This window comes from Tinamus guttatus, unplaced genomic scaffold, assembly GCF_059628265.1.
Source record: "Tinamus guttatus ecotype Peru unplaced genomic scaffold, ASM5962826v1 Tinamus_guttatus_pri_ptg000649l, whole genome shotgun sequence".
Classification (NCBI taxonomy): Eukaryota; Metazoa; Chordata; class Aves; order Tinamiformes; family Tinamidae; genus Tinamus; species Tinamus guttatus.
Window position 1 is genome coordinate 3,850,338 of NW_028289183.1, and position 110,095 is coordinate 3,960,432.

At 50.8% G+C, this 110,095-nt stretch overlaps 2 protein-coding genes across 3 annotated transcripts; both read left to right on the forward strand.

Moving 5' to 3' along the window:
* Window positions 1–8,945: 8,945 nt before the first annotated feature.
* Window positions 8,946–103,263, forward strand: RPTOR (regulatory associated protein of MTOR complex 1). Of its 2 annotated transcripts, XM_088535988.1 has the most exons (36): window positions 8,946–9,131; window positions 16,876–16,978; window positions 17,720–17,802; window positions 31,953–32,111; window positions 35,272–35,418; window positions 38,802–38,977; window positions 43,055–43,114; window positions 46,245–46,345; window positions 46,715–46,859; window positions 53,584–53,659; window positions 56,016–56,117; window positions 58,152–58,235; window positions 59,299–59,409; window positions 61,605–61,679; window positions 62,054–62,119; window positions 62,750–62,941; window positions 63,924–64,064; window positions 64,669–64,786; window positions 66,232–66,372; window positions 66,801–66,959; window positions 71,840–71,958; window positions 72,267–72,335; window positions 75,674–75,777; window positions 76,719–76,902; window positions 78,330–78,440; window positions 83,722–83,827; window positions 85,542–85,656; window positions 86,083–86,207; window positions 87,482–87,586; window positions 91,231–91,278; window positions 95,221–95,327; window positions 97,712–97,839; window positions 98,194–98,280; window positions 100,677–100,793; window positions 101,252–101,381; window positions 102,789–103,263. In XM_088535988.1, exons 1-36 carry the CDS (start codon window positions 8,970–8,972, stop codon window positions 102,855–102,857), a joined length of 4,125 nt encoding a protein of 1,374 aa, XP_088392114.1. In that variant the 5' UTR covers window positions 8,946–8,969; the 3' UTR covers window positions 102,858–103,263. The 2 variants fall into 2 exon arrangements, with proteins under 2 accessions (XP_088392114.1, XP_088392113.1); XM_088535987.1 differs by lacking the exons at window positions 72,267–72,335; window positions 91,231–91,278.
* A 2,669-nt stretch (window positions 103,264–105,932) lies between these two features.
* CHMP6 (charged multivesicular body protein 6) lies at window positions 105,933–109,668 on the forward strand. Its single transcript, XM_088535810.1, has 8 exons — window positions 105,933–106,037; window positions 106,174–106,283; window positions 106,797–106,884; window positions 107,420–107,506; window positions 107,624–107,689; window positions 107,944–108,024; window positions 108,597–108,651; window positions 109,599–109,668. Exons 1-8 carry the CDS (start codon window positions 105,975–105,977, stop codon window positions 109,649–109,651), a joined length of 603 nt encoding a protein of 200 aa, XP_088391936.1. The 5' UTR covers window positions 105,933–105,974; the 3' UTR covers window positions 109,652–109,668.
* Window positions 109,669–110,095: the final 427 nt, after the last annotated feature.

Here is a 110,095-nt window from a genome sequence, read left to right on the forward strand (position 1 = left end):
CAACACGCGGGGCTGCTCACGGTAACACGGAGCTGCTCACGGTAATATGGAGCTGCTCCCGGTAACACGGAGCTGCTCCCGGTAACACGGAGCTGCTCACGGTAATATGGAGCTGCTCCCGGTAACACGGAGCTGCTCCCGGTAACGCGGAGCTGCTCCCGGTAACGCGGGGCTGCTCCCGGTAACACGGAGCTGCTCCCGGTAACACGCGGGGCTGCGCACGGAGCAGCTCACGGCTGCACGGAGCAGGTCAGGGCAGCGCGGAGCTGCTCCCGGTAACGCGGGGCTGCTCCCGGTAACACGGGGCTGCTCACGGTAAAACACGGAGCTGCTCCCGATAACATGGGGCTGCTCACGGCACCGCAGGGCTGCTCCCGGTAACGCGGAGCTGCTCCCGGTAACGCGGGGCTGCTCCCGGTAACGCGGGGCTGCTCACGGTAACGCGGGGCTGCTCACGGTAACGCGGGGCTGCTCACGGCAGCGCTCCCGCCCGCGGCTCGCATACGGGCTCTGTGTGCGCGCCCGCCCGGCCCAGTGCATTACAGGTAAAGCGGCCAAACGCCGAGCTTTGGCGCTGGCATCAGGCAGCAGAAAGGGCAGGACAGCTCCGAAAAAGCGGAATTCTCTGCTGGTGCTTGCAGGGACTGCAGGGGCAGCGGCACCGGCTCCGCGTAGCCCTCCGAAGGCTCCTGCCCACCACCCTGCCACAGACCAGAGCCTCCTGCTGCCGTGTGCTCTGCTCCAGGATAAAAAAGAAAAAGCTGCATTTTCCTCTACGTTCTTCACTTCTGGCTTCCCTGCCCTGGTTGCGTCTGCTCTTCAGAGCTCCCTGTGCCTGGGAGTGCACGAGGGCCAGAGCAGAGGAGGAGGAGAGGCAGGAAATCTTCTCCTGGGCCGGCTGCTCTCGCTTGTGCTGTTTGGGGAGAAAAGGGAGGCTATGGAAAGGGCTGAGTAGACTGCAGGGCTAATTCTTCTGCCACTGGCAGGGGTGTAAAGCAAAAATAATGCTACTGCAGGCAACGTAATTACACCAGTGTAAAAGGGACTGAGAGGCAGCTGAATTGGTTCCCACTTCTGTTAACATGTGCATGGTATTGACAAAGCTGTTCATGTCATCGAATTTAACTAGGAATCTTTTGTCATCCAGAGTGCATTATGCTGAGATGAGACCAAGGTGACAGGTTCAATAAAATAAACACTCCGATACTATGGTGATGGAGACCATATAAATACCTGGATAGGAAAAAACAACAAGGCTGCACTACAATAGATAAGCAAAATAACCCCTGTGTTGCCTAATACAAAGAAAGAACTAGAAAATGTGAGGGAGATTTCAGCTCTTCCAGAATCCCTGAATCATGCAGGATCCATTATTGCTTTTGTAGATTTAGGAGCTGCATGGATATAAGGGAATAATGGAGCCCCTTTTATTTTTAACTCCTCTGTTACCATTTCCAAGGAGCTCTCTGCATCGAGCTGATTTATCCCCCTGAGGATGACAGGAGCTGAGCGCAGCTATCAAGGACCCTTGGAGGCGATTTGGCTCTGGACAGGGGCCAGCAGGCGCATTTGTATCCATGATGGATGGGCACATCCTCGGACAGAGCAGGGTGCTCCCGCCGGGACGCAGGAGCCCGGGCTCCACGGAGCCCTTCGCCACGGCCCAGTGTCCCAGGCGGTGACACGTGTGAACAGTCAGGCTGCGCCGTGCCAGCCTTGGGGTGACAACAGCAGGGCTGCAAAGATGCAAAGGGCGTTTCTTTGGGTGGACAAATCTCTCTAATCCTGGAAGCCGGGGCCTTGGGGAGCCGGAGCGGAAGGTCTCCGTGTGGCTCGAGAAGCTGCTGCACACAGAGCTTCCTCCCGCGGGGTGATGCTGATTCCGCATTTTCAGGCTCCTCTGTGCAGCAATTTGATCCGTTATGGGATGGAGACAGCTTTGTGATGGGAAATGGCAATGGGCAGGCTTTGCTTGGCGAGAAACCCGGCTCTGCTTGCGCAGCCGCTCGTACGGGCTGCGCCCGGGCCGACCACGGGCTCCGGAGGGACCATCCGCTGCAGCCCCATTCCCGGCTCTGCATCCCCACTGTGCCCACGGGTAACCTCCTGGGTTGCAGTGCAGGGGCTCTTCCAAATGGATGTCCCAAGGACGGGAAGGCTGATCCTCCGGACGCGCCGCTGGCTGCGTTTGCCGCTACCGGATCGCAGGCAGGGACAGGGAGATCCTCGCGAAAGCCCCGTGCTCGAGTAGCCAGACGAGAGGCACAAACTGCGCACGCGGCCCCGCACCACGCTCGAGTTTGTGAAACAGTGGGTGTGCAAAATCTGTTCTGCACCTTCTGACATGTGCAGATCTCACTGGAACAGCCCGAGCCTGGCACACGGCTGGTGCAAAGCCCCTGTTTGGGAGGTGGAGTCCGTCCTTCCGCAACACAGAAACATGTTGGGCTGGAGGTCTGGAATTGCTGCATTTTGCTGCAGTCTCTCTTTGCAGCGCTCTCCCTCTCTGTTTCTCTCCCTCTCTCTCCCAGGCACATCCAGTCTCGCCCCTTTTTTTCCTTCCCTTTCTCTCATTGCTCCTGTCTCAAAAGTCAGCTTCCTTACCGGCTGTCTGCATGTACATCCAGTGAGAATGAAAAGTGTGTTCTTTGTACCAGTAGGTCTCTGTGATGCTATAGGGACATGGATCCTTTCATTACAAATAATTAATTTAGTTATCTATTGCATAACATCCTAAAAAGCTTTCTAGGGCAGTCTCACACTAGCTGGATGCAAGCTCCTATCAATATTACATTACATTTGGGTACAACAGTTATGAAGTTTCATTAAAAATTTAATTTGTGGTTTAAAACTGCAGCATTCCCTTAAAAGTGTAGCAGAGGAGGCACAGGGGCTGCCCGAGGACGGATCCTCCGTTTGCCCAGATTGCAGGGGGAGCTGCAGCCGGGGGCTCCGACACGGCGCCGCTCCCTGCTCCAGAGGCCAGTGGGTTGCACGGGGTGGGGAGCTGTCCCTGTTCTTGTCCTGGTTGGTTCCTACTAATTCCAAGATGCTTTTTTGGCTATGGAGCATTAAGCAGTGTGTCCCTGGTTTGCAACCATGAACGAGCACCGAAAGTCTCTGTGGGTCCCATTCCCCGTGTCCCCTCCATCCCCGTGGGCGATGCAGCTGCGCAGGGAGAGAAGGAGCCGGCACAGCCTGGGAATCACAGCCTGGGAATCACAGCAATGGGAATGGCCTGTGCTGGCTGCCCGGGAATTGGCTCCCGAGCCCCAAATCCCGAAGGAGAGGATGCTAATGCCGCGGCAGAGATCAAGGCAGCGCCCTCCTCTCGCTTACGCTGGTGCAAATTAAGCGCCTCTTTCCCGTCAGCGGAGCCGTCCTGCAGCGGGAAGCGGGAGGAGGCAGGATGAACAGGGCCTCGGATCATGTTTTGTTAATGAAGTTTTGTTGTGACTCTTAAGCAGATGATGTGAATGGAGGCAGGTTTAAAACATCCCACATCCGCCTCTCGCTTCCAGAATTGATTTGTACAGTAATTTCCATCCTTATCTGCACGTGTACCGGGAGAACCGACAGCTTTGCCGTTTGGAGCATCCCTTGGGGAACTTCCTGGCTCTCCGGGGGTCTCCACTGCAGGATAAGGTGGGCTGGGGGCAGCTCACATGTGACAAACTACCACATATTTATATATATATGTGTGTGTGTGTGTGTGTGTATATATATATATATATAGTTCTGACAAAGGAGGGGAAGTCCCTTTGCAGCTGCAGGTGGGTGCTCAGAAGTCAGCAGGGTCCTGGCGCCTGCCACACGTCTCTGCCAAAGATCCCTCCCTCCTGCAGAGGCATCTCGGGGGCTCCTAGATCCCTTCAGCTTCTCTGGTAGCGCTGGTGTCCGTCCGGGATCCCACCGGCACTTCCCTGGGGAAGCCTCCCACGCTCCCGTCGCTCCAGGCCTCTCCCTGCCTTGTTGCGTCGTGAAGGCAGTGAGGATGAGAGGGAAACATCAAAAGCCGGTGACACTGCTGGTGCCCTAGTTTTTTTCCTGTGATTGTTTCTCATTTGCACAGTCTCTCGCTCCTTCTCCCCCTGCTCCGACGGCAGGAGGCTGGAACTGGCCCTGGTGTCACGGGATGGGGCTGGGATGCGGATGGAGCTGGCGCTGCTCTCACCAAGGTGCCACATGTGGTAGGAGCCCGGGAAGCCGCCAGGCCCGGGGATGGCAGCGGGTTACAGCAGGACTCGCAGGGCTGCGTGTCGCCCTTGCCATCGGTCACAGCGTTCCAGAATGACCGTGTCACCGAAGCCGAGCGTGTCCGCGCCGCCCTGCTCCGCGGCCGGAGTCCTCACGCTGGGGTGGGAAGTGCAAAATAAGTCACGTTGTGGCTGTGGAAAACACAGCTTGCAGGGACGGGGACTCCCGGCAGCGTCCGGGCGAGCGCAGGGAGCTTCCCAGGCTTCTTAACGGCTCCATCGGCTCCTTAACGGGTGGTCATTAGTGCACTGTAAATCCGCACCTCCGAGTTATGTAGTGTTGATTTTACCATGTATAAAGTCTTTATTTCCAGCTCTCTGGATGTTCCCCAGCGCAAGCGGCGGAAAGATAAATTGGTGTGTGTGTTCATCTCTCCTCCTTTAATTATAACAAGACTAGTCACGTTATTTCTTAGAAACCTGCCGGAATTCTAGCAGCTAACCTATCACCCACGAAACCCAGCAAGACTTGGGAAAGAGATGTTGAACACAGTGTCACTCCGTGCTGGGAATCTGAGCTTGAAACCTCCTGGGCATAAGGAAAAGCTTTCGACCAACCTATTTCATGGGAATAGTAAAATGGGAACTCAGGACCATTATTCCATAGATAATTCCACTCCTCTGTGTAGGAAGAGTTTATGGGTTTTCTCCATCTAAAAACATGTTAATGTTTAATACTGCATGGCCCAGAGCTGTTTGTTTGTTGTTTTGGTTTGTTTTACAGTCAGGATTTATGCTGTTTGAGTGCAAGTCTCTGAGCTGCTGCCTCTTTTTCTGACCATCATTAAACCAAGCGCAATGGTTCTCCCTCGAAGTAACCCTTGTGCCGGGCATTTCCAAAGGCTGCTCCGTGAAGCAGAAATCCCAAAGCTCAGCAAGGGGACAGCGCATGAGGAACATCTGCCCCCAAAGCCTCAGAAAGCTGCTGAATTTCTGCTTCTGGCCAGCTCTGTCTTAGCTGAGAAGAGTGTCGAGGCAGCCCACCGCAGAGGGAAGGAGCATTGACAAAGTAACTGCAAGAAGATATACCAGAAAATAGGATGTTTGGCCTAAATGCTTTTGACAGGTTCGGAAGGAGCCAGCAGAGTTCCCAGGCTTCCATTTTTAGTGTATTAGGGGCTGTTTCATTGCTGAGTCAGGGCTGATACTGATCTGTAATAGCTACAAAGTGTTTAAGGAAACATTTCTGACTCTAAAAATGAGAGAGCCAGCAAATGTCTGCTGTGGTGACATCCATCATGTGTTTTTAAACACACATAGCCTGATAACCTAGCGAATTATTCAGATTGGGAAAAGACAAAGAGAGATAATGGTAACAAATGAGCTTACATTTATCCAACGCCACTGATGGAGATGGATAGCAGAGAGGCTGGAGCACTCTATTAGCGGAGCCTGCAGACTCCCCAGCCCATCGCAGCCCCGCGTGGATTGAGTGCAGCTCCGCTCAGGCTTTAAGAGAAAAACATCTCCATTAAGCAACCAGTTTTTGTCAGTCTTGGAGCGGTCATTTAAGTCTTCTCAGTGCAAGTAGGAGCACAGAAATCTCTACATTTGCCAGTGAACTCGAGCCACCTTTGAGGTGAAACACAGCTGTTGTCTCACGGTCTATATCACTGCTATCTTGCACACTACGTGGGGCCCCAGGAGATCAGACACACGCATTAACGGCACCCCAAGGTTCTGGCATCCCTGGGCTTCCTTCCACCGTGGTTTCCTCTGCTCCAGGTTGGATTGGCCTTCTGTCCTCCGCCTCCTCTCGCTGGATCTCGCCTTGGCAGGGGAAAGCTCCAGCTCTCCCGCTCCCGCGGCGCTGCGGAGCCCCAGGGAGGCAGCAGGAGCGTTGCCGGCGCCGGGAGCGCGTCCTCCACTCGGCGCTGCGCAGCGGGAGGACACCGAGATGCTTCTACAAGAAGGAGAGTCAGTTTTATGAATCAGTTTTGACGTGCCAGATTTGGCACGTAACATCAGGCCCCCCTCCCTGCCTGCCCAGCCCCATCCTCCCCAGCCTCAAATTCCCCTTTCCAGCCCCAGGACTCTGATTCACATTTACGGCAAGGAGATAAGCGCGGAAGTCTATGTGCTGTAGATAAATAATAGAACTGAAATCATCCTTAGTTAAAAATAGATATTCCTCCTAATAAATATTTAACCTACTGTCTTTAGGATAAAAACCTCCCCTGATTGAAGTGTTAAAACAAACCTCATTGTGAGTCCCTAAATGCTTAAAACAACCGTGGTTATGGCTTTACAAATAATGCCTTGCTGTCTGATGAGTGTCTGTATTTGAGGAAGGTATGTGTTTGCATGCACACACAAACACCTACTCTTAAAGCCTTAAAAATAGTAGCCTTGAAGCTAAGGATGCAGGTCTTTGAATCAGTCTGATTCGTTCGGTGACCTGTGAATTTGGAATAATAGAAATTAAAGATAAAAATCTCGCTTGATATTTATGAGTAACGTTCGCTTTCCGTATCTTTCTTCCTGCCCAAGAGTGGAATTGGAATAAGCTGTCTGAATAAGGCGAAACAATGAGCCCTGGCAAAGAGAGAGATAGGAGGATTTTTCATTAAGAAGAGCGGCGGGCGGGGGGATTCGTCAAAGTGCATCTCTTGGAGATGCTTCAGTCTCCGGGATGTCACATCCCTCGCGTTACCAAGCGGCGATCTCAGTGCCTGGAAAGAGGCATTTTACAAACGCTGCTTCGTGGAGAGCAGATTTGCTAAGCTCAGACACATCTCTGTAGCAGCTAAGCCTGGCTCGAAACACGCAGGGCTGGGGGGAAGAGCTGATCCCCATGCGAACGGGCGCGTGTTTTACGGGTGCAGCCCGTGGGATCCGTGTGCCAGCGGCAGCTCCCGGGAGATGCCGGCCGCGGCGAGCGCAGCGCAAGGGCAGGGAGCTGGCGGAGCTCCCTGCTCTCGCAGTAAAAGCTTCCTTGTTGCTGAAATTCATAAATTAGCAAAGAGCAAAATGGGGACTGGAGCGAGCTGGATGCTTGAGTAACACAGGGTCCCCTGGGGCCCGCTGTCTATCTGGAAGGATGCGTCGAGCAGGGTGTTCTGGAGGGTGTTCCGGGCTGGGAGCTGCCCTGATAATTCCCGTTGATGGTGTGGATGACGGGTGAGGAAGGAGGCTTGTTATTTTCTGGCTCAAGCTGAGCATGCCTCAAGCAGGTAAGGGGCTGGAACTGGAATGCAGAATGGTCTGGACAAACTGGAGGCATGTAAAAAAGTGGCTTAATTTCCATATAAACACAGCCTTATACATGTAGTGTTTGGGTGGGACTAATAAACAGTGCAGAAGAGACAACAGGTTAAAGCACCTGCATGGCAATTCCAGGAAAAACGATGTGGGGATCACTATGGATCACAAGCTGAACACGAGTCAACAGTATTTTCTTGTTTTCAAGAGAGCAAACAGCGCACTGGGAGGTTTAAACAAGCGGCCCGTCCTCTGCCCCAACCAGCGCTCATTTGGCTGTGCCCGGACAGCAGTGCCCAGCCTGGGAAACGGCACCTCCGGAAAGGTGGAAAACAGCTGGAAAGGTGGGAAACAGCTGGAAAGGGGCCAGCGACGAGCGGCACGATGTCGGGTCTGGGAACGTTTAGCAGCTTTGCGTGTGCGGCAGCTTCCCAGGGTTTTCCGCTGGCAGCTGCTCTGGCTGGAGCGGCACCGGCTCCGGGACGGGCTCCTAAAGCCGTGCTGGGATTAGCGGCGCAGCGAGCGGCGCCCGGCCCATCTGTCCGCCCCGGCGCCGCAGCTGGGCTGGATTACCGCGGTATTAGCGGGCCGGGTGCCGGGCACAGGTAGCGTGCAGCAGTTCGTGTGGTTGTGAGCAGCCCATCGGCCTAGAACACCCGTAAAACCACAAATCGGGTCACGCTGTGAACAGCCAGAGGAAAAGGTGTCCCCTGTGCCCAGAGCCTCCCGGACCCGCTTGGCATCATGGATTGGGGCACAAGCTCTGGTTCGGAGTATTTCAGAGCGTGAACACACCGCAAGTGTCGCAGAGGTCTCTAAATCACACTGAGCACGGGCGCTCTGATTTCTGATACTTCAAAATGATGTCTACGCGCATTTAGCATCTAAACAGGAATGCTGTCTGCCTGATAGGAAAGAGGATATATCCCTTGGACAACAACATTTCCTTATCCTTGTGCAGAGAGAGTGAAGCCGGGTTAGCAGCATCCCCGTTGGAGCACACTGTTCAATTTCATGGATCCTTGGCTTTTTTGCCCCAGTGTGATGACACGACTGAAATAAGGCCCAGGAGCGGCGAATTAAACTAGTCACCAGGTCCGCGTGCTTGGGCACCGCACAGGGCTCTGCTGCCGCCTCTGAGGGCCCAAGCCCCGGAAATCCCGGATTTATCCCCCAAAACGCGCCGGGAGGTTGCCATGGCGACGGCGGGCGGGAGGGCGGCGCGGCTTGTCCCACGCGGCGCCCCGTATCGCGGTGCACTGTGGGCCGCGGGGAAGATGGCCGCCTCCTTGCCGCGCTGCTGAGGGGACTCGGGCCGCCCGGCGCCGCCGCACGAGCCGCCGCCGCCGCCGCCCCCGCCCCGGCAGCCGCCATGGCCCGGGCGCGGCTCCCGCCGCGGGCAGCGCCGGGCGCGCGGGGCTAGAGGCGCCGCTGCAGCCCCCGAGACGCGCCCGCGCCGCCGCCCGCCCGCCCGCCCGCCCGCGCGCGCCCCGTGCCGACCGCGTCCCCCCCATGGAGTCTGAGATGCTGCAGTCGCCTCTGCTGGGGCTCGGGGAGGAGGAGGAGTCCGACCTGAGCGACTGGAACCTGCCGCTGGCCTTCATGAAGAAGAGGCACTGCGAGAAGATCGAGGGCTCCAAGTCCTTGGCGCAGAGCTGGAGAATGAAGGACCGGGTAGGGCCCGAGGGCAGCGGCGGCCGCGGGGCAGAGCCGCCGCGGAGAAGGGACGAGAGGCCCGGGGGAGCGCGCGGGGATTGGGGCAGCGGGTGCCAGGGCAGCGTGGGCGCTTTGGCCGGGCGCTGCGGCCAGCCCGGGCCGCGTGTGGGCCCCGCGCTGTGCGGGAGGGAAGCGTGTGCCCAGGCACGGAGATTCCTCCTCACAGAGTTCGTGACAGCGCGTGCTGAGCTGCCCCTTTGAATTACTTCAAGGGAAATTTCTTTCTTTTTCATAAAGATAATAATTAGCAAGGTCTTAAAGAGCTCTCTGGGTCAGAACACTGATACTGTGAGCACAATTTGCTGCAAATGTTATCGTTTTGGTTGTCCAGTAGGGAGGATACGTGGAAGTTTTGTGAGTTTTGAATTCTGCCGTGTATGTGCTATGTGGAAACCTGAACAGGGCATTCTTTGCCAAAATCACGTGCTTTGGGAAGCAAAAACTATTTATTAGGTCAATTTCTTACCGTGTTCGAGCAATTTCTTACTGTGTTTGAGCATGTACTAACGGGGGAAGGAAGCGTGTGACGAGTCAGAAATATTAGTCAGTGGTTGGTGCTCGTGGTTGGTGCCTGGCGCTGCGGAAGATGCTGCTCCCGTGTCGCCTCTTCCCCGGTAATGTCCCTGCCAGGGGGCCTGCACTCCTGTGCTGCACTGCAGCGCCAGCTCCAACTTCGTTAACTTTTCTACACAGATAAAATATCCTCAGGAGTCAGTTCTGCTCAGTCTGTGCTCGGGCCCTGCTTCGCTGCGGGATTCCTGAGCTCTCGGAGGCACGTACACGTATGCAACGGGTGTCTACAAATGCTTACTGTGTTTCCAAACTTTTCCCTTTCATGCCTGCAACTCCTTAAAGAAAAAAAATCTTTATCTTCACAAGAAGTGTTTTGGGAAGTATTTCCGCACAGGTACCACGTAGATGGAACACAGTAGATCAGGTTTTCTGTTGCCATGATAAGCAATTTGTGACACCACTCTTTATAATTCTTCCCATATACTTTTTTGATACTCAGTATCTTTCCAAGAGCTGAGATGAGTTATTCTGAATGAGGAGCTTTTTGCAACTTTAGGATAAAGCTGAGATTTGGATTCTGTTGCCCCAGGCCCTTTAAAGAAGAGTCTAGTCATTTCCCGCCCGCCCCCGTGCCCTACACATAGTGTTAAATACTATCTTAAAAAAGAAAGGGGGGGAGTGGTGTTGAAGTGATCAAGCAAAGAGGTCATGGACGCAATGTCAGTTATACACTAGGTGTGCGTTTTGAAAAATAAGAGCCCATTTGTTATATGGGAAGGGCAAGGGAGCGGAGAAAGTAAGTTGATAGTATGAAGAGTTGCTGTGGAGTGAGCTTAAAATGAAGATTAGGTAACAAACGTACACGTTCAAGAGAGGAGTTTTAAGCTGCAGCAAACACTGCATTGGTGTCTGTTAGGGTGGTTCTGTAGCACATTTCAGTCCGTTTCAGCCAGATGATCCTGCTCGTGGCCGTGGCACTCCCTGGCAGAAGGACCACGTTTCTCCTGTGCTCCTGGTCCTTTCTGTGGCCTCGCTCCCGACGGGCCCGGGCTCCGGCGCGTGGCGAGCGCCTCGCTCCAGGGCCGCGCCGAGAGGAGCTGCCGGCTCCGGGCCGTGGAGCCTGGCTGCTCCGTGGGATCTCTGCCTTCCTGGGAAGCTCCCTGGGCGCCTGTTTCCTGATCTGCAGAGCTGTCTCGTTCTCAATGAGAAACGATATTGACCTGATCAAGACCGCCAGCAGGTTAAAGTAAAGAGGTATTAATCAGCTGTCTCCTCTCTGTTCGATTGATTGATTACTGTGTACACAGTACAGCTGAAGGGACCTGTTTTAATGACAAGAGGGGTGGTTGCAGTAATTGTCACAGCTTAATTCCTACCACCTTGGCCCCTGGGGATGGTAATTTCTTCTCTGAAGAGTCCTCTATGTGTGTGCAAGTGGTGCAGGAGCCACTCGCTATGAATGAGCACAGCAACGTCAGACCCTCAGCCAGTTCATCCTCTGAGTTACTAAGAACCTTATTTTTGCAAATGAAGAAAATAGGAACAAATCTTATGCTTTCAGTTCTGTTCTTCTGCTTTTGTAACCCTAGATGTGGTTGGAACATCTGAAACGCTTGTGGTTACTTGTTTCAAATTCCCTTCCCTTGATATAGGGATGGGTGGTGTCACTTGTGCCTCTCAGAGTTTTCAGTTTTGTCTCTTGAAGTTTGTCTGTGCTTTCCACTTTGAATAACTGCCCTCAGTGGGGTCACAGTAGTATACAGAAAGCACATAACATCTGAAAGAGATTTTTTTGAGAATACTTTGAGAATATTCAGTCTCTTTGCATTACTTTGTATAGTTATTTTTCATGTGTCTTATTCAACTTTTTATGTAATTTTCATAGAATCATAGAATCATAGAATGCTTAGGGTTGGAAGGGACCTCTAGAGATCATCTAGTCCAACCCCCCTGCATACGCAGGGACACCTAAAGCACGTGGCACAGGACTGCATCCAAGCGGGTTTTGAAGATCTCCAGAGAAAGAGACTCCACAACCTTTCTTGGCAGCCTGTTCCAGTGCTCAGTCACCCTCTGATAATTTTTTTTCCTTTAGCATTTGATGTGATATAACAAATATATGAGAGTTTCAGCAATGAAAGAACAGATGGGCAAACCAGGCATTTAGAATTTTATAAAGAAATGGACATTTACTAAACATCCACTCATCCATTTTCACCCAAATAACTAAAGTTAGGTCAATCCTGCTAAACTATTTATAAAATCATATAATCTGTTTTGACCTTGTGTTGCCTGAACACAAGGTAGAGACCAAGCTAGCTCATGCTGCTATTATTCCACATAAGCCAGCTGAAAACAGCTGTTGAATGTTATGGGTTTGCCCAGAAAGCCAGGGAAGTCAATAAAAAGGCAGAAACTTGAGGTTTACTTTTTATTATTATTATAAAGCAAAATATTAGTGTAATTAATATATGGAGAAAATATATCCATGTGATTTGTCTAATAGCTCACAGAAGTTTATAACCTTCTTCAGATGGGGAAGATGGGGAAGGTGGACTGGGAAGCTCTCTGCTTTATTGCAGGATCACAGAATGGTTAAGGTTTGGCTGAACTTGATAAATCAACTAGTCAGAGTAGGGGGAGAGCCTCTTTCTGTGAATAAAGACCTAGGCCTGTGTATAATTAAGAAAGGGTTCAGCAGAACCGTCTCTACCAGAATTGCAGGTGAGTCTGTGGCCTTTTTTTTTTTAATTTTTTTTTTTCCCCCGCTCCATGTGAATTATGGAAAAAACCTGTGCCGAGAGGAGGGGACATTCCCTTCTTCAGCCTTAAAATGATCTTTGGCTAGTGATGAGTTCCACTCTTCCACGTGCCATTTGCTTAGCGGCAAAATTAAGAGTCTTAATTTTACTACAGTTGTAAGAAATAATTGCACTGAGATGTCAGAATGGAATCGCTCTCTCTTTTCTTCTTGCTCTGTAGTTCTAAAAAAGAACCTTGACTTTGTGAGTGCTTGAAGTTTCCTAGAAGACAGGAGTCTGATAAGAGGGAATACTAGAGAAAAATAATCAGTGGTAAAACTGGATAGAACTGCTGAGCTTTCACTTGTCCCCCTTCACCCAGGACAGCTCCGAAGACGCTTTATCCTTCGTCTCCTGCTTCCGTGGCATGTGAATGCCATCGCAGTGACACTGCTTTGATCTATTATTTATTTAAAGAATATTTTTACACAAGAGAGTTGGAATTATGCCTCGTATATTGAATTAAATCTCATAGCCTCAGTAGCAATCAACTTGCAAAACTGTATTAAAATAAAAAAAAAATCCAATGCACCCATCTTTTACTGACAAGTTGATACTAAATTCAGGATATTCAAATAAACTACTCTGTGCTTATATTGATTTCTAAAATAAGGAGGGTGCAAAAAAAGCTGGTTATAATAGTTTTGTTTTAATTTTATTTTCAGGGGCCTCATGACCTGCAGAGTGAGAACTAAATGCTGTTTTCATGAGAACAGGAGCAGACAGTTGGGTTTCTGTGGAAATGCAGATTAAAACAGGGCTGCCTCCGAACGTCCTTAATTCAGAGCCTCTTGCTGAGCTCGCCTGCCTGACCAGGGAATGTTCCCTGCCTCGAAGGAGGTTCCTGCCCCGTGGGGTAGTTTGGAGCTCACCCAACGTGCTGTCCCTGCTGCGAGGACGGGCTCGGCCGTGGCCCTGGTGCGGGAAGGGCGCGAGTCCCTTTCCCGTGTGGGCCCGGGGCCCAAATCCCTTCGGGTTGGCTGGCACGGGAAGCGGCGGCCGACGTGTGCGAGTGCAGCGAGCAGTGCAGGGCACCCGCTGCCTTTCAGTGTCCCAGGAAAACCCCCAGAAAACCAATCCCAAAGCAGCCGCCCCGCTGGAGGTGACGAGCACTGTCCTCGAAGGGGTAGATTCATATCTGCTCTCACCTAAACAGAGATCCCTTTGAGTTGAGGTGCTTGGTATTGATTGGATGGAATTGGGAAGCTTGGGCTGTATCTACCACCATCTGCAAATGTACTTTGTCTTTTCCAATACTGGCATTCCTACTTCTACTGATCTGGTGGGAAGAAAATAGTTCTTGTAAATGGAAAAAATATAATGTCTTGGTAGACAGAAATGACCAGGACACTTATTCTCTTAAATAGCTCCCTGAGAGTGCTTGGCTGTAATTACGTTTGCAGTGTGAGTAATAAGTGACAGGAGTGCAGTGTGCTGTGTTGGAAAGGACCCAACAGCGTCATCGCTCACAAGGAGCAGGGGCTCCGCTCGCCTTCCCGGAGCCGGATCGCCTGCCACGTCGGGAGCGTGGGAGAGGGAGCGCTGACCGGAGCGGCGCCGTGGGGAACCTGCAGGAGTGACACCGGTTTGGGCTTCACATAGCTGCAGGCTACAGCAGCCTCTCATCTGCAAATCCGCTTTGTTTGGAAGTGAAGTAAGGGATGAATGTCTTTAACAACTCTGGTCTCTAGCACAATATGGAAATTTCAATGTCAAGAGCGTTAATGAGCAGCCTCTCTGCTAGTCCAGCTGCAGATCGGAGCAGGAGCTCCTACCTGCTAAGGAGAGGGAGAGGGGAAGCGGATCCCTGATAGCAGTGGGAATGGGACAGCTGGGAGAGCTCTGCTCAGTGGCTTGTCACGAGAATTCCAAGAGGCAAAAGACAAACGGCCGGAGCAGGGAACCCCAGGCAAGTCCAGGGTTAGTGCGGGCAGCTCCAGGGCGCAGGGCCGCTGCTCCCGGGCCTGCAAATCCGGCTCCTCAGGGAGCGGAGCGCCCGCCGCCGCGCCGGAATGAGAGAGGCTTGAGCCGTTTGGGACTGCTAAACCATGCGTTTGGTAAACGGCGTGTAAAAATGACTCTTAAGTGTTAGTTTTCATAACCTATTACAGTCAGCAGGGTTTCTCTGAAGGAATATTCCATTTCTATAATCTTTGGGAATTCTCTTGCTTGGAGCATTTGAATTCTTCCCCTTGACTTCATAGCGCTTTTTGACCAAGCGGGTTTTGCCTTTGAAGTCCTGCAAGTTCTGATCCAAATGTATTAAATAATTTCGACTGCATGCAATAAAAACCCATGGATGCCATGTCCTTTCTTTTTTTCCGTGCAAAACTGCTGACGAGCCTGTTGTGGGAGCTTTTCCTGGTTTCAGTCTTGGGCCTTTGGTGAGAAAGACATTAGGATATTGGTTTTCCTAGAAGCACGGCAAATACTCCTTTGTTTTCTTTCTTGGATGTGTTCTTGACTTGTAGAAAAGAACATTTCTGCCATGTTTTAATGAGGATGAGGATGTCCTAGTACTTGTATTGCTCAGCTTTAAAGCTTCTAGTAGTATATTACAGAGCAGGTTAGAAATGCAGAAATGGCTCTCCGGCTTTTTGGGCTCGCTTTTGCTGTTGATTTGTGGTGATTTGGCACCAGGGATGTCCTAGATAGAAGGTGACACCGGAGATGTCCTCACTGCGCGCGCTTGAGGGCAGCAGGACGGGCTCCGTGCCCCCTGTGAGCAGGAGAGCGGGGCAGGGGCAGCAACGGGGACAACGAGCACCGGGGCATTCGGAAGCGTCTGGGTCCTGCCTTCGGATAGAGCAGTTCCGAGGGCTTTCCCAGACGTGGGAAGTGCTCTGTGCGGTTCCCCTGCGAAGGCCACCGAGGGAATCTCCCTTGTGTGGCATCGTCCTCCCTGTGCTCCGGGGATGCCGCTGGGTCCGTGTTAACGCAGGACGAGCATAAGGAGCTCGTCCACGCTTGCAGGATTCCGTCATCAGGAGCGTGACTCGGGATGGAGCCGCTATCCAGCCTTCCTGCCGCTTTTCCACGGCAGAGCCGGAGTCAGCAGAGGCTGCAGATGCGGAGCCTCCCCCCTGCTTGGTGTGAACAGTGTCTGCTCCAGTTTCCAGCTTCATAAATTATACATTCGCGTGGATCTAGCTTTTTCAGTAAGTGTGGGGTTTGGGATTTTCTTTTTTCTCCCTTTTTTTTTTTATTTTTTTTTGTTTTTGCCTGCTGCTCTGAATCCTAATGAGCACCCTGGGGAGCAGAGCGGGGTGGCCGTGAACCACATCCCCGCTCTGGTTTCCTCCCCCGCTTTCCGTCCTGGTGTGAAGGAGAGTTTAGAGAAGACGCCAGGCTGCCAGATAGTAACTTTCAAGCAGCGTTTGCCTGTCTGGCTGTGCTTCAGGGTTTAATGCTCCTTTCGGGTGCTGGCTGTCGTGGAGCTGCCGGTGGCCCTGGTGGCCCTGGCAGTGGCCGCCGGGGACCCGCTCGGCCGCGCTGCTCTCGGTGTCACCTCGACGTGGCTGCAGCTCCGCGTCGGAGCGGTCCCGAGTCAGGGCTGGGCGTTCGGTCAGGCCGCGTTTCTCCAGGGAGGCTGCTTGCAAAGGACGCTGCAATAACGGCTAGCGGGACCTGCGCGTTTTACAGAAGCATGAGAATCATGAGAAAATCACCTCGGATTTTCAGATTTGGTTCCTCTCCAGCGTTGGTGAACACTGGAAGTGAATTGAAAGGGAAGCTTCTAATTAGAGGCTTGAAGATGCCTTTTTTCCTCCTGCAGTGCATGGTCAGCACTGGGGGGCCGCGCACGCATTGGTGAAATCCTGAGTCTTAAATCCTGTCTCCACAAGTCCTGCCAGTTCAGAGAGGTGCAGTGCATGTCCAGGGTAACTAATGTGTCAGGGGTCCCAGAAAACAGATCAGGAGAAACACTGGCTGAGCACTTGTGTTTTAATCAGTTGTGTAGCTTCTCCCCGCTTCCACCCCCAGCTCCTCTTGTTTCTTTTAGCTCTAGTATTAGAAAGGGGCACTCGATATCCTGAAACTAATCAGGATCCCTGAAGAGCACATTCCTTGTTATTAATAATGTATTCCAGTGAGGCATTGACTAATATAAGGTGCTTAGCAGAAGTGCAGTGATGTCTATTTCTGTGCCGCACAGTTGAAGAAAGCTGTGGAAATAATAAAAATAGTAATGTAAAATCTGAGTACTGGTGGGCTAAAAAGAGGAAAAATATAATTAGTCATGCCTTGCTTAACATAGTCTGGGCTAAAGAGAGGGTAATGAAGCTTAGTTGAAACTCTTCAAAAGTTATGGGAGTAGTAAAATTCCAACACACATAAAAATGGATTGCTTCCTGCTCTAAGCAAGCATTTCTGTCTCTTCTTTCTAGATGAAGACTGTTAGTGTTGCCTTAGTTTTGTGCCTCAATGTCGGCGTGGATCCTCCTGATGTGGTGAAGACGACTCCCTGTGCCCGCCTGGAGTGCTGGATAGGTAAGCAAGCTCCAAGCTGGAGTTAACGCTGCCTGTATGAAGCCTGAAGTATCACATAGATTGTAGTCTCGGTCACTTCGCTCCTAGATTTAAAACTAGAGTAACTAAATGGAATCCCCAGCATCCAGCTTGGATGTGTCAAGCGGGAACTGCTGCCACAGGTCATCTTTCCAGCTTGACTCTAAATTGAGATCACGTGCAGATACGGAAGCTGCTACTTAGCTCTATTTTATTACTGTTGCACATTTATAAAATTCTATTTAAATCTGGAACAGTTAAATCTTTAGAGTACCCTGATCTGCAAAGGTTTAAAATAACTCTGCATTGTATGATAGAAAAATAAGTGCCTGTAAAATACATGGACTTTACTGCGTGTTGAAAGCGCTGCTCCGTGGCTCTCCTGTTTTGGCAGCATGAATTTAGAAGATCTCAAATTCTTCCTAGAACATTTTGCCCCCCATTTTTGTTATTGAATCCTGTTTCTTGTATGCAAAGCACTGGTGTGTTAAAGTGCAGACAGTTTTGGGCTTCTCTTTTTCCATGAGGATGTTATTCTTGACATTGATGCAGACCTTGGTCATCCAGAGTGTAAATCTAGATTTTACAGAAAAGTAACTTGGAGGAGCTAAAAGGCCTGTATTAAAGCAAACAAAGACAGAATTAGAAGAAACTTTTTTGCCTCTCGTTGAGGTGAATGATCCAGCTGCTGCTAGAGTCACTCCTTTGTATTATATTTCGTAGATCCTCTCTCGATGGGTCCTCAGAAGGCTCTGGAAACCATCGGTGCCAACCTGCAGAAGCAGTATGAGAACTGGCAGCCCAGAGTGAGTACCTGTCCCCGCGTGTCTCGCTGAGCTGGGGCCCGCGCCGCTGCTGGACAGACTTCCAGCCCAGGCTGAACCTGGGCCCCTGTCATGTGCTCAGTGGTCTTGCAGCATTTGTTGCCTCCTTAATCCATCTGTGTGAATAAATTCTTGCAAGCTGTCAAGCTTCATATCTTCTAGCTGATGTCTCTCTTGGCTAGCACTTTGCTGAAACACGTCTGTGGTATTCTTTGAAAACACTGTCAAACCATATTTAAAAATGTATATTCTTCTGTGATTATTGTATTGTATGCATTCCATGTCCCTCCTCTGTTTTCTAACTCAAATTTAATGGGAAAAAAAAGATAATATATTCAGGGAAGTTGGAGCACAAATGCAGTTATTACAGATTCTTTACCTCTTGCCTGTATTTGATGCCTTCACCCACTTATTCTGGATTGGCTGACTAGAATTGAGTTTATGGTTCAGCAAAACCTAAAAGTTTTACCTAGAGAAAACAGTGTGTTTAGTGGTGGCATGTTTACATTGCTTAAACCTGTGGATAATTTAAATTCTAATTCAGTGGGAGAGGTTTTTCCGTAAGTATTGCATTTTTACATTCTATCTATGTAAGAAAGACTTGTGTTTAAGTCTACATGGGATACATTTAAGGCAAGCTTATTTACTTTTGTGTTTTCCCTTTCGGTGCACTGGCAGTTTACTCGTTTAATCTCTCTCCAGCAAACAAAAGATCTGGCAGAGAAAAATCAAATAGAGTGTGAAATCAAACAGGAGAGTAAAACATCTCGATGCAAAAGTGGAAACAACCCTTTTTCTGTGCTCTAGCGTGGAGCCCGTGTTGGTGAGGAATGAGGGCCAGGCGACTGGCAGCAGCAGGCGCCGCGTGTGTGGGCAGAGCTCGCGCTGCCTCGTGGAGCTTGCACAAAACATGAAGCAATTACTGAGCTCAGATGTTTGTGTGCAAGGTGCCCGGTTCTTAGCCGTAAATCACAGCCCTTTGAAGCATTGCAAAGCTAAACACGTACCACTTTATTGCACTCTACAGGGCTCTTGAGTTTTCTGCAGTAATAAAGAGAAGTTGATGTGCCATCCGCAATAAAACAATAGGAACATTATTGAATTTCCTAGACCTTTCATATAAATACTAATACATCTAGTTTTGTCTCTTTCTCGCTGTTTTGGAATGGCTGAAGATTTGACAGAAAGGAGACAACTTGGGTGAAAACTAGCAATCTGCAGAAAGGCCCAGATCATTAAAATCTCCTGAAACAGCCAGTGTGCTGGGTCGTCAGCGTGAGCCTGGGAAGTGCCTGGTATTAATGTCCTATTGCAAATGCACAAATGATGGTAACAACCAGTAAACTTATTTTGAGACAAACCCCATGTGAACAGTCTTACACCATCCCTGCCAGCGTGATCCCGTGTTGGCTGCTGAGAGTAGTAGGATGTGGTTTCAGTTTACACCTATTATTGTTAAATACAAGTAGCCAGGGTAAAAAAAATCCTTAAAAGGGGCAAGTGGGGAAATTCTTTGATAGCTCACACACTGCAGCTGATGTGCATTTCCTTGACAGGTCTTATTGAGCCCCTTCTGCATAATTTATCAGCTTGCCATTGCTTGAAGTATTTCTCCTGATTAAATTTAGGACTTTGCTTTATTGTTGTGGAGCTACATAAATTTGTGTGCTGCAGGAGTGAAAAAATACTTCAGCTGTAGTTTCATCTGCAAACTACTGCAGTTAAGCAACATTCAGTGATTTCATTGCGAGTCTCAAATGAAAATTTTATTGGGGGAAAAGAGTAGGGGATTACAAAGCTGCAGAGATACAATGAAGAATTTATCTCTCTAAAGAATTTTCCTAACAAGTTACAGTTCTTGTAATTTAGTGTAGAGATGATTTAGGTGGCACAAGTGGAATGAAGAAAAAGCCCCAGCTCTTCTCGAATGCTACCCAGTGCAATGGGCGTGCGGTCCCACCGGGCACGGAAGAGGTTAAATCCGCGGGTAATCTGGAAAGCAGGCTCAATTACAGGGATAAAGGGGTTGCTTAAGCAGATGAGAATGAAAGCAGAAAAGAGGAGTGAAAGTTAAGAGCACAGGACCCCATAATACCCTCCTGATGGGAGGGGACTGCTCTTTTTTGCTGGAGACCAAGGCAGGACCGTCCCTGCTGGTGCTTGGGTGCCTGGTGGCGCTGGCCCTGGGGCGCCGTGGGGGAGAGCGCAGCCTCATCCAGCGCCAACGCGGAGCACGCAGGGCTGCAAATAAATACGTGTATGGGAAACTGCCTGCACCGGGGCGATCCTTCCCCGCTTGGTCTTTTGGGATGGTCTTCTCCTTTGTGGAATGTTGTCTGTGTTGGCTGCAGTGCCTTAGCGGGTGACCCGCAGAACACTGGGCTGCTTGTGCTGGCAGTGAGCGGTTAATATTTTCCCTGCTGTTTGCATGGGAGATGGGGAAACGTTGAGAGTAGTCTCTGCAGTTTGCTTGGCAGCGCTGCATGGTATGTTGTGTAAAAGGCAGAAACTTTCCCTAGCTAAAAGTCAGTAGACTTTGAAAACAGGAATAATAGGTTGCCAATTCTCCAAGTGCTGCGGCAGTGAGGTGCTTTATCAGCATGCGGTAGTTACGGTGGGTTTTTATGGACAGAAACTCCTGTTACTTAAGTCTCAGTTTACTTTCATTTATCAGCAAAGCCCGGGGCTGGATCCCTTGCTGTAACGCGCTGCAGAGCTGGGCCAGAGGATGAACGTGGTGGTCGGCTCTGCAGCAGCCCTGCGGCTTGTGGACGTGTTTGCGAGGACCTAGATGTGTCTGTCCCTAGATGTGTCTGTCCCTAGATACACAGATGTATCTATGCACACAGATGTGTCTCTGCAGCCTCTTGGCTCTCCGAACTGTGCTACAGCCCCACTTCAGCCTTGTAAAATGATGGTTAATCCGGGAATGTTGCCCAGGCTGCTGCCAGCTCGGGCCCACCTGTGATTGTTGCTGGCCATGTTCTTAGGAGGGTGCCAGGCTCTTTTTTTCTTTTTTTTTTCTTTTTTTTTTCTTTTTTTTTTTTTTTTGTTTTGTAATGGCCATTTCAGCCCCTTGACTTTTAGCCTTCCCTGGATGTTAGAATTTGCCTGCCTGCATTTGTATCTGCCGGCGTAGCCAAAGGCAGAATTGTAGGTTGAATGATGCACAGCTTACATAATTCGGGATCTGGTATGAAGCAGTTTGGAGCATATGCTCATTAAATTTGCATGAAATTATAGATTTTTTTATTATTTTTGTTGGCTATGGCTTTTGACCAGCTTCTCTCTTTAACTGTAAACTGCCCAGAAAACTCATGGGGCCTTTTCTTCCTTTCTCTCATCCTCAATAACGTTGCCATTTCTGCTATGATTTCTGTGGCCTGGTGCAGCCCATGGGCACTCCTACACCAGAAGCTTCTGCAGGGCCGACCTGCTCTGGTAGCCACTAGCCCAGTCCTCGCTCTGGCAGGTCGGCAGAGGCTGCCCGTGAAGGTGGGCTGAGGAAAGGGGTCTCAGCAGTGACCGCCCCGCGTTGCTCGTGCGTGGACGCTGGGGACGGTGGCACTTGTTTCCACCAGAATGAGTGTTTTAAGCTTTTAAAGAAGCGTTTTAGCCACATGCTGGTGTGTGCACAGGGCCGTGAGGAGCCCGGGAGCCCCGCGGGCTGAGGGACGGATGCTCAGGGAGCCCTCGGGGACACGTGGAGTGGGAATCCACTGCAATCCGGAGTAAGGCTGGGATCACTGGGAGAGCATGGGGAGACGGCAGAATAGCACCAGGCGGAGCAGATGTTGGTCGGAGCAAGGGCAGCACAAAGCTGGAAGGGGAGCTGGGGCCAGGAAGCGCAGCATTCCCGGTGACGGGCCTGGAACGGCGTGCGGGACCTGGCCTCGCACGCTCTGTGCTCCCGGGAGAGCTGCAGCATCCCAACCCCTGCAGCATTCCGAGGTTTTACAAAGTTGTGTTGGTGGCGCCTCCGTTTTGTAGAGAATTTCATGGGAATTTCAAGCTGAAGGTGCAATACAGGGCCTCTGCATCCTGGGATATTTAACCTGATGCAGTGGGAGAGGTTTCTACCTCTGTGTGGGATTTATTGTCATCTGAGCAACATCTGTTTGTGCCGCTTCCCCTTCTGCCTTTTTCAGGCCTGGAGCCCTGGGACTTTTGCACTTCCCTTTGCCATAACTAACACCAGCAAAGCCAATTAGCTTTAAACATTATATCCCAAGGAACTACTACTTTTTATCTCCTGCTAAATAAAACAAAGGAAAAATCAGCCAATTACAGTATTGATTTTTCTATTTCAAGTGCTACATTATCTCTCCCTTTCTCCTCACCACTTCTCCCTTTCTTGCTAAGATAATCATCTTCTGTAATGTCTTATTTTGTTTGTCTAATCTGTGCAGAAATTTCTTGTGAGTGTTTCAGTTTAGCTCCATCTGAAAGGTGAAGAGTGTCCATGAAGAGATTTTATCTAGGCCAAAAATGCAGATGGATCTGAGAGATCTAGCAGGCAAACTTCTAGGAGAACTTTGGGAAGGGTGATTTGAAAGCAAATATTGGCATTTGAGCATCCTTAATCACTGAGGACAGTGGTGAATATAATGGACAAAATGTTGTTGCACGGTGATTTTTTTGCTGCTTTTCTTTACGCAATTCTCATATTTATGCTCTTCCCCTGCCTGCCCATCACTATGGGGTGGCAGGAGCGTAGCTGAGCTCGGCCTGGCAGCTCCAGGAGTGTTTTGGGCCCTGTGCTTGTGCCAATCTGTGACTCGGTTCCGAGGGAGGACGTGGCCAAGAGGGGAGGCTCGAGCTGGCCCTTATGGAGGTTAGAGGCTGGCCTCGGTGCTCATCCCGGCGAGCGTGCCCGTTCCTCTCCCCGCCGTGTTCCCGGGTGTTCCTGGATGTCCGTGTGTGGCCGGGCCGGGGCCGCGTCCCGTGCGTGGGCCACGGCGCTCCCGGGACTCGCGTCCCCCGCGCTGCTCGTGCCCTGTCCGTGGGCTGCGTTGGCAGCATCCAGCAAGGAGCCGCGGGCTCCGAGGAGGCTTCTCATGCAATATGGATAGAGGGTGCTTTTGTGCCAAGCTTCAAGGAAGCAGCGAGGCTCTCCCGATCAGCCAGGCTGCTGCTTTTTCTCCTCCTGCTTCCCTGCAGTTCTGCCTCGGTTTCGAAGGACACATCGCCCAGATCATTGAGGCACAGCATTGCAAGCCCTGCACCTTTTTGTGCATGTTTTCTGTTGTTGATGCTGTTGTTTCCCTCATTAGATAACTCGGGGCTTTGATACGGGCTCTGAGATCTCGTTCCTTGCATTGCTTCCTCCTGCCTAATTAATTGGTAAGTTGCCTGCTGCACATCAAAGGTTGAGCATTTCCTAAAGAGTAACTAGTTAAGTATGAAAGCTAATTGAACGCATGACCTAATTATTGGTCTCTCTGAGAGTCATATTTTTCCTTTATTTCCGTAGGGTTTTTCTTCTAAAACAACAGCAAATACTAATTGCTTTTGTGAGGAAAAAAAAATACTATCAAATTCCAGAGGGGGATGGAAAAGCTTGGACTTGGTCTCCTCACTCTGCAGACGTTTTGGGAAAAGCTGGTTTTGTTAAACAAGGTCACAATGTCTTTTTCACTTGTTGTGGTGGTGGTGGTGGCTGTGTGTTGTTTTTATTTCCCAGCAGCCTCATGAATTTGGCAGCTATTTCAGGCTCTGCAAAAGTTTGTATCAGTCCTTTGCTGTCTTGTTAGAGATCAACTGTCGTCAACATAAAATGGCATTTTTTGGTGTCAATGAAGCTGCTGCTGTCACAGTGCTGCAGAAAAGCCCCCAAATTGTGTCACCACCCACGGCTGAACCCCTTCTGCTGCCTTTGGATCCCCATCTGAATGCATGAGGTCCATGTCCAGCCTTTCTCTATCTTCCTCTCTGTAGTCATCTGGCAATAGGATCCATTTGTGTGTTGATGCTTCCCCTGTTTTGTATTTTGCCATCAAAATGGTGTCAGAATTGTCAGACAAGCAACAATTTCATATGCTAGAGCAGTTTTATGTGATCATTGTATTTTTAATGTTTATCCTAAGATGTGAAGACCTGATATTAAAAAAGCCTTCCTGAAAGAGCTAAGCAGCTCTGCCTGCTCCAATCTGATTAACGTTTTTCTGTAATTACCACCCAGCCTCCGTGTGACCTATTTAAAAATACCTCGTCTTTGTGTTCAGAGGAGAGGAGTGAATCTGCAGGAGGAGGAGCCTCCTGCAGATCCTCTTGCCTTGACCCTGCTGCTTTTGATCCAGTAAATAACACGAGATTCAGTATTTGCAGATTTGGACACCCTCATAGTACTTCATTAGACAAGCTTATTTCAGAAAAGATATCAGAGTTCTGTGCAAAACACTCAGAGTTAACAAATAAAAGGAGTTGCAATTATATTTGTGCTCGTGTCTGTGAGGTAGGATGAAGAAAGCACCAAGTAGCGAAGGGTGAACGTGGGGATGGTTGGGTTTTGTTCTCCTGGCCTCTTGGGCTGTTTTTGTACCTGAAAATCACTTCATTTTTTGCAATTGGACAGAACTGGATGCTTGCAAATAGTTATTTATTACCGAGATTAGTTTGCAGCATGAAGATAGGCTAGCGGCGTGTCCCAGGGAGGACGGCACGCTCCGGCCGGGATGCAGAGGCCTCCGGGCTGGGATTTTGTCGGAGCACCGGAGCGGTGAGCTCCAAGCGCTGCCCTGTTCCTATTGAAAATACACGAAGACAGAGCCCGAAACTTTAAGAGCGCTTAAAATAGCGGTTGCAAAGAAGGAATAGTACTAAAATGCCACAGTTGCTTAGGAGTTGTGCTGTCTGCCTAAGAAGGCTTTAAAGAGGTGTCCTGGCGTGTACTTAAAATCCCGTTAGAGCCTTTTGCGGCCCGTCAAAGACGTCAAATTATCATTGGTCTCGGGAAAGGCATCTGCTATAGGAGAAGCGGATTAAAGCTCTTTTACCACCTCCCTTTTGGGTTTAAATGTAAAATGAATTACACGGCTATCCCAGAATTTTTATTTTATGGGAGGATTCTTATCACAGGGTGTGAGCGGAGGGGTGTCCGCTCTGTACGTGGCAGCGTGTAATTGCCAAGGAGCAAAGCTCTCTCCAGTCTAATGTAGCAGACACCCAAGGTTAGTGCCCTTCATCTTTGTCCTGTCCACATCAGGTCTCCTGACCAGGCTTCTCCGAGGTGGTTTTTGGAGCTATTACCGAGTACCGAATCCTCACAGCGGGGTAGGTGGGGTAGGTTCATTTCACATTGGACTCGTAAGCAAGGTCAAATACTCTGCAAGGAAAAGGTAAAGTCACCACACTGCTGACTACAGTCAAGCGAATAAATGTTCCACCCTAATTGCTTAGCTCTAGTAATGCGTTTTGTCCCAGACATCTAGCAAATTAAGCTATTTAAGTCTAGGGCTACTTGTGAATATATTATGGTGCGGGAGACTGAGATGGATTTTTGCAACCTAACAGAATATCTGTACAGAACTTGCCAAAGACTTGCAAGAGTCTGTCTTGTGGTTTAATTTAGTGTTTAAACTTACGTGTCCTTAAGTTATAAAACAGTTTATTCATTGCGCTTAATATTTTTAGAGTTAACAGTAGTAAATAATAGGATCAGAAGCAATTTTTCATGGGATGTATGAACCAGAATAAGCTGTTTGCTATATTGTACTCTATGTTGTGGAGTGGAGGCAGTGGGGAAGCTGCTCCTCTTCCCACCTGGCTCAAGCGTGGAGCAGGTTGCGGCGTGAGCGCCCGAACCTCAGAAGATTGCACCAGCTTAGATGAATTAAAAAAAGGAAGATAAAAGGCAATAAATTCAAGGAAACCCTATGCATGAGCAGTGGAAGCTCATGCAAGAAAAAATCTCTGCCATGTAGATTGTTCATCACTTATTCTGCAAAAATAAAAATGTCCCTGTGCAGGTCTAAATTTGCCCCTTCTTTGTGTTTCCAAAGCCGCTGTTCATTCAGCATCCTAAATCTTTCTTTAAGGCAAGGAAGAGGGGTGTGTTTTAACCATATTAAAATTAAGTTGCAGTAGATCATTGGAGTGGGCTCCAATCGCAGTTTGGAAGGAACCGAAGAACGCAGCGTTTTTGCAGTGGATGAGGGGTGCAGTTTGTCCCTGGAAGGGCTGCAGCATCCCCGGCCCCGGGGCAGGCCGACGCGGTGCCGTTCCGAGAGGGATCGGCCGGGGCTGCCGGCTCTGCAGTCGGTGCCGAGCAGGGATGTTGATTTGGCACAAGGGAATTGGCAGGAAGCAGCCGGCGGTGAGTGCTTGGGGTTGCCCTGGGGAATGTTCCGTGTTGGAAGCCACGGGGACCAGCCGGGAGAGCCCGGCCAAGGCTGCCTGGTTCCCGTTTTGCAGCGGCTCTGCCGTGTCTCCCATCGCGGCTCATCCTGGCGGGTGACCCTGCTCTTTCCTCGCGTGAAAGCCCCGTGTTCCAGGCGCGGGCGGCTGCTGGGTCTCCATGGTGACGTCGTGGCTTTGGCTTTCGCTCTTCCTCGCTTTCCTCATGGTTTCTAGCTCTTTCCGTGCTTTTTCTGACCGCTCGTGGGCCGGCTGCTACCCAGAGCAGCTCCTGGTGCTGCCGGCCCTGCTTTCCGAGTGCCAGCAGCTTGTTCAAGGCTAATTGCCGTGTGTGTAGAGTTAGGATTGTTGCTTCCTGTGCACCTTTAAAATGCATCCATAAAATGTGACACACGTGGAGCTGGGATCAACCTCCTGCCATCGGCCACCTGCTGCGTTTCTGCTTGCTGCCTTTCCAGAGCGTGGATGAGTGAGCTGCACCGTGCAGCATCCGCCCCCCATTCCCTGGAGCTCCACCAGGCACTGCTTCCGCAGGGAAGCTAATGATCCTTCCAGCCCTGGTTTTCAGCTGGGTCTTCACCAGGGCACAGACCTCCCTCTCAATCCACGGTCCGCTTTGGTTTTGAAGGCCTCACTGTGTGTCTTGGGATGTGTCCTGTGCAGGAGAAGGCCCCGGCATGTCCCGGAGCAGGGGCAGGAGCTGCGCCGACCGCCGCTGTTCCTGCTCGCATACAGAGACGGGTCAGGAGGGCCTTGAGGAAAACGGGAATCCAAGCGCTGGATAAGTGTGCACCATTCCCACTTAGAAGTTCACTTATTTATAAATACACCCTTCAAAAACAAGCGTAACTGCTTGAAGCGCTGGAAGGACACGTGCAGCGGTAGCTTTGCCGTCTGTATCTGCGACGGTTTTCTTGGTGCAGCAAGACAGCAGCGATGGGTTGTGCAGCCTGTGCACACACTTGAGCAGCTGTTTCAGGGATTATTTGTGGCTTATCTGATCCCCAGGAACTATCAGAATTCTGGATGCACAAGCTCGTCTGCATTCTCCAACTCATTTTTCAGTTCTATTTTTTTTCTTCTGTCTACTCAACATTAAAAAAAAATCCTAATAATAGAACTGGAGGAGCTGGCAGAGAATCCCTGAATATTCAGTAGAAAAAAATATCTAACTTACGACCTTCAGAGCAATGGAGAATGGGCAAGTCTGAACATCCAGCCAAGAGCAGCACAAACCAAGACCGAGTCCTGGTAAGGGCAGAAAAGACGGCACAGAGGAAGCACTGGGAATTCCTTCGTCCTGCTCTAGGATATGATTTAAGCCTTTTGAGAAGCTTACTGAAAATGTTGTGACCCCTTTCTTATTTTCTTGTATGTCATTACAGAATGATTTTGTAGATTAACTTGGAAGAGCATCCTGCTGCCATATTTTTATTTATTTATTTTAAAAGTAATCCAAATTGTTCCTACTGTATTTTAATATTTTAATGTGCGAGTGCAAGCGCTGCTGTTCCCCTACTGCCTCTTTGCTGAGTGAGGGCTGCGTTTCAGAGACGTGTTTTTATATGAGCAGAATCTGCTCTGGGGTATGTATGATTTAAATGTCCTGTGTTCATTTTGCTTTATTAGAAACAATAGCTTTCCTTTTAGTCTTCTGTTATTCCTAATTTTTGTCCTTATTCCCTAGGAGAGGTAATCTGAAATCACTTAGGCAAGACATTTCTAGGGTTTTGGGGCCTAAATGAGAGGATGCACAAGCATCAGTGCAGGTTCCGTTCTCGGCGCGGTTCCCGAAAGGGCGGGAGAAGCCGCCGGGAATTGCAGCAGCTCTGCCTGGCTCGGGCTCGGCCGCGCACGGAGGTTGTCGTCTCTGTCCGTCACTGCACCGAGGGCAATTCCCCTCCACTCCAATGTGCCATATGTTCATACTCTCCTTATGAAGAGTTCTTCATTTGAAGCCTTTTTATAGGCCTCAGGTTGACTGTAACAGAAAGATGTTCCTGCCCCTCCTGCTGCAAAAATCCAGCGCTCCGCAGGGAGCGTCTCCACCATCCTCCCGCACACGTGCTCCTTGTTGGTCCTTTCCGTTTTCTGGATGATTATATTACTCAGAACTTCTCTCCCAGCGAAGTGCAGTAAGCTAAATAACAGAGATGAGCACCTTCGTTTTTGGAAATATTCTTTTTCATTATTTTATATGTTTCAGTAGTTTTAAAAATTTGAAATGTCGCTGATGCCGCTTTGCTGCGTGGCGCAACACAGTCATGCGATTATGTGCCCGTAAAATTGTTTGACGCGTGCAGGCCTGTTCTAGACGTCGAGGCGGAGGTTGTTCCAGACATGCTGAGGACCGTGTTCCATCAAACTGACGGTTGCCCCTAAAACGTGGCCTCTGGGATCCTTCGCGGGCACCGCGTCAGCTCCGAGGCCGAATCCCACGTTCGTGACGTCCATCCCTCATGGATCGCCCGGAGCCCCAAGCAGGGCTGTTGGACTCCAAGCGTTGGCCTGAGCCCCTCGTTTGGTGCCAAGCTGAGCACAGACCTTCTGCAAGGACTTTGCCATGTCAGAGCCCAATATTTTGGAACGTTATGAGCGGGTAAACTGTTTCTTTTAATGATTACGTAGTAAATCGCTTTTCTCTTTGTGAGGGCCAGACTTTATCCTCCTCCCTGCAGGGCAGATTGGAGGAGCAGCCTCTTCCCACCTAGGGCACCCTGTGGTGACCGTGCCAAGCTCCATGCGTGGTGCCCCCTTACAGCCAATGTCAGCCTTAGCCCGAGGGCTCCTAGTGCCTTAACTGGTGATGTGGCCAGTGAAACAATTAGAAAATGAATAGACATAATTTGGTGAGAGATAGTGGGGAAAAAAAACATGGCATGGTGCTGTGGGCTGGTTAGTGCAAAATGCAGCACTGAAGGTGACTCGGGGAGCCTTTGCTCCGGAGTTGGGAGTTTTCCAAGGTCTCTGTGTGTGCCGCAGGAGCGGGGCTGCGCGGGGCCCTGGGCCTGCTGCCTTCCCTGCTCCTGTCCTAGGAAGGAATCTCTGCGTCAGGACTCCTCTATTTCTGCTTTCCCATTTGGGCATTGTTCCAAAAACATTCTCTTGGAATAATTAGATTGCTTTTAATCCTTTTAATTAAATCATATGAAGTAGGCTGGCTGTGTGCATGGTGGAGCGAGGTTTACTGCACCTTGTTTTGGAGCTGGGATTCAGCCCTGACCAAGCTGTGCTCTCCCCATTTACACTAAGGTTCACCTTGAGCCGAGAGCAGCTTTGGAGAATGTGGTGGAAATGGTTGTTGTAAATGACGGCGGGAAAGAACTGGGATTTGTTAGGAAAAAACTTCTTAAGCAAAAAATGGAAACTCTACTGCCTTCGTTTTGGAGCAGCTGCCACTGGAAGCCTTGGATGCAGGTTAGTCCCTTTGCCAGGAGGGACAGGGATATAGGTGGAATTGAGCCTGTCTTGGGATAGATGGAACTTCACTGGATTGCTTCCTTAAATCCAACCCGGCCTTGGTTTCCACATTTATTTGGGACTAAGCAGTGAGACTGTTTTTCTTATTCTGCACTTTGCTGGTTTTGTGCTCTTCACACTCTTCTTTGTGCTCTTCTTTGTGCTTTTGTGCCCTGATTGTTTGCTGACAATTTGCTGCTTTTTTCTTTTTGTAGTTGTGAATCTTGAATTTTGTAACTCTGGTGGGAACATAGGTTTCTCCTTATAGTTTCAGCAAGGGAAAGCTTAATCTCCTGGATGAACATTCCCTGGTGTTCCAGCACGCGTCTGCCCTCAGCAGAGCTGAGGGGTGACGAATGAGGACGGAAACTTGGCCTGCCTTCCAGATCCTTTTTCTTACCATAGCCCATTAATGGGGCAGGCAACATCAGCAACTTAAAATCGCTTACCCTCCACTTGTCACCTTCAGAGGGCTCCATTTCTTCTTTTTATAGGAGCTAATCCTGAGGTGAGTCCTGACCTCAGCACCTGGCGCTGGAGCCGCAAGGCAGCTCCTGCCGCAGGTCCCATCGGCTCCGGTGTCACCAGCCCCTCTTGTCACCGAGTCACCGGCTGCTGCAGCTCGTGATGCGCTGGGAAAGGGCCTTCTCGCCCGGAGTCCTCCTCGTTGTGTTTAACTAATGTTTTGCCCCCTTCAAAGTAAGAGGAAAATCGGTAATTAGGCAAAGGTTTCAAAGTAGAGCTGTTAATTTAAGCACAGAATCCACAAAACTGTGGGAATTATTTTCTGCAGCCGATAAACCCTGGCATTTCCCAGCAGGGCAGCAATTGATGAGCGCATCGAATTGGATTTTCCCCTCGAGTCACTCTCTCCTTGGAGGGTCACTGCATCCCCTGCTAATCGGCACCCGTGGGGGTTATTTATCCTTTGGGAGAGCTAAGCCCCGATCCCGCTGCCCTCCGTGGCTCCGGCTGCTCCGGCGGCTCCGAGCGTTCCCGCGGCCCTGGATCCCGGCTTTGGGAACCCGGGTTTCCTCCCTCACAGGGAATGGCTTCCGCGCTTCAAAAACAGACACAAATGGAGCAGCCTGCATGGAAAGCAGCACAACAAACCCTTTAAACTCAGGAAGTTAAATAATTAAAATAGTTTTTTCTTTGCTGTAAAGGAAAGCTGTGCCTATTTTGGAGATCTGGAGTTATCCTTTATCCATTGTAATTGATGTTGTATAAAGTATTCTACCCCAAATTCTGTAGCTAATGATGTCGTTCGGTTGGAATACGTTGTAGTTTAGCTGTAAACGACCAATGTTACAGGCAGCTGCATCGTGGTCCAGACCATCCTTCAATTCCCATAGCAAAATAACCTGCTGTCATTGACAAGGAGCATTTTTGAAGCTCCTATTGAAGCTCTTAAATAAAAGATTAGCAACATAAGTATTTCAGTAAGAATTGTAATTTTCTTGTTTCATGCGAACCGCGGTTTCTCTTTCAAGATCGCTCTTTATCCTGCTTTGCTAAAGAAAAAAGTTATTGCGGGAGGAAAAACCCCTTGTGCTTCTGTGCCGAACGTTCCCGACTGTGGATGGGAATTCTCCGGAGCAGGTTTCCTGTGGTTGTACAGAAATCAAGCAGCACTCTAGAATGGCTGAGGTTTGCTGGGGAGACTTTGAGGAGGATTCATACTTCCTGCCTTGAAGATACTAGAAGGGAAAAAGAGAAAAGGAAAAGAGAACCGGGCCCTGGTTGCTGCTTGGCTGCGGTTGTGCCTTGGGAGCGGAGGCTGCTCCGGAGGCTCCTCTGGGAGCCGTTGCGGGGAGGGCGCTGGGGATAAGCACAAAGTTCTCATTTTACCTAACGGGCTCCATCCTTTTTTCCTAGGGTATTTTTAGACCTTTGTACCTCTGCTTATCACGAAAGAAGCTTAAAGGAAGGCCAAACCTGAGACCCTGAGTGAATTTTGTTCATTTGGAGGTTCACAGGGTATGAATTTGAGGCTTAGAGAATTGTACTGGGTCATTTTTGAGACTGACTGATATTGAAAATGGATTTGACATTTCTAAGACGTTCTGAACATTAGTAATCCCTGGATGCAATGGATCAAAGTTCAGAGACACATAGTAAATTAACTCATACCTGTGCATTCCCACCCAGCGAGTAACAGATATACTTTGTTTATTTGACAGTTTAGAAAATGTTTTCTGTTTTAGTTTTTCCAACATGCCAGTTTATCCACGTGCGTCCTCCTTGAGTAGATGTGTGTGTGTGTTTCATAAATTGGAGTTTACAGTCAAAACGATTACCTTGTTTTATGTTACTAGGCCCGATACAAGCAGAGTCTGGACCCCACGGTGGATGAAGTGAAGAAGCTGTGCACGTCCCTGCGCCGGAACGCCAAGGAGGAGCGGGTCCTGTTCCACTACAACGGCCACGGCGTGCCCCGGCCCACGGTGAACGGCGAGATCTGGGTCTTCAACAAGGTGCGTCCCCGCGGGTCGGCGGGCAGAGCACGCGCTGCTTCTCGCTGCCCTGTCACCTCTGGCACAGACTTGTTGGAAAGAACGGCTGAACTTTCAGCATTTCAGCATTCAGCACCTCTCTGGTGGTGCCACTGTGTGTAACCCGAGTGTCCTTCACTTTCCCATTCGTTAGGCTGTTTAGTGTCTACCAAGGGCAGCTGGTGTAGCCAGCAGTCGTAGGAAATAGAGATCTACTACCAGGAGCTGAAAAGTGCATCTAGAGATGCCAGAGAACTTGCATTCATTATTATAGATTGGCTCCTCTTTTATTTTGGGGGCCTACTGAGCTTCTTTTTTGACTTAGGGTATTGTTTTTGAAATAGAAAATAAAATAGAAAAATCATTCAATGATAATTTGGAAGAGGTGGAGGTAGAAAGGGAGCAAGGACAGGAGGGCATCATTTTATTCTGGTGCATCTGTATTGGAGGCTCGATTAGTATTCAGAGCATCGTTTTAAACAGCTCATTCTGAGGCCGAATTTGGGGTTTCAGAACAAATAGCAGTGACCTTCTCAGTTACCAGCCAGTGGATAATAAATAAGCCAGAAAGAATGCTGGGCAGAAGGTGATACACGTGGAAGAAGAGGAAATTACTGTGCCATGGAGTTTATGTTGTGCCAAATGCTTTATTAAGAACTTACTGGGTGCTTGCCAGTTTTCCTGGAATCTCGGCTGGGGTAAGGTGCCTGAGGACTCCGTTGCTGATTGGGAGCTGCAGTGCCTTTGGTTTGTTTATGAACAGTGGAATAAAAAGATTGTTACAGAATAACAATATATAATCTGATGTATATAACAATGTATAATCTGATACATAGAGAGACCAGAGCCTTGAGGGCTGTGAGCAGCCTGGGGGCTGTCAGCGCCGCGTCTCGGGCTTTGCTTGGTTCAACGAGCTCCAGCTCTGCTGAGGAGACAGAGGAGTGTGGTGCACTCCGGGTGAGACACTTAACCCTGATAGCCAAATTATAACCTCACTTTTCCCTGCAGACTGCTCTTGAGTTTAATTTCTCCTAGGTTTTGACGTGCTATCCCTGCTCCAGTGCAAGTGCCTTTGTGGGGCTTCATCTTTCGGGGCTCCCTTATGAAGCAGGCCTGTGTTTTTGATACTTAATCTGACAGATAAGGAGAATAGCAATAAATAAATCATGTGATGTTCATCTCTGTTCATTTTATTAGCATTAAAGCCTTTGTAGAAAAAGATGTCCCCCGGCCATGAGAAATGGTGTGGGGAGATGGCTGGTCCTCCTCCTCCTCCAAGGCTCTTTCCCCTTCCTCCTTCCCCACTCCTTGGAAATTTTCAGCTTTGTAACTTCATGGGGTGAGTGACAGCTTTAAAGGAAGCAACATATATTTCAGCTGTAGTTTTTTCCTATCTTAATGGCAGCCGCTGTACTCCAAGAGAGCATGTGCAACTTAGCAGGCTTTATTTTTTAATTTTTGATTTGCAGCTCAACAAAAAAAATGCTCTTGGACTCTTTGTTAGTGAGATGATTAGACATATAAAAGAACTAGGGACAAATTCCCAAAGGTTCACTGCCACAAAAGCTATTTTCTGAGATTTCTGAGAGATCCATTAGGTTGAGAAATCCCAAGACAGAAGCTGAATACACAAAACCCTCTGAAGAAGCTCTTTAGTGTAGAGAAATTAATGATTATACCCTCTTCAAACACTGTTTCATCTTGGATGAAAACTGGAAAGAGAAATTTCAGCATCCTTTGGCAGGGATGATTATTCTGCCCATTTCCTTTTTCCAGCCTTGCTGTGTCTTTCTCTTGCACAGGAGGCAGCAGCGCAGGCTGCAGCGTGGGGCTCCCTGCGCCCCCCCTGCAAGATCCGCTCGCTGCTGCGGGGCTAAGGGCAGCGGCTCTGCTGCAGCCTCTGCGGGGCCTCCTGGGCAGCAGCCTCTGCGGGGCCTCCAGGGCTGCAGGGGCCTCCAGGGCTGCAGGGGCCTCCAGGGCTGCAGCAGCCTCTGTGGGGCCTCCAGGGCTGCAGCAGCCTCTGCGGAGCCTCCGGGGCTGCAGCAGCCTCTGCGGGACCTCCAGAGCTGTAGCCTCTGTGGAGCGTTCAGGGCTGCAGCAGCCTCTGCGGGGCCTCCGGGGCTGCAGCAGTCTCTACGTGGCCTCCGGGGCTGCAGGGACCTCCGGGGCTACAGCCTCTGCAGGGCCTCCAGGGCTGCAGCAGGCGAGGCCGGAGGCCGCCGGTCCTCCTTGCGCCCCGGGAGTTCCCCGGTGCCTGGCTTCATGCGGGAATGACATAGGGAATTCTGGGGAGCTTCTCTGCAAAATCCGGAGAACATTCGTTAGATTTTTTCGAGCTGTTTGTTAACAGTTTGATTACTTTCAAAATCCGTTTCTAGCCTTATTGTTGCGTTTCCGTGCTGCAAAGAGCCACCAAACGTGGGGCTGGGAGCTGGGTTAGCACAGCAGGAGCTTCCCGGCCGGAGCCGGAGCGACGCGCGGGAAGCCGCCTCGTCCGCACTCGCAGCCTGAGAAGCAGCAGGCCGCAAACGAGCAGCCTGGGCAGCCTGCTAGGAAGCTGTTCTTCCGCGTGCCTTTTTAATTCAAACTGTCTAATTTACACGTCATCAGCATATAAGTTAGGTTATACGGGTATAGGACTATTCTATAAGCTGCCCAGAATTTAAAGGCTGTGATAAAACTGTGAAGTATCTCATTAAATTGAGTAGCTGTGGCGGAAGGGCCACCTAGTCTTAATTGTCCCTATGGAAATACTGCTGGAGTTTTCAGTACCAGGAGCTGCTGCTGAAGACCCCGGGTTTGTGTGTTTTATCTGCGTTGCAGACACCTGAGCTGGAATGGGACTATTAAGTGCTCCTTGCTGGGGTTCCTGGCTTGTTTCAAAGCCCTGTCTAGTGATTCTTAGAGTTTTAGCTCCAAGTTCAATCTATCAGCAGCACCTCAACAAATTGACCTGAGGTTTATTTGGAGGTGGTACATGGCCATCCTCATTAAAGGTGCTGATTGGGGCTGGTCTTGGTGCATGTGCCCAGGGCCCAGTGTTGCTTTTATTTCGTCGTGTCAGAAATGATTTGGGGTGTGTTTCGTGAAGCTCTGCTGCTTCCTTGCCTCTGGAGCTCAGTCGTTTTGTTTCTTCTTGCAGAACTACACGCAGTATATTCCGCTCTCCATATACGACCTGCAGACCTGGATGGGCAGCCCTTCCATTTTCGTCTATGATTGCTCCAATGCCGGCCTTATCGTGAAGTCCTTCAAGCAGTTTGCACTACAGAGGGAGCAGGAGTTGGAGGTGAGACCGCAGTGCGCTGCAGAGGGCTCATTTGTGCCTGTTTCCCTCCACTGAACATTAAGATTCGATCTAGGTTCTAATGGCTGCAGTTGGGCTAAGTTTAGGCTTGCTTTGCTATGCACCGCTGAAAAAAAATGTTTAAAATTACATTAAAAGCAAATTAATTTGGAAGTAATCATGTTATTCCAATCTTTCTGCTTCAGTTTGCTATCCTATTAAAGTCAGAATAATTTTTAACACAAGCACTAATTAAATGGTAGTGTTAATAGAAACAGTTTGTGCCCTGGTGATCTTTTCTGCTGGGATAAATGCTGAGGTGACCCAGACAGATTTATTTTGGATGCAGAATCTGGTAGCTGGGTGTGTACTTGGACACAGTTGGTGTTTTGTGCTGTTGAACCAAATGGGCAACTGTTAAACAAAATGATCTAACTCAGGTACCCAGAGGACCCGTGACCGGTGCTTTTGGGTTCACAGAATGCCTAAGCTCAGGGTGTTTCTAATGACAGGCTGCCTTTCCTTGCAATTACTAGTGCATCGTTACTAGTGTAATTACTAGTACGTTCATTGAAGTCAACCTGAAACACAGAGTGGAAAATAAGTTAAGGATCGTTGTGTAGCAGCCTGGGGTGGCAACACTCTGCTGCCAGACGTTCCCGCTAGCCCGAGCCCATGGAGAAAGCACCTTTTTTAAGGGTTAACTTCTTTCACTCTTGTGATTCTAAACATTCTATATGACACATGCATATTTACTTCAAGGAAGCGATGCCTGGATTTAATTCATTTCAGTCTAAATTATAATTTCTGGGTATGTTTTTGTGTTGACTTTTTTGACAAGCAGACATTTCTTTCTAGTGAGGGAAGCCAATGTAAGATCTTGAGAAATGCAGAGCTTTCCATCATACCCTCTCTTTTCCAGTGGCGATAACACGTTCTCTGCACAGCTGGGAGACTTTGCAAGCTCTGTGGTAGAGAGGAGCACGAAGCTGCAAGGCACGGAGCAGTAGGAGCAGTAGTACTGGCAATAGATGCGTTTTGAAGGTTGCCATCTTCTTAGTTCTCGGCAGACACGCAGTGGCCATCTGCTCTTTGACTTTCTGAAGTTCTTCTGGCAGCCTCTGACTTGTATTGCTCTATTTTTGCAACCTTTTTCTTCTGTTTAACGCACTCTTCTTCCTTTTTGTTTGTTTTCCCATTCTGATCCTAAACAGATTAAAATGGAGCCGGTTTTTCCCTTCCCAGCTTTCCTCACAAGTTTCCTTTTCTCTTGTGCTTTGCTGGGCTCCAGAAGGCCCTGGCGCTGCCCGGGGAGCAGGGCAGTCCTGGGCAGCAAAATCAGGTTTGACCCCAGCAAAATGTAAAATTCTGCTTGTTTGGTGTAGGGGCTTGGTTTGTTTTGACCAAATATGTGAGGTTTCATAGTAAAACTGATCTTATTTCTTTGCTTTCCAACACTGATTGAAAACAACCAGCTCATTTGATTATGGAAACACTTCCAGGTTTGCGTGTCAGCCCTGTGCTCTCTGCGCCTCCCCTGACCTGGTAACTGCTTAATTTTACACAGAGCAGAAGGGCTCCTGCTGCAGACCAGGCTGGGGGCTGCTTCCCACAAATGGGGCAGCCCTGGGGTAGCCCCTGGCTCAGCACAACGATGGTTTTGCAGATCGGAAGCCCGTCCAGCAGTGGGATGTGGATGCAGGGGCATGTCAGGAATGGTGGGAAATCAATTAGAATGTTTTTTTTTTGCAGTTGATGCTGCCTGTGTGTCTTTGGATTTTGCCGTAGTATTTCTGACAGAAAGCTGCTGTTTTCCTTTCGAGACAGAACCTGGCCCAGGCTTGCGGAAACGGGAGCTCCTGCTGTTTGCTTCCCGATCCATGTCCGGTTTGGCAGCGCTGGGAGCGCGGTGGCCGGAATGCTGGCACGGGCAAGACGCGGAGCGCCGGCTCGCAGGGATCTGACCTCGTGCCGTTGTGAGGAAGAGGCAGCTGAAACGGTGTCTGCAGAGCAGGCAGCAGCCCAGTTAGAAAGCACCTTGCACAGGCCTTCCCTTGAGCCACACGCAAGGGGAGTGCAGGCACTGGGTGCTCTTAATCATCTAATTAACTGGCTTTGATGGCCTGCGCGCGTGTATAAATAAAAAGCCTAATTCTCTAGAACTGTGGTTTAAGTGAGCTGTGCTAGCAGTGCTGCAGCAGTAGCCTGGTTGATTCTGATGGATTCTCTGGATAATTGTGCTCTTTGTCTCCTGCCTCACGGGCGTTCGTGCAGCGAAGGGCACGTCCGATGCGTGCAGCAGCGAGGGCCGAGACGCGTCTCCCAGGGCTTGCTTGCCTGCAAGTCACAGCCTCCATCTTTTTATCTACATAAATGAACATATATACACTTGAAATTTCCCAACTTTTTCCTCCCAGCTGCGAGGGCTGTTTTGTTCCTTGGGTGGCGATGCCGTTTTGCTGTGGGGGTGCTGGCTCTGCTTTGCCTCCAGCAGGATACATGACTAACGCTTCCTAACCGGCGCTGGAGAACTCCGAGTTTTTATCTTTCCGTCTTGAACATTAATTCTCCAAAAATTAGCCTAATGGCAGCACAGCAGAATGTTGTCTGGCATTAGCATCGTGTCTGGGGGGGAATTTTTCTAATCCACCATCTGCTGGGAGAAAGGAACATCTTTCCTGGAGCTGCATTAATATCTGCCGCATGGGAAGCGGATTCTCAGAGCAGAAATTGTGTGAAACCGGGCGGTCTGGTCAACACTGAAAATAACAGCGACTTGCAGCTTCTGCGCGAGGCCAAGGTTCCTCCCCAGTTTAACTTCAACACGGCTGCTAGTGCAAACAGAGCCGTGTTCCCCATCCAGCGTTGGCTTCCCGTGCTGCTCCGTGCGCGCAGGCTTTTCGGTGGCAGCGTCGGGGACATAGGTGCCAGAGCCCCGTGCTCCTCTTGTGGCTCTCCCTTCTCTTGGCCACGGCTGGACAGCTCCAGGTTTATAAATCTGTATAAAGCTGATGCTTCTCCATCCCCTTTCTTAGGTTTTTCTCCTCAGATAAAAAATCTTTTCTGCGTAGCAATTCCTTGGGTTTTGTAAGTCCTAAGTCTGTGCTTTGGAGGGGACATGAATCCGCAGGAGTTTAATTTCTTTGCCCGGTCACTTCAGGTCATTTCAAATTGCAATTTTTGGCGTTGAGTATTGTCAAATACTGTAAAATATATGAGTTGAAACATAACTACAGCTGTTACTATTGTAGCTTTAAACTTCTCTGAATGCAGAGCGCTGTTGAACCCTGGCTGTTCTTCATTCATTCATTTTTTGAATGGTACAGAGGTTAGCCTCGCTTTCCCAAATAACTGAATTCATCAATTGAGTTATTTGATCTCCTCAGGTGGCTGCAATTAACCCAAACCATCCGCTTGCTCAAATGCCGCTGCCGCCCTCCATGAAGAACTGCATCCAGCTGGCAGCGTGCGAAGCCAACGAGCTGCTGCCCATGATCCCCGACCTGCCGGCCGACCTCTTCACGTCCTGCCTTACTACCCCCATCAAAATCGCCCTGAGATGGTAAGCGGCGGCCCTGAGGTGCAGGAAAATGCATCATTCATGAAGCTGGTTTGGTGAAATGAGAGATTTGTTAATCCGGATGCTTTACCTAAGTTAGGCTGTTTCTGAAGTATTGAATTACAAGATTTGAGCTATGCATTTGAGACATTTTATTAATCAGAACTAGGAAGGTGAAAATATAGTTATCTTCTACTTATTGCACTTTAGATTCCACCTGGATATCTAGGTTTGCTCAGATTAAGGGATTTGCTATTCTGGGAATTAAGTATCTGCCTCTTCAGGAAGCAGAGGTAGCACACAGTACAATACAACTCTTGATTAATTGTCTTTTGTGCAAATTATATTCCAAATATTGCAGTTAACCATGAATAATTTGGTAGTATTAAGGAATACTGTGGTGAAAAGAAATGAGCGATAAACAGGAGCAAGCTGTTGTGGGTGACATAGCTTGTTGGTCAGGCAGCGAGCCGTGACACGTCGCGGGGTGCCCGGAGAGCAGCATCCCCCAGCAGTCCCCTGGCAATGACCCCGCGCAGCTCATTGCACCTCATCCTCTCCATGTTGCTTGGGATGCAGAATGAAAGACTCCGGGTCACTAATTAGCCCAGGCTAAAGTAAGCAGAGCTGGAGAGATGTGCGGTGAAGTTCTTTTAAGGAAACGTGACAAAGATGGGGTGTTGTAACCAGGAAGGTGCAGCTCCAGGGCACTAGTTTTCATGTGGGTGCTCTCGGACCCCTGCTATCCCCAGAGCTGGAGGTGAAGCAAGCTGAGATTGCTGCTGCTTCTGTCGGTGGAACAAGGCTTCAAAATGCAACCAAGCAACCCACATGGTCAGTTCAAGCCTGGTAGATGACAGAGAAAGTAATTTGGCAAATACAAATGACTGCAGCTTTTAAAAATGTGTATTTTTTCATTGAATGCTGTCCAAAACCAATAAATAAAACAATACAACGCGCGGGGGATTCAAGAGTTGGAGGTTTAAGTTTAGATCCGCAGGAGAAGGTTTTTCCTTCCCTTGTCTTTAATGCCTTGTAGTGGTCAGAAAGACGCCGGGTGTTTGCGCTGCTGCTAAAGGCAAAGCCCTGGGGTGCTGGGAGGCCCTGCCAGGGGCCTTGCAGGGCTTTGCAGGACTGCCCAACGCGTGGGCATTGCTGGGGTTGGGTGCTGACCCATGCGAGGCCTGTAAAAGCTGAGTGCTTCCTTGTGGAGCACCGTTATTCACTGCCATTAAACGTAACACGGGCCAAGCCCTCCCGCATTTCAGCTGTTTGGTGCAAACCATGTGGTAGTATCCAAAGGCAAACCCTTAAAGGCTTGCACCATTTCTCTTTTATGTCACTGCAACTTCTCTCTTATTTCAGGCTGGCCCTTTTATTACAGCTGATGCAGAAGCCCTACAGAATTGCTTTTGAAATGTATCATTTTTGCAATTCCAGAGTGACGGGCTAATGAAGCGTCACAGACGGTATTTATGGGCAAATAAAAGCTTGTTGGATAAACTCCTATATGTCCCCTCTTGTGCTCTGTTTTGGCTGAACAATTGATGGGTTACGTTGGGTCTTTGCTTATCAAACGGAGTTGCAGCTGCATCCACTTCAGTGCCATTTCAGGGAAAGAAAATTGATGCTGATAAGAGAAACGCAGGTCAGCTGTGTCACTCTGAATGTAGAGCATGAAACTTAATGACACAACATGCCAATTCCAGGAATCCAGGGAATAAATTCCCCTTGCTGTGTTGTGGTGATTGCTTCACGTGCAGCGATGCTGGGGGCCCTGCAGCTCGTGGGCGCTCATCGATACCCGCTGATCGGGTGGCAGCTCCAGCTCTTGCAGAAGTTGGTTTGTGGTCGCACGGGTCTCCCTTCGGCTCCGGAGGGAAAGGGAGCTGTCCCGGAGGCCGCGCTCCGTGCTGGGAAGAGGCTGCGCTCGTCTGGCTGCCTCCAAGTCCTGGTGTTCGGAACCGTGAAGTCCGACTGTAGAAACGTAACAGGGTTCCCCCAACCCAAAGCGAATCAGGTGCTGGAGCTGCTCAAACTTGACACTCTTAAATGTGCAACTGCTGCGTGCTGGAACCCAGCCAGAGCGGGCGATGGTCCGTGATGAGGCAGGAGCTTCCACGAGGAGAGAACGTGGATTCCTCGAGCCTGTAGGGCCGGTGGATCCTTCTGGATTTGGAAGAGAACGTTTAATCAATCTCATTTTAGCACGTGGAGGAAATGAGGGGTTCAAATTTAGACGTGGCCTTTTGAATGGAGACTTTATTCATGATCCTGTAGAAAACTGTTTAGCTGGTTGTGCGAGAAACTTATACAAGAGTTAAGTTTATTTGCAGATTAGGTAACCTGAGGGCTTTTAGGACACTCTAGTTACAAATGGAGGAAAAAAAATGAACCAAAAAAAGAAGTTTTTCACTTTTTTGTAAGTTAATATAGGAATGGGAAGATAAAAAGCTACTTACTGAACCTCAGAGGTCTTGTGCACTTGAGTCTCAAATGATTTCTGTGACTTGTCAGGGCTATAGACTACAAATCAGCGGAATTCCCTGTTTCTGTGTGTGCAGCTTCCTCCGGCCCTTCTGGGCATGCGGGAGGGTGGCTGCAGAGCCCACGTTGGGAAACCAGGCCTGTGTCTTCTCCGTTCCGCATCTCCTGACAAGCCGAAAGGAAATTGTGTTTTTAACTGTGAGCCGCAGCCCCGGCTCGCTCTGCCGTCGGAGCAGCGATTCCGTGTGTCGAGACGGGCGGTGTCCCCGGAGAGCTCCCTTGGAACAGGGAGTGTCCGGGAGCGGGGACGGCAGCGGTTCCGCGCAGCCTGCGGCGGGGCGGCCGCTCCGGGCACGTTGTCCCGGCCGCGATCCCGGCGCTTGGAAGAGCAGAGCCCGGCAGCCGGGAGGGAGGAGAGCTGCGAGCGCCTGTGGGAAGGGGAGAACATCCTCCTGCTCTGGGCTGGGCCGTGCAAGGCGGCAGCTCCGGACGTGTCACCGGCCCCTCTAAAGTCCTGAAGGCTGGTTCAGCATTCCCAGGAATCCCGCGAGTCTGGCACGTTTGCTGCTCCTGCCCGCTCATCGGGAAGCCTGAGCAGAGGACACAACCTGTTCTCTTTTTCCCTCCCATCTTGTCTTTTTTGGGACCCCCTGGTAGAATTGAGCTGTTCTTTGATGACGTTTGGCATGTGCAAGGCTAGCAGTAATACGCAGCGAGTATGAAAACCTGAGTCAACAAACAAAACCAAAGTGCAGTCCTTAACGTGGGTCTCTGCGTTTTTCATTTCAAACAGCAGTTGCTGGGTTGTTTCTCTTTGAGTCTCGGTGCAAAGAGAAACGCCCCGTGCAGAACTCGGGGGGTTTCAGGGGGCTGCTTTCAAATAGGGGCTCTGCCTGCTCGGGCAGAGTGTGAGGGCAGAGAGCGGGTTCCTGAAACACCAGCAACACGAGCTGCACTAGTGTGATGAGGGGCTCGGTCCTTAACCTGAGCCTGCTGCTATTCATCCCAGAGCTGCTGCTTCCAGGTGCTGCCCTGGGGCCGGGAAGCGATTCCCCGGAGCGCCATTCCCCTGGGCATTGAGAACTCTTGGGATTTTCTATGTAGCGCAGGGTGGATCCAAGAGGACTCTGCGTTTCCAGTGTTGGCAGTTCTGAATTGTGGTCCCCGCAGTGCTGGGAGAACACAGTCAGCATTTTGGTTTTTTTAATTAAATACCTCTGCGTTTGAACTTGACACACGGCTCCCTCCCCGCTCCTCAGGGAAGCGCGGGCAGCCGACGGCTCCCGCGGGCCGGCTCCGCATCCCGGCCCGGCGCTGCAGCCCCCTCCGCTCCCTGCCGGAAAACTCGGCACCGTGACAGCCGCAGGGCTGCGGCTTTGACACCCGGCGATGGAAATCGCTGCAGAATCACGAGTGTGACAAACATCGAGGGCGATGCTTGATTCTCATTATGCCGGGGCGAGGTTTTTTATCCAAATGCTATTTTATAAGCAGAAACACTGTAATAAAGAAACCTTCTTCCATATGCTTTCTACAAAGCCGTGTCATTAAATATTTAATTAGAATGACTTATTTTTATTCTCTTCTCCACAGGTTCTGTATGCAGAAGAGTGTCAGACTGGTGCCAGGAGTCACGCTGGATTTAATAGAGAAGTAAGGCAAATTTTATGATTTTTTTTCCATTGCTCTCAATTTCCTGGTTATGTCCCATATTTCTCTTGCTTGTCTGAGAGGAAATTTCCTTGGAGAGCTTTTCCCAGAGCCTCTAACTGCAGTATTTGCCATTCGTTTTCTCCCCGTGCGTCGACCAAGCAGGCAGGGCGGTGGAAGCCAGGGCCGCGCGAGGCTGCGCCGGGCTCCGCTCGGCAGGAAAACATGGAGCAAAAAGGCTGCTTTTCCCTCCTCGCTGCGCTGCGGTGCTGCTCTTTGCCACTCTGCTGTTGTTTTTCAGACTTAATACTGTTGGTACATACCATAATCCTTTTATCCAAACAGTATTTGACCATAATTACTGGTTTGTAGGCAGCTGAGGCAAGCTCATAAAGAGCAGCAATGGTTCTTATAGATCTGCCGCAGTTTATATGAGCGGGCCAGGCTGCTGCAGAGAGAATCCAGTGTTTGTCCTTTGTAGTTGTGTCTCTCCCCAACCCGTAAGGACGAGCGCCTCTCTGCAACCCGAGATCTTGCCCCTTCCCAAGGACTTGTGCATGTCCCGTCCTGCTGGTGCCCACACACACAGCCTGGGCTCTTTGGTGCGAGTGTCGAATGGCCCTGAAGATAAAAGCTGCCTTAAAAATCTGCAAAAAATCCTGCAGGATGGTATAACTTGATGTAGGGACGGGAAAACGACACTGGGTGCTGTGAGACAGGGACACAGGAGGATGTGAAATCCCTGTGACCCGAGAGCCGTCCCTGCTTTGGCACGAGGCTGTCCCAGCGCCCGCAGGAGCAGGTACCCGAATCCACCCGGGCTCTTGCTCTGGGACCCGCTCTGCAGACCCTGCTCCAGCATGGCCAGGGAGCAGAGCCCAGCCCCAGGCTGTCCCCATGCAACAGCCATTTGTAACAGCCACTAAAAATACCAAAACTGAGACTAGAATTACTCTTGTTCCCATTTTAGCTATTAGGGAATGTCATGGACTGGAAATTATTAATGTTTTAGTGTCGGTTGGTTATTGATGAGCAATGATTCAGTTGGAGCCAATTTAGAGACGCAGTAGATAAAATCCCAAGGTACCATGCAACAGGAATAAAGTAATTGGCAAAAATGTGGGAATTAGGCTGCGATATAGCAGACAGCCTCCGCACAAGCCCCGAGCGCCGTGCCGGCTGCTCCCGTTGCGCCGGGAGAGCGGTGGGAATGCCGGGGCTGGGAGAGTCTTTCCTCCAAGTGATCCCTGGCCAGGGCCTGTGCTGGCCGGGTGGGAATAGCAGCTGTGCCATGTCCTCCTGCTGAATCCGAGCGTGCCCAAGTGACCTGTTATTGTGCCGGGAGGGATCTCCCTCAAAGCAGCCGTGAGGAGCGGAGGGCCCTGGGCTATGGGATGATCGGAGCTGGCTCCCGCACCCCGGCTTCCCAGGAAGTCTCGACTTGGAGCGAGGGCATCGCCCTGGAGAGGAGTTGGTTATAGCATGGAAAGTCGCTGGAAACGACACATGGTTTGGAAAAATCCAGAGGACAAAACTGGTGACGTGGTAGCAGTGTCACTGGCCTTTCTTGTGTTCAAATACACAAGACTGCCTAGTTCTTTATTATTTCATTTCTTCGTGGGGAAGCTCCTTCCTAGTTTGCCTTTGAATCCAGCTTAAGCAGTTTTCGCCCCCTCTATTTCCTTCTGGAAACGTCACTAGAAGGGCTGAGGGGGTTTCGGAGAGGGAGCGCTTCGGTAAGTGCTATTAGTCATGCGGTGACAGAGCTGCTCTGCCGCTACCTGTCTGCGTCTCATTAGTACTTGAGGGAAAACTTCTCCTCGGAGATGCCGAGCGGGAGGTTTCTGTTCTGCAGTACTCGGGTTTTTGTGAAAGGGCTGTTCGGTTTCGTGCGTGGTCGCGCCGCCGCAGTCCCCGGGGTGCGTGGGGGAGGTTTTCATGGCAACGCTTGGGTCACGTCTTCATTCCAAAAGCAAACAGGGTGGAAAGGGGTGTGCGAGGCCCCAGCCGGCGCTGCTGCCCGGGGAGCTGCAGAACTTGCTGCGTTTCGTCTCCTCGAGCGCTCGGCCGAGGCGTCGGGAGCGCCGGCACCGGGGATCCCGGGCCTTCTCATCCACTCCATCTCCACAGGATGCTCCCCTGCTCCTGCAAGAGTGAAAAGCGAAACACAAGCTTGTTCTGTTTTCTTTTTTCTTCTTCTGTCAAAGCTGTAGTTATTGTGGATGCTGCCAGGTAAGCAGCACTGCTGGGACGTGCTGTTTCCCGGCGTCTGCAGCGCGTCGCGTATCGCGGCGTTAAATGTTTTATAGGTCTAGCAGCCGAGGTACCGCCGGAGCCCGGCTGAAGGGAGCAGCTGCCATCGTTTGCAGAAAATGTTTCTGCTGAAGTTCAAGTGATTCATAGGATTTTGTGAAATTTCTGACAAGGACATGGCTGGTTGCAGCTCACACGAGCTCTTTGGTGCCCCTGGCATTTTGTAGGCCTCCCTTTTCATGACAGCCCGCGGCGATTTAGGGCTCCATAGGGGCGCCTGTCAGGAGGCGATGGAAGGAGCCCTGGTGAGTCGGAGGCGGTAGGTGCCCCTAGCAGCGGGGACAGCCAGTCCTGCTGCCCTTCCTCCCCCTAAAATAGCTCTTGCCGGCAGCTCCGTGAGCGCCGGAGCGCAGCGCGGGAGAGCAGGAAGCAGTGCCAGCAGGATAGCAGCAATATATTAAATAATTCTGTATGCACGTAGTGGAGAAACAAAGGGGAAACTGCTGTTTGTTTGTTTTTTCCCTCGTGGCCTCTGAGGTTTGGGGCTTTGTAGAGTTTTAGTCACTTTCTAGCGTAAGGCTGGGATGGAGGGGCAGCATCCCGTGCCCGGCGGCTCCGTCATCCCAGCAGCCAGGGATCTCCCCAGGCTCTCGGGGAGCTCACAGTCATCTCCTGCTGTGTGGGAAGTTCAGGCTTTAACGCTGTCTGTGACAGACTTCCACTTTTGCGTTATTTGGAAGAGGGGATATTTATATTAATATTTTGGCTTTCTGTGTGATTTATTTTCTTCCCACCCAAAAGCTAATTTTGCAGTCTTTGCTGGTTCCCTTTGCCACATGTCCTGCGTATGAAAAAACCCTATGTTTTTCCCCCCTTGCAGGATTCCCGGAAGACTGAACGACAGGAGAACTCCTCTGGGAGAACTGAATTGGATCTTCACAGCTATCACGGACACCATCGCCTGGAACGTCCTGCCTAGAGGTAAGACTTGGGTGGGAGGACGGTGTTCTCAGCACAAGCGAGCAGTGCTTATTCCCAGTAGGAGGAGAAGACAGCGAGATGGATGCTCAGTAATTTCCAAAAGCGTAAGGAATGTGCATTTAAGTGGTAGACCAGAAGTGGAGCTTTTAGAAAAGGGAAAACCAACTTGAGGTAGAGAGTATTTAAGTTCTTTTTAATAGTTGTGGGTTCATGTCTTGGCAAAAGTGTTGCAGAAGCCTTGTTGCTTGAATAAACCAGTAACCAAGTAATATGTTTTGTGTTTTTTAAATGATTTTTTTACATATCGCTTTCCTAAGGTACTAGGGTTACACAGATACGCGTGTAGTAATCCCCAAAATCCCTTGGCAGATCTTTTCCAGAAGCTCTTCAGGCAGGACCTGCTCGTGGCCAGTTTATTCCGTAACTTCCTCCTGGCGGAACGGATCATGCGCTCGTACAACTGCACCCCGGTCAGCAGCCCGCGCCTGCCGCCCACCTACATGCACGCCATGTGGTGAGTGTCCCGCCGCGATTCCGCGCTCCCGGCGCGCGGGATCCCGGATCCCGAGCCCGGCGCCCGCTCTGCCCAGCGCCGGAGCGATTACGGCAGGGAATTGAGAATGGAAGAGCGTGTGGCGGCTTAATACCCGTCTCCAAGTGTACTTCTTCTCTACGCACATATAATTATAATGTAATTCTGTAATGCAGAAGTCTCCGCTCATCCATATAATCTTTTAGTCCGAAGAAAAAGGAAATAGTTCATCTGCTAGCTCTATTTTCACAAAGTAAAGCTAATCACTGGTGGTTGCAGAGGCACTGGGGACAGAGGGAGGAATTCTTAACTTGCATAATAGATGTAAAAGAAATGTTTTGTTGCAGAGTTTACCCACTGTCACTGTTTCTTTTTAGCTGTTGGATGGAAGCGGAGGCAGCGCAGTTGTTATAGCAAACCTTTTAAGTGCAGGTTTGACTATCAAACAAATGTCCTGTGAATAATAATAGTAATAATAAAAATCCTTGTTTTGATTCTTGAACCAGCATGGTTAAGAATAGAAGTATGAGCTGATACAGTCAAACCAATGCAATTCCAGTGAAATATAGTTGTGTAACTTACTAAAAGGATAATAAAATGATAGGCTAAGGTAGCCAGGTTTGGTTCTTCTGTCTGTCTTTCCAAAATCCTTTTGAAAAGTTTCCTCCCTAACATTGTGGGGGAATATAAATGTAAAGGAGGCTTGAAGTGATGGTGGTCAGCGTACAACTGCTAGCAGCATGGGCAAGTTCAGATTATTGCACGTTCCTTTTGTAGGAATGGAGGGAAGCTGAGCGAGGGCCCCAGAGCACCTGGAGGTGCAGGGGGTTAATGAGGAGACGCTTGCTGACACTAGGAAGTTGTTTTAATTATTGAAGTGTGGAGGCAATAAGAGAGATTTCTGATGCAGCAATTAGGGCATTGGGCACCCTGATGGTGGATAAGGCCCAGCCTGGCTGCGGGCTCGTGCATGGCAAGGCACGTTCTCCCGCGCTCCGAAATAACGACTTTTGAGGAAAATTGTGTCAGCATTTGTAAACCCGATGAGCTCTCTTATCATTGCGGAGCACGAGGAACTGGGGCATTCGTACGAGAAACGAATAGAAAAGGAGACAGAGAGGCTGCTCTCGTGGCACCTGGGAGAGGCGGTTCCAGCAGGCAGGGCAGAGCGGGGCCGTTCGGGACGGGGCAGCTGCAGCAGGTTGGAAACTGAACGGGGAATTTCATGGGTTGCTTCTAGCTTGCTGGTTGCCAGCGTGTTAAAAGGCTCTATTTCTGGTTCCTTAGGGGAGTGTAATTCATGCTTATTGCCAGCTTATTAAAAGCCTGTGTATCTGGGTTCCTGTGGGAATAGAATTTGACCTAGAGTTGGTGGAGCCGTCGCCTGGCTGAGCCGCAGGCCTTGGAGCGCAGGGGGCGGGTGCTGCTGCTGGTAACGGGATGCATCCGAGGAAGCGCCTCTTTCCTTGGAGGGTATCGGATGGGCAGTGCTGCTTTGAGGATTCACCCAACGAACAGAGTCCGTAGGAAAAGTCGCCTATTCCAGGTTTTCTTTCTCGCAAATCCCAAACACAAGCAAAACGGAGAGCAAACAAGCCCAGAATCCCTTGACACCCTTTCTTGGCATCCTTCAAAAAATGTGCAGTCTGAAGCACCTCTAGCAAAAGGGAGGAAAATTCCACTTTTGTCAGAGGTGGCTCAGTTCATTATTATGAACTTTGAGGAAGGACGAATTTAGAAACTAATTTAGAGCCCACTTAAATATTTTCTAAAAATAATTACCTGGACTTATCTGACGTCTTAATTCAGGATTTTTTTTAACAATTCCGAAACCTGCGACCCCGTTTCGTTACCTAGACGCGCTGTGCAGCGTCGCGGGCAGTCGGGGACGGCTGGCACCGCGTGTGCCCGGGGCCGCAGAGAGGCCGGCGCGTCGCGCCCGCTCACGGCTGCCGTTGCCTCCGTGAGAAGCTCCGGGAGGTTCCTGAGCCCTCCCGTGATCCCCGTGGCGGTTCCGTGCGGCCCCTGTGCTCGCGTGGCCGCTGCAGAGCCCGCGGGGCCCGTCTGGGCGGCAGCGCTCACGGGAACGGTTCTTCCCTTAGCTTGAGCACCGCTTTCTTGTGAACCCTTACGGCTGCCCTCTTCTCGGAAGCTAAATGGGAACCCCTTGCTCCTTAGCTTTTTTGCTTATCTGTGTGATCTTTGATAATTTTCCCTAAATCGCACTTAAATGTCACATCGCTGGAGGGTCTTGCTGTGCCACTGTGGGAGCACCAAGGTCGCTAGAGATGCGTCTGCTTCCTTTTGGCCCTTCTGAACACAACTGTGTAGGTTTTGACCAACAAAATTGTCATTTTCCTCAGTAAATTTGGAAGACTGCGGCTGTCCATCATCCCTCGGAGCCGAAGGGCCCCTCCTGGGAGGGAAGTTGGGAAATTCTCCAGGCCGAGCGGGGCCGGCACCGGCCCTGTGGCCACTGCATGGTGACCCTGGGGACCAGCTCCCTAGCAGGGCCCAGGGCTGGAGGATCTCAGCTGCGGGAGCCACTGTTCCCGTACAGGGATTAATATTAACATCTATTGATTGAGAACCTCTGCTGCTCCACGTGGAGAGCAGGTTCACCTCTTGTAGAGTAAGAATAGGAGGCCTGATGCTCTGTCAGCATCTTGATCCTTGTGATGGATTGTGGCTTATATGTTACTGCTGCTGGCAGCAAGTTAAATTCATGGGCTTTGAAAAGACCCAATAATGTATTTAGAAATATTTCCTAAGCTATGTTATATATTAAAAGCCAAGTACCTTAGTTACGCTGTGGAAGAACTATGATTTGTCCATAATAGAGCTATTGCAATAGTATATGCACCAAGCATGAGAGTCTAGTTGAAAGGGAGTCATAACATACTGCAAATAAAATAAGCTTGAAATTCTAGCTGAGAAGAAAACCGTAATATAGCAACGCAATTACAGGGAGAGAGGAGGGGGGCCGTGGAGCATCGGGGGGCTGCCCGGCCGCACACCGATTGCTTAAAGAAATAACTCGCGTTTGCTACACGGAAAAATCTTAGCATGTCAGCGAGGGGGAAAAAAGATTGTTTGAAAGGGTATTTGGAGTTGTTTGACATCTGAAGGATTAGATTACACTGCTGATTTAAACGGCTTTTTTTTTTTTTTTGTATATATGTAGCCTTGGCATCTGTTTTGATGGGGAGAAATCTAGGGCAGGAGGAGCAGCGCGAGTGCTCCGGGTTGTGGCTGCCGGGGGGAGTGCTGCTACAAGCACGTTTTTGGAGCAGGAGCAAATATCCGTAGCACCAAGTGTTTTATTTTCCTTGTTAAGTAGTTGTGTCTGAGCAGCTTCCCAGGCGTCGCCGCAGCCGCAGGGAGCTCCGTGTCGCTGCCGAAGCAGGAGAGTCCGGGCTGAAATCTGCAGATTCAATCAAACGGGGCATGTTGCCGCGTTGTAGCTGCAGAAACAACAAGCAGGAAAGCCTTGCTCAAAGCCTTGGATACAAGCAGAAGTATTTAATGCAGTTAATACAGAAATACACAGCACGGGCAGGTACTGGTGCCAGTGCCCCTGCCCTACACGTGGCTTCTGCTTTTGCTTTGCTTCGCAGCGTGGCAGCCTCAGTAAGAAGTGTGAATTCTCACTAATACTTTGTGCAGCGTGATTTAGTACAAACCATTCCTCAAAAAGGTGTGAATGGTAGAAAACAGCAATAATATTCTGTAAAAAGTGCGATATAAGAATTAAAAGCATCAAGCATTGACTCAGCCAAGAAAACTTGAGCGTGAGGGAAAGCAAATCTCCTTCCTGGCGTTCTGTGGGTGCGGGAGGGCCAGGCCCTGGGACTCGGTGCCGCCCGCGCCTGGCCCAAACCTCCAAACTTGGCATCTCCTCCAGGGCGGCAGAGTACAGGCAGCTGGATGAATTCACCTTAAATTATTAAAAGTTTATTACAGAATTGCTGTAATGGAATTGGTGTTAGGCTGGAGAGGGGAGAGATGGAGCTTGCAGCAGGGACATGAGTGGAGGCTTTTTGCTGAAAGGCGGGGTAAATAGAAACTAAAATGAAGACAAGTTTATGAACATTTCTATCAAGGGGGGAGAGGGTTAATGATGGTTTTGCCTTGCACGGGACTGGATTTATTGCCCTGAGTGGCGAGGTGAAGTTTTTCTGCAGGAGGTACCTGCTGCGGGGCCGTCCCGGTGCCGGCAGCGGTGAGACCGGAGTGGTGGTTCCACCTTCTGGGAGCGACGATGGAGAAAGTCGCGGGCAGAAAGCAACAGGAGCGCATGGAAACAAGGAACAACAGGGAATTCTGACCCAGCAGGACTGTGTATAATAATCCCTGGGAGCACGAGTGTGCTAACGGTGACAGCCCGGGGCGCGCGGAGCAGTGTCCCCTGTCCAGGCCAGCTGCCCCATGAGCTGCTTTGCGCAGTGCAGAACGGCCTCCCCGGCAGCGTGAGGCTGCACCGGGGGGCAGCGGGAGAAGCAGGCGGGAATGGGAGCGGCGGTTCCCGGGATCACCCGCTCGGCACGGAGCGCAGGGATGGAAGCGATTTCCCTGGGCGCTTGGCAAGCAGGATCTCCCCAGGGAGCAGGGAGGCAGCCGCCTCTCGTGCCACCGGCCGTAAATCACTGCCGGCTGCGCTGCCACCCGGCCTTGTCCCCGCTGCTCCCTAATTTATTTCCCGCTTGTGCGGAGCGTAAGACTCGTTCGGAGAGCGGCTCTGCAGCCTGCCCGCCGAGCCGTGCCCTTCGGCACGTTGCGGCAGTCGTCGCTCCTCTTCCTCGCCGTCGCCCGCAGCCTCCGTTTCCACCGTGGCTGGAACAGGCGTTTCCCTCTTCGGTTTCTCTGCGCATCCTCCGCAGCCCTTGTCCCTTTACCGATCATCTGAGTCCATTTTCGAATCCCTAAATTATCCGAATGTCTCTCTAATGCAGTTGTCCGCTTTGCCACTGCAGCGAGTCGGCTCGGTTGGGAATATCCATCACTGTGTGCAGCCCGGACAGGGAGCAGCTCCGGGCACTCAGGCCGCTCGGAAGCGGGAGCAGCAGCTCGGGCCCTTTGGAAAGGCTGCAGAGTCGTTTCGAGGGGCCCAGGTGCTCGGGGGTCCCGCACGGTTCCGGGGAGCAGCAGCAATGCAGAGATTTTGCACTGCTGGTTACGCTCCTTCAAAGATGGAAGGACATTAGCTATGTGGTTACATTGATTTTTAAGGGCCTGTTTTTAGCAGCGTAAAAAGAGATTTACTTTTAACCTACTAAAATCTCTTTTCAAGTTTTTGTTTGTTCCCTCTGATAACATGTTTAAAACCTTTTGAGATATGACCTTGCAAGGCTGCTTTGGACCTTTTTATCATGGTATTAATGCTTCTTGCCTAAAATGACTTTGAGGAGCTCAGCATCTTGGTGCCATGCCCCTGTGATGTAACGACCTGCACAAGATCTTTGCAGGCAGAGTAAGACTGGTTCTCTCTGATCTCTAAACCACTTGTGTTGCCATCTAATAAAACTTGCTCAAGGATGCTGTGTATTGGCATTTTCTAAAGTCCTAGAGATTTGCTTTAGGAGATGTTGCTGATTCCTTCAAGCACCTGAAAGCTGGAAATATCATTCTTTACTGGGAGTAAAATTATCCTTGTAATTGTACTAATTGGCTTTGCCTCTGCCTCAGCCAGGAATTAATATTTCTCTCTCAGCTCTGTGTAAACATTTTGCCTCCAACATAGGTCTTTATTGAGCGTATGGGAAGCGTTTGTTGCCTGGGCTTTGATTATCTCTTGATTACCTCTTAATTATATTGTCAGTGTATTACCAAGTGGAAGGTGAGTGCTGCGGAGCAGAGGGACGAGGTCTGGGGCAGATGAAACGAGCTGCATCTCCTGAATCTGTGGAAAAATGCAGGAGTCTCCCAGCTTATTTTCCCTTCTAATTGGACAGACTGCTTTTAATTGAGAACAGCTGCCTGCTAGGCTAAGGGGACAGGTGCAACCTGTTCTAGTGGTCGCCTTTCTGTTTGATTTAGACCAGGGTGATTTAAGGACTTACGAGATAAGGTAGCTAAAATACTCTGCATTGATTAGCACCTGGGGCCCTGTGTCTGCAAGGCTTCCTAGAGCAGTGGTGCTTGCTCTGTGGGTGCTGACACGGATGGCCAGAAGCCTCAGGAGACCAAACGTTCCTAGGGAGTGAGTTAGTTTCTGGCGTGGAAGAAACCTGCTTGGTGGTGTTTTAACCTGCTAGACTTCCAGAGTGCTGGATTTCACCCATTAAAATAAAAATGTGTGGAACGCATGTGAAGAGAGTAGGGATAATGGTTTCTTATTTCACAGTTTTTGTAGTGTTTTAGGAACTTTGAATATGAAATCTCTTTATTTGAGCTTAAAAAACAAGCAAAAACCAAAACGCCCACACTTTGGCGCGTGGGCAGGGTTCTAAGGAACCGTCGGTTCGGGCCGGCCGCGTGGCGGAGGGTGCAGGTTCTGCAGCCCAGGGTGTCTCGTGGCAGCCCGACGCGGTGCCGGCCCGGCCTCCTCTCTGCCACGTGTCCCCACGTCCCCCCGTGTCCAACAAGAGGAACGTGGAGCTTTTCTGAGCAAGTCTCATGACACCGATCGGTTCTCGTGTAACCCGAATTTGGGCTTCCCTTGATGCTGCTGCTGGCTAACTTGTGATCTCTGTCACCTTTTCTGCAGGCAAGCATGGGACCTCGCAGTTGATATTTGCCTTTCCCAGTTACCTACAATTATAGAGGAAGGAACTGCCTTTAGGGTAAGTTACTTAGTACATTGAAATGTTCTGTGCCCAGTTCAAGCCGTGATTTGAAGCCTCAGTTCAGCCCATCACCTCTGCTTGTGGAGGCCTGGGTTGTTGCAGTGTGAGGGTTTGTGTTTTTGGAAAATCATAACTCTCTAATCACCTCACATAGAGCTCGTTGTTCTCTTTAAGTTCTTTGCTGCATATGACCTGTTTGAACCTATGCCTGTATCTGAATTCAAACTGTGTTTTTGAATGAAATGTCTGTAGTTCATCTATGCTATGAAGCATTTTCAAAGTAAGAGATCACAGGAAAGGTTTCTGCTAACTGCCATTTTTTTTCTGTTTTTAAAAGTAGAAATGATGTTTGGGACTCGTACTTTGACTTTTAAAATTTCAGAGCACTCGGTCAAACGGTGTTGTCATTAAAAGGACTTACCGGCCTGAGTTTTGTAATGAAAACTTTTAACTTCTCAAAATGCAAATACCAGTTCCTAATGGAGTTATTTTCAAACAGCCATGAAATAGAGGTTGAGGGTTATGTCCCGGCATTTTCTTAAGCAGAATATCATTAATATGAGTCACTGTTGTTTTTCCTGCTAGCTAATCTCCAAGAGCAGAAAAGTAAAGCCCTTAGTGTTACATTTGGCCAAAATTCCTCTAGCCAGAATGGAGCGCTCCTGATATTCCTGTGACACCTAATGGATGGAAACCTTTAAGTAATAGCTGCTTTGCACCTCGAATGCCTGCTCCGCCGTAATGTTCTCAGAGACTCCCGCGCACAGAGTCATTTAAGGTCCCTCGGGAGCCGTAGGTATTTTTCTCCAGCAGTTCCTGAACTCTCTGCGTGGGCAGCCGGTGCAGGAGGCTGTAAGGAGCCGGACACCGTGCGCTCCCGGGGTGTTGCTCCCGGGATAACGGGCATTTGGTCCCCCGGTCCTGTGATCCGGCCCCATGGATGCAGGCGCCCGGGAAGGGACCGCGATGCCCGGTGGGGGTCGCAGCCCTGGGATACGTCCGCCCCGGCGGGAGCAGCGCCGCGGCCCCGCGCTGCCGGCCCGGGATTACCGGCGTTGCCGTCCTGCTCGGCGGGATCAGGCGGGATGTAATCCCGGGGAGCGTGGCGCCCCCACAGCACGTTCTGCGCCACGTGCCCCGTCCTGCTGCTCCTCCCGGCTCCGTGGGAGTCGGGCTGGGGTGGCACCATCCTGGAGAGGGGCTGGGAGCAGCGTCCCCATGGAGGGGCCCTGTCACAGCTGCCCTTGCAGAGAACTTTGTTGTTTTTTCCTTTTTTTTCCAGCTAGAATATGCCTATTTAAGAAAACCTTCCTCATATCTACAGATGTGTCTGTTCTGCACACATTTTCTACTAAATGCCCTTATTTAGGCTGCTTCTGTGCACATCTGTCTGTTTCCCCACTCCTTCGAATTCTGTGCAGAGACAGCTTGAAACACAGATACTTCTTAACCTGAGATTAATCTGTCTGAAGCTCTAAATGACCGTGGACACTTGGCTACAGATATTTTCAATATATTAGCCTGCTCCACGGTGCTCTTAGCAATGCTAAATACCCCAGGCACAGCTGATAACTATTAACTGATGATGGTTCATCCCACTCCTTCCTGTCTTTCCATACTTCTGGCATCTTTACCAGGGTGCTAGTGAACTGTAGCTGATCCTGAGCGCTCCTTATGCTCGTGTGACCCCAGTACCAGGTTCTGTAATTCAGCTAATGAATTGGGAATTGCAAGCACATTCTCAGATATTTTTTTGCTTATATGAAGATGTTACTGTGTTGCAAGGGTCAGGAATGATGGGCAGTTAGGTAAAGGCTGGAATTAAAGCCCGGTAAGGGGCAGCCTTCCTGTGGTGCGGAGCACACCGCGGGAGTGAGCACATCCTACAGGAGAGCTTCAGGGGGCCCAGGGACAGGACAGAGGCACAAACCTTTCCCCTTTTCCTGGGTTGTTTTTGCTGTGGGCTGGGCAGAGGCAGCACCATGTGCTGCGGGAGCAAACCAGCTCTGCAGAGCAGATAAATCAACCGTTGCTCCATCTGCTCCTTATGTGGAAAATATTAGCCAAAATTCCCTGGGATCTTTTACAAGAGCTTTTCCTATTGCTATTCCTTCACTTTTCTTTTATCAAGCACTCACATTAGAGAATGCCAGCACGTATAAAGGGAATTGCAGCTCATCAGCTTTTGGAAAATGTGTCTGTGTATACCTATATATGTATCTATAGAGAGATATATATAGATAAATATATAAAAAAGGAAGTATTAGTTTTGGAAATGGTGCATTGCTGGTCTGTGGGTGCCCAGAGTGGCTGGCGAGCCGGTTCTAACCGAGCCTTGCTCTCGTTGGAGCAGCACAGCCCCTTCTTCGCGGAGCAGCTGACGGCCTTCCAGGTGTGGCTGACCATGGGCGTGGAGAACCGCAACCCTCCGGAGCAGCTGCCCATCGTGCTGCAGGTGAGCGCGGCCCTGCCTGCCCTCCTCTCTGTGCCACGTCCCCCCGTGTCTGCCCGGCAGAGGCTTCGGCTCCTGCCCGTGTCCCCAGGCCGGCGCTGCCTCGGAGGGCTGCGAGCGGCTTCTGGACGCGGCCCCTTCGCTGCAGGGAGCAGAGGAGCGAGGCTCGTGTGGATGGGCCTGCCCGGCTCCCCCGGCTTCACATGTGCAAGGGCAGAGAATTGGAAGTAGGAGAAACACCACCTCTCACCCGCTTGTGTTTTATGGGACAGTCTGCTCCCCCTCTCCTGCCTGGGAGTTTACGCTGCCAGGAATGAAAGCCCTGAGCAAGGCGGCTCTGCTGTCAGGTAGCAAAATATAAAACCGTTCTGCTTTCAGGGTTGCCAGCGCTTACACAAGGGCAGCTGACAGGAGGACTCTCCTCCTCGCTGTTCGCTGCCAACGTGTTCCATGACTGACAGCATCATCAGTCTTTGTGAGAGCAAACCTCAATTTCCGTGAGCCTCCTGGGTTGGGAGATTGGCGGGATAAGCAGCTGCCGTGTTCATCTCCTCGGCTGTGGTGGGAGGAGGCAGCGGCTTCCCTGGCACCGGCATCGCTGCTTCCCGGTGAGCCTGTTGGCCCCAGGGCTCCAAAGGAGCTTTGCTCGCTGTGGAGCTGAGTGGTCACCTGGCACGGGAACCTGTTCTCCTCCCTGCAGCAGGAATGAGCTGGGACACTCCCATTAGTCATATAATTAAAGCTTATGTAGTTGTATGGTGGATCGTTTAGCTCCCGGCAAGCAGGTCTGAGATGGGAGAGGGAGGCAGTTGCATCCCAGGCATCCGAGGCCCTGCCTGGGAAAGGAGGAAAGGATGGAGCGACCATCTCCCTGGAGGATCTAAAACCAGGGAAAAGAGAAGGAGTTGGAGTGGGATCAGGGGAAAGGGTCCTCCTAGGCCCCAGGCTTTCCTGCTTCCCCATGGTCAGGGTAGCCGTAACGATGGGAGCCCGTGTGCGTTCGGGCAGGCCGCGGCGCGCTGACCTGCAGCCGGTTCCCGTCCCGGCTGGGCTCCCGCTGGCACCGCGGATCCGGCCCCGCACGCAGGGCTGCCGGGTCTGGCTCCGGGTCACTCCGTAAGTTACTCTCGTCCCCAGCAGCTGCCCCGTTGTTCCTGCACACGGCATCTCCGGAGCCGGTTGTCGGTCGTGCCAAGGTCTGTCGTTCGTTAGGGAGCAGCCTGGTGCCAACTAGGGCACGATGACCAAAATCCCTTCTCTTACGCCCTGTCCTGGGATCTGAGCTCAGTAATTCGGAGGTGAAACAGCTAGAGCAGTTAATACCCCCTCCCACGCAGCAGTCTTTTTCTTCTGGACTTTCTCTGCACAAATTTAGTACCTAGTATCAGCGGTCTATGGTATGAGACAGGAGCCAGATAATGCTAGTTTTTCTTCAACATTAAACATGAAAAATAATTAGATATACAATGTGGAAAAAAAAAACAGAAGGGGGTGGAATTGGGGAGCTGAATCAACGAGTCTCTGTCATGATCTATGCTGAGGGATGGTACTCAATTTAAGCAGAGGATTAAACGTTGCATTCCAGTATCTTACATTTGTTAAGGAGATTAAGAACTGAAAGTCTGACTGTTAATATTTCACACCAGGCTAGGTATAAGCCAGTAAACTGCAACCTCATTATCATCGTTAGACTCCATTTTAATGAGATTTTTATTAAAGACTAATGTGACCTTTTGCTTCCCTCTTAAGTCTCTGATATCCGTTTGCCAAGGAAAGCAAAGCCTCTTTTTCTGCTCCTGGGCCGTTTCAGATAACGGGAGCCTGGGCCACGTGCTCTGCTTCCTGCAGACACCATCCCATCCTGCTCAGCTGGGAGAAGGTTTTCGGGGAGGGTTCTTGTCTTCCAGTTTATTAAGTGGTTCAGAACATCAGTCTGCTCAAAGTTGCATGAGGCTCTTGAGGCCCTCCTGCATTTGCTCTGCAAGTACAAGGATGTTTGTTCTTTCCAGTAATAATTGTTGTCCGTTTTCTTTGCAGGTGCTGCTGAGCCAAGTCCATCGGCTCCGAGCTCTTGATTTGCTGGGGAGATTTTTGGACCTGGGTCCCTGGGCAGTTAGCCTGGTGTGTGGGTGTTACGTGTTGTCTTGTAAAAGTGTTCCCTGGATCAGGTGATAAATACAAATGATGATTTATGAAAGGAGGACATGGCAGATGTTCCAGGAATTTGAGCAATGGTTGGGTTTGTTCTTTAGGTATGGAAAATGGAGTAAATATCCCAAGAAAAAGAAGGGGGGTAGGTTGTATTAGTCATGAAGGACAAATAGCTGTTCACCTGCATTGCTATGAAGAGGATTCCCTTTGGAATAGTTTAGTTTAAAATACTGCAAGGATTAAAATGGGGGAAATGTCTGGGATGACTAAGAAGGTTTGTCCCAGTGAACAAAACTCATCTGAGATCCAGAGCCTGTGCTCGCCGCCCGGAGCTCGCGGCTGCGGCGCTCCCGCTCGTCCCGTCCGCTCCGTGTCCGGCTGCCTCCCCTCGTGCGGCCGGGCAGGCGCTGCGGGGAATAACCACGGACCAGGCAAAGCCGTGGGAAGCGCTCCTCTCAGTGGGGCAGTTTGACAGCACTGATGAAGAGGAACCACCAGCTAGTTGTGGAACAGATCCATGGTGGGCCTTTACCTTCCCTCTGTCCTCTTCTGTGTCGCAGAAAGCCTGGCTGTGACAAACTGCGCTCTCCAAAGAGCATAGTCTGTTACCGTGCAAAAGATCCGGGAAAAAGTCGGTGCTAGGGGAGAGGCCTACTTGATTTCCAGTGGGAAGAGTGTAATTATTGAGCTTTTGCAGTGTGTTTACTTGTGGGAGCAAACGGCCCTATCTGAGGAGAGCAGCGTATCGTGAAGCATAAAATAGCAGAGGCTGTAATGAGGAGAGCTAGGGCGAGATTAACTCTGGGGCTCGGTGGGCGAAACGAGCCTGGAAATATCTGGTGACATCCAAGATTAAAATGAGCAATCAACAAGTACACAGGAATCCCCTCTTTACTAGAAATGTATGAAATTGTTTCTTAGCAGGTTTCTCCTCTGTGGCATTAAAAACGCTGCGTGTTTGTAACGCGTGCGGTGCTGCCGCTCTGCAGCGGAGCTGGAGGCCCTGCTCAGTCACTGCTCTCTGTCCCCGCAGGCCCTGTCCGTCGGCATCTTCCCATATGTCCTGAAGCTACTTCAAAGCTCAGCTCGCGAGCTGAGACCACTTCTTGTGTTCATCTGGGCCAAGATCCTCGCCGTGGACAGCGTGAGTATGGCTGGGCTTGCTGCTTTTGCTTTGGTTTTCGGCCGCATCCCTCGTCATCCCATTTTTCCTTATCCACTTAGCGTGTACGCTGAGGAGCTCCAGACGGTGCTCGTCTGCAGCGTGACGAGTTGCTCTAGGTGGTTCATTCCGCTCACACATAAGCTGATTTCCAGGAGCTGTGGATGTGATACCCACTAGAGACCCGCCAGGCTGGGTGGTTTGGCCCTGCCTGGCCGGGAGGGCTCGTGCTGCGTTCCTTGTCCCTGCTGGATGTCACCGTGTCCTCGTCCTAGCGCCTGCGTTGGTGACGACGTCACCCGCGTGCCTGGCGGCTGTGACCGCAGCGGCCTCGTCCTGCTGAAGGGCTCAATGCCCTCGTGGACCCGGGCAGCACACACAGCTCCTTGAGCTTGGCCTCTAACGTGATTTCTTCAGGGCTTACTGTCACTTGTCAAAACAGCCCCAAGTCTGCCCAAGTCTTTCTAGAATAAAGCTAAACTAATTTTAGGGAGCTTAACTTATGAGTCAGACTCCAGGTCTGATGCGGTTTGATCTGCACGCTTTGATGCATCGAACATAGTGGGCATAGAGTTGTTTGCCACCCACGGAAGACAGGTTATTCCCATCACAGGCCCGTGATGCTGCTCTACTATATGCTGGCTCCTTTTGGGATAAGGCTTAAAAGCTGAGCCCTGTTTTTTATTCGTTTAAAGATGTCCTTAACTAGAGCTCTAGCTTTAAATAAGTGATTAAACGGAGTAGATAAGTGATCATACGTTAACTCGTACATTCATACATATGACTCCTTGGTCTGTGGGTGTTGAGCAATATAAAATTATTAGGGGTGACACAAACAGTTAATTGCAGTTACAATTACGTGGTGATATAAAATCATCTGAACTGTTTGACGAGGTTGGCTCTTGCCTACTTCTAGTGTTATTTTTATTATTTCCCTCCCATTTTAGTATGGAAAATGATAGCAGATTTGTTGGCGTTTTCCCTCACTGTTGATCTAGCATTATCGTGTTTAGTTTTATAAATATATTTTCGTTAACATCCAAAAAGGCCTTCGGAAAGCAAAGCAAATGAAAACTATTCATTTTAAAGCTGCTTTTGGAAGGCTCCTTTTGCTTCATGCCCCTCCATGGCAGACACTTCAGCCCCAGGCATGCTGCAGAGTAGGCTCATGTGTAGTTTACAGGGTTTTGTGCCATCGCTCACTTTTTCTAGTGGCAAAGCCAGTCTGAGAGCACTCATTGGCAGCACCGCTAATTTGGTGGGTTTTGCTTCCAACAGAAGGAGCCTTAAAATTGTCGTCGCCTTTTGGCAGTTGCATGGTTTCAGTGGCACAGCGACTGCACTGGGGTCGGGAAGGAGGGCCCGGCTGTGCAGGGACGTGGGATAGGATTCCCGCAGGGAAGGAGGATGCAGCCAGGGGAGCCACAGCCGCGGCGGTTCCTCCCGCGGACGTCGCTTCGGAGCGCGGGTCTCGTCCGAGCCGACGTGTCGCGTCCCAGCTTGAGGGGTGGGGAGCAAAGAAAGCCACGGGGGGAAGCTCTTAGTAGAGGCTCATGCTCCTACATGGTGCTGGGTACCACTTTGACACAACTTAGCCAGAGATTAGTGCTGCTCATGCGGATGGGCTGCAGGGCGGCCCGGCCAGGGCCGGATCATTCCTGCTGCCGCCCCGGCAGGTGTTCGGGGAGGAGGGTCCCTGCACCGGGACACGGGTGCTGCAGGCCCTGGACGTGTCCTGTTTGTGGAAGGAAGAGCCTCAACCTCCAGTTGGACCCTTATCCTAAGCTCCTGACTGAGGGACTGAGCGGGAAAGTTCCCTCAGAAGTGTGGCTAATTGGATTCCTGCTTGTTTTTCCCTTTGGTTCTCAAATACTGGTGGAGGTTTGATGTGAGGTAGAGAAATCCCAGATTTACCTCTTCCTCTGCGAAGTGCAGGACGTATTTTCAGCTGCTTCTTGCTGGCTCGAGGCTGACTCGAAACGGCGGGACTTGATCCCTCTCTATCGTCCTCCTTAAAAGGGGCCCTGTGAGAGGGCTTGCTCTTCCTTTTGCTTTTCCAAGGAAAACCGTGTTTGAGGAGAAGGATTAAGACATGAAATATTCATACATCGTTGGAGGAAACGTTATCTGTAGATTATAGTGCTCAGCTGTTTCTTCCTTGTCTGTCTCGTTCCCAGTCGTGCCAAGCTGACCTCGTGAAGGACAACGGCCACAAGTATTTCCTCTCTGTGTTGGCAGACCCTTACATGCCGGTAAGGACGCGTCATCTTTCAGGCTCCTAACGCTTGCCTGGTGGGTGCTGAGGTACATGCTGCTGTTCGGATGCCGCAGCACGTTGTGAAGCTAAAATGTCCCCGTGGGGGACACGGCCAAGGCCAGGGGTGCTGCGGAGCAGGCCTGGGAGCTGCTCCCATAAACGGACGCAGAGGAGGCCACGTTTCAGTGCAGCTTTCTCATTCCCAAACCGAACCTGTGCTTAGCGAGGGGATTGCGTGATGAGAAGATTCTTTCTTTCCCTTCTCTCGTGCTTTTAATACACGTTCAGAATGATCTCTTATTCCAGAGCACGCGGAATCCGGTTGTTCTCTGATTTGTGAGGTAACGGGTGGCTGTGTATTGTTTTAAGGCTGAACACAGGACAATGACGGCCTTTATCCTGGCTGTGATCGTCAACAACTACAACACAGGCCAGGTGAGTCCCGGCGATTTCCCCTTCCCTTCTCCCTGTCAGCCCGTCCTGCCCTGGGCCGTTCCCTGGAGCGTGCCTGGCTGGCGCCGAAGCGCAGGTTGGAATGGGAATATTGCTTTATGTTATTTCTTTGGGGATTGAAAGGAACAGTTGTCCGGGAGGTGTGACAAGCACATCGTGTCCACGGCCCTTGGAAGTGGAGGCTGGAGACGCGCGTCACGCGGGAGCTGCCCCTGGGGCGCTGCTGTGACACACGGTGAAAGAAATAGCGCCTAGTTCTTGTCAAGTGGAAACTTGATGGCCGTGATAAAGGTTTGGGAAGGGTATAAAGCCAGGCAGACAGAATGAGCCATAAACCTTGGGGCTCAGCCAGGTGCAAGGAATATTTTCAGTGAGGAAAAAACAGGCTTTCTGCACTACAGAAAGCATTTCTAATGCCGAGCTGTGTGACTAGCTATAACAGCAGATCGTTCATGCTGCTTTCAAATGCTGTTTTGCAACAAAATAACTGCATAACTGCAGAGTAATTACTTTCTTTTGCTTTCCTGTCTATTTCAAAATAATCTCTTTTTTTCTTCTCTGATGAGGTGGGAAGTTGTTACCCAGGATAAATTGCCTTGACTTGTGTTTTAGGAAGCCTGCCTCCAGGGAAACCTGATCGCTATCTGCCTGGAGCAGCTCAACGACCCGCATCCCCTCCTGCGCCAGTGGGTGGCCATTTGCCTGGGCCGCATTTGGCAGAACTTCGACTCGGCCAGGTGGTGCGGGGTGAGGGACAGTGCCCATGAAAAGCTCTACAGTCTCCTCTCCGATCCGATCCCAGAGGTAAAAATCCAAATTTTTTGTGCACCAATGCCAGATGAGTTGTCATGATGGTAAAAGAGGACTTTTAGAACCAGGGCTTCCAAAATCTGTATGATTATATACCCGTTTCAGAAAGATCTTGGCACTGTATCTTCAAGATAACACAAGTCATACAGCCCTGTGCAAGAAGTAACCAGAGAAATTCAGGGGGAATTTGTGCTGCCCCAACGATGGGGAAATCCTGGAGCTGGGAAATGCCATGTCCTGCTCACAGCTGCACCAGAAGCTTTGTAAAAATGTGCTCCCACAACTCGCTGTATTTCAGAAAATCCTCTAACCTTTTTATCTGAGTATAAAAACTATTCCCCTCCGGGCATATGTGAAAATACATCTTTAATTGAATGTGTTTCACCTGTGTGACAATTTCTCGGAGAAGAGATCCTTGTGCAGAGCAGGGCTGTGACTGACAGTCCCTGTCAGGCTCTGCTGAAATTATATCGCATTAGGGAGAAGTAAGCCTGGGAATAAATGCCATTGCCCACATGCAGTGCTTAAACATTATTATTATTAATAATAATTGTTATTATTATTACCTTTTTACAATGATTTAGTTTTCATGTCCTGATATCTTACTGCAGTTCTCCTGCTCCTACTGAGGGCTGTGGTTAGTGCTCTAATAGGAGAGGTGCATCCCAACAGGAACTGCCTCTGCGCTGCCTTTCTGCTAATCAATATTCCGGGCAGTGCCAGCTGCAAACGTCGCCCATGGGAAGGTCACCGCGTGTTCTGGGAGAGCGAATTCCTTTGTGCACCCATTAGTACTTGAAACTTGGTGCTCTTCTAAGTCTGCTTTTGTTCTTGTTCTCTGTGGGCTTCCATTCAGTCCCCACTGTTTACCTGATGCAGCCCAAGTTTCCAGAGATGCCAGCGGTGGGGATAAGGGATAAAACAATCCCGTGGCGGAGGCGAAGGGCGAGCCCTGAGAAGTGTCTGTCTCTGCCAGGTTCGCTGCGCCGCAGTCTTTGCGCTGGGGACGTTCGTGGGCAACTCTGCGGAGCGGACGGATCACTCCACCACCATCGACCACAACGTGGCCATGATGTTGGCCCAGCTCATCAACGACGGGAGCCCCATGGTCAGGAAGGTGCGGGAGGCTCCGCGTTCCGGCCGTGTCCGTGTCTGCCCTCACTGGGAACACTGGGGCCTCTGGTCCTAGAGGAAGTGGTGTTACCACGTGAGGGACACAGACTACAAAGACCATACATTTTTAAACTGAAATTATTTAGGGCCTATCAGCCTTTATAATTTTAAACTTAACATAATACACTGCTCAGCTCCATTGGTTTGACATGGACCTTCCTAAAACAGCTTGTTCTTTTGGATGATTAGACATGTGATATCACCTCTCTGTCTTTCAGTGTTATTTATATGAATTTCTGTGGTAGTAATCATCATAAAAAATGAGCTGTTCAGCTATAAAGAGAATCTTGGAAATACAGAGGAACAAAGTAATCCTTCTTGCCTCTAATAGAAAGTATCCGACTGGAAGTTACCACCCTCCTGCCCCAATCCTTTCAAACGAGAGAAGGTCACATCCTCTGGCATGCAACGTCTTCTGCCAAAGGAGAAAGTTGCTGTAGAATTTCTCAAATAAGAAATGAGCAAGTCGGAGCTGCTCCATTTAAGCCGTTTCCCGTGTAAATCCCATCGGACAAACACCTCACTTGTCTCTTTTGCCCTTTCTGTAGGAGCTGGTGGTGGCTTTGAGTCACCTGGTGGTTCAGTACGAGAGCAACTTCTGCACCGTCGCCTTGCAGTTCATGGAAGAAGAGAAGAATTACCCTCTCCCTTCCCCTGCCACCACAGGTTGGTGCTCTGCATTGTTTCCTTTGGGGCAGGGAACTTGGAGCCTGATAATCCTGGAGAACTTTAATGATGAAGTTTGCCCAACACAGTAAAGCTTTTCCTCTAATCATTTGTCAGCCAGCACCATTGCTACAAGTTTAGTGAAATGGTGCATAGCTGTGATGTCTATTTAGCACTGCAGTGTATTTTGCTGCAAAAATATATCCCGAGATGAGCTCTAAGAGGCAGATGTAGAGCCGTAGAGCCCAGTGGAGAGACTGACACCCTGCCAAGCTTGGAGGGGGTTCCCTTCAGATGGAGATTGAAGTGTGTTTGTCCAGGCAGTAAGGAAGGTCCACAGGCTGCCCAGACGGCACAGTGTTTTCTGAAGTTTCATCAGCATCTTTAACATCTGAAACTGCAGCAATTTCTCACCTAATGAGGCTGGAAAGCCCTGCCATGGGGCAATAAACCATGCCCTTTGCTACTGTAAAGCAGCAGGTGAGAAAAGGTGAAGAACCTTACGCTCTGTGCCTGCCTTCCCATCCGTTTGTGTGTGTTGCTTTTTGTGGGGAATTTATTGTTAACCTCACACTCCCTTTAGACACTGAGCACACTGGAAATCATCAAGGATAATGAGACTTTTGCAACAGAATCTTGGAGGCAAGAGCATGTATTATCTCTGCAATAAGCAATTTAATCTCTTCATTGTCTGAATAAATGAATCATATTAGAAAATAAGCTTCTCCACATTTGTCTTTTTTGCTGCAGAAAATGCTCATTACTTGCAGTTTATGTAGTGCTTTTCATTATTCAAAAATGTCCCGAAGTAATTTATAAATAGGATGCACTGGAAGCGCTGCTCCCACCACCATCATGCAGCCACCTCTGCAGAGGAACAGAATAGCTGTTCTGCAGCCGTGCTACTGTGGGCGCCTTCAGGAATGAAAATGAATAGGTTGTCTGGATGAGATTATAGGTATCCAGGTCGTGAGTAAAATATGACTCGAAACCAAGCCTGAAATTTGACTGGGAAGCAAGTATTTTATTAATTCTTCATGATGGAAAAATGATCAGATTTTTAATGAGCAGAAGCAGACGGAAGCCTGCACTTAAATGCCATCTACTAAAAGGCATCTGCTCTAGCAGTGTGTCCTAGCACAGTATCTGGGCAGTGTCCCAGCACCAACCTGCAAAGAACGAGTCATCCTGTCCCTGCCGGTAGTCTGCAGGCTCTGGCAAGGCTTCGCTCTCCTGCTTTCGTTGGAGGTAACAAATCACATCCGAAACAGTAAGGAAGCACAGTCCTTGTTGATAATGTGCAGAGAGGATCCTTCGTTGTTCCTCATCCTGTCTGAGGATAACAGACAATGACTGAATTCCGTTCATGTCGGTAATAATTACATTTGGTGATAGCCTGTTGGCTGATTCCCTTCACTTATAATTGCTAAATTTTCTCTCTGCAGAGGGTGGGAGTTTGACACCTGTGCGAGATGGTCCCTGCACACCAAGGCTGCGCTCGGTCAGCTCTTACGGGAATATCCGAGCAGTCACCACAGCCAGGAACCTGAACAAATCCCTGCAGAACCTCAGCCTCAATGAAGAATGTAAGAGACACCTAAATTCTTAAATGTTGCTTTACCACTTCTTTTCCTCCTCTCTTGCAAGTTAGGAAATATCATCTGCAAAAAAACAAGATCCAAAATTAACAATTTACCCCAGATTATCCAGCTGCTAGCTCCAGGGAGTTGGATGAGAAGCCTCATTTCTAATTAGTTTCAATTTTCTGGTCATTAGTATTGATTTTATAAGTGTTTGTAGGCCAAGGAACGCTCGTTCTACTTGCTGACTTGTATGGATTTTTAACTGTCTGAATCATTGTTGATGCTTTGACACTCAATCTGTATTTAAACACTCGGTGTTTTAAAGGTGACATTGTGGATTTGTCTACACCTTCTCTGGGTGTTGTAGGATTTTTTAAAGTTGTTCTCTCACCAGGGCTTGTTTCAGCACCTGCCTTCTTTCCTTTTGGCAGCTGGAAGTTCTGTTGCGTTTTCTCCTGGGAATCTCAGCACCAGCAGCAGCGCCAGCAGCACCTTGGGCAGCCCTGAGAATGAGGAGTATATCCTGTCGTTCGAGACCATCGACAAGATGAGACGAGTCAGCTCTTACTCTTCTCTGAATTCCCTGATAGGTGAGGAAAGGTTCTCTTGCCTTTCCTTTGTTTTCTCCTTTCTTTGCATGCTCCTTGCACCAGCTTTTGTGGAAGCACTGATTTATAGCTCCTGCTAGATCTCACTCCAACAAAAGTTCCTACAATAGTAGAAAAGCAGCTCTGGGGTCTGTGGAGGCAGGAAGGAGAGTGGGAAATTTAATTTTCAAGCCTCACTGGTGGAGAGGCTGGAAATGAGAGAGCTGCTGGGTGTCAGCCATCTGCTTTACCAGGATGGACCGCAGCCCTGCTAGAGGTTTGGGCGCAGAAATGCCGGTGCAGGAATGTTGCATCCGCTGAACTCCGCTGGCCAGGGAGGCGAGCGAGGGCTCCGTGTCCCACAGCAGAGCAGAGCAGTGGGGCTCCCTGGCACTCGTGCCTGCCCTGTGCTGTGTTTCCTGCAGGCTGTAGTTCCACACAGCACACGCATCTCTTGGCCCCTCATACGAGGGAGCCTTATCGAGCTGCTTTCCAATGCAGGTCTGCATGTGAATTGTTAGAATGAGACTTATAAAAGAAGAAATCTCGGGGTCTTAAGCGCAAACACACTGGGGATCTCACAGAAATCTACCTCTGGGCAAAACATTCCATGGCTGATCCTGCTACTTCCAATCCTTTCCCATTATTTCCTCACAGATAACTTGTAGCATCGAGTAAGCTTTTTAACACCACTCAAGTCGTTTCCTATGCTGGCGTCTGGCTTTCTGGCAAACGCACAGAACACTGCAGAGTGAAGGGCTAGAGCACAGAGGAAGGGAAATTTGAGTTGCATTATGCAGTGCATGGCTGATTTTCTGGTAATGGATGATTTTTGTTTCTTTTATAGAACAAAGCTGGAAAGTTTGCATGGAACTAGTTCAGCACAGTTATTTCTACAATAACTTTGCTAGACCTGCCTGATTGTCACACCAGCATCGCTTTGAACTAGCTGTAGTTTTCCAAGCTCAAATTCCTCTTGAGATGATAGTGGATGCGGCATGCAGGAGTTGGTTTTTGGAATGATCTCATGCTCCATGGAGCAGAGCAGGAAGCATTCACCAGAGAACTGTTGGGAGGAACCTATCAGTTTTGTTAGTAATTAGTGAATGCTCATAATTTTCTAGCCCTCAAAAATCAGCAGAAACCTTATATATAGCCCTACACAGAGTCAAAAGGTTCTAGGATCGTACGACCAAAAAAGATGCAGCTGGTATCATTATTGACTATTAACTGAGGCCAAATTCCCTGGGGAAGTTGAAAATCAAGTAGTCATTAGAAACTTGATCAAATCATTCGGTTTTGATGGTAGATAATGAAATCAGATTTTCTAAAGCATGAGAGGCATTTTTGGAATTTCTCTCCCTCTCCTAAACTGGAACTTGTGTTTTCCTCACTTACCCTGGTGCAAACTGATCCACGCTTGATGGTTTGTGTATGTCTCACAGGAGCTTTGCAGCACAGTTGAAAGGGAGTCTAGAGATCAGCCCGAGATGACTGACGGGAACTTAGGAAAACAAAAAGAGCAGTTCTCCGAAGCCTCCCTCATTCCTATTCAATTGGAAGAGCTCATATCCAGCTGGAAACGACAGAGCTTATAGAAGTGTTTAAAATTCATAACTCACACAGAATCCCATTACCTTCAGCATTTGCCTGCTTAAAGCCAGGGCTTTTTTTCGTCTCTACTGAAGAATCACAGTCTTCCAACCCCCTCTGGGCTGGTCCCAAAGGGAAGAGTTTGCAAAATCCCATCAGCTCCTGCCACCCTTTGGTCGCTGCGCAGACCTCCTGCTGCTGGGGACAGGGACGTGGCTCTGCAGCGACACCCGTGCCAAGGATTTGGGCACAGGAAGCAGGAAAAGGGCTGTGCTGAGGACACGGGCAGGCTCAAGGCAAAGCGAAATCTAGTCTGCATTACTGAAAATCGAAATTTTTAAGCATGATTTGAGGCTGCGGTCCCCTCTGCCATCTCAAAGATGCCCCAGTCATGGGGGACTTCCCTTCCCTCTTGCAATTCTGGGAGCCTTGTGCCAGGGGGACAGTCTGGGCTGGTCTGGCCACTTCTGGCCTCTCTCGGAGGGTCCATTTCAAAGCTCCAAGAAAATCCTTCACTCCCTCTTCTCCCAGTTGCAAAGAGCATCCTAGTTAGCAAAAGGCAAGATGTCCCCACATGGTGCCCCAAAAAGCAACGTGTGGCCAAGGGGGCTCTTTTCCGGCTGCCGGCTCCTCGTGCAGCAGCCCAGAGCCAGGTTCCCGTCTGGCCTGTGCATTTCCACGCTGCTCCATCAGCAAAGACCTCGCTCTGCGTGGCAGGGTGAGCCCGGGCTCTTTCCATACTGCTAGTCATTAATCTTCGTGTTCCCCGTGTTTTTTTTTTATTTATTTATTATTATTATTGTTTTGTTTTGAGGTAGGAAAAGGGAAGGAATTAAGATGGGAGGTGCGTACCTCAAGGCTCATTATTCATACGCAAACTGCATGATTAAAGTCCTTGTCCTGCGGGGAGGCTGGAAAGATTAAATTAGGAATAATCATAGGAAGAGAGGGGGGGAAAAAGAAACTTGGAGCAATGCAGGGCTGGAGAGCAGCTCCCTCCCAGCAGGAGAGGCTGGGGGCTGATCCCATCCCCAGCCTGAGTTCCCAGCCCTGCAGCTCCAGGGGCTCCGCAGGAAGCTCCGGATCCCTGTCGGGAGCGGCTGGGGAGGCCCCGGAACCAGGGACACTGTCCGCACTGAGCCCGGCTCTCCCGGGGCTGCGCGTGGCCGGAGCGCCGGGACCGGCATCGCTGGCACCGGCCGAGCGTCCTGCCCAGCCTGGCGGGTTTCGGCACCGCGTTCCGTTGTGTCCCGGCGCTCCCGCGAGGGCCGTCTCCGTGCGGAGCGCGGCTGCCCCGGCTCCATCCCAGCCCTGGGCTTCTCGTCACCGCAGCGGCTTTAACGGGGCTGGAGGGAGGCCCTGCTAGATCCCGGTGGAACAGGGAGCGCAAACGAAAACCTTCCCGTTGGATTCTCCGTCCCATGGGGTTCTGCTCCGCACGGCCCCGGTGACCCGGCTGCAGGACCTGGCCCGGCTGCACTGAGTGTTGCCTGCTATAAAGTGACCCAGGAGCTGTGCGTATGCACACAAAACCGAAATCATGGGCAAAGAAAGGCAATTCAGTTTTGACATCCTTAGCTGAAAGGAATCATTTTCTGAATCTATCCTGCAAGGGCCATTTAACTGCGTTTGAATCAGCCTCACTAATTACGGAGCTGTCTGCTTAAATTAATTCCCCACCCGCCTTCCTGGGCATCTTGTTTGCGACTCCATGGGAGTTTTTTATTGTCGTTTCAGCCCGTTCCATGTGAGGGAGGCACCGGGACGGCCGCGGGGCCGCCCCGCAACGGGAGCCGCTCGGCACCATCCCCCTGCTCTTATCAAAGACAGTCGGGGATCGCGCTGGCCCAGACCTATTTTCAATTTGCTTTTCGTGGCGCTCAGATGTGTAAAGGATGTCGTTTGGGGGTTGTTCTCTTCGTGACTGCGTCACGAGCGAGCCGCTTAGCAGAGCGCTGGGCGCGGGGACAGCATCATCCCGCGCTGCCCTCCTGCCCCTCTCCTTTCCCTCCCCTTTTCCTGCCCTTCCTGGACTTCAGCAGTCCTGAACTGCTGGGATTCCTGTTGCTCCTCCTGGAGCTGCAGCCGGGCGCGGAGGTGGAAGCAGCAGAGCCGAGAGGCCTCTCCCACCCACGCGCCGGCTCTCACTTTCTCCCCCTTCCCGTTTTTTTTTCCTGGAAATAGCAGCTCCCGGGGACGGCGGTGGTTGTGCAGGTCAGTCCCAGGCATGGAAGGGGCAGAGGAGGCTGCACCGCGTCCCTGCACCCGCAGTCTGAGCAGGGCTTACATCCCTGGAGGTTGCTCTTCTTGGGGGCTTTAGGCATTAGCAGGGGTTACTGCATTCTGGAATTCCTGGCCTTGCTTCTCGGCCTTGGGTCCTGCGTTCCCAACTTAACACTTTATACTTAGTTGCCTCTAGGAACACCAAAGGAAAAGCAGTAACAGCTTGATCTGTCACTGCCAGTGATTGTGACTCATTTGAAATCCCTATTTTAGTTCCTTTCTTTGTTAGTGTTGCTACCTTAATGTTGTCCAAATGGCTCAACTCCCAAAAGATGGTGCATTTAATAGCTATTAAATGTTCTGAGGGTTCGGAGAAAGAATAACAAATTAAAGAGTCACCTAAAAGCAGCAAAATAGAATGTTCACAGAAATTTTGCCACTTGTTAGAATTGCTTATTAGCTTGGTTTGCACTTTGGGTCTGTCGGTCACTTCTGCAGGACGCCAAAGTGCAGATACTCGCAGCGAGTGACAACGCGACACCAGCGTCAGTAAGAGACACCAAGAGACTTGCTGCTCCTCCAAGCTGCCAGTCCTTGAGCTTCATCGTAATGCTTAGATGTTTAATAATCTTGTAGAATACGTAAAACCTCGAGTATAAGGAAGAATATTCATCTTTAAAATGGCAACAAAAATAGTCAAACAGATCTAAACAAGTGTGTTTTTGTAGTATTTGAGCTCAGGCACTGCAAACATCTCATCTTCCATGTGGCCTTCCCAAGCAGCTTGCATCCAGGGCTGAGGAGGTTAGCAATTTGACTGTGACTTATTTAACTGTTTTTAAACTCTTTAGTTTTCTCCCACTTTTGCTGTACGAACCCTGGCGAACTTCACAAAGGAAGATGAGGTGGAGAATGTTCCACGCAGGGCGTTTTGGAGCCCTTCTCGATGCTTGCTCAGCTCCCGGAGCGATGATAGGAGTTACGAGGAATTTCCTCACATAAAATGAAGGAGTTGCAGCTGACAGATTGACACGTGTTTGGGGTTTTGTGTTCTTTTCCCATTTTAGGTGTGAGTTTCAACAGTGTTTACACGCAGATTTGGCGAGTGCTCCTTCACTTAGCTGCTGACCCCTACCCCGACGTCTCGGACCTGGCTATGAAAGTGCTCAATAGCATCGCCTACAAGGTAGGCCCCTCTCTGTCCCTGCTGGGCTCCGAGCCTGTTGTGTGTTCGTGTCTCGTGCGAGGCGGAGGTTCAGCCAGCCTGAACCTTTTGCAGAAGTAACCTTAGATTCTCCGAGGTGATAAACACTCATATGAATCTTGATCAGGTTAAAATAAAGAAAGGGGGGAGGGCTTGGGGCTCTTTAAGGGCAGAAATTAGGCACAGTCCTTAAACACTCGGTCTTGTTTAGAAGTCTACTTGTCTAGATCAGTCCCTGGGAGAAACCTTAAATATACCTCATTAAATTATCCGTTTGCAAACTGATCTAGATTATGCAAGTGGGACTGGCCTGCAGACTGAAGCCACAACGGCTCTCCAATCCAGGTGAACTAGTACATGTGAGTCAGCATGCAGACACCCCTCACCTCTCCAACCAGGCCTAAAGCACCATCCTCATCACATCCCATCCTCCAAGGATGACAAGATGTCCTTGGAGGCTGCCATCACTGCTGATCCAGAATTGCCAGCTTGGGGAGCTGTAGAAGCACCCGCACCTTCCACCCGGAGCGAAGCACCAGGCCACCCCAGAACATCTTCTCACCAGCTGCCTTTCCCCCTCTGCCCCAGCCGGTGGTATCAGAAAGCTGATTGAGCGCAGCCCTTCCCTCCTGCTTGGGTTTCCACCTTTCTAGTTGCTCTAGCATCAAGATCATGAGCCATCCCAATGCAAGATGACGTCTCTTACTGGTGATTCGCAATGAGTAACCCTAAATCTTTGCACTTAGGCTTCTAAGCTAAAGTTGCAGTAAGAGATGCCAGCATTGTGCACTACCATTTTAATGCGTTAGAGATTTCTTGCTTTTAAATATGTTTTTCTCTTAAGAAAATAGCTCCTCATTTAAACTCTTGTATTTTTTTAAGTATACATGTGAGCTAGGTGGCGAAGTCTGGGCTTTGGGATATTAATTGTGGCAGGTGTGGGCAACGAGATGGGCTTTTCTCTAATGATAGAGGTACATAACAAATCACTATGTCAGGGTGGAAGTTCCAGGCTAAAGTGAAAAAAGAAAAGGAAATGTTAGAAGATTCTGCTCTATCTGCTCTAGATACATGAAGCTGCCTCAGTGTTGTATTTTGGATGGCTGTTTGCGAAATAGTCTTAGCTCTACTGTGGGATTAAAACAGATGTAAAGAGGACCTGGATCTGCTTTTTCTCTCTTAACTGGTTTTTCAGGGCTTTTTCCCTTGCTAGTGAACAAGAGATGCATAAATATTAATAAAGATGCGGTTGTGCCCTGCAGATGTCTTCGCTAGCGCTGCCGTGGTTCTGCTTAGCCAGCAGGAGCCAGGGAATTCTGATCATTATGTTGTGCTGTCTGTAGTGAGTGCTAGGGCTGCCTGGTTACGTTCCCTGTTGATCTGGAGATGTTTTGACCTCAATGTTCTGGTCCTGAACGGAGGGCAAACGTGGAGGTGGGCGGACATGGGGCATTGCTCTGCTCCTCGACAGCCTGTTCCTGGCTCTCCACGGCAAGGACTTTTCAGGTGCTTTTGGAAAAATAATAGATGAAGCTTTCCCATTTACAGAGTGGTTCTTTTGATTGTTTGTGTTGTAAAAACTGGGGCTGTTCGGTGCGCACGGCCGCTTTGCTGTCCTCTACCCCAGCACTTTTGGGGGGAGCCTCGAGGTGCCCCACGGCACAGGGCTGTGTCACCGCTGGCCTTGGTGGCCTTTGGCAGCGATTTCCATTCGCAGGATCCCACCAGGAGCCCCCTGCAGTTCCAGGTTAGCTCTGCCCATCGGTCGCCTCCGGACACGGCTCCGTGAGCGGCGCGGCCGGGATGCCCAGCCCGGGCTCCCCATCTCCATGAGCTCAGATAGATCATGGGGGCTGCCTGGCACTTCACACCAGTTATTGACAATTAAATTTCAACTAATTGTAGGCTGAGGTGTTTCCCTGGTGCTGATAGAGCTTTGGGTGGATCTAAATGGGAGCAGTTGGAATGCTGGCCACGGGCCCGCTGGCCTCGTGCACAAAGCTTGTGCAAACGATGCCTTTTGCATCCTCTTGTTCTAGGTAGTGTCGAATAAAAATGAAATTTGATTTTCTTGCAGAAAAAAATGATACTTCAGGTTAAATAACTGAATTTCCAAGGATTTTTAATGTTTCTGGTCTAATTAGTACTATATGGAATATTCATGGAACAAAACACTTTTGGAACCTGAGATGTCTGAAGCTTCCTCATTATCACACGAGTGTAGAAAACGGTGTGATTTGTGGGACGTTACTTTTGATTGTCATGGCCTGAGCAGATTCGCCGTGGACTGACACTTGTGAGTGGTCTGAGTCAAGGGAATCTTCGTTTTTGGCCTCAGAATGTTGCCAAGGTCTGTGTGTAAGCGCGTGGGATTTCAAAACGTGTTTTGTACCGTGTTCGTCACCCAACTCAGTTCCCTGGGGGATGTTCAGGCAACACCTTGAGCGCAGTTGGTGCGAGAGCTTTAGGAGGAGTAAATATTGCTAAGCTTTTTAATCCTCTGCCCTAATCCACTGACTGGGTCAGTACGGTGAATGTTGTTGCCCTGTGCAAGAGTTCAGATTAAGAGTCTGAATTTGCAAGGCAGGATGTGGGTTGAAGGCAGAGCATCCGAGCAAAGGTGCCGAGCTCCTTGGCTTCCTCCCGGCGCCGGGAATGTGGCTCTGTTCTGGAGGAGAGCTCCAGAGGGCTGTAAACGGGGCGCTGGCTCCTGGCAGCCGGTGAGTAGGCTGCAGGCGCGCGGGCTTCCTGCCTTGGAAACACGCAGCTTTATTTCTGAGCCTGATTAGACATCGCTGCCTCTCGTGCTGGATTACTGCTCTGGTGTGGTTTATATTTATGATACAGACTGAAGCGGGACAACTTTCCTTCCCAACCTGGACATTCGCAAATCCGACACATGCTTTTTGCCTGTATTAGAACAGAAAAGGACCTGGGAAGCAATGTTGGCCCTCTTAGGATTTTGAAATCACGGTTAGTTAAGGAGAGCTTGCTTCAACCCGGGGCACCTCATCCAGCTCTCTTCAAATTTGGGGAAGACTTAAGGCTACACCGTCCTGGTAGTTACTCCTCTACAGCACCCCATCCTGGCGCAGGCAGCACGGTCCCTTTTTTATAATTGGAATCAATTAGCAAAATCCTGAATCCCCTCTTGACAAAGTGCTGCTTTGGCCAGGAGAAGAGCCCCAGGAACCGCGGAGCTGCTGCCTTGACCGCGGCCTCCTCGAGGAGGCTGCATCCAGCTCGTGCTTGGCAGCTTCCCTGGGAGGAGGGCGGCGTTCCCGGCGGCATTCCCGGTGCTCGGGGTGCCGGGCCCCTTTGCAGCAGCGCCTCGCGGGGCCTGAGGCCGCCCCGTGCTTGCAGAGCGGGCGCCCGTCGGGGCAGGGATGTCCCCGGGAGCTCAGCCCCGTTCGGGCAGGGAGGAGGCCGGTCGGGCGCAGCCCTCGGCTCGCGGTCGGTTTGGGGACGAGGTTTGTGCCGCCCGTAGCCAGGGCCGGTTGTGCGTCACAGGACACCGTCCGGTAAGTGTTTGCTGCCTGCAAACGATAAAATGATCCCGGGTGGGGGTGACGCTGCACGGGGGCTGCCGCGGGCGCTCCAACCCCACGCGTGTCCCCGTGGCAGCCCCGCGGTGCCGCTGCGCAGCGGGTCCCGGCGCTCGCGGCTGCTCAGGCCTCCGGGCCTCTCTCCCCTCCAGGCCACGGTGAACGCCCGGCCCCAGCGCATCCTGGACACGTCGTCGCTGACGCAGTCGGCGCCCGCCAGCCCCACCAACAAGGGCATGCACATCCACCAAGTGGGGTAAGCGACGTCGCGGCACCGGCCGCGCAGCCTCCCCGCGGGCCTCGGCGCTGGCGAGGAGGAGGAGGAGGCCGAGGGATCAGCAGCTGCTTGGGTCAGCCCTGCTGAAGAGCTTGAGGCTCTGCAATAATGGGGGGTTCTTCCTGCTCCCCCCCTGTAGGGCGCACAGGAATGAGCCACCGTGACAGGTGAAGTGAGAGGAAAAGCCAAAAGCTGCTGCTGGAGGAAGTGGGAAGGCTTTCCCAGGGAAGGCTTCCCTCCCCATCTCCCGATAACGCCTGCCTGGTGCTCTGCCAGCCGTGCCTCAGCTTCAGGGCACTGGGAACAGTGGTGTGGGCAAAGCTGGGCTTTGAAAATCTGGTTATTCCCCAAAATGTGCTCCCCAAGAGACAGCAGCAAGCTTTAAATCTTGCAGCCTTATAATAATTTTGTACCAGTAAGCATGATAGCTAAAAAAGAGGGCCCAGAACTGCATGGTGATTTAAAAAAGAAAGTGTCTTATGATGGTATTTTGTAGCTCTGCAAGATAAATCTCAGTTTGCACATAAAATAAATTGCTTTTATGCAGCCTGACAGGGCTTCACACCCCCCGCACTGAACCCGAACTGCGAGTCAGGGTGCTGAGGTCGGAGATCAGGACTGTGGGTGCAGCTGCTGCTTGTAGTTTCCCCCAGTGTTGACTTTTCTGTGATGAATCTGGCGCTAGTTTAGCCAAGAGTCGCTCTTTTATTTCTTTTTTTTTATGCGAGGGAGGTTGTTTTTGTAGATGAAACATAGCAGTGAAAAATAAACATGCAAAAAACAAACAAAGCAGAAGTAACATAACTCACATGCAGCGGCAAAGGCAGCGGAACAGGGAAAACGTGTCGGAATGGCTGAAAAGCGAGCCCACGTCCATGGCCGCTGTCACCTTCATCCCCTTCCCCTTGTTTCATCTTCAGAGGGTCACCTCCCACCACGAGTACCAGCAGCTCCAGCCTGACCAACGACGTGACGAAGCAGCCGGTCAGCCGGGACATCGCGTCCGTGAGACCTGCCAACGTGGGCAGCGTGGGCGTTCAGTACACCCCCCACTCCCACCAGTTCCCCCGGACGAGGAAGATGTTTGACAAAGGGCCAGAACAGGTACCTGCACTGTCCCTTGCAGCCTCCCCCTTCCACAGGGCTGTGTCCACCTTCTGTTCACTCTGGTTCATTTCCACCTTTGCTTTGTTTGCTTCTAGCTGCTGCTAACTCCAGTTTAGCTTCCTCTAACCAGTAAAATAAAAATTGATTTTCTTCAGGATGAAATTAATTCTATGGCTTTGATAGGACATTATTCACTTGGGCTGCTGTGAAGTGTTCAATCAGAGTTGATCATTTATCCTTCCATAAACATTTGTCTGCCTGAGCGGTAGTGCACAGTCAGATGGGTGACCCTCCGGGTGCCTTTTTCCCAACCTCAGAAAATGAAGGGCAGAGGAGAGTGAAGGGGAGATTCCTCTTCCTTTACTACAAGCAGGGATTCCTCTCCAGAGCCCGAGGGATGCTCTGGCCCTGCAATATTTACCTCTCTCACAGCAGTTGTCACCTGTCCCATGCTTAGCAGCCCCTCTCCCTGTGCACAGGGAAGTCCAGACTGTTGGTAGGAACACCAGAGCTCGTGACAAGTGACCCTACAGGGAAAGAGTAGATCGGTCACGAGCTCCTGGGACCTCTGGGACAGACCAGCAAGGGCCTTGCATCCATTTGAGCTTTTTGAGGCCATTATCAGGTTCTGGGCATCTCTGCACTTCCAGCAGCAGGGACTGGTGCAGGGCCTCCTGGAGCAGCCCTGTGCTTTGCGCAGAGGGTTCAGAGTGTCACCTTCAGGTGACTTCCAGTATAGTTGACTCCAAGCAGCTAGCACTGAGAAGTAACTGCTCTCTGCTTAAGGCGGCCTTTCTGGTTTTGCTTAATGATACCATTGTGGGTGTTTCCAGTGGCTGAGAGTCAGTGCTTCTTTCTGTGTGATTTAGAAAAAAGCTTTTGAATCCCTCGTTGGAACACCTTCATTTTCCAGGGGGGTAGCAGCAATAGCCTGACTCATATATCTGATAAATTGGATGAAAACTCATTGAATTGAGTGTTTTTTCCATTTTATTTTTGTGTCTTCCGCTTGGTAACAAATATTTAATGGTTATGTGCCCTTGACCTGAAACCTTTTCCTGCAGTACTTTATCCCAGAGCATCTTCCCTGCTCCACTGTTCCTCGGGCAGATTCTTGGGAGCGCATGAGAAAGCTCATCCTGGGTTTTCATGTTTATGATAAACTAATGCTTCAGCCCTAGTTCATTCGGTACCCTGAGAATGCCAGGTGCCATGCAGGGGGTAGTCTGTGCCGTTCCCAATGAGACCAGGTAACACAGTGTAATAGCAGTGATCTTAGACATGCAAAATTTCATATCCCGGGCAATATTTTTCAGCCTTTTTTCTGCCCAGGGATATGTTACAGCAGTCGGGGCGCTGCGTATGCCCGCTGTCCGTGCGAGCGGGCTGAACACAGCTTAACACCCTGTGCTCTTTCTGGACAGACGACTGATGATGCCGATGACGCCGTCGGACACAAAAGCTTCATTTCGGCCACGGTGCAGACGGGTTTCTGTGACTGGAGCGCGAAGTATTTTGCTCAGCCCGTGATGAAGGTAATTTTGTTTCCTCTCTGCCTGTGCTCTGAGCTGCAGCTCTCAGCACGCCGGTGGGTGTCCTGGCTGCAGGCGAGCGCCTTTCCCTTCGCATCCTTTCCAGTCTGGGAAGACCAGGAAAGGAATTTATTTGCATCATCCTGCTCTGCTGGGCTGCAGAATCATTGTGCTTCTGTAAAGCCAGAGCACAGAAATCATCCATGGGAGCAAGAGAGTTAGTGGCTGAAGGGGCAGTGGTGTATGATTAGGGAAAGAGCTCTAATAAAAAAAACCAAAAGACTGCCCCCCGTGGAGCACTTTCCAGGCCTCTTGTACAGACCCCTTTACCTGCAAAAGGGGAAGATGGTGGTGATTGGAAGTCTGAATGACTGCCCAGGGAAAACATTCGAAGCATCACTGTTGTTTTTTTAAAGGAAAAAAAAAAAAAAGTAGTAGTATTACGGCAAAGAACACGGGCAGTAGTGACAAATCTTCATTGAGATGTCTTTAGGAGTTAGTGTGTTCCAGTAACCTTGAGTTGATTTTATGGGCGAGATGCACTAAAGCCTTATTCCTGAACAAAAAAAACAGGCCTCTTAAGAGGTGGATATAGACTGTTGATGCCTGGAAACAGAAACTGTTAAATTTCTAGACTCTGAACCAAAGATGAGGTTTCAATCTCTAGTATGCAATCGAATCAAGCAGTAAATCTTGCCTTATTAAAAACAAACACAACAAGGAGGGCCTCCAGATACCTTGGGATTCAGGCAGCACGGATGTGCCAGAACTGCCAGCTTAGTTTCGTGGAGGTACTGCAGTTTATGTGAGTATGGATGCGCAGTCTGCATTGATGCTGCTCCCTGGGCGAGACCTGGGCAGAGGCCGGAGTGTCCGTGTCCATTCCCAGCGCTCCCGCGGCGCCGGTCCTGGCTCGGGAGCCTCCTCTGCAGCCGCTGCATCTTCAGGTGTGCGGAGCTGTCGCAGGCTCTGTGCTGGAGTCCTCCCTTCCAGGGCTGCCACTGAGCCATCTGTCACTGTTCCTTCCCGAAACCCATCCCAGGGCACGGTAATTTGTGGAGCGATGAAGTGAGATAATTGTCCTTATGTTTAAGGATATCGTAAAAGTGGTTATGTGGCAACCAGGTTTCCACATAGCTTCAGTTTCTTTAGACAGTCAGCAAGAGGAAACACTGGATGGTAAAGTGATGGACTGACCCTTCCTCAGCTACCGATGAAATTAATTTTCTCCTTATTATCATTAGCAGAGCAATTCATTATGAAATACTTGTGACCCGTGGAGTGTGGTCATGCTCTACAGCAGGTTTTCTTGGATCAGCTGTATTTCTGTGTCTTGATTCAAGTCCAGCAGATAGTACAAGAAAAGGAGGGAATGGTGTTTTATCTCTTGGTTCTTATTAAAAACATTTATCTACCTTCTAAGGAAAGCTCTTCACGGTAAAGAGGAGTGTCTTTATTAATGTAATAAATCATGGTAGATAGCCAATCAAAAGGGAGTTTTTGTGTGTAGATGGGGAGCAATATTATATATGTACCTATTATATATATATTTAAGTTTAGCACTTTGTGTGCATAAAACACAGAATATTACTTCGGGGAAGGGAAGAAGCGAAGCATTCCTGTACTATTCAGACAAGCAGGGGAGAGAGACTCATGGAAATGGAGACTGAGGGTTTTCCTAAACCACAGCCCCTTCCAAAGGCCTCAGTTTCTCACCATAAGAATTAAGGTGCTTTAAAACTCTGTCCAAATACGCATGGTGTGTACAGTGACCTGACTCTTCAGCTTAGTACTAAGAATAGTAGAAGATCAGTATAAGAATAGTAGCATGGATGATGATGATAAGTCTCTGTACGTGTATTCAGATGTGCACACTTACTGGCTGGGTTGAGTTTTCAGAGCACAAACTCAACAACGTTTGAGGTGAAGTTTGAGTAAAACTTTACCTAAAGTGTGTGTTTTTTAATAAAGCAAGGTGGGGAATTGATTACCCCGTTACTTCTGTAAAGAAGCTTTAAGGGGTCCAGAACTGATACAGCAACAGAAGGATGGTTTAGAAGATGTCAAGGAAGGAGAGGAGGCTGCTGCAGAGCAAACCCCAGAGGAGGAGCGGGCTTGGAGGAGCCTGCACGGTCGCTGCTCTCCCACCCCAGAGCCATGTCCGACTCTGCAAGTAGATGTGTTGTCGTGTCCCGGGTCGGGGAGGCCCCTCTCCTCGAGCTTTCTGTGGCCTTTAGCGACTGCTCCTCAGGGCTGCCCATGGCTGCAGGCCGCTGCGGCCTGCTGGGAGCGTCGGGCTCGGAAAAACGCGGAGAGAAATCTGCCCAGTGCTGCTGGAGAGAGATGGTGATGGTGTCTGCTTCCAATGCTTCATCTGGAGGTGCTGCCTGTCGTCATAAACAGGGAAAGGCAGGACAACGATTCCTGTAATGAATAAACATAAAATGACTGAGTGCATCCTAGTCATATATAATTTATGAATTTAGCTTTGCTTCATGGACCTTGCTTTGCAAATGATTTGACTGGAAAGATTCAGGGATTAATTTCCAGTGCGAACCGTTGGCTCCCTTTCAAGCCATCGTGTTGAATCTGATTTATTGATTATCTAATCAAATAAACGTAGAGAGAAAATACCGCATGGCGAGGCCTCCGCGGGCCAGAGGGACAGGCGCCTCCGGCAGCGCTCACCTCTGCAGAGGAGGCCGCTGCGGGGTCACCGAGGAGCAGGAAGGCGCGGATTCTGTAAGGAATCCTTGCGGAATTCCATAAGGAATCTTGCCCCAGCGCTCCGGCGGCTCCGTGGCCTGGCAGCCCTTCAAAGCGCCAGTGGGGAAGCGAGGCCTACCCAGGGGTCCAAAGTTGAGCAAGAAGTCCATCCCGTTCCAGGTACAGACATTCATCCATTCTTTCCCGTCTTGAGGGAGGAAGGCAGGATTTTTGCTGGGATTCCTGCCCATCTTTCAGGTTTATCATGCTCAAGCCACATAGCTGGAGTGCAAACGCAGACATGGATATTGAAACAAACAGAATTCCTTGCAGGAAAATATAAGCAGAGCCTTTTTCTTCCCTTATCACTTGATTTCCTCAGCCATGCATTGAATCTCATTAATGTCCTGGGGATTAATATAATTTACTTTTAGTCTGCAGTAGTGAAATAACTGGTTTCCTCCTTCCTATACTTTGCTTTGACTTGCCATGGGTTCTCCCTGCCTGTGTGCAGGCAGAGCATTCGCTGCCGAACACAGATCCAGCTTGGAATCATCAGCAAGCAGTTTCCTGCTGTTCACCGGCCTGGTCCGTGTAGGTCTTTATGCACCTGCTTCCTGGGTGCTGCCTGGTCCAAATCTCATCTGCACATAGAGCTTGTATCTGAAGAGGTAGAGAAGTGGTCCATCATTGTCAGTACTGGCCTGGATGGGAGAGGAGAGCTTTTAGTAGTGGGCAGTAATAGTGTCTTAACCTCTGTCTAGGGAAGCTGTAATCATTTTAATTCCTTGTTCAAGCATCACTAGATGGATGCAGATCTCAAGAATGCAGCAGAATGCTACACTTGGAAGGATAGTAAATGTGCTGCAGAGATGGTACACAAGAGGAGGAGGAGGTTTAAGTGAGGAGAGAGGTTTTGTAATAGGTCTGTGAATATTTACAAGCAATGAGAGGCGACACCAAATCGAAAGAAGCATGAAGGAAAGCTCGAGTGGCCTTGTATCACCAGGAACTGCTGCATGTGCAGGGAGCCTGGAGTGGAGGAGAGTGGAGGCAGCAGCGCCTGCAGCCTGCATTGCACAGCCTTGGTGACCAAGGGACACAGCCCCAAGGGACATCATCATGGGAGGAATTTTCATTGCTGAAATTAAATGATGAAAAGCCTTGCTGCATGAGAGCCTTGCAAGAATTAAGTTCTGCAGCACAACTGCTCCTTTATCTGATGTCGTGTATCTGCTAGGAAGTAGAAAAAATCATTGCTCAGCTGCATATCCTAAACTGAGAAAGCTGCTGGTGGCTGTGGAGGAATGTTCCCATTCTGCTCGTGCTCTTCTCTCCTGGCCATTTAGGTCCTACTCTAATTTATTCCCAGAGAAGCTGGATTTTCATTAAGGTGTGGATGTAACCTCTCTACTTTCAAATCCCCATTGCTATATTTTATCTTCAGTTTGTTTATCACTTTATATTATTGGTCATTTATCATTTCCTTTCAAATAGATCTTGTGTTCTTGAAAAATTAAAGTAGTAAAGTAGTGGGCATATTTTTTTCCTTGGGGCTGCAGGAGGAAGGGTGGCTTTTTTAATTTGTCATTTATTTTAAAAGCAGCAGCAATTCAACTGGATAATAGTTGTTTTCCAAAGCGTGGTAGGTTTGGAAGGCGGCACCTGTAACAACAGCAGATGATTTAAGGTGCAAATACGTGGGACCTTTGCTGGCCCTTGGGCTGTGCCTTTGCTTCCTGCCTCCGCAGGAGCTGCTGCTGGAGCAGCCCCTCGGGAGAGTCCGCGGCTCCGGAGCCCCGGGCTGCACATTCCCGGGAGCAGAGCGGGACGGGGTGGCCCACGGGGCTCCTCTCCCTGCTCCTGGCACGCAGAACAGGGCGCCGTGATGGCCTTTTCTTGCAGCTGCAAAATTCCGCTGTGACAAAGCAAAGCTGTGGCCTCGCCGGCAAATGCAGCCCGGGAAGCGTGAGCATCTTAGGAGGCTCTGCCTCTCGTGGCCTGCGTCATCTATTAGCAGTGAAAGGAGGATTTTAGTGTGTGGTTTTAGCTCTCTAACTGTATCAAACCAGTGCTCTCTAATCTCTGATTGCTCCGTGATGCTTTTCAGCTGAGACACGTTAGGCAGAGTAATCTGTGCGGCATTGAAGTGGGAATTAAACTGTTTATAGAGGAAAGCAGTTAAAACGACTGTGTGCAATAAAACCGGTTCCTTAACTGCCCATTTCGTGTGTCACTCACCCAGAATGACACATGACAAATGTATGTGGCGCTCTAAAAAAACAAATGTCTTTCATGATATAGAACCGTCTGTAGCTTAAAGGCAAAGCAAAATTTAGAACAGCAAAAGGAAAAGGGAAGAGATTACAGATGATGGGGCTGTTTAGATCAGAGAAATGCTCAAGTAAAAAAAATCTAAGTCCCATGGGCACCTGAGCTGCCTGGAGCTGGTGGCGCTCGGGAAGTTTTAGCGCAGCCCGTGCTCGTGACGTGGTGCTTGCGCGTGTTGCGGGGGGAGTCGGCGGCGTTTTGATTGCTCCTCTTGTTCTGTGTTGCAAATCTGTTGCTGCGCTGCAAGATCCCCGAAGAGCACGATTTGGAGAGCCAGATCCGCAAGGAGCGGGAGTGGCGGTTCCTGCGCAACGCCCGGGTGCGCAAGCAGGCGCAGAAGATCATCCAGAAGGGTGAGTGGCCCCGCGGGCTCCTGCTCTGGGCGTCCTCCAGGCCGTGCTGCAAACGCGCCCGTGCCGGCGAGCCCGGGGCTCCTGCTCTCCGTGCAGCTGAGGCCGGCAGGGCTCGTTGCTGTAATGAGTTTTTCTAGTGCTCACCCCTCTATCCTCGGAATCATTTTGTACACAGGCCCAGGGACTAGTTCAGAAGCCAGAGGTCCCTTCCCCTTTGGAAACTTAAGCGTGAGGCCGTGCATGACATGGCATGGTCAGGCACAGCAGGACACTGTCCTCTCAAGTTCATCACAGGAGGGGAAAAGTGTAAGAGAAATCCCTCAAAAATGGAGAAGTGCCATAAAAACAGATTTCTCCACCCAGGAGACCCAATAAAGCCTTCGACTGGCAGGGCCCAGTCTGTTCCCGAGCCCTACCCAGGCAGGCCAGGAGTTCCAAGAGTCCTGAGCTAATATTGTTGATTTACCCTTTTGCCTCTTCCTCTCTGTCGTGTGAGCTTCTGATGGGTATTGTAGCTTCTGCTTCTAAAGGGAAAGAAGGTAAAATATTGCAGGAAAACTCCAAGCCTGTGGCCGGAAAGGCCCGGGCAGTGTCTGACATGTCGTGGCAAGGAAGCGGTGCTGCTGGCCTGATGGATTGTTGTGTTCCTGAGGCTCAGCAGGCATCCGCATGACTTTCATATTCCCCACTCCTCTGAACTCAGTAAATGATAGTTTGCTTTTCATATCCCATTATATTTTTAATATTTATATATGTATGGCTCTGTGCACGCTTCTACATTCGCCTCTAATACGCCTGAGGTTCCTGAGTCTTTACTGTGTGTATTCTGCATTCTTCTGAAAGCTAATCTTGCTTATTTATAACTCTTTATGCATTTACAAGGCAGCAGTTGGGCTAGAATTCTTTTAACACGGGAATCTATTCAAATTGGGTGCAGCCCAGCGCGGTGCCCTCTGGAATTTGCATAGCTAAATTATTGCAGCTCGTGTTCCCAGCCCCGCGGAGCCTGGTGAGGGCGGCTCGGCGAGTCCTCCCCGGGGACGGTGGCTCCGGATGCCCCTTGGAGCGCTCCGGAATACTGATGTGCCGGAGGCTCCGGGTGACACGGGGTAGCCCAGTGTCATAACCTGCACGGGCCCATAAACTAGAGCAACATAGGAGGTCAGCTGGAGCCCAGGGAATGGCCCAAGGGGATCTTTCACGCTCACCTGAAGGAATCAAATCGTTTTCTGGACAGCGTTCGCGTGTGGTTGCTTGGCCTGAGTGTAAAATGCCAATATTCATAAAAATGAGATCAAAATCTGAAATATTAACAAGAATTAAAATAGATTCAAAATGCTGTAATTAAAATTAAATGGATACATTCCAAAACAAACCAGAACTGAGTAAACATCTCCTGAGTTTACAGTTTGGGGTGATGAATTCATACTTTGCCAAAAAACGCAGTTTCGGGGATACCAGAACTGCTTGTGAAGAGCAAACTATTGCAAAAAAAATAAGTGAAATGGAAGGTTAAATAAATAATCCACAGCTAACATGAAATATTGAATTTTATGTTGAATACAGTCTTTTCATTTCTGTTCTATTTTGCAAAATAAATAAACCAACGAAGCTGATTTTGTCAAAACAAAACGTTTCCTTGGACTTGGTAGGGCGTTTCGCTGCGCTGGGATTCACTCGGGCTCTGATCCCTGCCTTTCTCTCCCCCCCGCAGGCATCTCTCGCCTTGATGACCAGATCTTCCTCAACAGGAACCCGGGGGTGCCCTCGGTGGTGAAGTTCCACCCCTTCACGCCCTGCATCGCGGTGGCCGACAAGGACAGCATCTGGTAAGGGGTCCCCTCTGGCCTGCCACGTGCCACGGGTGGGAGGGTGGCAGAGAACGGCCCTCGTGGAGCGGCTGCTTTCTGGGGAAGGATCCGTGTTCCCCTCCTTGTTCTTGCCCGCACCCCTCAGCCGTCATCTCCCCCTTTCCGTGCAGGAGCTGGGACGTGGTCTGCCTAAGTTCAATGCCATAGTCCAGGCATCAAGTCTCTAGGTACAAGAGGCGCTGGATTAGAGGGTATCCAGTGAATTTTGATGGACCTGTAGTAGTTTATTGTGGATGGGGTTCATAAACTCATTATGTCAATACCAAAGCAGAAAGACAAACGAAATTGGTACCCAATGCATAACATTTAGTGTCACTGTGATGGGCAGTTCTTGCAGCTTGTCTAGAGAACCAGGAGCTGACCTGATGTTTTTTCCTCACGCAGTTTTTGGGACTGGGAGAAAGGGGAAAAGTTGGACTACTTCCACAATGGGAATCCTCGCTACACCAGGATCACGGCGATGGAGTACCTGAACGGACAGGACTGCTCCTTGCTGCTGACGGCCACAGGTAGGCAGCGCATTTCCCGTGTGATTTTGGGACGGAACCAGGGCCCTTCACAGAAGTCAAGTCTGGGTGAGCTGCTCTGGGCCTCGCACTCAGCCTGCTGTGAATGTGGCCCAGTCTGGCTCTTTTCCCTCCTTGGCAACTTGCCTGAGTGATGTCCATGGAGGAGACCCTTGTGGAATCACACCTGGGAGTTGTGTTGGGCAGTACTGGTTGACCTTAACTATTTAAGTAAGTGCTGCAGATGTTCCCAAATTTTGATCAAATGACGTGTTTACTGAAAGCATTTTCAATCACAGCTTCTTTTGTTACATCATTTTAAGTCTTCACACTGCAAATTCCTGGTAACCTTCTCCTATGCAACATTTCAGGCAATTTGATTTTAGCTAGTCCTGTTTTAAAAGCCGCTGCCCAGAACTGAAAAGGAAATCTTGCTGCAACATAAGAAATCAAATTCTGTTTCCTGTGCTGTTTTAGCCTAGAGTAGGTAGGGCTTATTTTAAGCCCTGAATTTCTCCAGTAGTTCTGATTTCTGTGTTTAGGCCCTCCATATCGCCAAGGCGCAGCAGGTCTCTAGAATGCTCTGCTGCATCCTGTAAGGTAGCATGAAGAGCTCTCAATCCCATTCACTGGTCTCGGAAGCTGCCAGTAGGATTTGCTTCTTTCCCAAGGAACCATTCTCAACCTGCCGGGCTGAGTGTTTTCAATTACTTTTCAAACTTCGTGATGAAACGTTCAGGTTGGGTATAATTAAGACAGGTGGAGGAAGAATAGAGAGGGCCTCTAGGACATTTTTCTTTCAATTTATTGATTCTTGGCACAAAAGTTTCACAGTTGGGGAACAAATTGAAAAAATACATGATGTTCTTGAAAGATTTGCTGCTGATGGGCTGGGACCTTTGATTCGGCTTCTTCTGTAGGATTGTGTTTTGTATTTAGCAGGGTACTTTTGTGGCTCTTAGTAGCAATAGCAAGGAAGATGGAGAGATAAGTCTTAGAGAAAATGAATTGGTCAAATGGGATGGAGCGACATTTAATGTCAGGTGTTGTTCAAGGAGAGGAGCGTAGCTCTTCCAGGGACGTTCTCAGTGGAACAGTCCTTCAGGTAATATGGATGTAAGAGTAGAGCGAAAAACAACTCTAACAGAGATTAAGTCAAGAGACTCTTTTAGAGTTTGCATGACAGTGGTTCCTCTTCTCCCCATCCTTTGCACAAGTAACTGAGAGTCACATCGGCAGTGACGTTGCCTTGTGTTCTGTTTTCTGTGCTCCCCGAGATGACGGCGCTATCCGAGTGTGGAAGAACTTTGCAGACCTGGAAAAGAATCCCGAGATGGTAACTGCCTGGCAGGGCCTCTCAGACATGCTGCCGACGACACGAGGTGGGTCCCGCCGGGCTGCCGCGTCGGGGATGCACGGCGTTTGTGGTGGTGGGGTTTTTTCTAGGCATGAGCAGAGCACAGTGGGTTTCTCCACTTTGGCCATCAGTTACATCCTTGTTTAACAGTCTCTGCCTTTCTGGAGTGGCCTCTCACCACGCCTGGTGAGGCATTCCTTCTCCAGGTCTCACAAAAGCAAACCAGCAAACCCCCAAACCCAACCCAGCACCTTCCCCCACCACACACACAAGAACAACTGCAGCAGCATCTCGCTGGGCAGCAGAGGGGCCCAGATCCTTGTTCTTCCAAGGTTCTCTGCAGCTGTCCTGGCCAAGCCCTCCTATTGCTCTGGTTTCTAAGGAGAGAACTGTGGAACAACGGTGGAACTGAGCACCTCCCTGCCCTGCGCTCACCGGGCGGGCGGTTGTTTCTTCCCTCTGGGTATGGGAGTAGCTCACGTACTTGCTCTTTCCTCCTGACGGGCTGCTCAGCCTTTGCACAGCTTTGCATGTTGCACCTGTGATCTCATTCAGCCTGAATTCAATTTTAGCACTTGCTCTTTGCTGTTTATTGTGGGTCAGGAGGTGGCAGGAGAATATGCAGTTTGAATCTCATCCCTGCAGAAGGACAGTGCAGTTGGACATTGACCCGCTCTGAGTGTTAAAAAAGTAATACAGGCAAAGATGTAAAAAGGAGCGCTGACATCCAGCAATATGCAGTTTGAAACCAAAATACCCATTTGGGTAACCCTGAAGTCTGTTTTTTGGGTGTTGAAGGAGGTGGACGTTTTGTCCTTCCAAGACCTGATGAAATGTACTAATGCTCTAATGATGATTCTCTGTCACTTCGATATTTTTAATCAAGGCTACAGGTCTTTCTGCAAGATGTGCTGTATTCAATCAGTGCTGATGTTACGGGTTTGATGTAGGAATTGCTGGGTGAGGATGTCTGGCTTGTGCTATGCAGGAGGTCAGATGAGATGATCAACATAATTCATCCTGACCTTAAAATCTGACAGTTCTCATTTCTGAGCTTCTGTGGTTCATCACAGGAGTCTGACACAGCTACTTCAGCTATTCATTGGATTTTACCTGTGCTGCCTTGTTGAACTCATTTCCTCAACACCTCATGGCTCATCTCTGGTGTTTTAGGAAAGAAGTGTATTTGCTGGAACTTTGGGCTCTGTGCCTCGCAGTCTTACATGCACATAATTGATTATTAACTGCTGGAAGTTTGCAGCGTACTGTGAAAATTGCCATGGTCAAAACCTGCCTTTTGCAGAGGTGTCAATAAAGCAGGAGGAAAGCAGTAGTAATGCACTGAGTGGTGAGGCCTGAATCTCCTTAGGAGAAAAGCTGCCAGCAGCGAGCTCGAGCTGTCACCCGCAGTGCTGCTTCTTTGTCAGCATCAGCTTCCCTGGAAGGTGCTGGTTAACATTCCCCATCTCTGGATCCAGGATCTAGTCTCCTCGGTGCCGACAGCCCTGCTCGAGGGGTCGGGAGCTCCACGGGGCACTGGGTTTTCCCGGCCCCGCGCTCGGAAAGGTGCCGGCAGCTCCGGAGCGGCCTCCTTGCAGCTCCCGCCGCCGCTGCGCACCCTGCGCCGGTGCAGCCGCTGCGGCCTTCGGTGCACGGAAAGGAGCATTGAACTGCAGCAAGGTTTGTCCTTGCAAAACGGGTCAAGAGCTGAGGCAAGGGCTCATGTAGGAGTTGAATGAATCAGCAGTGCTCCAAGTTTTAGATCCGTTCTCCTCGAGATTTTTTCACCCTCTTTTCTCTGTGATATTAAGCCTGGGTCCTGTTTCCTTTGCCTTTCACCTTTGGCGCGCTGAGTTAGATGCAGAGGAAATGGTTACGTGTGAAGGGAGTCCCCTGGGAAGGGAGGCTCTCGTGAAGGGTTGTCCTGTGCCACCAGGGCCACCACCGTGGTCCAGCACTAGCCCTCAACACTGAGGATGTGTCTTTGAAGCTGGCTGCGCTCCGGAGTTTTCCTGGAGTTTGTTCACTCCTGCTATTGATTTTCCTCCCTCCCCTGCCATCCTTTTCCCCAGTGTCCTGCTCTTTTCTTTTATTTGACAATCTTCTCGACAGCAACCAAAATACCGATTTTTCTAGGGGTTGTCCCTCTAGTGAAAGGAGGAAGGGCTATGCGATACAGAAACATCCTTTGGCATCTTGGGAGGCCCCTCCAGGTTGTCCAAGGAGCAGGAGGCTGCTCCGAGAGGGCGACCAAAGCAGACGGAGGAGCAGGACGTGAACTTTTCCCTTATGCCACAGCTCACACCGTGTAGCCCAGGTTAGGAATGAGCTGGCCACAGAGCTCGTGTGTTCAACCCGTGTGCGAGGGCTGTTGCTCGGAGGTCGCCTGCTCCCAGGTAACTAAACCCCTTCCTTGGCTTCAGAGATGAGTCTTAGCTCAGTGCTGCCCTGGGTGGACCCTCCATTTTTTTCAATGTAAAATCTGTTAATTTTTGATCTTGTTCAGATCTTTTTTAGATCTGTTCTCAGTCAGCCCATGCTACACTGAGAAAGTCTCTCCAATTAAAACCAGGGTGTTTAAAGAAGCGGCGGTGCCAGGTGCTCTGGTGTGACGGAACCAGGAACACGAGGAAGCAGGAATCCCCGCTGCAGAGAGGGCCTGAGAACAGGCAGAGCTCACGGTGCTGCCAGCCCCGCGTCTGCTGGCCGCTGCCCCTGACGACACGTGCTCGTGCACGGGCTTCTGAACCCAACTGCCACTTCTGTACTGTCCCCGAGGGAAATAAACCAGCTGCCACATCCCAGTCGGAGGGATTCTGCTCTTTAAAGCCTGACAGCACTGAAATTTGGAGGAATGCAGAGATATCAGTAGCTGCTTCAGACTTACCTGCCTGCCTAGATTCCCTTCCCAGCTCCCTCCATGGGCTGTTTGCCTGAGTCTCAGCGATTTCCTCTGTCCAGGGTAGCGGAGGAGCCAGGGCACCACCTGTACAGCAGGGCCAGGGAAAGGCAGGCAGAGCAGCAGGATCTCCTGCTCCTGCAGATGCCTGGGCAAGGTTTTCCAGCATTCCCAAGAGCCACGTGGCACTTCCCTGTTTTCTGCCATGCCGCAGTGCTCTCGTGGGTTTGCGGTGGCCAGAAACGAATGTGTTTTGGTGGCTGCGCTGTCACGTAGGAGCTGGCTGAATGGAGCACCTACCAACTGCTGCAGCCCTGCGTGCTCAGGAGCTGCTCCCGAAGCTCCCAAAGCTGCTCCGTCGTGCCGGGCCTTGGATTGATGTGTGCAGATGCCATGTGGCGTTCGGATTGCCACCCCTCATTGCCCTGTGCACTGCACTTCAGGGACCAGCTCGGACAAGGGACAGTCTCCTGGCTGGAGAAAATGTAATGGTCAAAACTGCTACTGACAGACAGCCGGAAAACCTGCTTTGCCTGTGGCAAGTGCCGCTGTCGAAGGCTTCCTAGGAAAAGGGTCGGTGTTTCCACCAGTGCCTTTTCTCTGGACGAAGGCATGTGCTGCTCTCGGTGCTGCTGCTTCTCTGTTATGTTCTTTTCCTTTGCTTTGAGTTGCTTTTTCTAATCCTTTTTTTTTTTTTTTTAAGATTTATTTTTGCTCTGGCTGACCAACTTACCCTTAGCATCTCCCCCTTAATCCCTGTCTTCTCACAGGTCTGGCCCGAAGGGTTTCAATCTATCTTGACAGAAGTAAGCAGGGAGGTGAGTGCCTTCTTTCCTGTTTCCTATAGCCAGCCGGGGTGGGAAGGATCTCCTCGTCCGACTCCTGGTCGGTTGGTTGGTTGGTTGTTTTTTGGCGTGGTTTGAATGCCTGCTGGGGCCTTTCTGTCCCCAGAGAGCTCTGCTGCTGCTCCCTCTCCGTGCTCTCCGTTGTCCGTAGGAGCGGCGGGCCGGGCCCCGGGGATGCGCGTGTGTCCTCGCCGCGAGAGCAGCCTGGGGGCTTTTCTGGGACATGCAAGTGTTCCTAGGAAGATCGTGAAGCATCCTAAACATGGAAGTGGAATGACGGGCTCCGTTAGCCGCTAAGCTGATGCGTTTCCTTTGCTGCGTTTCCTTTGCAATGCAGTTTTGCTGCAGAGAGCCCGCGAGCAGCAGCAGCTGAGCAGCCTTTCCTGGGAGGCTTAGCAGAGCGGAGCTAGCCTTTTGGCAAGGGGCTGCCTGGCAAATGGTACGAATCCCGGCCTTCCCTATGGAAAGGAGGCCAGCGGGAGCCCCCGGGCCTTCCCGCACGGCTGCGTGCGCCCACGCAGGGGATGGCATTCCCGCATCGTTCCCACATCATTCCCACTGCACGTGCAGGGAGCGAGGCCGGGGCGCTGCCCCCACGTCCACCGGCGCCTCCGGACGCTGAGATCAGCCCTGCTTGGCTGCAGGGATTCCCTGCTCGGGAGCCGGGCTCGGAGCAGCCTGGGGAAACCCTAGCCGCCCCGCGCAGGATCGATACCGCTGGCTCTAAGCAATCAGCGCGCGGCCCCACGCGCACGGATAATGCGAATCCATGGGCAGAAATCACCAGCGGCTTCTGGCCAGGCATCCACATAGCACAGGATGCAGAAAAAGGCTCCTCTGCCTGGCCAAGGATGTGAGAAAAATGCATGAGGTTAACCATTTGCTTGACAGCAAGGCACATCCTCCATAACTGGTATAAAATGTAGTGGTTTTGTCACCAAGGGACAGGACAGGGAATTCCCTAGGGAGCTGCAGAGCTGAGCACGGGGCAGCGTCATGGCAGGGGGGCTCCCAGGAAAGGCAGAGGATTCCTTCCTGGAGAGAAAGGGAAAGGGAATCTCTGCACGTCTCCCAGGGATCAGGGACTGTTCCTTTGGGTGAACCGCCTTAGATATGGTCACCTTTTTTAGCTGAAATAAAACAATCGGAGTTGTCTCTCCAGCGTTCGGGGTTCTTTAAATTGGATCCTCGGTTCCAGGTACTCCTTTTCCCTGGCTGTGCATGGGCCTTGGCACGGGCCAGGCGACGCTTCTTGGAGGTGTGCTGTGGCCATGAATGTGGAGTGAGGTCACCCGGCCCTCCCGCTGCTCCCTGGAAACCTCAGGAATTCCTTACAGGAAAAAATGAATCCTACCCCGTGGTGCATTGCGGCCCACGGAACCGGGCGGCTGCGTTTGGGCCGTGTCGTCCCCTCTGGGCGCTCAGGGTGTCCCCTCCGTGTGCCGGCCCCCCGAATGGGGGGCCGGCACACGGAGGGGACGCCCCGAGCGCACAGAGGGGACAATATGGCCCGCAGGTGGCACCGGGACCAGCGGGCCACATTGCCCTGGGCCAGGAGCGGGCTCCGCGTGCCAGGCCTGCGAGCCAAAGCGCAGCAGGCGGACGGTGCTCTCAGTCGTAGCATCCTGCAGAAGGGCCCCTGTTAATTAAAAAGGAAATGGCAATTAGCATGGAGTCCCACGCTTGCTTCTCGGCCTAAAATCCTGGGAAATTGGCGTAAAAATATGAGCTGTGCAACGAGCCTTTTCCCCGCTTCTCTCTAACCGTGGAGTCTCTATGGGCTCCTGAACCCTTGTTCTAGCTGGTGATTCCTTCGTGAGACATCTCTACGCTGCTTTATGTAAAGCAAAATCCTTCTGGGGCTTCTTCCCTCCATAAAATTCTCCCAGGCTCCTAGATTCCATTTCTGCATGTTCTCTATAGATGCCCCGAAGCAAGCCCAGCACCAGCAGCCCCAAAGATGCCATCGTAGCTCTGAGGGCATCATCTCTTGGTCCTTGTCCACAAGGAGCGATCTGGGCCCCTCTTGGGGGTTGTCACTGCAGATCAAAGTGGCGAAAAGGATGGTCTTCAAACTGGGGACCGTAACTGGAAAATTGGGAGCTCTAAAACCGCCTAAGAGCACATTGCCTACTTAACTCCATCAGCGATGGTAATGGCGATATCTATCTCAGCCTGCCAGTTTTATCTTGTCACATGGGCCATAAACAAGATGACAAATGAAAACACTTTGGTGATGTTTATCATCTAAATCACTGGCTGCTTGTTTGCCTCGGCTCTCCAGCACCCCCCGAGCTGCCGGGCGAGCTGAAGGAGCAATCAATTTAGCTCGCACGATGAAGATACAAGCTCTCAGCTTAGCTGAGAGCCCTGAATTTCCTGCAGGAAGATGAAAGACTGTCAATAAACGTCAGTAATCTTCTCGCGGGTCTGGATGCAGGGCTTAGGAGGGGGAGGCAGGCGAGGCGCTTCCCTGGGTCTGTGCAGAGCAAGGTCGTGTCATGCCGGGCTCATCGATGCCCGGCGGCAGCACCAGGATGTTGGGTCGGGCGAAAACCCCTCGCAGCAGTGACAGAAGCGGGTGCGGGGGTGTTTGCAGTTCCTGCTGGGGCTGTTTCTTTAGGAGACAAATCCACGCTCATCCCTGTTTTGGAGCAGCTCCTCGTGCGTGTCTCCTGCTCCGTGTGCAGGCCCCGCTCCGTGCTGGCTGCAGCATCGTTGTCGGCGCCGTGCTCTCCGTGCCTGTAAAACACTGCAGCTTGCCTTGCAGGAGAGTGAAACGCTGCTTCCGCAGGGAAAGGAGCTACTGCTGCTGTTTGCCCAGGGAAGAGGAAAGCAACCATGCAAAAGCTGAAGTTCTTTTCAGGTTCCCTGCTTAGACCTTCTAGGTTGTTTATTTAAATGTATGAATAAAAATCTCCCTGGAAAATCCACAGATTCGGGGTCAGTCAGCCTCTGAGCATAGGAAGGAAAAGCTAATTGCCGAACAGCTGTGCTCAAACAAGCAGTTCGGGCCGGGCAGCAGCGCATAGGTGGGGCGAGAAGTCCCTTCTAATTAAATGTGCTAGAATTGCTCCGTGGAGATCACGCCGCCAATTAGGGGTTTCATTTCCTAAGCCCGAAGCAGGTGTTTTGTTCCCATCCTCACATGCTCCGTAGCCAGGAAAGTCAGCTCACTTCATGCCTTTGTGTACATTTAATCTGCACAGTGAGAAAAGAGGTGAAATACTCTGATTTTTCTCTAGAAATTGCCATATCAAGAAGGTTCAATTAGTTCATACCATTTACCAACCACTATGTGAGCAGGTGCCCATTTCAGGTGTTTCGAGGATAGAAAATCCCTTGTAATTCTCTTGCAGCATGGATGGGACTTTCTTCTGGACTTCAGCTGGCAATCAGCTTACACCCTCAAGGATGGGGATCAAGAGCTCTTGGAAGCGTGTTTCAGCCAGTGTAGTTGCTGATGGGTCTCTTCTGCCCACATAGCAAATAGTTTTCTACTCCTACCAAGCAATTTGATTCAGTATCTTGCAGCAGTCACTTTGCTGTTCTTTGTTTAGAAATGTTTCCTCTTAGCCACATATTTCTATGAGAATAAAAACTAGGGTAATCTGGAGGGGCTCATGCCTGGTCGCATGCAGTGTCACCAGGTCTGCTTCAGTCATCGCTTAGTCTGATGTTCTCCTAAGGGTCTAATAAGAAGTAAAAGACGTATCTTGGACTCAAATCCAGGACCAATGGATTTGATCCCATTTGGAGGAGGTATTGAGGTGTGTGTGTGTAATTTTAAATTTCCTCTGATGATGAGAAGGTGTGCTCTAGTGTAAGATTACAAAGCCTGGTGTTTGCACGATCCTGCCCTGCCTCTGCTGATGGGGAAAATAATCTACGTGTCCTCCCTGTGTTTTATCTTAGGAGCAGGAATGGTAGTCGACTGGGAGCAAGAAACGGGGCTCCTTATGACATCAGGAGATGTGAGAATAATCCGGATATGGGACACAGATCGGGAAATGAAAGTACAGGTAACACGTGTGTGTGTGTGTCCCATTTACCTTTCCCTGTGGCTGAACATACTGGTCCCAGGTCGCACTGTGAGTTATCACCCGCATGGCCAAGGAGCTGAGAACTTGTCTGTGAGGAGCTGGCAGGTTCCTGCTCCTGCATCCGCTGCTTTCCAGCTTCTGGACCTTGTTAGAAGATAAATAAAAATGCACAAATACGTAATAAGTGTTTCACTTCTTTCCTGGAAGTGGCTGCAGCGTGTTCTGACTGTGCAGGACAGTGCTCGGCAGAGGTCTGTGCCATCCAGGGCCAGGCAAGAGGCCACTGACAAGCTTTTGTATTAACATATAATTGAAACAGAACTAAAAAAAATCTTGAGAAAATTAAGAGGTGAGTTGGGTAGTCAGCTTTGCTGCTGAGATCTCTATGATTCTCTGGGAAGCAAAGAGCGAATCTGGAGCAGCGTCGCCCTCGAGCCTGCTGGCCACAGCGCAGCCACCCCTCGCAGAGCGACGCAGCGAAGGCTCTGCAGTTTGTAGCCAAATAAAACGTTTTGGAGAATCATAAGGAGAAGCAGCAAGTCCATGAGAATGAAGTCAGCATGCTGGAGGAAAAAGGAAGTCTTCAAAGCTTCTAGAAATTAATTACCCCTGGGTGAACATTAATTATGGCACTTTGACCCTGCAGTGTAGCATAATTAAGCCTAAGTTGATCTTAATTACTATCACTATTATTTTTTTCTATGTAAATTAGGGAACATCAAAATTGAGAAGATGAAAATCTCCTCAGTGAGGATGATTAATCAATGTACTGAAATTATCTAAAAACATGTTGTTTCTTTTTAATTGCAAAGAGCGGTTTTGCTGAAATTCAAGTGATTGAAACTTCCTGACTCAGTAGCACTGGAAAGCTGAAATTCAGCACAAAGAGCAGGAAAGCGAAGAAACCCAAGCTAAAAAAGGTGCCTCCCCACACTTTGAACTACAGAGAGCCCTGCTCGGGGAGCACTTGGGTTGTAGCTGAAGAAGCAAATACTTCATTTTCACTCCAGCTGATTGTTCCTGCTTCAAAAAGGATCTGGTTTTAAGCAGTTAGGGTAATGCATAAACTGTCCAAACAGCCCCCAAAGTTGGGTGCCTCTAGCCAGCAGCTACCTCACTCGTCTGAGGCTGTGAATAGCAGCTAGGAAAGGTGAATGTGCTCAGCAGCAAAAATAGGATGGAAGTGTGAAATTAGCTAATGCAGTTCTAAAGTGCCTCCTTGATTGTTATCCTATTTTTAAAATGTTGCTTAGTTTTTCTCCATTTTAACTGAAGGTGTTTCTCTTCATAATGGTTGTGGACATTATTCCAAGCAATTCCTTTGCTTATAGCAAGTAAAAGAAGGGAGAAGTTGCAGCGTTAGAGTAAGAATGCAAGGCGTGCTCTAGCACAGCTGTACTTGCAAGCTCCGGTTGTTTTTTCCATGGGTCTTTTCCCATGTCTTTTTGCCATGCTGTCTTGGCCAAAGGCAGGAGCTGGGGCTGGTGCTGCCCATGCAGAGAGGCTCCTTGGAGACCTGTCCGTGTCCCTCTGCACAAGGGAGGCAGGGGAAGCTCAGCACCAAGGAAGGAAACGGCTGCAATTATCATTAAAGGAGAAAAAAAAAACCATTTTATTGTTTCCAGGGGGCAAATATGGTTTCTGTCTCACACAATATTGTGAGAATACTGTGAAATGAAAAGACTTGTTGTACAAAGCTTTTCTTCTAACATACCTGGTCCTGCTAGGGGTTCTGCACTGCTACACTGTCTGCCATCGGGTCAATTAGGCCTGGCTTTATTGATAGGAAATAGTTCTCCAAACGGAACTATTATTTGCTCTGCTTTGCGTTCTGCTTTTTGGGGTTGTTTTTTTAAGCTTCTTTTCTGAGAGGCATTTTAATAACTTCCCAGAACTTGTTTGGATGTTCAATCAATGCACAAAAAGAGTGAGTACCTTGCAGCCTTTTCCTTCAGCAGAATTCTGCATAGGCAGCACTGCTTGTAACGTACTCTGTTTGGCTGTGTGTGCATTTATGTACACGGGTTTTGCTCCCTTCCGTGGCTTGTCTCTTCCAGATGTCTACTGCTTATCTTGCCACTCCGGCAGCATTTGCAGCTTGCACCCAGCAAAGACGTTTTATGGAGAAACAATTCCCCTGGGCATTTATTTTAACCAGTTAGGTATTTTTACAACAGGCCTCACCTTGAGTGATTTGCAGAAGCCCATCTTTGCTAGCACTTATTTGCTGGGACTGGGAGTTGGGAAGAAACGTAGGGCCCCCCTGGAGCCTTCATTCCCGTGGGGAATGGCTGCGCGGGGATGGGGTTGGGGACGGGGACACCGCCGGGTGCCCACCTGAGCTCGCCGTGTGCTCTGCCCAGGACATCCCCACGGGCGCTGACAGCTGCGTGACCAGCCTCTCGTGCGACTCGCACCGCTCGCTCATCGTGGCCGGCCTGGGCGACGGCTCCATCCGCGTCTTCGACAGGAGGATGGCGCTGAGCGAATGGTAACGGCGCTGCCCGCGGGCCCTGCCTCCCCCCCGCACGTCCCAGAGCCACGAGGAAGTTTGCAGTTTCCACCCTGGCGTCAGGGGCTGAAGCGGCTTCCTGGGAAAACATCAGCGTTTCAGCGGGTGCTTTCCTGGCCTTCATGGTGCTCCCTAAGATACTCGGGGCTGGCAGGGAGCGCGGCATTTGGGAAAGCCACATCCCAAAGCTTGGGGGCAGAATCCATCCTCTCCTGCCCCTCTCCCGGGTGGCCAGCTTGGCCCCCCTCTCCAGGGTGCGTGGGGTGCTCCCCCATCCTCCTCCTCCTCCTCTTCCTCATCCCATGAAACCTCTGTGCTCTGCTTGCTCCGCAGCCGCGTGATGACCTACCGCGAGCACACGGCCTGGGTGGTGAAGGCCTACCTGCAGAAGCACCCCGAGGGCAACATCATGAGCGTCAGGTAACGGGCGCTTGCAGCCCCGGTGCTTTTCCTCCCCTCACCCTTCAAGACGGCCAGAGCAGGAGCCGGAGAGGCTGGAGCACCTCGGCCCGGCGCTGGCCTCGGAAGTCAACGCCAGCCTCGCTGGGAGGAGGCAGCGCGGCGCCTTCCCGAGAGCCCCTTCTTGAGGTTTCAGAGCGAACGCGGCGGGCTGCGCGCTGTCACGCGGCGCGGAGCTGCTCCCGTGGGCGGCCGGCGGCTCCGAGGGTCGCGGAGACGCGGCGCGAGCGGGAGGGAGCTTTGCCTTGCATCTGTTGGGCATATTGCTGTGTGGGATTACTTCACCGTCTAGCAATTTGGTGCACATAAATCCATTTCTGCTGGCTGGTAAATACTGAGCAGAGAGCAACATATATTTATTTAGCCATTAAAGAACGGCAGAATATAATTTATTGTTACAAAGCCACTGTTTGCACACAGAGAGGCTCTTTTTCTTGATTGCAAAATGAGAACAAAATATAATATGCTGGGATGCAGAACATTCCCGAAATGGGGGCTGGGCCAGCAAAAATTTATCAAGATTTTCAGAAAGGGGCTTAAATGATGCAGCTGCCAGATTTGTCAGGCTCACGTACTGCAGTTCTTAATCTTCCTGTCTGTAATCTCCTCCCGCCGTGGCAGGGTCAGGCCTGTGCTTGGCCTGCCCCTGTCTGCAGCTCGGCCTTTCATCCCCTCCGGGTCCTTCTCAGCAAGTGCTGCCTTTGCTCAGGACTGAGAAAGGCCGAGGAAACGTCGCATCACGGAGAAGCACAGAGGGAGTTTTTCCCAGGAGCAGAGAGGCGGCTAAAACACGAGATGGGCGAAGCAAGCCCGGATTCTGCCGCCCTCTCCTGCCTGGCTCTGCTCCATCACCAGCAGCACTTCCAAGATGCTCAAGTGGGATAACACTAAAGTGCAGAAGTGGGACTTCAGGACAGGGTCTTTCTACTCTCTTTTGAAAACTGCATCTGGTTAATCAGCAGATCTGCTTCCATGTGCTGTGGGTGTTGCTAGAAAAGCTTCTCCAACGTCTTTGCAATATCCTGGTTTAGTACCTTAGCTGTTGTTGACCTGTTTTAATTATTAGCTGAAGCACCCGTTGCTGTTCTGCTGGGACGTACTTTATTCTGACCCTGTTCTCCTCTGTGCTCCTCACACCGCAGGGCTGGACTTCCATTTTAAAGCTCTTACCTGCTCTTCTAGTACATCCAGAACCATTTCTGAGTAAAATTCCAAGCTTGAAATGAATCGGCTGTGTATTTGATCTCTCTCTCTCAAAAAAAAAAAAATCCATCTAGTCTTTAGGATCTAAATCAACCTGAAGCTTAACTTGTCTTGAGTTCAATTATGTGACAGCAGAAATTACAGTATTTAATAATGATATAAATAATCCTGTAAAACAGCCTTCTGATCACTACTAGAAACTCCAGAGGTAAAGAGACTGAAGGAAATATGCATCTTAATGCTTTGTACTTAATTCTGTAGAGTGATTCACAGTCACATACGGCCACCAGTGACTTGAAAAAATACAGTAACAGTTTGTCATGCCAAAAGCCTTATTTCTCTACTAGTAGAATCAGATCAGATGAATTGACTCTGAATTCAGTTTCCATAAGAGACCTTTCTGTTTGTCTTTTCCTACACCAGTCAACAAGTGTCTTTAAGAAGCACAGAAGAGCAGATGTTCCATAACAAAAACTTCAGTCCTCTGTTCCAGAAACGCAGAACAAGATGCCCCCTCTTCACTTCTAATAGACTTGATTCTGCTGATGCGTTTCAGAGATGACTTAACAAGAAATCACGTATTTGATGCTTGATCTACTAAGCACAGCACCTTTTCCCTGCTGCTATTGCTTTCTCCACCTTCTCTCCTGTGATAAGTCATTAATAGGGTGACACGTAGCCCGTGTTACGCTGGGTGCACCGAGTGCCTTGGACAGCACAGACTCGTCCATCTGTGTGCACACAGCTGGCTGAGTGGATGGGACCAGCAGAGCCCATCTGCTTACACTGTTCTAATACAATTTTCTGCTGTGAAAAGGAGAAGGAATCTGGGTCTGACATGTAGCTTAGGGTATTGAGAATGACATAACAGTAAAGGCACTCATAGCCAGTGACGGGCTGAAAGTGATAAAAGTAATAATGGATCCCTCCCGAGGGCACGGGCAGGGCTGTCTGTGCCACACTTAATGCCTTGCGGATGGCGCTGAACGGCAGGGACGTGTGTGGGGACTCGGTCGCCCGGGGAGGAGGCCTCGCTGTGCTGCTTTGCCCCGATTCCCCGGGCGAGCTGGGGGCCCATGGATGGGCACAGGGCCTGCCCAGCTGTGGGACGTGGTCTGGGCCAGGCTGACGCTCTGGAATCTCTGTGTTGGCAGCGTGAACGGAGACGTGCGCTTCTTTGACCCCAGGATGCCCGAGTCCATGAAGGTCCTTCAGATAGTCAAGGGGCTGACGGCTCTTGACATTCACCCGCAAGCCAACCTCTTTGCGTGGTAAGTTCTAGCTTCACCCCTTCCATCCCTGGAGTGCTCAGAGGACAGTTGGTCTCTGCAGTCACCATTCGTGGGGTTCGGTTTGGGTTTGTGCTGTTTACTCTCCCCGTGAGCAGTGCAGCTTCGTCCCCATGTTTGCAGGTGAGGTCTTTGATCCCCCGCATGCAGCAGTGGAACCTCTGCACGGGAGCCATGGGGAAAGGCGCCTGGTCTGTCCCGCTGCCAGCAGGTTCCTGCTGGGAACATTCCTGCCCGCTGGGGCTCCCAGCGCCGGCTCCGCAGCCGTTTCCCTTCACGGCTGCCGGGGACCCCGTTTTCCACGAGGGCATCGTGTGCTGCCCCACGGTGGCACTGCCAGCTCTGTGGGTCAAGTCCCTTTGTGAACCTCTTGGGACCGTTGCAGTTAAGCGTTACCAGAGCCTTCTCAGTGACACCAACTTCTCTTTATTCGTTTGCAGTGGCTCAATGAATCAGTTCACTGCAATCTACAACGGAAACGGAGAGCTGATCAACAATATCAAATACTACGATGGTTTTATGGGACAAAGAGTTGGAGCCATCAGCTGCCTGGCTTTCCATCCTCACTGGGTCTGTGTTGTCTCTTTCTGGAGCTTGGGATTTCGGGGGGGATGTTGGTGTTGGAACAGGGAGAGGTGCAGAGTCTCCTGCAGCACCAAGGGCTGCTGCCCCATCCCGGATTTGTGCGGGTCTTGGAGCCTGGTGCTGCAGGCTCTCCCAGACAGGGCTGCATTGGAGCTGCAGCCAGCGCCGCGGCTTTAGGCCATGCCCGTGGGGCTAGCGCGGAGCCCCCACGCGCTGGCCCTTTTCCCCGGGCCGCGCTTGCCGTGGCGCTGCCGGGAAGCCGGGCCGATCCCCGTCCATTCCGCAACTTTCCATGGAGCCGGTGGGAGAGGTGCAGCCTGGCAGCGGCAGCCTGCGGGGCTGCCGAGTGCTGCAGAGCGCCGTGTCCCCGCGGCTGCTTCCACCCGGCGCTTATGTAACGCTGCTGGAAGACCTAATGCTGTGCGGTAGGAAAACTGCTTGTCAGAAAAATAAAGAGTTCTGCAAAAATTACAGGCATAAGCTGATGAAATATAAAGTGGCTTGGAGTAAAAGGGAAGTTTCTAAATATGCCCCTGCTGAGCTGACTCTGCAGCAGTGGCCAGAGAGAAGATCCGGTCACTGCTTGGGTAGGAGGCAAGTGCCCATCTGCATTAGGGACTTCTGCTCATGCTGAGATGAGAATAAGTGAAGGAGACAGACTGAGAAGGGGTAGGAAAAACAGGAGGAGGTTAAAGAAGGCATAAACAGGCAGTTGTGTTAGAAACCTGCACATCAGAACTCAAATATCTGTAATGGGAAAGAACAGTGGGAACGAGAAAAGACCTGAAGGGGAGGAGGAATGAAATATGCTGAGATTTGGTGCTGCCTGGGCTGGGAAAGATGTTTTTCTGCCTAGGTTATATGGGCTTATATTCTGGAAGTAACAGGGTTAAAGAAGAGCTTATCTCCTCCTTGGTTTTGAAAGGTCACTTTGCAGCAAACCAAACAGTGATTTTGCTATGTTGCAGTGTGCGGGGAATAGAGAAAGAAGGGGCTAATCGCTTGAATCTTCTGCTTTTTCAATATGCAAACAACCGAAGCCCTGTCTAGCCCAGAGCCCCAGGGCAGGAGCGGTTCCTGGCCCTCCCGATAGCGGGAATGCTGATTGCCAGCCCGGGACGCTGCTCATAACCAGCAGATTTGCAGTCATTCGGAAAAATTATGTTCGGCTTTGGCAACGAGTAGTCACCGTAATTTTTCCCTCTGGCTGAAATAGGGGTGCGTAACTTGCCGGCACGGTGTATGTGCTAGCAGGAATGTCATCAGAGCTGCGTTGGCAGATGCACTTAAGAGCTTTCTGGGTGCTCCTGCTGGAAACGTCGCCCATTACCGTTTTCTCCCCTTACTGCGCAACACCTGAGCGTTTATCCCTGTTTTGCTCTCTTTGCACAGCCTCATCTGGCAGTCGGAAGCAATGACTACTACATCTCAGTGTACTCAGTGGAGAAGCGGATCAGATAACGGCTCAGGGCAGCGGCACTGGAGAAAGGGAGTCCCAGCGGTCAGGGCCGTGTCTCACCTATAATGTACATAGCGAAATTATCGACTTGAATGTTTAGTGTTGGCTGCTGCTGCAACCCATAACTTGAACATTTTTGTTTCTGACTTAGCTACTGATGATTTTGACAAGGGGAAGAGAGACAATCTCCTATTTTTTTTTTCAGCTGTATCCTCTAAAAGCTACAGAAAAGGAATATTTTATTTTTGTTTCCAGTGGTTGGCTTCTCTGTTAGAAACACGGCTCCTGAGCTTGGAAGGACTGGATGAGGCAATACCCTTGAAAAGGGCTTTTTGTTTTAGCCTTTGCTTTTGTTTTGCTGGAGCGTAGGTCGCTTTAAGGAGCAAAGTCGGGACTCGCCTACAGCTCCGTGCGTTCGACCAGACCTTGGGACCCTCCGGCCGCTGCCACCCGGGTGATGGGACGGCGGCCGCCCGGCGGGAGCCTCGTCCTCTCTGCAGCCCCAGGGAAGCCGGGATCCTGCGGAAGGGATCGAGGAGGTGACGGGAGCAGGGCCACCATGCCGCAAAGCTGCACAGCCAGGAAAAGAGGGGAGGAAAAACCCCGGACATCTGCAGCGTCCCGGCGAGCCCGGAGCGAGTCGCCAACGGAACCGCGTTCCTGCCGCGCGCGAGGTGTGGGACACGAGGACGCGCGCGCCGGGGCTGTGCGTGCAGCCACGAGCAGCCTGTGCCCACGGCGGGCACGACGTCGCGGCCCGGCCTTGTGCCCGCGGAGCTGGCAGGGACCCGCACGCGCTGAGCACGGGGAACGGCCCCGCGCCGTCCTCCTGCCCCGTGCGATGAACGTCCCCGTCCCCCGAAAGCTGGAGAGCGGCGAGGGGAAGGGCTGGGTGACGCCGGAGGGCAGGTTTCCCTGGAGAGGCGCTGCCCAGGGCCGGCTCTGGCCAAGAAGAGCAGAACTTGTGCAAAAATCACTGGCGGAGCGGAGCTGCTGCATGTGGAAGTCCCCAGCGTCCCCTCGGCCGGCGCTGGTGGCTCTGCCTGGGACGGGGCTCACAGAGATGGACACGCGAATGCGGGTGGAGAAATGTCCCGTTGTGGCGCCTCCGGTGCGTGTCCCACCTCGTCGCTGCTCGTTGTCTCCCGGATAATTGTGTTTTCCTGCGCGGGTGGCCCACGCAGCAGCCTCGGCGGTGGCCACGTGGCCCTTCCAGGGGCCGCCGAGGACGCAGGTCCCCGGGCCCGGCCGCGAGAGCCTCCCCGCGAGCCCCTCGCCGCCTCCCCCCGCTCCCCAGGACGAATCAAAGGCTTCGAACTCGAGAAAAACTACCCCAAAGTCCTCCCGGAGTTACCAAAAGCTAATTATGGTCTAAGAGGGCTCCCGCGGCCCCGGCGCGGCGGGGACGGCCGCTCGGCTCCCCTAACCCGTAACCCCCCGCTCGCAGCCCGGTTTTTAACCCCGATCAGTGTGTGTGTCCGCGGGGCGGCCGCGTTTCCACGGCTCACGCAGAGATTCAATCATGGAGTTTAACCGAGGATCCGGAGAGCATCCTACCTAAAAGTTCACTTATCTCTATTTATTTTACAAAAATTTAAAAAAAAGATATTAAAAAAATAAAACACACGATTGTAATGTGAGAGTAAAGCAATTACAAACAATAAATGGTTAATAAAAAATAAGTGCGAGCTGCGTCTCGGCCTGGTGCGGGGATCCAGAGGGGGCTGCCCTGGAGCCTCTGGAGCAAATCCCGCTGGGATGTCCGTGCCGGCGGGTTCGGGCCCTGGGGCTGCACACGGGAATGGGGGGGTGCGGGGACCTGGGGACACTGCAGTGACCTGGGGACACACACGGGGCGATGCAGGTGCGGAGGGGTGGAGGGACATGGGGACCCCGTGGGGACACAGGGCGGGTGCAGGTCCTTTTTGCTGCCGTGGCTCTGTACTTCCCCATCCCCTTTTCCTACCCCTATACCTCCCCAGTCCCTATCGTCACCTCTATACACCTCCTATACCCATACACCTCCCCTATAGATCCCCTGTAACCCTCCTATACCTCCCCTTCCCTATATATCATCCTCATACATCTCCTATACCCCATACCTCCCCTATACCTTCCCTATACCTTCTATACCTCCCCTGTACATCCCCTATAACTCCCCTTACACATCACCTCTATACCTCCCCTTCCCTATATATCATCCCCATACATGTCCTATACCCTTATACCTCCTCTATACCTTCTAAACCTCCCGTATACCACCCCTTCCCTATACCTGCCCTGCACATCCCCTATAACTCCCCTCTCCTATACCTCCCCTATATCCCGAATACCACCCCACACCTCCCCTATACCACCTATACCTCCCCTATATCTCCTATACCTCCTATACCTCTCCAATATCCCCTATACCTCCCTTATATCCCCTACACCCCCCTATACCTCCCCTATATCTTCCCTATATCCCCTGTACCCCCTATATCCCATATACCTCCCCTATATCTGCTATACCTCCCCTATACCCCCTATACCTCCCCTATATCCCCTATACCTCTCCTATACTCTTCATACCTCCCCTATACCTCCCCTATACCCCTCATACCGCCGCTATACCCCCCCTATACCTGCCCTATATCCCCTATATCCCCCATACCTCCCCTATACCCCCTATACCTGCCCTATATCCCCTATACCTCCCCTATATCCACTATATCCCCCATATCCCCCATACCTCCCCTATATCCCCCCTACCTCCCCTATATCCCCCCTACCTCCCCTATATACCCTATATCCCCTATACCTGCCCTATATCCCCCATATCCCCCCTACCTCCCCTATATCCCCTATATCCCCCATACCTCCCCATAACCCCTATACCTCCCCTACATCCCCTATATCCCCCATACCTCCCCTATATCCCCTATTTCTCCCCTCCACCGCCGCCTCCTCCCGCCCTTCGCCGCCCTCCAGCGCCCCCAGGCGGCTCCCGGCCTCTCCGCGTTCCCGTTCGCGTTCGCTTTCGGCGGGGCCAGGCCCCGCGCGGCCGCCGTCGGCGGGGCGGGGCGGGGCGGGGCGAGGGGCGGTGCGGGGCCGGGCGCGGCGGCGGCGGCGGCGCCGCCATGGGGAACCTGTTCGGGCGGAAGCGGCGGAGCCGCGTCACGGAGCAGGACAGGGCGGTGCTGGTGAGCGGGCCGGGCCGGACCGGGCCGGACCGGGCCGGGCCGCGCGCGGTGGAACGGGGCCTCCCCTCCCCGCGCGCCCCCGCCCCGGCGCCGCCGTTCCGGGCCGTGACGGCCGCGTCTCGTGTCCCCCCCGCAGCAACTGAAGCAGCAGCGCGACAAGCTGCGGCAGTACCAGAAGCGGGTGGCCCTGCAGCTGGAGCGGGAGCGCGCGCTCGCGCGGCGGCTGCTCGCGGAGGGCAGGAAGGAGTGAGTGCGGCCGGGGCGCGCACGGGAACGGCCCCGGGCACCGGCGCCGCGTGTCGCCGGGGTGCGGGTGGCCCTGTCCCTGGTGCCCGTGGGAGAGGGGAGCCCAGAAAAGCGCGGGGTTTGGGGGGCCGCTTCATTCCTCTCCTCCCCAAGACGTCCCCTATATCCCCGCTACTTTCCCTATACCTCTCTGCCTCTATATTGTCTATACCACCCTTATATCCCCTCTTCTTCCCCTATACTTTCCCTCCCCTGTACCTTCTATACCTCTTATATATCCTCTATACCTCCCCTCCCCTATATCCTCTATACCTCCCTCGTATCCTCTATACCTCTCCATACCTCCTATACCTCCGATCCCCTGTAATTTCTCTATCTTCTTCCCCTATATCCTCTCTACCTCCCCTATATCCTCTTTACCTCCCCTCCACTGTATCCTCCATGCCCCCCGTACCTCCCCTATACCTCCCATACCTCCCCGTGCTGAGCTCTCCTCTCCCTCGCTCCTTGCAGGAAGGCTCTGCTCCTGCTGAAGAAGAAGCGCTACCAGGAGCAGCTCCTGGACAAGACGGAGAACCAGATCAGCAACTTGGAGCGGATGGTACGGAGCAGCCCGCGCTGGGGACCGGCCGGGCGCTCGGGATGAGGGTGCCCCGCACGCCCCCCGGTCCCCGTCGCACCCGGCCGGGCTCAGCCCCGCGGCGCCGCTGTCACCGAAACCGCCGCTGCGCCCCGAATGTGCCCCCAAGAGTCGAGCGGTGACGTGTTTAGAGCCAGCAGGGCGGGTTTTGCTACCGTGTCTCGTAAATCGCTAAAACTTTAGTCACGATGTTCAAGGGAAGTGGGAGCTGCCCAGGCTCGTGGCTCCTTCTTGCCTTTATCATGGAGTGGCCGTGGAAACCGTGGCCTCAGGCCAGGCTGGTGGCTGGACATCAGCTGGAGGCCCTTTGGGTTCGTGTTGCCCGGGTTAAGGGCATTTTGTGGCTGCTTCCCGCCGAGCTGGTGTCACTGGAGCCCTGTTCCCTGGCGCTCCCGCCCCCCTGCTCCTTGTGGCATCCTTGGGGATCTAGTAAGTCCGTGTCTGCTAAATGATGGGAATGTGGCAGCCTGTAATGCTTCCCTGCTTCACGTTCCAGGTGCAAGATATTGAATTCACCCAGATTGAAATGAAGGTCATCGAGGGGCTGAAAATCGGCAACGAGTGTCTGAACAAGATGCACCAGGTGCGTCCGACCCCGTCAGCCACGTCCATCCCCGCCGGGGACGGGGCAGTCCTGCGTGTCGGTACCTCTGTCCCTGCAAGCTGGACTTACGGACGGGCTTTTGCCTCTTTTCTCCAGGTTATGTCAATAGAAGAAGTGGAAAGAATCATAGGTGAAACCCAGGACGCAGTGGAGTACCAGAGGGTGCGTACTGCGCGCGTAGCGCCGAGCAGACAGACCATCACACGGGGTTTATGTGGGCTCCCTCACAGTCCTTACCTCGTCCAAGAGACCTTCAGTTTGGAATTTGCATTTCAGTTCCCTGCAGAAAAAATAGGCTTGTTAATTTTGAGCTTTTGAGTGAAACCAGGTTTACACTGGTTTCGTTTGTGCACTTGCCATAGAGCTTCTGTTGCTGCGCTGTTGTTGTCTGGAATATCTTTTTCTGTGTTTTATAGCAAATAGATGAGATACTGGCTGGCAGCCTGACTGAAGAAGATGAAGATGCCATTTTAGAAGAATTAAATGCCATTACTCAGGTAGGCCTAACCTGATGGTGTAACCACGTCTTTTTCCCCACTGCTGTTTATCTTTCTGCCAGACATCCTGTTCCTACCCATTCATGCCCCATTCCAGCATAATCAAACATCAAGCTAATTGCTCTGTGCTCAGGAGTCATTTTTTAGGTGTTGCACTTCATTTGCTGTCTGCTACACTCAGCCCATTTTTGGTCTTGCTGGATAAATATTCCACTTTACTAGATGAAGCCTGTGACCATCCGGGATTGTGCCCAGATAAGCACAAGTTGGTGTGTGCTGTCACCCACACGTCTTTGTAGATACCAAACACTGGTTGGGCTTCACCACAGGACACATGGAGAGGCTTTGCAGTTAGCAATGCTTTGAGGACTTGCACAACCACTGTCCTGTCATGACGGAAAAGAGCCTGCTCTTTTCCTGCAGCTCTAGGGGAGATGTTGGTTTGTATGTGGAATCTCCTGTATTGATATTCACCTTCCAAGACATCTTTGCACAGAACTGTGGCACAGAGCTCTGTGCCAGAGCCCTGCACGTGGGCTGTGTGTCATGTGTCACCTTTCCTGTTCCTGCAGGAACAGATTGAGCTTCCAGAAGTTCCTTCGGAGCCGCTCCCAGAAGAGGTTCCAGGTATGCTGTCCTTTTTGTTCTGCAGCTCTGGCTTCTCGCGTGTGTTCTCAGCTCTGTCAAATACTTTGGGATCCTCAAGCGTTGTCCCAGTACGTATGAAGGAATCCACACTTTGGTTTAAGCTGGTTTGGGCTGTAAAAGCTTCCTTCGCACCCACTGGGCTGCAGTGTTACCCTCAGGACCCAAGGCTCTAATCTCTTCCTCTGCTCAGCTGGCATCTAGTTATTTGTGTGAGTTTCCCACCTTTTGTTGCATCTGGTCTGTAATCCACTTTGTACATGCTGCGAGACCTCCTGCTGCGCTGGAGCACCCTGTGTGTGTCCAGTGAAGAAGCTCCTTGGGGAACTTGGGCCTTCCTTGGCTGCCTGCCTGACACTCGAACTGGCGCCTGGGGGTCGTCCCAGTGTCTCGCTAATTAAGGACAATTATTGTCTCCTGGGACACCAGACACTAAGCCACACTTGCAGAGGTCAGGTCTCTGATGCTTGTGGAAGCCAGAAGCTATAAGAAGCCTCTGTGTGAAGTCTGTCCTGAGGAAATGTGGGGTACTAGGAGGAGGGTTGTTTGTTTTTTAAGTCCTTTTTCAGTAGTCTCTAAGGGTGAGAAGTCCTGCCCGTGTGCTGAGCGCAGGACAGGAGGACAGGCCCTGTCCCTGCTGGAGCTGAGCCCGTTGCCATCCCTGCCAGGGGGCAGAGGGGTCTGCTCTGTGTAGAGCTGCTGCTTGAGACCGTGCGCTCCAAAACCACCCTCGGAGCACTGGGGAGAAGAGACCCTGCGGGATGCGCAGGATTAATTCGCAGTGACTGTGTGCAGTAACTTCCCAGGCTCTCCACAGGCATTTGTTGCTTTGTGAGGAAAGGGAACACGAGTCGTAGCTCATTCCTGGGTGATGACGCCGGGAATTCTTCGCTTTCTGTTTCTGTAACAAGTTTCTCTTTCCTCCACAGAAGCGTCACCCGTCAAGAACAGGCCCAAAGCAGAAGCGGTGGCGGCCTCTTAGCTCCAGCCTCTGGGGCTTCCCCCGTCCCTCTCTCCCGGGACAGTTCTCCGTCCCAGCACGGGCTGGGTCCGAGCGGTGCCTCGGCAGCATCCCAGCTGTGCTGGGCGGATCGTGGAGCAGGATTCCCTGTGCAGGGTGGGGAACCTCGGCTGATTATTGCTCTTGTATCAAGATTATTTTCTAGTGCTTTCCTTTTTTGTAACTTAAATCCTAAACTCACTCAGCTGCGCTGTCTTGGGATTAAACAACAACTCTAACCTTCCAAATCCAAACACTCTCTTTAGGTTTGGCTCAGCTATAAATCTGCCTGTGCTCTGGCTGCTCCTGCGGGAATCCTGCGCTCCGCGTGCCGGCGTGTCTGCCTTCGGCACCAGGCGTCGGGAGCGCCCCTGCGCTCGGAGCCCTCCGCGCCTCTCCGTTGCCTTCGGTGCTCTCAGTCCCTCT

Bases quoted from the DNA above. Each gene is read 5' to 3' on its own strand.
- RPTOR (XM_088535988.1), top strand. From the start codon at position 8,970: ATGGAGTCTGAGATGCTGCAGTCGCCTCTGCTGGGGCTCGGGGAGGAG. The intron at 59,410-61,604 runs GTGAGTATGGCT...TCTCGTTCCCAG, and splicing joins AGATCCTCGCCGTGGACAGC to TCGTGCCAAGCTGACCTCGT. The intron at 66,373-66,800 runs GTAAGAGACACC...TCCTTTTGGCAG, and splicing joins CCTCAGCCTCAATGAAGAAT to CTGGAAGTTCTGTTGCGTTT.
- CHMP6 (XM_088535810.1), top strand. From the start codon at position 105,975: ATGGGGAACCTGTTCGGGCGGAAGCGGCGGAGCCGCGTCACGGAGCAG. The intron at 106,038-106,173 runs GTGAGCGGGCCG...TCCCCCCCGCAG, and splicing joins AGCAGGACAGGGCGGTGCTG to CAACTGAAGCAGCAGCGCGA. The intron at 106,885-107,419 runs GTACGGAGCAGC...TTCACGTTCCAG, and splicing joins TCAGCAACTTGGAGCGGATG to GTGCAAGATATTGAATTCAC.